This window comes from Malaclemys terrapin, chromosome 18 (assembly GCF_027887155.1).
Source record: "Malaclemys terrapin pileata isolate rMalTer1 chromosome 18, rMalTer1.hap1, whole genome shotgun sequence".
NCBI classification, from domain to species: Eukaryota; Metazoa; Chordata; order Testudines; family Emydidae; genus Malaclemys; species Malaclemys terrapin.
Window position 1 is genome coordinate 5,534,813 of NC_071522.1, and position 111,632 is coordinate 5,646,444.

The 111,632-nt window shown below is 40.0% G+C and overlaps 2 protein-coding genes across 6 annotated transcripts; one reads left to right on the plus strand and one right to left on the minus strand.

The window, feature by feature from the left end:
* Positions 1 to 1,503: 1,503 nt before the first annotated feature.
* Positions 1,504 to 15,316, minus strand: RNFT1 (ring finger protein, transmembrane 1). Of its 3 annotated transcripts, XM_054008160.1 has the most exons (10): positions 15,224 to 15,314; positions 13,415 to 13,461; positions 12,291 to 12,721; positions 11,869 to 11,945; positions 11,078 to 11,178; positions 10,284 to 10,437; positions 8,899 to 9,057; positions 6,934 to 6,999; positions 5,695 to 5,796; positions 1,504 to 1,655 (listed from the first exon to the last, which is right to left on the minus strand). In XM_054008160.1, the coding sequence occupies exons 2-10, from the start codon at positions 13,459 to 13,461 to the stop codon at positions 1,521 to 1,523; spliced, it is 1,272 nt and encodes a 423-aa protein (XP_053864135.1). In that variant the 5' UTR covers positions 15,224 to 15,314; the 3' UTR covers positions 1,504 to 1,520. The 3 variants fall into 3 exon arrangements, with proteins under 3 accessions (XP_053864135.1, XP_053864136.1, XP_053864137.1); XM_054008161.1 differs by lacking the exon at positions 13,415 to 13,461 and having other exon boundaries at positions 15,224 to 15,310; XM_054008162.1 differs by lacking the exons at positions 12,291 to 12,721; positions 13,415 to 13,461 and having other exon boundaries at positions 15,224 to 15,316.
* LOC128825557 (uncharacterized) lies at positions 13,479 to 101,254 on the plus strand. 3 transcript variants are annotated; one of them, XM_054008159.1, is made up of 30 exons: positions 13,479 to 14,747; positions 18,457 to 18,672; positions 20,494 to 20,640; positions 22,723 to 22,837; positions 25,636 to 25,748; positions 25,973 to 26,117; positions 37,473 to 37,698; positions 39,679 to 39,802; positions 48,120 to 48,288; positions 48,420 to 48,598; positions 48,858 to 49,001; positions 50,190 to 50,351; positions 51,380 to 51,495; positions 53,407 to 53,447; positions 55,616 to 55,719; positions 59,085 to 59,259; positions 62,950 to 63,051; positions 64,289 to 64,450; positions 66,870 to 66,963; positions 68,727 to 68,871; positions 72,512 to 72,716; positions 75,359 to 75,537; positions 76,316 to 76,481; positions 78,605 to 78,766; positions 79,772 to 79,935; positions 84,678 to 84,859; positions 92,655 to 92,712; positions 94,303 to 94,455; positions 96,777 to 96,977; positions 100,973 to 101,254. In XM_054008159.1, exons 2-30 carry the CDS (start codon positions 18,526 to 18,528, stop codon positions 101,009 to 101,011), a joined length of 4,119 nt encoding a protein of 1,372 aa, XP_053864134.1. In that variant the 5' UTR covers positions 13,479 to 14,747; positions 18,457 to 18,525; the 3' UTR covers positions 101,012 to 101,254. The 3 variants fall into 3 exon arrangements, with proteins under 3 accessions (XP_053864134.1, XP_053864133.1, XP_053864131.1); XM_054008158.1 differs by lacking the exon at positions 13,479 to 14,747 and adding an exon at positions 15,621 to 15,748; XM_054008156.1 differs by lacking the exon at positions 13,479 to 14,747 and adding an exon at positions 15,755 to 16,146.
* The last annotated feature ends 10,378 nt before the right edge of the window (positions 101,255 to 111,632 follow it).

The window sequence follows — 111,632 nt, forward strand, 5'->3', positions numbered from 1 at the left end:
TGTTGATTTCAGGGAGGGAAGTGCATCCTGAGAGCTAATGCCAGTTTCCCATAACCACCTGCGCAAATGTTTTGGTCCCAGGAGGCATTGCAAGCCCAACCCAATGTTCCAGTCGGCTCCATGCACTGTGGGATAGCTACCCAGAGTGCAACGCTCTGTGAGTCGACGCAAGCCCTGCTAGTGAGGATATTAGTAAGAATGTGCATAGTGGGGACATGCAGAATCGACTTGCTTAAATCAGAGGCTCAATGTTGACTTAAATAAAATCGACCTAATTTTGTAGTGTAGACATACCCTAAGATAGGAGCACATTCTCTTGCAAACAAAGAAACCAAGTGCTTCTCAAATTGGCAATTTCTTTAAGTGTTCAATTGAGTAAGTAGCAAAACAGCTAAAAACTAAATTCAGGCTAAATTCAGCCCTGCAGTAATTCACTGGCAGGATAGTTTTAGCCTATTATGTCTGAATGGAAGAGGTGAGGAGAGACAAGTAAGCAGAGAGAAGAGAATGATTTAGTTGCACAGTTAGCGTAGAGACTAATCACCAGGACATTTGTCTTTGAAAAAGTTATCTATTTTTATGGGGCAAATGGTGATGTTTCATGTGCACATATTTAAAAGTTGCTGTTGTCAATGGAACAGTAACAAATCCTGTATGCTTACAGAACATGCACCAGCCAAAAGAATTTAAACTGCATTTATTCTCTATATTCTATGCACACTACAAATCATGTATATATAATATAAAATAGATTCTCCCCTTTAAGAAAATTTGGTTACCTGATATTTGACAAAAATATAGTATTAAAGATTTGTTTTGAAAATACAAACTTTATAAAATATTAAGTACAAAACTTCCAGCAGTGGTTGGGTAATTTATATGGTAAGCATAAGATGGCGAAAGATTCCTATAGGTCTTCATTGGACCTAAGTGGGGGAAATTCTTATGATTTTCCTCAAAATGTAATGAAAAACTGTTAATGACATAGGTCTAACACATGAAAAAAGAGGTCTAATTTCTCTGAACTATCAGGTTCAGCATTGAAGGGTCTACTCTTTGAGTGTGATGAGTAGCTCTGCAACTCCCACTCAAGTCCATAGGAGTTGTAAGATCATAGCCCACATCTCTAGCTGTTGTGTTTGGTAAAGTCATAGAAGAATAAATGCAATTTACTACAATCTGGAACACTGCAAACTATTGTAGATGTTAATGTAAAACAATGAGGGAAGAAGTTGCTGCAACTAACCATGCAGCATTTTCAAATATTTGACCATTTCTCTGAAGTATGAAAAAAAATCAAAATGTTGGATTTTGAACATAAATGTAAGTTTTTTTTTTATAGAATTAATCTATAAAAAGGCAGTTTTCAATGTATGCTATGTTTTAATAAACTCAGATTTTAGAATATTTGATAGTCCTTTGCTAATCTTAAACACAGTCCCTTTACCATCCACATTAAACTGCAAAACATTAATTCAAATGAATGTACACTGTAAAAAAAAGTAAAAGTATGACATGTTTTAATAAATCTGTAGATGCATAGAAGTGGCTCCATCCTTCCATTTGTTAACATGGTCTGAAATAACAGTTCTGCAGAGTGGACATGTTTTCTCTCTATTGAACCATAAAGAGATGCATTCTTCACAAAATATGTGCTGTAATGAAAAGAATGACAAGTACTTGACATTTTTTTAACGGCAAGAGCACAAAAGATCTAATATTTATTACAACCTGTTTTTCAAATCCATTTAGAATATTAATCTAGTTACTCTTCTAATAATTAATGGTTCTGCTAAACTATTCTACTTACATAATTGCATATAAAACCAAGCTAAAAATATTAAAATTGCAAACTCAAGGATTCAGATCTTGGGAAATGCCAGAAGTAAGGTTACCTGTGCAATGGTGATTCAGCCTCTCTGTGCGTAAGTATTATGATAGTATTTAATTACATGATTATATCCTATTTTTTGCAGAGGACCTTTGCCTCATGCAGTGCACAGAATGGATGGTGATCACTTACTGAGCAGCCATTCAATATTTTGTTTTCTTGTTTGATGAGTAGCATTTCCTGCACACCATTTGGACTTTGCTCTGAAAACAATTATTAGTTTTCTTATGGGCTTTTCTACATCATAGAGGGATTAAGGTATGAGGTATCCACTAATTGGGGTGACCAATTTGAGACACGCAGGACCTGATTTTTAAGAGTCCTTCGCATTATACAGCACTTCATATGTTCAAAGCAAAGCTCTGTGGCAAACACAGGGACAGAATCCAATTCTTAAGGGCAGAATTTAACTGTTTATCCATGAGCCCATTGTTTCTATTCCTGCAATCCCCTGCCTCCATCGCTACGCACCTTCCAACTTCTGCAACAAATGACGCAGAATCCTACAGACTTTTTTTTTAAACTACGTAAAACCCTAATTCATCCCCAGAACAGGTGCATCCTGTGCACGGAATGAGGCAGAGGTTCTGTGGAAAAAAATAGTTTGTGATCGGCTAATTAAACAATACCACAATGCTTACACACAAGGGGGGCGAGGTCACATCAAGGTTGCACAGAAGTGCCATTTCCGAGCAGTGAACCTTTGACTTTGCAACATTAATAGTGTGCTTTTAACACAGAATTTTTCTGGTGTGTTACTTAAAAAAGCAATCTGGAAAAAAAAAAAAAAAATTTCCTCATATAGCATCATAATGACACCCAGATAGTTCGTCAGGAGATCTAAAACCTTTAGGTCCACCTCACAGATCTCTGCGAATTAGGAGTAAATGATAGCAATACTAGCTTGTCTTCTTCTATATCAGGGGTCTCAAACTCAAATGACCAAGAGGGCCACATGAGGACTAGTGCATCACTGACACCCACCCCTTGCTGCCCCTGGCCCCGCCCCCACTCCACCCCTTCCATGAGGTCCCACCCCTGCCCCGCCTCTTCTCTGCCCCCATTCCAACCTCTTCCCCGAAGTCCTCACCCCAACTCTGCCCCCTCCCTGCCCCCAGGGGGTGCGGCAGGGGTCTCAGGGCAGGGAGTTGGGGTGTGGGGTGCAGGAGGGGTATGGCAGGGAGTTGGGGTGTGGGGTACAGGAGGGGTTAGGGGTGCGGCAGGGGGCTCAGGGCATGGAGTGCAGGAGATGTGCAGGGTGTGGCAGGGGCTATGGGCAGAGTTGGGGTGTGGGGTGCAGGAGGGTTGAGGGGTGCAGCAGGGGGTTGGGGTATGTGGGATGTGGCAGGGGGCTCCAGACAGGGGGTTGGGATGCAGGAAGGGTGCGGGCTCCGGCCTGGCGCTGTTTATCTAGAGTGGCTCCGGGGTGGCAGCGCCGTGCACCGTGGCCAGGGCAGGCTCCCTGCCTGCCTTGGCCCTGCTCCGCTCCAGGAAGCAGCCAGAGTCCCGGGGGCAGGGGGAAACAGTGCCATGTGCTGCTCTTGCTGCTCCTCCAGTTACCTCCCCCAAAGCTCCCATTGGCCGCGGTTCCCCATTCCCGGCCAATGGGAGCTGGGGGGGGGGGGGGGCGGTGCCTGGAAGCAAGAGCATGGAGCCCTCTACTCCCCCCTCCCCTGCCCTGCCCTGCCCGGGGCTGCAGGGCCATAGTTCCAGCCGCTTCAAGGAGTGGTGCGGGGCTCGCGGCGCCATAGGGTAGGCAGAGGGGCGGGCGGAGGGGGGGGCATGGGGAGCTTGGCGGGCCGCAGGAAAGAACCCCGCGGGCTGCATGGCCGCGTGTTTGAGACCCCTGCTCCATATGGACCAGCACTAAAGGCGATGAAACACACCCTGTTTCATACTTATTTGCTGACACAAGAGGAATGGTGACTCCTGGGTTCCATTCCTGGCTTTGGAGGAGTGTGTCCTCTAGTGGGCACAAATTTCTGCTCATTTCCCCACCAAGTGTGGCTCCTTCTGACTATCCCGCTCCTCTTGGTCCCAGTGCCTGTCTATTCCTTACTACTGGCTCCTCTCCCAGTTCTGTTCTTGCTACCTAGTCCCAGACTCCTTTTCTCAGACTTTTCACCCTAGTCCCACTCTCCTTCCCCAGCCATTCCCAGCTCCTTCTTATTCTAGTTCCTAATCTAATCTGTCTCTCCCTGCATATCCATTGCTCATCCCCACTACCTCCCAGTCCCATTCTTAGTGTCCCTCCACTCCTTGGCCCAGTCTCTTGGCTCAAACAGTCCCAGTTCTGACTCCCATACTCTAGATCCTCAGATTTGTCTCCCCCTCTCCTCTTTCTCCTGGCCCCACTGGTTCAGTTCCAGTCTCTCCCTACCCCAGCTCCCAGTCCAAGTTTCCCTCTCCCCCTGCCAATCTCCAGTCCCAATCTATCCTTCCACTCTAATGCCGTTCTCCTCTCTTCCCCACCCCTATGCTCCTTGTGCCAATCTACTCCCCTTGCAGGTCAAGCTCTTATCCCCCTCCCCGCCTTGCATTCAGATTAGGTGGTTCCATCCTCCATGCTGCCTGGACCGAGAAGGGGGGGCACTGAAAGCACAGGGAAGACAGACTCCCTGTACTCAGTTCAGGTGCCCAGACACAGCCCTGGCTGCAGCAGCCCCAAGTTGCAATTGCAGGAAAAAGTCCTCCTGAGCCCTGGGCAGATTTTCACAGGGAGCGCAACAGGTACATCCCTGTCACAAAGGCAACCTCCTGACGCATTTAGCGTTTCTGCTCCAAAGCACTAGGGAGCTAGAGAGCCACTAAAAGAAAAGTGCACCAGAATTTTTTTTAACAAATGTATTTTTTCTTAGCCTCATTTTCAGAAGTGGCTGGACTATTTTAGCTGAAATTTTCAAAAACAAACGAACAAACAAAAATCAGACTAAAGCAGACACCCTACATGGAAAATTTCATCCCAAATGGTTCAAGTTTTGCAAGTTAAAAGCAACTGAAAACAGGGTCCTATAATGGGAAATGTTGAGCAACCTTAACCATAGACAGTGCTACCAGCCCTACCTGTAGCAACAGCAATTACTTTATTTATTTAAAAAAAAAAAAAAAAACAACACACACACACACTGCAAAGCATCAGCAGTATGAAGACTTGCAAGGATTCTAGAAGTAATTGGACAGGAGTTAACTACTGCATAGACAGCTTAGTCAAGTGAGAACAAGTTGATATGCTTTTTCTACCCAAGTGTGTAGTGTCTTCAGATCTCCTAAGAAACACAGGAATTGTCATATTAAATCAGACTCATGGTCCACCTAGTTCAGTATGTTGTCTCTGACTGCAGTCAGCACTAGATGCTTTAGGGGAAGGTACAAAAAAAACTCCTAGTAGTTCGATATTTCTTTAATTTTTGAAGCATGAAATTTAAACGCTTCCAAAATTTGTTAGCATCAACGCTGTATATTCTTTTATCCATATAAGTGCCCAATCCCTTGTTGAGTACTTGCTAGTATTAACTGTTCCCATACAATATAGTACTGACAGCTGCTGTCTTTAGCATACAATATAAAATTTCAGACCTTTAAAAAAAAAAAAAAGTTGCAGGCAAATATACGCAAGCTACCAAGACTTACAGGACTCTTCCATCAAAAGGGAGTTTCCCATTCACAAGCATCTACAAGTTTTTCCCATAAAGCTGTTGCTACTTTCCAACTGACACTGTCAACATCAGCTTGATTCACAAAGTTTCAGAACAAGAGCCTCCCCACATTGTGATTCTCCAATTCAAAAATCTCTTTAGAATTACCTGGCAGATGAGAAGAATAGGCTTTTGAAATTCAGCTTGGCATATTGAACAAATATCATCTGCTTCAGAACACTGTCTCTTGCTAGCTGTCACTCCATAGTGCTGTTAAAAAAAAGATTTTGCAGCAGATGTTACGATCCAGAAAAAGATCAGGAAGACTGAAAGGATGTGGTTAGAGGGGAAACAATTAAATCCCTGGGGCAACAGGATGTTAAGTGTTTCAATCCTTAGGGTGCTACATTGACACATACATGCTCCAGGGCAAGGTGGTATTTGGGTCTAATCTACTGAGCACACTATGTGGGACTTTGGAAGTAGTTTGCTACAATGGTGGCCTTCCTGCAGCAGAGTTCTGTCATGGGCTGTTACACATTGACCAGAATGAAAACACATCACTTACTGTTAAGAAAGTATTGCTTACACAGACAGCGTAAGATATTTTAGTATTAATCTAATTAAATGTCAAAAATACTCCTATATATTCTCAAAAAGAAGAACAGGAGTACTTGTGGCACCTTAGAGACTAACAAATTTATTAGAGCATAAGCTTTCGTGGACTACAGCCCACTTCTTCGGGTCCACGAAAGCTTATGCTCTAATAAATTTGTTAGTCTCTAAGGTGCCACAAGTACTCCTGTTCTTTTTGCGGATACAGACTAACACGGCTGCTACTCTGAAACCTATATATTCTGGTACATGCACAGCAGGCTCTGGATTAAAATTACAATACATTTTATCAACCACCACTATTCTAGAAAAAATCATTTTTTATTGTGAATGGAATATCTATTTATTCTTCAGTTATTTTGCCAAGATCTGGGTCTTACTCTTGTATATTTCAGTTAGTTAATAATGGGTAAAGGTTTGCTACTTTGCTCTTGCGGATGTGAGTCAAACAAATATTTCACCCAGTTTTAAAATATATTCTTTACATCATACTTTATTTACATGGTATTCAAATAGTTTACCTCAAGATGCTGCTTACACAATAAAAAACTAATCACTTTTAAAGTGACTTCAGGTCGACCCATGACCATGAAGCTGAGAAATTAAATTTTACAGTGCAAGAAACTGTAAGAAGGGAACAAACAGTGGGATTACTTTGAAAGTTGAACTCCATGTAACTAAAAGAACATAATGTGATCAACTAGTACACAGGGAAAAGCTTATCTTCAAGAAGAATCATTTTTGTAGAAGCCACATTTGTCATTTGGTTGTTACAGAGAATCCAATACTCACTGGTCGTGTACAAAACATCCGCAAAACCTGTCTAAAGTTTCTCAGACGTCCAAAAAGGCTCAAAAGCTGAATTTGAGAAAAGAAAAACAAAATTATGCTTAATATTTATTTCCAAGAGCTAGATTTTCAAACTCTATGCAGATTTTGAAGTGAAGAGCCTCAGTGCTAAAATTCCGTGCAACACTTTGCACACTTGGCCTTCAGTGTTTTACTTTTAGTCTGGTAACGAAACAATTGTAGGTGGGATTGATAGGTCTCCTTATTACTGAGTTGCCCAACACTTCCCCTTTTTAAAACCATGCTTTCGGTGGCTTATAAACTTTGCCAAATTTTAACTGTTAAGTCTGAAATTTTCCATGCTGGGTGTCTGCCTCAGGCTGAACTGTTGTGCAAAATTTCAGCCTAAATGGTTGAGCTGTTCCAAAAATGAGACTAGGGTAAAATATATTGTTTTGTCCATGTTACAAAAATTCTGGTAACCTTTTCTTTGAGATGCTTTCGCACCCCCATGTTTTGGAGGAGGGACTTGAAATTTGGCAGCGAAATGTCTTTGTGTCAGGGATGTGCCTTCTGCCATCCCCATGAAAATTTATTCATATTTGGCCAAATTATTTACCTTTAAAAATTATAGTTCATATATACTCAGTAGAGACTTCTGAGATTTCAGCAGCTAATATCTCAGAAGAGTCTGTCCTCGCTGGAAAAAAATAGTAAGCGATCATGTAATTAAAGATTGTACCATAGTGCATACACACAAGAGAATCAAATTAAGGTGGCACAGGCAACTTTATATCTAGCATTGCCTAACTTGTGAGTACTTAACTTTGCAATCTTAATGTTTTTTTAACATAATGATCTTTTAATTTTGCATGTGTATAGTAAACAATAGAACACAGCTGCTGTGTTATATATAAATTGTACCAAACCAAGATAGTTGTGGATATGCCTAGTATAAGCACAGAGTGGGATAGTGTCAAAGGGACAAAAGGGAGTTAGGTACCCGACTACACTGAAAGTCAATGGGAGTTGACACCCAACTTCCCTTTGTGACGGGGAGGTTTTAAGCCATGTTGAAGAAAAACAGATTAAGCTGACAAGTTAAAATAGTGGAATGGAAGCCCAAAGCAACAATTTAACTTAATGCAAGATTTTCCAAAAGGAGAGGGTTTCGTTAGGCAGAATTCCAGTTATCTCCCTTGGCAATTTGTTTACATACTGCCTACAAGAAGTCTACAGTAACAGTTAAGACTATTATTTGGTGCATTACTCCACATTCTGTCCACAAGTTCTTAATATTTTTTTCCACCCTAGTTCAAGTTTGGTCTTACTTTGGCAATACAAAGGCACATAGGCACTCTACAGCAAAATTACAAAAAACAAACAACAACAGAAGTCTCTAATTAACAAAACAAAAACCCACCAACCTGATTCCCTATTACTACAAAGGCCACTCAAAAGCACAATAGTGCCATGAAGTTTGCCAAACTCAGGCTCCGGCAGACCTCCCAGATACCACAGGTAACGGAGGGTCAGGCCTGCCACCCTGAGAATGCCCTAGTGCTTGCTGTGTTAAAGTGAAATTCAGAACTTGAACTCTCCAACAGTGAGAGCAACCCAGTGGATCTTAGCTTGAAGGACACAAAACATATATAGCCATCCTGGCATTAACAACTAGTTCAGACAGAATTCCTACTCTCACACTCAGCTGTGGCAAGCAATTTTTGGACTGTGTAAAACATCATTAGTTTTCTAATCATCCTTCAAAGGGAGGGTGAACAGATTTAATGCCTGACCTAGCAAATTTTTATATTGATTTTGGAAGGCTGTATTTAACCAGCAAGTCAGTTCAAACTCTGGGGAATATTTCACAATAAATTCATTTGTATGTCTACATCTCTTCTATGGTGATTAATGCAGTATAATTTTAATACATTAAAATACAGAGGAACGATAACATTTACATACTTTTAGAATGAAGTAGAGCAACCCCAACAATACTCCAAGACTCCACCCCAGTATATTGTCCAGCTCCCTATAGCCAATAAGGTAACGAAACCAAATTGGTATGGGGACAAACGTACGGTAATACTGGCAGAATTCTTCTAACAGCATATACCAGTAGCCCTAGGAACAACAAGAGGAATATTTAAAAATACATTTAAAACATAGATAATTTAAAGTTAATGCATCTTTTCTATATATGAACTCTCTTTTTAATATTTATCCCTCATTATATCTTAACTAGTGTCTCAACAGATATGAAATACTGTTTGGAAACTTGAGTCATTAAAATCCCGTACATGTATGAGTTACAAAACTGCATGGTGTACAAACAAGACAAACAAAACAAAACGGATGATCTTTGGCAAGTCGCTAGTTGACATTTGTCAACTAGCATAAAACAAATGCATAACTAGCAGGCTCTGCTCAAGAGAAGGCCAGAAAAACCAAGGTACATAAGATCAGAATAGGGGTGTCTTTGGCAAGTGGGGTTAGCTCTGTGGTTTGAGTATTGGCCTGCTAAACCCAAGGTTGTAAGTTCAATCCCTAAGGGGACCATTTAGGGATCTGGGGCAAAAATCTGTCTGGGGATTGGTCCTGCTTTGAGCAGGGGGTTGGACTAGATGACCTCCTGAGGTCACTTCCAACCCTGATATTCTAGGAGTGCCTACCTACTTACCAGTGTTATCAGTCTTGCTTTCATAAGCATTCAAAAAGGGAAAAATTTACAAGAAAAATCCAAACATAGAGATCAATTTTCTGTTAAAAATTGTCTGCATATATAATACTGAGAAAAACGGGGGTTAAGAAAAGGCCTTTTATTTTACAACCACATGTAAATCAGAACTCCATTCACCTCCCCCCGCAAGTTACTCTGTATTCTTTAAAAGCTCCATGCCCTCCCTTGCAAAACAGTTTTGCAATCAATTTATAAGCACCTAGAGGACAATACAATAAGAAATAACCATCATGGATTTGTCAAGAACAAATCATGCCAAACCAACCGAATTTCTATCTTTAAAAGAGTTACTGGGCCTGGTGGTCAGGGGAAAGCAGTAAATGTGACATAACTTGATTTTAGTAAGGCGTTTGATGCAGTCTCACATGACATTCTCATAACCAAACAAGGGAAATGCAGTCTAGATTAAATTACTATAAAATGGATGCACAACTAGCTGAAAGACCATACTCAAAAAATAGTTGACAATGGTTTTTCCCTTCCCCTGCATTGACAGATAATGCGCAGAGCTTTAATTAAGAAAAATGTTCCTCTAGGTGGAATTCATGAGTGGCTGATTGTACTGTAAAAGGAACTTCATGCTAAAGCTAAGTATAGATTATTTTCTTACCTTGGATTTAAAAGACATCATAAAAGAAGGCACCAAGAGAATAAAGCATTTGAAGCCCATGAAGAGGAATTTCAGAATAAAGTCTGTGATTCCCACGATCCAAAGTACCTCCCAGAAGTTCATAAAATCCACAGTAGGTTTTAAAAAGATTAAGCTACAAAAAGAAATATCTAAAATTACAAGGGTACACTCTCCAGAGGTACACACCATGAATGGATATTAGCGTACGGTTTCATTTAAAATGGTACATTTAAAAAAAAAAAAAAAGCATGTTTAGATAGTGTAATGTTTTCCTCTAGGAGGAGTGGGAAAGAGAGATCTTTTGTCATCCATGAAGCGCTCCCCATTTCGAATCCACTTTACATCTGCATTGTAACCTTCATCCTGCCATACAGGTACTTGCTCCCTTTCCCATTCTGCCAATGTTGCCCCTTAGTTAGCAGGGTTGTTGTAAACTAGTGAGAGAAGAAACTTAGACACATGCCCTGCTAGAAACTCATGGCACTGTATCCCCAGTACTCCCACGCCAAGGGATAATAGGGCTGAGAATCAAACCCAAGCTGTGCCAGTGAACCCCAGACATAGGGCCTAATCTTGCAAACCCTTCTTCACATGAGTGTTTTGCAGTAAGGCTTTGCGGGACTGGGCCCACCATTTATTTATTTATTTGTGTTAAGAGAAGCCAACTTCTTGATTCTCTTTAAAAAAAAATGCCAGGAGCAAAGATGAGGTTTTCACAAGAAATGACATTTCATTTAAAGTGACTAATATAACATAGATGTTCCGCTAATTACCTGTAATAAAGTGACTGAGAGTGAAAGGTATAATACAAGAGGAGAGATGACCCGGTTAGGAATATCAGTACCCAAGCACATTGCAACTTGGAGCACCTTTCCTGTAAGATACACATTAAAAATGTAATAGTTGTCTGTTACTTTGATTTTTTTTTAAGTCTCAAGTTAATTTCTTTCACACTCAATAAAACTAGAACTGCAGTATTTGAACACAGTCACTAGTACTAGATGCTGCTATGTTACTTTAGACCAGGAAGAAGAAGTGCAAGGGCAGATCATTGTGCTCACACAGATCTCCATGCACTTTAATGGGGTGAACGCCCAAGCAGTAACACTTCTTAAGGAAATGTTTTTGTTTAATGTTTTTATATATAACTGCTTTTCAAAGTAACAAAATTCTCAATAACCCCTGTGCCCTCATAACAGATACTCTGCATATGAAATGGTAGTCTTAACAGTTTTTAAAATACAGCTAAGAATTTCTGTCTCATAACGGCAGAAGCATTGTCGGGCATTTCGATATGGAAAGTCAAAAAAGAGATTGTACCAATATTTTATTTTAAATTTACAAAGTATGCTTCTCTGACAAGTGCTAAGTCAGGCTTAGAAGTGTGTAAATTTTATTGATAGCTAAAACATTTACATCTCAAAAATCCTATGATATTTATCTGTTTTGTTTACTAAATTAATATAAGATCAGTTCACATTTCACTCAAAAACTGATTCATGGAAGTCTTGGGTAATAGTTAACGTAAAAACACTTCAACTTCATTGCAACAGGCAATACTTACTCTTAGAAAAACCTGATTTACAATGCTTTTGTTTGCATACATAAAAGTTGTTAGCAGCCCAATTCCAAGAGAAATGCCTATTAGGAAAAATGGGTCAGTTATATGGAGGAAAATAAGAAACTGGATTAAAATAAAATAAGAGCAAAATAAGTGCACTTCTAGCAAATACTTTCAATAACATAATAACATTTTAACAGCTCAGGCAATCAAGCTAAAATAATTAAGCTACATTGTATATGCTAACAAAAGAAAAACAGATAAGTGATTGAAATCTCTTTTAGGAAATTTCTCCTTCCAGTGAAGAAATCAAATTAAAATAAAGCTAAAAGTAAATCAAATTATACTTCAGGCACGCTCATAAGCAGGATTGAATGCAGGAAAAAAGGGCTGGTTCCCTCATACCATACTCTGTTATACTGTACCGATTATATGCTGCATGGTCAGTTTGATACACAGAATCAAGATGTATGGAAGACTTTTGTGCAGCCACTGGAAGAGATATCTGAGCTCAGAGATGGAGCTGCCACTGTGTTCCTCTGAATCTAAGGTGGAATCTTCGGGCCCCCTCGCTTCATTGTGGGAGTGGCCATGTGAACGGCCCTGGGAACCTGACCGTATGTGCCTGAAACTGGCGTTTTCCCCAGCTTCTCCCAAGGCAGAGCTTAGCTGGATGTGAACATCTCCACTATGGTGGCAAGAGCCTTCTCCTGGCAGCCCTGCTGTATGGGTACTCTGAGTGGATGAGGGAACATCACCACTTCCTGGGGCATTGTGGAGATGACTGCAATTTGATTGCATGGCGTTGAATGTATCTCTCTCTGGTCCAGATTCTTTTGTCTCACTGCTATGTCTCCTAAAGGGGGGGGGGGAAAGCCATGTTAAAGGAGCAGTGTTCCATTTAGTTAGGAAAAGAGAATTGTCTCTCTGAAATACACAGCCTTTTGGCCATCCTGATGATCATTCAGTGATGTATACTGTAACCCTCAATGGGCTGCCAAACATACAGTCTGGAACAGCCAAAGCTACACTGAAAATTAGAAAGCACCCATCTGAATAGGAGGAGACAGAGGCACTAGCTTGTGTAGCAGAAGTTTTAACACGATATATAAATTTACAGAAAAAGGTTGGGAACCATCATGAGATTATAGAAGGAAATAATAAAGGTGGGGGATGGGAACTAAACAATTAGCATCCATAAAATGGCATATATTTAGACACAGACAAGTCTAATCAAAATCCAGTGAGTACTGAAAACTGAGTGCCATTATGGGATTACCAGATGAGATTATCCTGTCTGGGGAAGTGAGTGGAACCAGGTTAATCCACTTTTAAAAGGCACTGGGAAGAGCATGGACCATATGGGGGCTTTGCATAGGCAATGTAATCCTGGGAGGGAGAAGAAAGCAGGAAATAAAGAGCTAATATGTGGGACTGGATTAGGGTTGGTAGAGAATCTAGGTCCAAAGGCAATTGCAGACAGTAAAGAGTGGTCTAATGGTTAGAGCAAGAGATCTGGGTTTTATTCCCAGTGCTGTCATTTACTCACTGTGTCCCTTGGCAATTCATTTCACTTCTGTGCCTCAGTCTCCCCATCTGTCAAATGGGTATAATAGTTCTTATATACATCCTAGGAATGGTGTATTGTTTCATTAGATATTCTTTGGAAAGTGTTTTGATTACACTGGATTAAGATAGCACGGAAGTGCAAAGTATTTTTACAATATTTATCTGGTAGCAAACACTACAGTTGTTGTTTAGTTGGGATTTCATTATAAACCCTTTTCAGTTGCTCACCATTTTCTCAAAAATGTTTCTTTTGTTGGACATGTAGGGAAGTTTGAGTAAAATCTATAGACCTATTTTTCAGTTATGCAAGCAGGAAAAACATACAATCTGAACTGCAAGAAAACCTCAATATGCTATTTGTGCACATATCTACATTAGCAAAGACTTAACATTCGAAACAAAACTAGATTCTGCTAATTTGTAAAAAAAAAATTGGGTTATTAGCATTTAAAAAAAACTGCATGCACAGTAAAACTTCTCACTAACATTCAGAGCTATTACGGATATATTATCTGTTGTCCTACGATCATATTGTAGGGCTCGGTCTTGCAAAAACTCATGTACTGTACTTCGTGTGTGTGAGTAATCCAAAGATCTGAAGTCAACAAGACCACTGAATGTATGAAGTTTCTCATGCGTGGGTTTACAGGATCAGGCCCTTAATATTTATGTTGCTAAAACTGATTAATGTAATTAGCATTCTTGATTTGGTGGTTTCTGACCTGCTCCTGCAAAAACTACCAGGACAAAGTAGTTCCTATATTGTAAGTAATTCCATTGTTTTAATAGAGCACTATGCTTAGTAGTACGGCTTTGCAGAATCAGCCCATGGCAGTTTACCTGTTTAGAGAACTTTAAAAATAACTGCATTTATTATTAAATCATACTATAAAACACATAGAATGCATAATATGGCTGACTTAATGTTACTATGAGAATTCTTTTCATTTCCTAATTTAAGTGTTTAATAGGCACCCTAATGTTATATATATATATTAACAAACATTTTGTATTTTAATTAATAGATCTTAAATCTACTCTCTGAACACTGACCGAAACATAATTCCCTTTAATTTTACTTTTTCAACATGTCGGCTCCTCCTACTCAGGCCTGAGTTTATGGGATGCTCCCAGGTTTATCAGAAATGGTGTCCTGCAAACAGGTTCTGAAGCCACCTGTCTAGTCTGCAAAACATCTATCTGTCCCAGTGTGGTGATGACCTGGCCTGACACCATCACATCAGAATGTCACCCTGCTGCTCTGGGATGGCACCACTGCTGAGTTCCTCCCAAGGCAAAGACACTGATGCCAGGTAAATACAGTCATGAACAAAAGAGCACCCAGAGGAGCACCCATCCCCGCTTTCCCTTCCCAGCAGGGACAGAGAGGGGGTGAGATACACACCCTTCTGTGCCAACCTAGGGGAACGTGGGTGGGCAGCACCAGTCAGTGCCCCCTTTCAGCTCCACCCAAGGGTGAGAGTGGGGCAGACAGTAAGGGGCTAATTCCCCTTCCACCTTCCTCCCCTAGCAAGGGGGCCAGGGGAGAGAGGGCAGACAGGGAGGGACAAATTCCCCCCAATGCCATTTGAACCCCAGCTAAGGCAGCGGGGGTGGGGATACACTGTGAGGGGCAACACCCTCCCCTTTCCATTTCCACCCTGGCCCTAGACAGCGAGGGCCCAATCCCCGTGTACACGGCCCGAGGACAGAGCCCGGGGCAGATCCGCCGCAGCGCAGGGAAGGGGCGGAGCCAGAGGGGCAAGTGCCCCCGGCCCCGCAGCCTTACCTCTCATAACGCGGCCGGGGCTCCGTGCCCAGCCCTGCTGCCCGGACCGCGGCCTCCCAAGGCCTCCATCGCTGACGCCTGGGCTAAATTGGGGGCGGGGGAAGAAGCCGCAGCAACTACCGGCTGTGGGAAGAGGAGGAGCTGGAGGAGGAAGGCCCGGAGCTGTTTGTCGCCATAGCAACAAGGCTCAGGCCCTGCGTCCAGCGCGCAGCCGAGCCCGCGGGGGGAGGGGGAGGCAGATGGTGAGGAGGGGGCAAGGGGGAGTTGTGGGGCGGAGGCCGGGGTGGGGGAGAGCCGTTTGAGAGCCGTGAGGGGTCGGGGGAGGAAGGAGAGGAGCTGGGGCGTGGGCGGTGGCAGTCAGGGCGTGAGGAAGAGGAGAGGAGTGAGGAAGATTGGGTGGGGGTCGGGGGTTGAGCAGAGAGGGCAGGAAAGGAAGGGGGCCGCCCGTGGGCCGAGGGGAGAGGTGGAGGAAGGCGAGGAGCAGGGATTTGGAGGGTGCTGTCTGCAGGTGCTAGTGAGTTGAAGGTAGGGTGACCAGACAGCAAGTGTGAAAAAAAGGGACAGGGGGTGGGGGGTGATAGGAGCCTATATAAGAAAAAGACCCCAAAATCAGGACTGGCCCTATAAAATCGGGACATCTGGTCACCCTAGTTGAAGGTGCTGGGGGTGGATTTTGATGAAGCTGGTAGGTGCCCTATGAGGGTGAATGTGGCAGTGGGTCCACGGATGAGGGGGCGAACAGTAGGAGTGAAGTTGGAGAGTTATGACTCAAATTACCTGGATATTGGGAGTGAGTTGTGGACTAATAGCACAACTGAGAAGCAGGAGTCGTGATTTCTCATCCAGGCTCTGCCCCGGCCTGAATTTGGGCAGTCACTTAACCCCTAGTTTTCTCTGTAAAATGTGGCAATACCTACTGACGGGTAAATTAATGTTTGTCCGGTGCTTTGAATCAGAGCACTATATGTGCAAAGTATTATGATTTTTTTATTATTATTAATAGGGTTAAACTCTCATTTGAAGCTCTGTAAAGGTTTAAATATTTATTGGGGTTTGTACTGTGGTGGTGGGGTTCAGATTTTTGTGATTTGGATCTTTGAAGAATGGTCCAGTGGTTAGGGTGCTAGCGTGGGACTCAGCAGATCTGGAGTCAATTGCTGGCTCTGCCACAAACTTCCTTTATGATCTTGGGCAAGTCACTTAGTGCTTGTGTACACATGGAGTTATTCTGGAATAGCTGTTCCTGATTAACTCCATGTGTGGATGTTCTTATTTCAGAATAAAAGCATCTGCACATGGAGTTAATCAAGAATCTGCTTTAAATTCACATTACAGATTTATTTTCATGTGTAGACTAACTCTTAGTCTCTCTTTCTGTGCCTCATTTCCCCATCTGTAAATTGAGTGATGATAATACTTCCCTGTCTCACAGGGGTGTTGTGAAGATAAAAACATTAAAGATTGTAAGATGCTTAGATACTATGGTAATGGAGGCCACATAAGTATCTGAAAGAGAGAGTTAAAGGCATTTGAGTTGGTACCTAATGCTATTTTGATTTAAAAAAAATAGAAAGATATAAAATGAACATGGCACACATTAAATGGATTAAAAGTTGGCTAACTGATAGGTCTCAACATGTATTTGTAAATGGGGAATCATCTTAGTATGGCTGTGTTTCTAGTGGGGTCCCTCAGGGACTGGTTCTTGGCCCTATATTATTTAACATTTTTATTAATGACCTGGAAGAAAGCATAAAATTATCACCGATAAAGATTGCAGATGACACAAAAATTGGGGGAACGGTAAATTGTAAAGAGGACAGATCACTGATACTGAGTGATCTAGATCAGTTGGTAAACTGAGCGCAATACTGTTTCTCACTTTGACAATTAAAGCAGAAATTAAGGTGTGCATCTTGCAAAGTGACCTCTGTGGGCACACCCCTTTGTCCATGTGGTGCATCCCTGAAGGACTGGGGCCTAGAGTGATTAATATACATAGATCCTGAATCCCAGGTCCCTATTTTAAAAATAAATGTTTCTCAGTTGTAAAAGTGCAACATAATAGAAATGTAATATATTGGTTTTATATGCAAAACTATTACAGAGAAAATGCTTTTGGATCTGAGAACGTGTCTCTCAGTTTTCAGCCCAAGGGGACTTTTTTATACAAAAGTTATAAAAACTTTTAAATTAATTATTTCAGTACAACTTAAAGACAGAACCCTAATTCAGTAGCTCCTCTCTCGTTTTTCTTAATTAAAGCCCCAATCCTTCTGACTTATACTTAACTTTAAACAGTGAATTATCCTATTGACTTCAATGAGATACACAGTGTGTAAAGTTAAGCACATGTATTAATCTTTGTAGGATCAGGGCCTGAGTCATTAAAATAAGAGAGTAGGTGCTATTTAAAAACGTCAGCATTTATATCTCCTTGTGGTAATTGAGAATAATATATATGGTACTGCAGTTAGTGCAGAACAGTAAATGCTGAATTTTAAATTGCACTCATTGTACTAATGATACTTTTATGTATATAAACACTTTACAACCTAAAAGTGTACACAGATATTAATGTATTCATCTGTCATTAATCTGCCATTACTTAGTGATATAGTCTATACAACATTCTTACCTGAACGAGAGTGTCTTTTAGTACACTATGCCCCATTTAAGCACCTGAGGCTTGATTTTAAATGGTGCTGAGCACCCACAGATCCCATTGAGTTTTGGCTGGTCAACACTTGTGAAAATCACATCCTTCAGTGTGGACTTTGCATAGGGCCTTGTGTGGTATGGATTGGGAGGGGGAAATTATCCCAAATCCTGAGACGTCTTCTAGAAGCTATAGGCCAGTTCCTATTGAAGTTTAATGGGGATTTGCTTCAACATGAATTTGGACAAAAGAGTAAATGATTTATAAAATTGTACAAAGGTGCTAATGTAAGTTAGTGATGCTACAGGAACTCTGTGTCTTTATTGGTCTGATCTTGTACGTCCTCCATACACTGGACTTCTAGTGGGAATTCAGTATGGATTGCGCACTGTGCACCCAGCTCCTCTGTAATTTCTGTTACTATTAAAATATGTAATTTAGTTCAGAATAAAAAGTTTTAAATGGCTGCTGGAATGATGATTGGAAAAATGTCATCACGGAGAAGAAATAACTTTCTTAAATAATATTTCTAGCTAGATTGTAACATATATGTTAATGATTTTCCCTGACTGAGGTTTTTCAGCATCATATAATTAAGAAGTTCTGCATAAAGCTGACGAGCACGTAAGGAAATCTGAGTCTGATGAAAATATCACATGAAATGGATAAAGTTGGAGGAACATCTGGACATGCAAGGATAAGATTATGTAGAAACCATCAGACTTTGGATGTATCTTGGTTAAATTCTAGCCTACAAGAGACATTATTACCAGGAAAACCATGGCATAAGGTAAAGTGTTTGTTTGCAAAATATGCATCTATTAATAATGATTTAAATACATGTGGATGTCATCTTTTCAATTTTTGAGCTGTCCTTGTTCCTATTGCTTTGCTTATATGACATTTAGTGTGGAGGGTATTAAAACAACAACTGTTGTTTTTGAATTTGCAAGTAGGTAAATATTCTAATGAATATTTCAGTTAGATAGTCAAGAAGTTTATTACTCTACTTGAAAGTTAGGACAAAAGTCATGCATCAGAATGTTACTCAACTGTTCACACTAGCTTTCCCACAATAAATTCTCTAAAGGCAGTGTGTTTACACAAAAACAGAAATTCCCCTCCCCCTAAAAACAGCTAAAGAAACTCTTGACACATATGAGGCAAGGGGAAGATTACAATCTTCCAGACTGTTTGCGTTCTGTAACTTTAGTTTCACTCATATCATGGACAAGGCATGTTATAAATACCTGGACAGATGGACATATTTGAACAGAATGCTAGCATAAACATCAGACCAAATTCATACTTTCACCAGATCTGAGTTTGCCCCATAATTCTTTCATAATTCTGAAATACAATTTAATAAAAAATTGTCGGAGTATTTTGCTTTCTTATGGGTTTTCTGATATTCAGTCTTAACTTTTCTTTGCTTAATAAAATTTCATTACTTGTAGGTAAACCCTAAAGCATTCCTTCGTTTCATAGTGTTTATATAGTTCAAAGTTTTGTTCAATTACACCTCTACCCCAATATAACACGACCCGATATAACACGGTAAAGCAGTGCTCTGGGGGGACAGGGGAGGAGGGGCTGCGCACTCCGGTGGATCAAAGCAAGTTTGATATAACGCGGTTTCACCTATAATGCGGTAAAAAATTTTGGCTCCCGAAGACAGCGTTATATCGAGGTAGAGGTATATTATAGTCTCCCCCTTTTTATCATAATCTCTAAGAATTGTTGGCAGTAATCATCTTGAAATCTTTATTTGTTTTGAGTTATAAAGCAGAATCAATGCAGATTCCCCTCCCCCCCCCCGTTTTAACCTGCTATGTAAAAGAAAATACACCTACAAACAAAATGCATTGTTTAGTTTTGAATCCACAAATAGGGAAGTCAAATAATCTGAATGGCATCAATTTTATTTACAGCATAGGGCCCAATGTTGCAATACCTTACACAGTAAGTGGGTCCTCTGGGATTCCACCATTTATTTTCCTTTTCCATCCCTCTCTCAAAATTCTCTTATTGCAATGACCTTCCATGCCACTAAGGAGGGCTGGAATCATCTGCCTTTGGTGATTGTCAGTATTGCTCCACGTGTCACACAGAGGATTCTGCTGAGGAACAAGGTAAGTTGCTTGCATTGCCTCAGGGAAGGAGCAGTCTGCTGCCTCAGATCGTTCTAGCCCAATAGCAGAAAGATGAGCTTGGGATCCAAGACTGGGATTGTTCTGCATGGCAACATGTTGAAATAAAATGAGACCTCTGGATCAGCCACATTAAGATGAAAGATTGCTCCTTAAAGAACTTCAGGTGATGTCCAGATACTACAGTGCAGGGTGCATTAAAAGTCAATAGTTAGCCTGAATTAAAGTATGAAGAATTTCTGGAATTACAGTATGCTAAAATATTTACTGAGACAAGATGGGTGAGGTAACATCTTTTATTGGACCAACTTTTGTGGGGGAAAGAGACAAGCTATTGACCTACAAAAGTTGATCCAATAAAAAACGTTACTCACCCACTTAGTCTCTCTAATATTGTGGGACCAACACAGCTACAACAACACTGCAAACTGAATATTTACTGTAATTTATTTCTCCTTTAGGTTTTAGACAAACTTGGAGCTGCTCTTGCTGATGACGTGAAACAGCAACTAAGAAATCCTGAACAACGACAAATGGTTTTCTGTCTTCTTGGCCAGCATTTTGTTAAAAAATATTTTAATGAGTGTCCTAATCAACCTAGTCTACTAGTAAGTGAGTTATGGGAGCTTTGAGCCTACAGCAACATAACGTGAACATGTACAAATCTGTTGTTGTCATAAAAGTAAAGTGGATTATTTTGTTCTCAGTTATAAAATTGTACTTAAAAATTTTTCAGTATAGTTAATTGATCTGAAATAAGATTAAAATGTTATATATCTTTTACCTTGTATCTAACAGGCTTTCAAGTATTTTTTTTTCTCCTCTCAGGAAATTTTGAAAAGAAAACAAGATGATGGGTGTATATGTGAGGGTTTTCTCATTTGGACCTATGGTTCAAGTCCAGATTCAGTGAGATCTCAAACTCATATAAGGATAGATTCTGTAGTCCTAACTCAGCAAAACTTTCATTGACATTATGGGAATTTTGTCTGCGTTAGGATTGTAGGATCTAGCCCTTTGAGTAGACTCTTCTTAGAACGGAATTCATGTGATAGCAGACTTGACAGGTTTGGAAGCATTTGTGCGTGATGATGGGAGTATTCAGTTCTTCATTATGGAAGCTGATGACTGCATGTAGGGAGGATGGTAGTGTGGCTGCTGTCCTGTTGTGTATACAGTTCTGGACAAAATCCTGAGGACCTTACTCAGGCAAAAATGTCATTAACTTCAATGGAAATTTTGCCTGTGAACTGAGAAAGGAGCTCAGGATTTTGTTCCATATCTTTAAAATCTTCTTAAGCATTGATTGTCTGGCTACTAGAATCTTTTGTTGCCAAAGCAGTAGAGTGTTTTTAAATCTGGGAATTTCTTGCTCCACATTAAGAGTAGCCTGAACCAAGCTTAGTCTGTGTGGTATCTTTACCCTAGGAAAAGGTTATTTCCCTTAATAAGAGTATTCTGATAACAGGACTTGCTACTGTGGGAATTTATTATTCCCCAGTAAGAATATCTTGGGACAAGAGCACTCCCTAAAATCATTGCCTTTGTGAGAAAGTTACTACAGATTTTCTTTAGGGAAAAGTTACTCCTCTTTGGAAAAAAATGTTCCCCCGTCTTAAACATCTAACTTTAAGCCACAAAAAGTAGGAAGGCAGAACTTTTAACTACTTTGTGCCTTATTTACTTTGTTCTTTTGTTTTGTTTTTTTAAATCAGAACCAAAATAGAAGACCTCACTACACTTCTGAACATCCCTTAATAAAATCACAAAACAATGTATTAGTTTTCAGAGTTAAGTACTTCATCACTTGTTTTTCAAATTAGGCTTTTGCTGTCTCTAAGGAAGAAGTTCATTACTATTTTGAAGTCCAGTGCATTTGTTTTTGCAAGAAATATTTTATAGAGGTGTTTCAGATCCACTGCTTCTGTCAGCAGCAACTTGCCATGTATCCTTCTTTAACTGGGAGTTAGAGAACAAAGATAGGCAAGGAGGTAATGGCAGTGTGACTTCATGCGCCATGCTACCAAAGGAAGCGAGGATGTAGGGAGTAATGGAGGGGTTAGATCTCTGTGTGATTGCCCTGGGATCCATTAAACTTTTTGACAAATCTCAGAACATCCATCTTGTTCAAGGGTTCTCCCCTCCATTGGTCCTACAAACCACAACCTGGAATGATGCTTCAGGAACTCCATGAATTGTAATTCAGAGCTTCTTGTATTACTTTTCACCTCATATGTCTTTTTCCATTGGTGGATATATCCAGCCTTGGAGTTTAACATTTGAGAGTAAGGCAGAGTAAGACTGGTACATGAAGAAGAAGTGTGTCGTATAGCAAAGGAACGTAATCTCAAGCATAAAGGTACTGAGAAGTAAGCATGACTCTGGGTATTCTTTCTGAAAAATAAGATATTCCTTCAAGTAAACTTTTCTCCAAGATAAAGATATTTAGAAGTAAGTTTGACTCAAAATAATTTTACTGAGGAATAAAATTCTTGAATTTCTATATTCACTGGCACCAGACCTTCCTCTCAGTGAGTGACATAAGGTACTGCTCACTGGCAAATTTTCTCTACTAAAACTTCCTTCCCTAATGTGATAATCAACAGTCTTGGCCCTGGCAGCAAAAAATGACAAGAAGTGTTTATAAAAGATGTTATGTTCTTGTGATAACCCAAACCTTCTGTACCTAGTCTTCCACAAACATGAGTGAGATAGATCAGAAGAAGTTGGAAGAAGATACAAGGATTTGGCTGAAGCAACAGTGCTTAAAAGCTGCAGAACGCATTAGCTGTCAGTTCAGACTTGGTGAGTTAAGATATACTGTCTGTGCCATATATATGTGGAAACAAGCTTGGGCAATAAAAACAACTGCCACTATCTGCAAATCTTACTGTTACAGCTAAATCTTTGTCTACAAAAGTATTAAACAAAAGATTTGAGAGACGCCAATCAAGCCACCTACTCTTTTTATGAATGAACAAGAATTGATTGCACCACAGAAATAATGGGTCAGGTTCTGGTTCCTTCTCTGGCTGCTTTTGCATCATTTTGGTTGAGCAAAGCAGCTGTAAAGCAAGCAGATCTGGCCTCCTAAGGATTCTCTTACACTTGTAAATCCTTGGGAGGGCTGTAGCATCTCTTATGCCAAACATCCTGCTATCTCCCAATGCATGGGTCTTTCCTATAGGAACGGGGCATCGCCAATGTGTCCCTCCACTCCATTGATTCCTGGGTGCCAGTATGGCTCTTTGGAACAGTGGGTTGCTGGATGTAAGTGAGAGCAGTCCTTTGTCAGCTCTAATTTATGCTGAGAAATGGCCCAGTCCCTGGTTGGCCCAGGATCTAGGGATTGTAATGACGAATAGTACCTATATCTGATACCATACTTTTCATTGTACTTTTTTTCATAGCTCTCAAAGCATTTGACAAAGGCAATAAGTATCATTATCCCCATCTTTTCAGATAAAATGCCACCTGAAAGCAAGCTGTCTTTACCCCTCCTTCAATCTTGCACCAAATACACATTTGCCAAATGGAAGGACGTGGGCTAAATAGGTCAAATTTATCCCTGATGTCATTCCACTGAAGTTGGGGGAGTTAACACCATGGATGAATTTGACCTGCGGTTTAATTTGCTACTACATATGTCTCTCACATAACTGTCACTGTTACCAAGCTAGCTGCACTTCTGACTCCATCCTGATCTCGGAGTTCATCCCCTCTCACATTTCATGCCTTGAGCTGTCATGTGTCTTGGGAGGGAATCACCCAATTCTCCCACTCTCAGACCAGGTCTGACTTAGTTTCAGTTCCTGCGGTTCTTTTCCCTCCAGGAGCTATGACAGTGGTACCCAGTGACCAGACAGCCCTCTTAAAGGAAAGTATTTATTTAAAAAAAAAAAAGCATTTTAAAATAAAAAGATCGTAAAACAATAAAACAGACAATATTCACGTCTAGCTAACCCAGGTGTCTATCCATCTTCCAGATGGGGATACTGGTAGACCTAAGCTTCCTATAGGCACCACAAGGCTGCTAGGCCCTGAGTGAAAGCCCCTTCCCTTAAATCACAAACCAGTTCTTTCTGTCTGCTGCTGGGAGTTTTCTGTCTTTAAAAGCTGCTCAGTGTTTTAAAAACTTGCTCACAGGAATTGTCACCTTTTACCATTTAGTGTCCCTTTTGATCACTAGACTCCCAGTCTTGGCAAAACAGATCATAACTTTAGGCTGGAGCCTGGAAGTAGGCCATTGTGTTGTAATTGCTGCCCAGTTGTTGGGAGGTTGCTTACATAGAGCCATTGTGTTGCTTTCCTGCTTGTTTTTCCAACAGCCCGCTATTAAGATAGACCAGTACATCCATACAGGAAAGTTTCATAACCTATTAGAGCTATACAGTAACTTTACCTCACTGACCGGGCCACATACAATATTCATACAATTATTACATATCCGTATGCTCAAATTATTACCTAACAGCTCCATACTTGCCACAGTAACGTCCCTCAATTTCATTCATATGTCTTCACCTTTCAGTATGAAATTGCAGAAGTCACTGTATGCCATTATTTCCTGCCATAGGCCCTGATCCTACAATGAGTTCTCCGCGGGCAGACTTCCGTACCTGTCTGGAGACCCGCTGAAGTCAGTAGGATTCTGTGCAGATGCAGGGGTCAGCCTATGCAGATCTCATAGGAGGACTGAGTCCATGCTGCTTATTGTCCTTTTTTGTTTATTATTTTGTTTTTTATAAAACAAAAAAAAATTCCGCTAAAATATATCTGAGAAGAAAACAATATACAAATGAATGAAAGAGAAATAAATATATATATAGCAATATCATACCAACTGCAGCTTAGCAGTAATTATGGTTTACCACAGGAATGTTCTGCTGTTTTCAAATTCGTTTTTTATCTTAGGAAATCTGAAAAATGTCTTGTGTAGTGTTGCTGTATCTCCTACATGAAGCTAGAAATGAAACAGCTACAGGATTCCTTATTTCGATGTATGCTCTTGAATAAATTGGTTTGCATGTGAAAATGACATGTTTTCTTAGTGTTCATGTAAGTGGTTGAATTAAACAAGAATTTTTTTGTAAAGTTAACATTAAAAATTGATTCCCTTCAATAATAATAATAATGACTTGACTTTGGTCTCTTGAAAATATTCACTTTTAAAAGTGCTTTATAAATATTAATTGCACTTAATTGGAATTCCAATCTCCTACTCAATCTTAGGAGTCATTCTTAGGTACCTTAAGGTTGGAAAATGCAGTATTAATTTTGCTTTTAAGTCTTTTGGACCTGATTTTTTGCTCCCCAAACTGTGTGTATTCATCTGCAATGTGAAAAGAGTCTAAAGTGGGGTTACGACACAACCAACCAGAATTCTCCACTCACTTACACCAATGGTAGTATTTTGTACCCAACCTGCATTCGCTTTGCACAGGTGTAAGATTCCACATAGGGCGCAAGACAGTGGAGAATCAGGTCCTTTGAGTCTAACCCTGTATTTGTTTAATTGTGTGTTTTTGGGTGTGCAAGATAAGGAGGACTTGCATTTGTAAATGACTTTTAAAATCAATTCAATTTTGTTTTCCGTACACTAGATAATAACTCTGACAGACTGGCTCCCGAAATGGTGCATTTTCTTAATGATACCTACAACATAGTAGCAGCAGAGATGGAATTGTTATTGGCTACACATGAGGCATGGAAAAAGGTAGCTTATTCTTTCTCCAGTTACAGTTTTTTGCTAAGAAAAAATCTTTAACTTGTTTTTTTAAATATTATTCAGAAAATAACAATCCAGGTAATTTATATCCCCCTCTCATAGGTTACTTTGAATCAACATTAACATCTAAATTAAAGATCTGCTGATAGACATCCAAAATTGTAAATTCTTTGTGACTAGAACACCATTTATATTACATTTTGCATTTATAGGCAGAAGATTCACATAAGGATCTACCTTCATCGGAGTGGAATTCTGATCCGACATCAGTAGCTAAAAAAAGGCCAAATTCTGTTGAAAGCAAAGACCTCAATTTAGCCATATACGGAGGATCTGTTTTCCAATTAAATGAAAAAGGTAAAAGAAATAAATTGATTCAACCCTTAATAATGCTCTCTTAAGTGTACCTGATATTTAAAAAATAAATCAGAAATCATATCCACATAGAAAAAAACAAAATTAAATTAGAGTTAAGGCTACCCTAACTATACTGTGCTTGGAGGTTGGGGAGCAAAACAGGCTCCAGCAATACCCACAAAGCCTGATTTAAGGAATTCTGACTCAGCCCTCTCAATTCCCAGGTCCCTATCTTCCGCAATAAATCCACATCAGCATTACATGAGTGGACAAGCACATTTATTTAATTTGATGCTTTTTACTTAGTGTGACCGGGGTCCCAGGGAGCCATGTTGTAGTTACTCAATTAGAATCAATTGCGAAGAATGGGGCAAACAATCCCCAAAGCTGGTGGATATTCTTATACTTAGATTTACCAAGCAAGCACAAAATGGCTTCTATAATACCTGACTGGTTACCCAGAAGCTAACAACACAGTTCTCTTAAAGCAACCCAGCCTCAAGTCTCCACCCAAATACCCAAGTCAGATATGATGAGGATTACTGTAAATCTTATTCATCATATAAGAAAGTTCTACCAATCCCAAAGGATCGGACACATTACCTCCCAGGTTAAGGAATATTTCAGATCTTACCTAAATACACTCTTACAGTCAATTCTTATTAACTAAACTAAAATTTATTAGAAAAGAGAGAGAGTAGTGGTTAAAAGATCAATATACATACAGACATGAGTATAGTTTTGAGATTAGATTCATATTAGAGATGGTAAGCTTTGTAGTTGCAAAGAATTCTCAGAATTAGTCTATAGGTTATAGTCCAATGTCCATATTCAGGGTAATCCAGGTGGGACTGGAGATGTCAGCCTTATGACTTAAGCTTCCCCTGCATGAAGCATCAAGCAGATCTGAGATAAAAAGGATCAGGACCCAAGTGTTTTTATACAGTTCCAGGCCATCTTTTGACAGTTCAGAGTCCTTAGGCGAACAATAGGCAATCATGGAAACTTTGAAGTAGACCTATTTCCTAAACATCACCGGTAACTAGCTACAGGGATTAACATAAGATAATTTATCCATTAAGCAGTTTATTACAAACTTTAAAGAGACATATAGACAATGACACTATTTCACCCAACATTCATCTAAATGTTAATATTCTCTTTGATCTCTGAATCAATTGCTATAGTAATAGACAGGAGCTGTCTATTTACAGGGCTGACATCTAACAAGATGTAAGTAAACGCATACAATTAGTATCACCTCCAATTCTCTAACAATACAGGTTTGCATTTCAAAGTTCTAGCCTATCTAACATGGAATGACCCTAATTACCATTCACATACTTTTCTAACATGTCTCTAAAGGTTGACTCGGGTCATTTAGCCTGTGAACCGTTTAATGCTTTCTATTGGCACCATACTTGACACACTTTGTATAAGATTCATTGCAACTATATAACAGTGGTAGCAACAATGATTTGTATGGTCATATTCTAATCAGATAACATCACACTTAGAGAGTGGCCCAAGTAAAAAAGAAAGTATTCATATCTGGAGTCTCCAAACTATCAAGATGTTTGAATCCATGTTGTGGTTCAGCCTATTATAAAGATAGGAGTAGCTGTGATATCCAAACCTGAATCCAAGTTTCAATTCTGAAGCCTTCCAAATTCTGATCCAGGGTTAAGGTTCAAGCCCATCTCTCTTTCTTTTTTTTTTTTTTTTTTTTTTTTAAATACAGAGTGTTAACATTATTTAAATCCTATAACTACTATAATCATGTTGAAAAACAAACCTGCATGTGATAGGTTAAGAACTTTTGAAATTACCAATGCCAGTAATTCAGACATAATTTGTTAACACAGAGCATCTGCTTTGCTTGTGCTTTCCCTGCCAGTCAGGAGTGCCAAACCATTTTTGAAGAGTGTGATTTTTCTCCTTTATTAAAACATAAAAGGTCCTCCACTTCAGACACACAAAAGTGCTCCTTCACACAGACATGAGAGCTAATAGAGGTTTTCAAGCTGATGTAGAGTGTCATCATTTATTCATTCAAGATTAAAATATTGGGCAAAAAACCAGCTAGTGTAACTACCCAAGTGAGCTTTAAAATAGATCAGTTTACTGCAGAATATGCAGCATTTTGCAAAATAATACATTTCACCTAACTCATAGCAGTGTTTTTTCTCCAAGTGCTGGTGCATATACATATTCCATTTCAGGTGTGTGCTTTCCCAGTGCACTAGAGCCGGAGATTTGTAGACAGGAGTTCCCATTGGGGCGGCGCATGTGCCCTGAGTATCCTCATACCTCTAACCAAGGTCATAAAGGGCAGAGCTGCCCCGACTTCTCCTTCTCACTACCTGCGGTTCTCAGTGATGCCTCAACCTCACTGTCTTTCTAGTGCTGGTGAGCACCCTTTTCTGTTAAATAGCCCTAGAGTTCTTAGCTTAGTCTTATTGTAGATAGATTAGCTTGTTAGAGAGTTCAAGAGGGCATGAAACCGTTAAGAGATGCCTGTGGACGGTGTGAGGCCGGTAGTGGCCCTCAGCGCACCGGGACCGGGTCTTCTTGGAGTCAAGTTGCTTGGGAATGCAGCCCAAAGCTGGTGGTAAACTCCATCTAAGGCTAAATGCTGGCATGAGACCGATAGTCAACAAGTACCGAAAGGGAAAGTTGAAAATAACTTTGAATAGAGAGTTCAAGAGGGCGTGAAACCGTTAAGAGGTGCCTGGGGACGGTGTGAGGCTGGTAGCGGCCCCCGGCGTGCCGGGACCAGGTCTTCCTGGAGTCAGGTTGCTTTGGAATGCAGCCCAAAGCTGTAGTAAACTCCATCTAAGGCTAGCTTGTTAGTGTTTCCTTTGGAAAGTGTATGTGTGTTCTGTTTTCTCCCTGATAGGACTACTTTTATTTGTTTTTACTCCTGTGTTGGTACCCCAGTACTGGAACAGCTTTACATAAAAGTCCCCACATTTTAAAAACTGCGCTTCTTGTGAGGTATTTGTGGCCATTAATGAAGAGCATACTAGATGCCTCATTTGTCTAGGTGCAAGACATATAAGGGACAAATGTATCTGCAAGCCCTTTATTAAGGGGATGCAAAAACCTCAGGAGGTGTGTACAAGGGCGTACCTCATGGAAAAACCCATTTGTCCTGCCTCCAATCCAGGCCATTCTGGAACTGAGCAAACTTAGGGTATGTCTACACTACGAAATTAGTTCGAATTTATAGAAGCCGGTTTTATTGAAATCGGTTGTATACAGCCGATTGTGTATGTCCACACAATAAAATGCTCTAGGTGCTCTAGTCGGCAGACCGCGTCCACAGTACGAGGCTAGCGTCGACTTCCGGAGCATTGCACTATGGGTAGCTATCCCACAGCTATCCCACAGTTCCCGCAGTCTCCGCCGCCCCTTGGAATTCTGGGTTGAGATCCCAATGCCCGGATGATGCAAAACAGCGTCGCGGGCGGTTCTGGGTACATGTCGTCAGGCCCCTCCCTCCCCCGTCACAGCAACGGCAGACAATAGATTCGCGCCTTTTTATCTGGGTTACCTGGGTTACCTGTGCAGACAACATGGAGCCCGCTCAGCACAGCTGAGCTCACCGTCACCATATGTCCTCTTGGTGCCGGCAGACGTGGGACTGCATTGCTACACAGCAGCAGCTGCTAACTGCCTTTTGGCGGTAGACGGTGCAGTAGACTGGTAGCCTTCATCGGCGATCTGGGTGCTGGCAGCCGTGGGGCTTGCCTTTTGGCAGTAAAAGGTGTATTATGACTGTTAGCCGGCCTATTACAAGTCGGGTCATCGCACATTAGCAGAGTCTTCCCTGAGCAGCAGCTCGTGCAATAGGCCTGAAGACCATCGTCATACACCGCCCCGTATTTGCTGCCAAGCACCCAGAAAGATGCCGAGGGCTATCAGTCACGCTGCACCGTCGTCTTAAGATGTAAAAAAATAGATTTTCTCTGTATTCATTTGCTTCCCCCTCCCTCGGTCAAATCAACGGCCTGCTAAACCCAGGGTTTTCAGTTTAATCTTTGGGGGGGACCAGTCTGTGACAGTTGTTTGTGTCTCTCCCTGATGCACAGCCACCGTTCTTTATTTTAATTCCCTGTGCCTGTACGCCATGTCGTCACTCGGCCCCCCTCCCTCCTTCCCCTAGGCAGTCAGATACTACGTTTGCGCCACAGCTCGAGCCGAGAAGCAGTTCGCGCCTTTTCTTTGAATTCTGGGTTGAGATCCCAATGCCCGGATGATGCAAAACAGTGTCGCGGGCGGTTCTGGGTACATGTCGTCAGGCCCCTCCCCCCTCGTCACAGCAACGGCAGACAATAGATTCGCGCCTTTTTACCTGGGTTACCTGTGCAGACAACATACCATGGCAAGCATGGAGCCCGCTCAGCTCAGCTGAGCTCACCGTCACCATATGTCCTCTGGGTGCCGGCAGACGTGGGACTGCATTGCTACACAGCAGCAGCCCCTTGCCTTTTGGCAGATGATGGTATATTATGATTGGTACCCATCATCATCGTACTGGTATGGCTGTCACTCATGCTGCAGCGTCGGCTGCCACCTTAAGATGTAAAAAATAGATTTGTTCTGTGTTCATTTGCTTCCCCTTCCTCCGTGAAATCAACGGCCTGCTAAGCCCAGGGTTTCCAGTTTAATCTTTGGGGGGACCATTCTGTGTGACAGTTGTTTGTGTTTCTCCCTGTTCCTGTACCTGTACGCCATGTCGTCACTCGGCCCTCCCTCCCTCCCTCCCGCCCTCCTTCTCCTGGTCCATCAGATACTACTTTCGCGCCTTTTTTCTGACCAGGCGCCATAGCTAGCACTGGGATCATGGAGCCCGCTCAGATCACCGCGGCAATTATGAGCACTATGAACACCACGCGCATTGTCCTGGAGTATATGCAGAGCCAGAACATGCCAAGGCGAAACCCGGACCAGGCGAGGAGGCGATTGCAGCACGGCGACGAGAGTGATGAGGAAATTGACATGGCCATAGACCTCTCACAAGGCACAGGCCCCAGCAATGTGGAAATCATGGTGTCACTGGGGCAGGTTGATACCGTGGAACGCCGATTCTGGGCCCGGGAAACAAGCACAGACTGGTGGGACCGCATCGTGCTGCAGGTATGGGACGATTCCCAGTGGCTGCGAAACTTTCGCATGCGTAAGGGCACTTTCATGGAACTTTGTGACTTGCTTTCCCCTGCCCTGAAACGCCAGGATACCAAGATGAGAGCAGCCCTCACAGTTGAGAAGCGAGTGGCGATAGCCCTGTGGAAGCTTGCAACGCCAGACAGCTACCGGTCAGTCGGGAATCAATTTGGAGTGGGCAAATCTACTGTGGGGGCTGCTGTGATCCAATTTGCCAGGGCAATGAAAGACCTGGTGATAGCAAGGGTAGTGACTCTGGGCAACGTGCAGTCAATAGTGGATGGTTTTGCTGAAATGGGATTCCCAAACTGTGGCGGGGCCATAGACGGAACCCATATCCCTATCTTGTCACCGGAGCACCAAGCCACCGACTACGTAAACCGCAAGGGGTACTTTTCAATGCTGCTGCAAGCCCTGGTGGATCACAAGGGACGTTTCACCAACATCAACGTGGGATGGCCGGGAAAGGTACATGATGCTCGCGTCTTCAGGAACTCTGCTCTGTTTCGAAAGCTGGAGGAAGGGACTTTCTTCCCGGACCAGAAAGTGACCATTGGGGATGTTGAAATGCCTATCGTGATCCTTGGGGACCCAGCCTACCCCTTAATGCCATGGCTCATGAAGCCGTACACAGGCAGCCTGGACAGGAGTCAGGACCTGTTCAACTACAGGCTGAGCAAGTGCCGAATGGTGGTGGAATGTGCATTTGGACGTTTAAAAGCGCGCTGGCGCAGCTTACTGACTCGCTCAGACCTCAGCGAAAAGAATATCCCCATTGTTATTGCTGCTTGCTGTGCGCTCCACAATATCTGTGAGAGTAAGGGGGAGACCTTTATGGCGGGGTGGGAGGTTGAGGCAACTCGCCTGGCCGCTGATTACGCGCAGCCAGACACCAGGGCAGTTAGAGGAGCACAGCAGGGCGCGGTGCGCATCAGAGAAGCTTTGAAAACGAGTTTTGTGACTGGCCAGGCTACTGTGTGAAACTTCTGTTTGTTTCTCCTTGATGAACCCTCCAACCCCCCCCCCCCGACCCGGTTCACTCTACTTCCCTGTAAACCAACCACCCCACCCCACCCTCCCCTCCCCTCCCGCTTGCAGAGGCAATAAAGTCATTGTTTTTTCACATTCATGCATTCTTTATTAGTTCCTTACAGAGGTAGGGGGATAATTGCCAAGGTAGCTGGGATGGGTGGGGGAGGAGGGATGGAAAAGGACACACTGCATTTTAAAACTTTAACTCTTATTGAAGCCCAGCCTTCTGATGCTTGGGCGATCATCTGGGGTGGAGTGACTGGGTGGACGGAGGCCCCCCCACCGTGTTCTTGGGCGTCTGGGTGAGGAGGCTATGGAACTTGGGGAGGAGGGCTGTTGGTTACACAGGGGCTGTAGCGGCGGTCTCTGCTCCTGCTGCCTTTCCTGCAACTCAACCATACGCTCGAGCATATCACTTTGATGCTCCAGCAGACGGAGCATTGTCTCTTGCCGTCTGTCTGCAAGCTGACGCCACCTATCGTCTTCAGCCCGCCACCTCTCCTCTCGTTCATGTTGGGCTTTTCTCATCTCCGACATTGACTGCCTCCACGCATTCTGCTGTGCTCTATCAGCCTGGGCGGACATCTGCAGCTCCGTGAACATCTCGTCCCTCGTCTTACGTTTTCTCTTTCTAATGTTCACGAGCCTCTGCGAAGGAGAAACATTTGCAGCTGGTGGAGGAGAAGGGAGAGGTGGTTAAAAAAGACACATTTTAGGGAACAATGGGTACAGTCTTTCATTACAAGGTCGCATATTTCGGCTTGCAGGCAGCCATCGTAGGCCACAGTGTTTTGGCTTTTTTAACCTTCTTAACATGCGGGAAAGGTTGCAAACAGCAGCGCATTTCCCATATCAAGGATGAATTGGGTTGTCCATTTAAAATGGGGTTTCAATGTAAAAGGAGGGGGCTGCGGTTTCCCGGTTAACATGCGGCACAAACACAAGTAAACCCCCCCCCACACACACACACGATTCTCTGGGATGATCACTTCACCCCTCCCCCCCACCGCGTGGTTAACAGCGGGGAACATTTCTGGTCAGAATAGCAGGAACGGGCGCCTCTGAATGTCCCCCTTAATAAAATCACCCCATTTCAACCAGGAGAGCTTTCTGGAGATGTCCCTGGAGGATTTCCGCTCCATCCCCATACACGTTAACAGACTTTTCCAGTAGATGTACTGGCCGCGATTGCCAGGGCAAATTAATCATTAAACACGCTTGCTTTTTTTTTTGTAATGTTTACAAATAGTTACAAAGTTACACTCACCAGAGGTCTCCTGTGTGCCCTGAGGGTCTTGGGTGAGTTCGGGGGTTACTGGTTCCAGATCCAGGGTCACAAACATATCCTGGCTGTTGGGGAAACCGGTTTCTCCGCTTCCTTGCTGCTGTGAGCTACCTACAGTACCTCCATCGTCATCTTCCTCGTTCCCCGAACCGTCTTCCCTGTGTGTTTCTCCAGTGAGAGAGTCATAGCACATGGTTGGGGTAGTGGTGGCTGCACCCCCTAGGATCGCATGCAGCTCCGCGTAGTAGCGGCAAGTTTGCGGCTCTGCCCCGGACCTTCCGTTTGCTTCTCTGGCTTTGTGGTAGGCTTGCCGTAGCTCCTTAATTTTCACGCGGCACTGCTGTGTGTCCCTGTTATGGCCTCGGTCCTTCATGGCCTTGGAGAACTTTTCTAATACTTTTCCATTTCTTTTACTGCTACGAAGTTCAGCTATCACTGCTTCATCTCCCCATATGGCGAGCAGATCTCGTACCTCCCGTTCGGTCCATGCTGGAGCTCTTTTGCGATCCTGGGAGGACTCCATGACGGTTACCTGTGCTGATGAGCTCTGCGTGGTCACCTGTGCTCTCCACGCTGGGCAAACAGGAAATGAAATTCAAACCTTCGCGGGTCTTTTCCTGTCTACCTGGTCAGTGCATCTGAGTTGAGAGCGCTGTCCAGAGCGGTCACAATGAAGCACTGTGGGATAGCTCCCGGAGGCCAATAACATCGAATTCCGTCCACACTACCCCAATTCCGACCCGCAAAGGCCGGTTTTATCGCTAATCCCCTCGTCGGAGGTGGTGTAAAGAAACCGGTTTAAAGGGCCCTTTAAGTCGAAAGAAAGGGCCTCGTTGTGTGGACGTGTCCAGGCTTAATTCGGTTTAACGCTGCTAAAGTCGACCTAAACCCGTAGTGTAGACCAGGCCTTAGTACTCCTCCACCAGAAGTGCTCTGGCTCCTCCATCTACTCACGGAGAAAGAAAACCCCTGAAAACCTCCAGAGAGACGAGACATAATTCTCCATACCGGGGACATCTGGCCCAAATTGCCAGCTCTCTGGAGATGAAGACTACATTGAGAACCAAGAAGGGCTCTTTGAGCATACACGGGGACTCCAGTTGCCAAACTTCAGCTGATAAAATTCATATAAGCTGTCTAGTACTGAGCTAAAATCGAGAGCTCCAGAGTGCTACTCCCTGGTACCATATGAGCTGAGGTACACCTCTACCCCTATATAACACGACCCGATATAACACAAATTCAGATATAACGCGGTAAAGCAGTGCTCCGTGCAGGCGGGGCTGCGCACTCTGGTGGATCAAAGCAAGTTCGATATAACGCAGTTTCACCTATAACACGGTAAGATATTTTGGCTGCCGAGAACAGCCTTATATCGTGGTAAAGGTGTATGTAACACTAGTACCATTAACTCTGGTGCCAACCATATTGGTACCATTGATGTGGGTACCTAATGTATGGTCAATGACTCCAGTGCTGGTGGCTCTGACACCAGTGCCATTGATTTCATTGCATGAGGTATACCAGTAACTGTGGCTTCAATGCTATCAGTATAGTTGACTCCCCAGGAATATATGGCAGCCAGGAAACTAGACTACATATTGGTACCGGGGTCTTGCTGCAACAGACTATTCTCTTGGTGATAACCGCAGTTCCCCCAACATCAATGGGTGCACGTCTGGAAGAGATTCAGACCCAAGCACTATGGTCAAGTTAATTGGGCTGTCATCAATTCTACAACCTCCACAGCCTACCTGTATTAGGAAAGGTTCTAGTCTATGCTAAACTTGTGTACCAGTCTGCAAGTTCATGCAAGGACAATAGAAATCTTGTCTGAGGCAGTTAGGGCATGTGGCATCCTGAACATACGTGACTCAGCATGCTAGACTTCACTTACAATGTATGCAAAGCTGGTGGAGGTGTGTGTATTGACCAAACAAGCACCCTCTGGACATCCTTTTACTTGCTCAATTTTTATCATCCTTGTACTGGTGGATGAGTCTGCAGAACGTTTGCTGGAGGGTACTTTACACTCCTCTTCCTCCAGCTGTATAGTTCATCAAAGAATCAGCCCTCCATATAAACTTCTTGGATTTAAGGGGCATACACGGAGCATGCAAACTTTTCTCACCTCCATCGAGTGCCTGATGATATGAGTGATAGAGATAAGGTGGGTGAGGCAATACCTTTTATTGGACCAACTTCTGTTGGTAGAAGAGACAAGATTTTGAGCTACACAGAACTCTTCAGGTCTGGGTGATGATGGACAACACAACTACAATGTTGTACCTCAACAAACAGGGCAGAGCAGGGTCCAGTCCTCTATGTCAGGAGATGGTACAACTTTGGAACTTCTGCATTTTGAGGGTTTAGTACCCTCAAAGCCTGTTACCTTCCTGGGGTACAGAATGTTTTCGCAGATCACCTCAGCAGGAGGTCCTTGGAAAATCACAAGTGGTCACTGAAAAACAAAATAGTGTGTCTAATAGTCCAGAAATGGGGATATTCCAGTGTCACCTTCTTCACAACCAGACAAAACTGAAAATGTCACTGTTTTTGTTTCAGGGCCAGTCAGAGTCCAGTTCTGTCACAGATACATTGTGGTCAGTACTGCAAATAAACTTATATAGTGAGATGCATAGTATATAATGACCACCCAGAGAGAGAAGCGTCTACTAGCCTCTGCTTGAACAGAACCTGCATATCACCTTCTGGTGACTGGCTTTTAATTTCAAGGCTTTAAGAACATAATTTCCAGTAGAGATAAATAACTTCTTAAATATTATCCATACATACATTTCACAATGATTATGACAACCAGTAAGCTACTGGCTCTCAGAAGAGACCTTACATTCCATCCTTTGGTATGTAGATACTTGACCCAGGCTATCCCTGTAAACCCATATGTGCCCTTATGCCATCTGCCAGCTGGCACCACAGAGTTCATGAGTCACAGTTGTCTATTCACACATTTGCTGAACATTATTTCATCATAGTAGCTTCCAGAGCTGATGCAGGCTTTGAGAAATGTGTTCTTCAGTTTTTGTTTAAGTAGACTACAAATTCCCACCACCTAAGGAATTCTTCTGGGTAATCACCTGAAGTGGAATAAATATATGTGCACAAGCACTCCGAAAAGAAGAAACCATTCCTTACCTGTACAGTAATGATGGTTCTTCAAGAGTTATTGTGCACATACAGGTCTGTTGCATCTTACGCGTATTTAACATGCGCGATTTCAGCTTTATGCAGTCAGCAAAAAAACAAAACAAAAAAAAAGAGAAAAATAACCATTTTAATACTGTATCTGTAGTGTGGGTGATTCTGCCCGCCATTGAACTCAATGTAATTTTGACTATATGCAGTTTTCGCTTTACGCGCTAACCGTAAGATGAGACTCGCCTGTATATATTCCATGAGTCATCCTCTTTCCCCACTACTTCGGAGTCTAATGTCATAAGATTCTGGTGCACGGGAACTGAGAGGGCTTTGCGCCCTCAGTTGGAGGCAGGAGGACCCTCAGGGTGCATGTGCCATCCCAGTAGGTATTGCTGATTAAAAGTCTCTGGCTCAAATGCACTGGGCACACACACACCCGAAGTGGAATACATATGTGGCCAATGCATCTGTAAGGACAACAGTTACTGTACAGGTAAGTAACTGTTCTTATTGTGAATTTTATATCGACAGTCCTCCAGTGCTCTCTGCTTTGAAGCAAATAAAGTTCAAATATTTGATTTCTTAAACAGTTCTATTTTAGATATTCCTTTCCATTTTATTTTTTGGTGATACTGCCATTGGTAACTTTTTGAAAGAGTGGAAAAGGTAGCTATAATTCATTAGTCATTTACTATTTATATTTGTTACAGACAAGATGCATATTGGTTCTGAGATACCCTCACCTATTCTAAATTGCTCAGCAAGTGATATACTGGGAGACTCAATCTGTGCCATAATCTCATTAGATTATGATAGTATGTTAACTGTGTGTGAAAGGCTAAGTGGAAAATTACTTCCAAAGACACTTCGACAGTTTATCTGGACTGATAAACTTCTAAAAGCGGATGCAAAAGTTGACAAGTTTGAAAGAATAGCGTAAGTATTTATTGTTTTCCTCTGTTGAAAAATATTGTGGTGTTAGTAACTGCAGCCATCTAATTCTTGGTCTATTAAGATATTCAAAATAATTCCTGATTCTCTGACATGAAATTAGCCCAAACGTTCTTCAAACTGTTGAGAATAATATACCACCTTAACATCAGCTTGAAATACCAGTAGGAGAGAGGTTCCTTTCTGAAGTTTGTATTAACTCCCACCTCTTGGAATATCCAAGAAATGCAGAAGCAGTTTAGTGACATTTGACTATGAATTGACTGACTCCAGTGTCTGCCTGCCTAGATCTATGTAATCACAATGTTACTTTTCATTCAAATGAGTTTTTATAAATCAACTCCTCTCCCATGGTGTAGTCACTTGATGTTCTAATATGAAACAAGAGCAGGTGTAAACAGAGCAACCCACAGTAACTTCTAGGTAACAAACTATGGGCTAAATCAGACCTTGCTCAGTCAGATCTCCTCCTGAAATGAGTGAGAACCTTTACCTGTGGGGTAAATGCTTTTCTTTGCTCTGAGTTCAAGTGGCTGAAGTTGAAGCATTGGAGACCTACAGACGCTGGAGCATGAGGAGGAAATCAGGCCATGGAGCCAGTCAGTATCTGCTTGCATAGCTCTGGAGCAGCCTTGGCCTCTGCCTCTGGCTCTGCATGTAGAAGTGCCCCTTCTGGCAACAGCTGGTAATTGGCTCGGTGGTAGATCTGCTTACCCCACCCATCTCTTCAACCTCCTCTCTGCCTTGCTCCCAAAACTGACTGAACAGAGGGCTGCTGAGGAGCTTGGCAGGTGAACTGGCAGGAAACCAGGCAAGTGTCAAAACCTGCCTGATTTCCATCAGAATTTTGTCAAAATCATCACATTCCCGCAGAACATTTCAATTTTGTTTAACTGGCATTTTCCAGCAGAAAAAGGTTCTGTTGGAAAATTTCTATCCAGGTCTACTTTCATACATCCCAAGTATTTAAAAATAAAAATAACAGTCTTTTTCCTCTGTTTCTTCCTTCCCATCATCTGAGGAAATAATTTGATTACTTTATAAATGTTTTTGTTTGTGTGTGTGTGTGTGTGTGTGTGTGTGTGTGTGTGTGTGCGCATAAATTACTGAGGGAAAACAGTTGAATAGTTTGCTTCTGTTCTAAAAGCTGTGAGATCAGCGATCCTTCTTATCCCTTGACAGAAAAAAATTCATAGGTCCAACTCATCTCAAAGTTCTCTCTCATGAGTACATGAGCCACTCCCAGTTGATTGTTCTGCAGAACAATTAAACTGACACAGATGTTGTGGGAGGTCATAATCATGGATGGAGTGGTGCTACCTCAGGAAGGTAGGGCCAATCTGATGGAGGGCTTTGACTATCATTTCATAGACCTTGAACTTGACCCTGTTGTTCAGTGAAGAATCAATACAGAAAAGTGGATTCTGATTTGATAAAGTACTGATATCTTTGAAGATGAGGTTTTTTTGGAGGCCCATGGAAAAGTCTAGTAATTACATGCTTGCATGATTTCCAAATGTAGGGCTGAATTTTGTCCCTGGTTAAGCACATGCATCTCTCATTGACTTGAATGGGACTTTTGTGCATCCAGCAGAGCCCGAGCAGATACATGCTGTGGGCCAGATCCTCAGCTCTTGTAATTTGATATGTCTGTTTATGCCAACTGAGGATCTGGCCTTTTGTGTATGAGTGTTTCTTCCCCACCCTCCATCATTTCCAGAAAGTTTGAATTGGCTGTGAAAGGGGCATATTCTAGAATGGCTCACTGGCATGATGAATGGGCATTTCTGGAACTATTGCATCAAAATATAGTAGTCTGCATTGTGTCTGAATGCTGATGTGTAGAGTGAGTGTTTTGGATACATTTAGGTACCAGGTATTTTTATGTCAATTCATCTCGGTTCGTAACAAGCTTTTGAAAATTATACGTAATCAGGGAAATTAATCAGTGCTTCATCTTCTCAGAATTCTCGAAAGAGAAGCTAGAGTGAAGTTTGGACAAACAGTGGCACACCGAATTACTAAACTGAAAATTAGAAGTGCCACCCGATCACCAATTTCAGGCCTTATTGAAAATGCAGTTGTGGAGGTTAGTCAGAAAATGTAAAACCTGGCATGCGGTTTATTTTTTATTCTATATTTTCTTACTCTTTGTCCTGAACACTTAATAATGAATATTTGCACTATGTAATGGTGATTAAAACCATATTCATTTGGTCATAGCAATACTACCATTCTGTTGCATATTTCCAAATAAGTCATCCATCCTTATACCACTCATTGCTGATGTTTATCAGGTGACTTCTGGATTTTTCTTCTCCTATCCTTAATTGGTAATCATTTTGGTAATGTCCTCCTAGTTGGCTCCTTTGGTTGGTTACTGAATTCTGGAATATCATTACAAACACCATAGTATGATTTCAACCAGTCCACAAGATGGGAGTAAACTTTGTCTTCTTTGCACACTTGAAAGTGATTCTTACAGTAGAGAGAAGCATACTGTTTATAGTACCATTAAATAATTCAGTGATCTATAACTCACAATAAAACCGAACATCAGTTTTATTCTAAAAGTAATTTGCAGCGTGAACAAACTAGTGATAGGTGGAACAATATTTCCTCATAAAGAAATCCATTAAGTGACATAGAACTCCCCAGATGCTACTACAAAGAGCCAGATAAATCACTTCTACATTTTAAGAATGTTTCGCAGTTCGTTGGCAGATGTGCATGTTAGCAGGGTAGCAGATGTGGGCACAGTGACAATAACCTTTGTGTTGCTAAATTGAAGATCAAATTAAAGAGGATGAAGAAGGTTAAAAGACAACTGTGCATCAGCAGTGCACAAGTAAAAGACCAAATACAAAAAGTGCTTTTCAGCTTGAACTGAAGAACAGTTTCAGTATTCTAATGGAGTTAAGTGAAGAAACCCAAGACATTGATACTCTATGGGAAAACATCAGAGAGTACCATCTAGAAAGTTCAAAGACAGTTCTAATAACAATGAAATCTAAAAAGAAAGAATAGATTAGCTATACTACTTGGGCAGCTATGGAAAAGAGAAGAAATGTAAAGCAAAATCTCATGAATGCTAAGACATGTGAAGAGGCAAGCAAAGGGCAAGAAGAATACAGCGCTCTAGACAGAGAGGTTAAAAGGAATACTAGAAGAGATAAAAGGACATATATTGATAGAAAATGTCAAGAGGCTGAAGAGGTAGCCAAAGAGGTGACCTTATAAACTTGTATAAGGCAATCAAATAGCTAACAGGAACCTTTAGAAGTACCAGAGACCCTATTAAAGATGCAGACGGAAAGACTCTTAGTACAGAAGAACAACAGAAAAGATGGGCAGAACATTTTCAGGCTGTTCTAAATAGACCATGCTCAAACAAACTACTAGAAATGTGTGATGATGACCTACCACTAGAGCTTGATATTGATTTAGGAGTTCTTACAAATGAAGAAGTTAGAAAAGCCATCAGTAAACTAAAAAATGGAGGGGATAATTTTACTGGAGAGATGCCCAAAGTAAGTAATGAAACAGCCCTCCAGACTTTCCTTGTGTTTTTTGGATAGAATATGGAATAAAGAAAATAACCCAACCCAGTGGAAGAGAGGCCTTATAGTAAAATTGCCAAAGAAGGATGACTGTACCACCTGCAATAACTGGAGAGAAATCACATTATTCTCAGTGCCTGGGAAAGCCATGTGCAATAACATCCGGTAACATATCAAGAAACAAATAGACTTTCATCTTAGAGAGAAACAAGTAGGTCTTAGACCATTGAGATCATGTGCAGGCCATATTGTTGTTCTTAGACATATTATGGAACAAGTGTAGAGTGGTAAGCACCTCTTGTGATAAATTTTATAGATTTGCAGAAGGCTTTTGACAGCATACACAGAGACAGTCTGGCAAATTGTGGCACACTACAGAATACCAACAAAAATAATTAGACTAATCAAGGATCTATATAATGCTGAATGTGCAGTCAGAGATGGTGACAGTATCAGCCAATGCAGTGACAACTGGAATAAGGTGAGAGTGTATTATGTCCCCACTATTGTGTGCACTGGTCATTGACTATGTCATGAGGAAAGTAACCACTGAAGGCAACCAAGGAATTTTATGGACAAATGATAAAACACAATTGGATTACCTCCTTTTTTGCTGATTTACATTGTCCTACTTATTTCAACAATTCACTTAATGGAAGAAAAGACCTAGCTTTTGGCAAATACAGCAAAATAAGTTAGTTTGTTCATCAACAAGGGGAAGAGAAATATGGCTATAAGTGTCTTAGGCCTGGTCTACACTAGGCGTTTATGTCGAAGTTAGCGCTGTTACATCGAATTAACCCTGCACCTGTCCACACCGCGAAGGTATTTAGTTCGATATAGAGGTCTCTTTAATTCGACTTCTGTACTCCTCCCCGACGAGGGGAGTAGCGCTAAATTCGACATGGCCATGTCGAATTAGGCTAGGTGTGGATGGAAATCGACGCTAATAGCTCCGGGAGCTATCCCACAGTGCACCACTCTGTTGACGCTCTGGACAGCAGTACGAGCTCGGATGCTCTGAACAGCCACACAGGAAAAGCCCCGGGAAAATTTGAATTTGAATTCCTTTTCCTGTCTGGCCAGTTTGAATCTCATTTCCTGTCTGGACATTGTGGCGAGCTCAGCAGCACTGGCAATGATGCAGAGCTCTCCAGCAGTGATGGCCGTGCAATCTCAGAATAGAAAGAGGGCCCCAGCATGGACTGATCGGGAAGTCTTGGATCTCATCGCTGTGTGGGGTGATGAGTCCGTGCTTTCCGAGCTGCGCTCCAAGAAACGGAATGCAAAGATCTACGAGAAGATCTCTAAAGACATGTCAGAGAGAGGATACAGCCGGGATGCAACGCAGTGCCGCGTGAAAATCAAGGAGCTGAGACAAGGCTACCAGAAGACCAAAGAGGCAAACGGACGCTCCGGATCCCATCCCCAGACATCCCGTTTCTACGAGGCACTGCATTCCATCCTAGGTGCGGCCGCCACCACTACCCCACCAGTGACCGTGGACTCTGAGGATGGGATATTGTCCACGGCCGGATCCTCGGACATGTTAGCGGACGGGGAAGATGAGGAAGGAGAAGAGATGGACGAGGCAGTTGACAGCACTCACAACGCTGGTTTCCCCGACAGCCAGGATCTCTTCATCACCCTTACAGAGATCCCCTACCAACCGTCCCCAGCCGTTACCCCGGACACAGAATCTGGGGAAGGATCAGCCAGTAAGAGTTGTAAACATCTAAACATTTATTTTTAACAGAACAGGAATATTAACAATTAAAAAAATGGGTTTCTCATGATTAGTTTGCCCTAGGCGCTTAACGGTTCAGTCATGGGCAGTGCAACTATTGAAAAAAAAATCTAGCAATGTCCAGTTTTGCATGATTGTCCTGCCCAAGCCGCTCTACTGTTTAGTCACTGCTACAGCAGCTAGAGTAAAATGCGGTCTATATGTCCGGGGATGGAGCAGAAATCCTCCTGTGACATCTCAAGGAAGCTCTCCTGGAGGTAATTGGAAATCCGTTGCATTAGGTTCCTGGGGAGAGCGGCCTTATTGGGTCCTCCGTAGTACGACACGTTGCCGCGCCACGAGACAAGCAAGTACTCGGGAATCATTGCTCTGCACAGCAGGGCGGCATACGGCCCTGGTCTTTGGAGGCTTTCCCGGAGCATTCTCTCTTTCTCGCTGTCAGAGATCCTCATGAGGGTGATGTCGCTCATGGTGACCTGCTTTGAATGAGGTAGGGGAATGTTAGTGTTGGGACTGCTTTACCGTTCCTTTACAGAACTGTAACCGCTGGTTTGCAGCCACGCGGTGGAGGCGGGAGAGGGGCAGCCGAAAGGGATCGTTCCCGGGGACAGCCGCGAGGGTGTGGGACAGGAGCAGAGTTCCTGCTTGCCGGATTGCTGGCAGCAGGGACCGACATTGATTTCAATGTGAAATGAGGCCATTGCTAATATTAAAGTTTTAAGCTGCCACGAGTCTACGGCTTACCATGTCTGCCTGCAACAGAAATTCCGTTGTCCTGACACGGTTCTCAAATGTGCTGTGCAAGACCCCAGGCACTGAATGCGAAGGCCGAGAATTCGACCTTGTGCTGAGTGCGCATGTGATAGGTGCTGTGCATGGTCTTGTTCACAGAGAAAGACTATGTTCTTTGTTCACAACTACATTTATCTTTCTGAGGAATTCACTCCCTTTTTCCCATTCCCACAGCCCCATCTGCGACTGTCTCACAACCTAGCCTGGCATCACACTCCCAGAGGCTAGCGAGGATTAGGCATAGGAAGAAGAGGACACGGGAGGACATGTTCTCAGAGCTTATGGCCTGCTCCCGAGCCCAGGCAGCACAGCAGACCCAGTGGCGGGAGAACTTGTCCCAAATGCAGCAAGCAAACATGGATCGGGAGGAGAGGTGGCGGCAGGAAGACCAGCAGGCGACTCAAACCCTGCTTGGACTACTGAGGGAGCAAACGGACACGCTCCGGCGCCTTGTGGATGTTCTGCAGGAGGACAGAGCCCCACTGCAGTCCATCTCTAACCGCCCTCCCCCGCCACCAAGTCCCATACCCCCCTCACCCAAAGTGTACAGAAGGAGAGGCGGCAGAGTCCACGCCAACTCTCACTCCACCCCTGCAGAGAGCTCTAGTAGCAGAAGGCTCTCATTCCCCAAAATTTGACAAGTTCTTTCCTTCCCGCCTGACACAAGCTCCCGTCCAAGTTTCACCTCCCAGTTCCATGTGTAGTTGATAATAAAAAATATGTTTCTGTTAACTAATGTTTCCATCATGTTCTTTTGGAGGAGGGGGGAAAGGGGGATGGTAATTGGACAGGACAGTCACCTTTGGCAGGGTACATAGGCGGGGGCAGGTACAGCAGCAGGGCACATACACAGTGCAGTGACTAGTTGCCCTGGTCAGTCTGGGAGGTGGTTTTCATGTTCTGTAGTGGGGGGTGGGTTGCTCTGTGACTTTGTGGCGGGGGAGGGCAGTTACAGATCTTAAGCGGCGGTCCTTATGCAGGATCACAGAGCCACACAGCAGGAGATCTGTAACCGTCCTCCCCCTGCCACAAAGTCACATAGCCCCCCCATACACACAGTCCCGATCAGGAGGGGTGACAGGCTCCGTTGAAAGAACCAGCCCACCACAGCGGAGCCTGTCAATCCTTGAGTTTAGAAGCTTTCTTTGCGTCACTACACTACACCCGCTCCGCACCACAATCCGCGTCCCAGTTTTAAAAAATTCCCGCGAAAACAGTAGTAAAGAAAACGGTGTTCATTAACAAAGTAGAACTGATTTTATTTCGAAACGTGTGTTGGAAGGGGGGGAGAAGGGGGTATGTAACTGGAGAGGATAGTCAACATTAACTGGGTAAAGAAACGGGGGCAGGTTCGGCTTCTCTGTACACAAACTTTACAGTCACAGGTTACCCTGCTCACTCAGGAACCTAGCTTTCAAAGCCTCCCGGATGCACAGCGCGTCCCGCTGGTCTCTTCTAATCGCCCGGCTGTCTGGCTGTGCGTAATCAGAAGCCAGGCTATTTTCCTCAACCTCCCACCCCGCCATAAAGGTCTCCCCCTTGCTCTCACAGAGATTGTGGAGCACACAGCAAGCTGCTATAACAATGGGGATATTGGTTTCGCTAAGATCACAGCGAGTCAGCAAGCTTCTCCATCTCCCCTTGAGACGGCCAAAAGCACACTCCACCACCATTCTGCACTTGCTCAGCCGGTAGTTGAAGAGTTCTTTTTCACTGTCCAGGGCGCCAGTATAGGGCTTCATGAGCCAGGGCATTAGCGGGTAGGCTGGGTCCCCGAGGATGACTATAGGCATCTCCACATCCCCAAGAGTTATTTTGTGGTCCGGGAAGTAAATACCTTGCTGCAGCCATCTAAACAGACCAGAGTTCCTGAAAACACGAGCGTCATGAACCTTGCCCGGCCATCCGACGTAGATGTTTGTAAAACGTCCCCTGTGGTCCACCAGTGCTTGCAGCACCATGGAAAAGTAGCCCTTTCTGTTAATGTACTGGCTGGCCTGGTGGTCCGGTGCCAGGATAGGGATGTGAGTTCCATCTATGGCCCCACCGCAGTTTGGGAATCCCATCGCTGCGAAGCCATCTATGATCGCCTCCACATTTCCCAGGGTCACTACCTTTGGCAGCAGTACATCAACGATTGCCTTGGCTACTTGCATCACAACAACCCCCACAGTAGATTTGCCCACCCCAAACTGGTTCGCGACTGACCGGTAGCTGTCTGGCGTTGCAAGCTTCCAGAGGGCTATGGCCACTCGCTTCTGGACAGTCAGGGCTACTCGCATCCGGGTGTCATTGCGCTTCAGGGCAGGGGACAGCAACTCACAAAGTTCCAGGAAAGTTCCCTTCCGCATGCGAAAGTTTCGCAGCCACTGGGATTCATCCCAGACCTGCAGCACTATGCGGTCCCACCACTCAGTGCTTGTTTCCCGTGCCCAGAATCGCCGTTCCACGGCATCAACATGACCCATTGCGACCGTGATGTCCTCGGCGCTGGGTCCCCTGCTTTCTGAGAGGTCTGTGCTACTCTCAGACTTCAGGCCATCACCGCGGTGACGTAGCCTCCTCGCCTGACTTATCTGCATCTGCCTCAGGGAAAGGTGTATGATAAGCTGCGAGGCGTTGAGAGCGGCCACAACTGCAGCGATGGTCGCAGTGTGCTCCATGCTCGCAGTGCTGTGGCGTCCGCGCTGTCACTGACTAGAAAAGTGCGCGAACTGATTTCCCGCCGGCGCTTTCAGGGAGGGAGGGCGGGAGTGATGGACGGATGACGACAGTTACCCAAAAGCACCCTGGACACATTTTTTTTACCCAGAAGGCATTTGCGGCTCCACCCAGAATTCCAGTGGGCAGCGGGGACTCCGGGAACTGTGGGATAGCTGCCCACAGTGCACAGCTTCCAATGTCGACGCTTTCCCCGTTAGTGTGGACTCACAAAGTCGAATTACTGTCCTTAGTGTGGACACACATGTTCGACTTTGCAATATCGATTCCAAAAATTCGATTTAAGTAAAATCGAACTACTCTCGTAGTGTAGACAAGGCCTTAGAAATTACCGTTAGTGTGGACAAAGGAACACTAGAAGAAAAGTAATTTTACTAATCTATGGAGTTAAATGTGCAACAATGATGACACTATGCTAGATGTCAAGCAACAAATATCAAAAGCAGCAAACAACTTCAATAAACTTGAAATGATTTGGAATAGTTGCATGATTGGCACTGACACACAACTATTTTTAACACTTCCATCATGCCTGTCTGCCTTTATGGAACAGCGTCATTGAAATCTACAACAAAATTCATTGATAAGATCGAGGCATTCCAAAGAGATTATATCTATATATCTATATATATAGAATACACGTATCACTGCATTGGAAAGAGTATCTTGCAACATCAGAATTCCAAGTAGAGCAAATCTGGAAATTAAATGAGGATGGACTTATTTAGGACATACTTTAAGGAGGCCACCCACACAATTTCCACAACAAGTGATAACATGGAAGAGAAAAAGAGGGACACTTAGAGAAACATTTATCCCTAACAGTATCAAAAGAAGCCAGATCCATTAGCATGGCACTGAGAAGCCTGAACAGACCAGCACATTACTGAAATAAATGGCAGAAACTGGTTGACGTCCTATTGTGCACCTGAGAGCACAAGAGGATAAAGTAAGAAGAGAAAATTATGAATGACTATTTCAAAGTTTTATTGTGAAAAGAAATATTCGGTGATTCAGTGAACAGGAAGTTAAACTACCACCTCACTAGGTGACAGCTCAGGCACAACCCAAACAGATGACACTATGCATGCACTTAATGAGACCATTAAGTTTTCAACCTGTGGTCTGCAGATCTCTGGGGGTCTGCAGACTACATCTAAGATTTCCAAAGGGTTCTGCACTGCCATTTGAAATTTTTTCGGGGTCCGCAAATGAAAAAATGTTGAAAACCACTGAATTAGACCATTTCTAAAGCCTCTGTAGTTAATCTACCATATTCTTGTGATGGTAAAGATTTCTTCCAATCTGGTATTCAGCCATTGCTTTCTCCAAAGAACAACTTCCTTCTTCTAGAGCTGTTAAGAGGGCTGTAAAGCTGTGACTTTTTTTAGTATTTAAACCCTAGGTTTACATCACACAAAGTTAATATCAGTACAGCTGAATCCAATTCTTTAATGGTTAGAGCTTGTACATTCTGACTGAAATAAATATCAAAATGAAATTGCATTTACTTAATTTATTTTATTTCTTAAAAACATTGTTTTAATTAAAAATATTTAACATGTTTCTTTCCTTCCACCCAACAGAAATATGAAAAGACACCCTGCATGCGTTCTTTTGCCACAAATGAACAAATGATTTCAGAGACCAGCAAAACCTTAAATGTCCTCTATGTTTTCAATGGCACATATGAACCCTACCTAATCTATTGGCTTTTTCCTTTGCAAATGGCATTTAAGCAAATAATGCCGACAGGTAACTAAATTAGATCACAGAAAATTGCTGTAGACCTATATCACTTTTCTTAGGAGTTGATCAAGAATCCTCAGGGCTTTGACAAAGATATTTTCACTATTCTAGAAACTAATCAATATTTTAATTTTTAGGTGAACATCCCTATGAATTGGCTATGTACCTACATTTCCTACATCAAAACTTATTCCCATCATGGACAGAGATCTTTGCAATGGCTGAGTGGATGATGAGCCTTCTGAAGAGCGAGGACATTGAATTCTTCACTCATCTTCAACAGTGTTTCAGAAAGAATTTTGCAGTTGACCCAAAAGTATAATCTATTGATTTTTTTAAACTATAGAGTCTTTTATATTTATGCTACTTGCAGAAGTTTAAAATAAAATGTTTGCTGTAGTAAAAGTCAGTATATGGAATAAAGTTATACTTTTAAATATGATTTAATAAAATTATTAAATGATCTTGAAATATACATAGCTTTTTAACTCTAGGGATAATGTTTCTGATTTTTCCATATTATAGCATATCCCATCTAATATACTTTTTTTTTTTTTTTTTTTTTTTCTTTGCAGGATTTCCTGGTGGAGTTGATAGTTCGAGAAAGAGAGAGAGGTCAAGAACTCTACACAGCAACAGACAGATCTGAGCAAAACAAACATCTAACCAAGGAATTACTGGCAAGCCCAGTCATTTTCCTCAGAAAGTGGATGGGTGAAGTAAGATATCCTAATTTATGTGACTGAATTAAAAAAAAACACAAATGTGGAGATTGAGTCTTGCCTCACTTACACTGTTGTAAATCAGAAGTGACTATCAAACCAGATAGAGTTAAACTGGTTAATGAGAAAAGAATCAGGTCCACTGTTTGTTCTGGTTTTACAAAACCAAAATATTTTAATTTACTAAATGAATGTATTTTTCCACTATAGAAAAATAGTGTAATAGAAAGAAAAAAAAGAAACAATAGAAAAATGGAAAATAATATTTTGCTTTCTAATTTTATAAATATTTCTTTCTTCCTATTATTAACAGATTTGCTATAGTCTTTAAAACTAAATCATATGACATGTTTTCTTTAAAAATTTAGTCCCCTGTTTTGGTTTCTTCTCCACATTATATAAATATGTCTGCTCAAGAGTAGCTGTACGCAGTGTTTTACCTAAATTATTTTTATTAGACTTTAACCTTTATACTGAGAAAACAAAATCTTGAGTTATTTATTACAACTACATCTAGAATATTAAATAATTAAAGTTTATATTCTTCAGCCACTAGTAAAGCCACAAATGAGCCAGTGGAATAAATATTAAGATATGAGCCACTTTAAATTAAAACTAAAGGACCAGATACTCAGCTAGTATAAATGCGTACAGTTTCTCTGACTTCAGTAGAGCTATGATCATTTACAGAAGTTGATGATCCAGTTCAAAAAAACTAGTGGTGAAAGTCTCCTTTCAGTAACACTGATTGCACGCGCAGTAGTTGTTGTTGTTGTTATTATTATTTTTTTTATGTATGTTATAGGGCGACCAGACAGCAAATGTGAAAAATCGGGACGGGGGTGGGGGGTAGTAGGAGCCAATATAAGAAAAAGACCTAAAAATCAGGACTGTCCCTATAAAATCGGGACATCTGATCATCTTAGTATGTTACCATATCATCTAAGAGCCTGAGTTATGGACCAGTACCACATTCTGCTACATTCTGGACAAACACTGTTTTTTTTCTGTCAAACACTGCCCACCTACCCTAACAATCTGAAGCTAGTTTCTGGGTATCATTAACAAAGTGTTAAACCATACAGGTACCTGTGTGAGTAGGAAGAGAAAGTTTTGGTGTTGTTTTTATAAATTAGAAATTGCCTAATATATTTTTAATACAATACATTTCATAATTTTGTGTAGGGCTTTGTGAGTATACTGGATTTTCCTGCAGTGTTGTTGATTTGGGATCAATTGTACATGCAAGATTGGAATAAAAAGGTGATGGAGAATTTCTGCCTCTCAATCCTTATGCTGTTAAAGGATTCACTAATGGCTGCCAATGATTATCCAGCTATAAGAGAGGTACATACAACAATGCTTCATGTTACCTTTCATCTAATTATCTATTCTGTTGATAAAAATAATCACCAAACATTTGGTATTTTTATTTAAAGATATTTTTAAATAGTTTTTCAAGAACATTTGGTTCCTTCAAAGCAGAAAATTCCATTGGAGTTCCTTATTGTGATACACATTTTTATTTATATAATTTTTTTGAGATTTGCGAGTAAATTATGGGCAAAATTGTGTTCTGTTTCACCTATGCAACCTTACTGACTTCTCAGCTGCGTAGCCATAACTGAGAACCAAATTTTGTCTAAAGAGTATTAGTCCAGGCCTGGGGGTGTCAATACTTCCCTTGAATTACATGCTAAATTTCCATTTAACATTAATGGGAGTACTGCATCTACAGAATATGGAGAATACAACCTGCAGTATTCGTTAGCTTGAGCAATTGCATTGTAGGATTCACCAAAAGGTTTCTCATTAAGGCCCTAATTCAAAGCACTTAAGCACATGTTCAGCTTTAAACACATACTTAAATCCATCCCTAATGAGCAAAGCACTTAAGCTTATGTTTCAGTCCTACTGAAGTCAAATTACATTTATACCAACTCTAAGGGATTGCCAGACCAGTGTAAAAGGTTCAGCTGAGATTTGGGCCCCTATTTTGATTTGTTTGGCTTTTTAAAAAACAAAATCTAAATGTTTAGGTCTATAGCTAATTAAGCACCCCTTTAAAAGGTAAAAATCTTGAAATTCCTACTAAAAATGAAGAAATTACTAGAGTAAATGGGAATTGTTGAGTTTTCATTGGAAAACAAAAATAAAGCCTTTTTGAATGAGTGCAGTTTAGGCTGTAAGCAAAATAATGAGCATAGGAAGTAAAGTCAAGGCAGTTTTCTGTGATTATAGTGCATACTTAAAAATATTTTTAACAGCAAAAAAAAACGTTACTTCCTGCCAGGAAACCTTCTCAGAATCCATAAAATATTAACAGATCTGTTTCATGTACAGTAGTGAAAATTCTATTTTTTTTTTCTTTTCAGGTGTTTTTGTTCTATGGTTGTCATCTTCTTACAGCTGATATTCAGAGGGCCTGGATTCATCTTCAGCAAGGTGGTTTACCATCTGACATCCCTGGGCTTAGCAGGCAGAATCAAAGGTCGAGAACTTCCCTTGCTTTACAGATACAAGGATGTACTGATTGGAAACACGCTGCTGAAATTAAAGGGCTGCCTTAAAAAAAAAAAAAAAAAAACCTTCATAAAACTATATTGAACACTTGGTAGGCTGCCTGGAGGGCCCCAATTCAGCAATGTATTTAAAGCACATGCTTTAAGCCAGTGGTCCCCAACCTTTTTCATCTGGCAGGTGCCAGACGACAAGCCACTGAGGACTGTGGCGGCAGATGAGCATCCGCCGAAATGCTGCCGACAAGCAACGACGTCAATAGGTGTCGCTGCTGAAATGCCGCCGACAAGCAGCGTCATCCAGAGGCGTCGCTGCTGAAAATCAATGGCATTTTGGTGGCGACGCCTCTGGATGATGATGCTTGTTGGCGGTATTTCGGCGGATGCTCATCCGCCTGCCAGTACATGGGCACACTTAGACGTCCCTGCAGGCGCCATGGCGCTCGCGGACACCACATTTGGGGACCACTGCTTTAAGCAAACGAGTTCTTTTGTACTCAGTTGAAGTAATCATGTGTTTAAAGTTAGGCAAGTGCTTAATTACATTGCTGAACTGGGGCCTAGTTTGTTAACCTGCCATATATATTCAGTAGACTTGGTAATATTCATGTTACAGATAAAAGTTAAATGTAGCTGAAGGCACATACTGCTGTGAGTATCTAAGTGCCTAGGTAGATAAAATTGCTAATGCTAGGCTCTCTGAACCACCAAACAAGAAAGCTGTTCTCTTACACCACAGATCAAAGGAAGCTGTATGCAATGTGTAAAGGTAGAGCAAACCTCTGTTTGTGTTGGGGATGGGTGAGAAGGAGGCTTCTGCAGTGACTTCTCTTATCTAATTTTATGGACATTATTGATAGCCTTCAAAAGGAACCTCATCCAGACTGTCTTGACTGGAGATTTGCAGCTAGAATGCATGCCTTAATGGGGGAGGAAAGGTTAAAGGAGGGAGTATCCTCTGCGTTCCATCTGGGACACGTCTGACCTACTGGAAAGAAAACAAAACATAAACTTAGAGATAACTATCACAGATACGCTCTCAAGCGCTCAAAACATGCTCAGGCTCTCTGAAGTAGTGAGACTTGCAGGTTTGCATGTCATTCCTACCTTGTTATCACAATATCGGGCAGTCATAGTCTTGATGCTGTGTTTTTATTCTTGGCAGTGTTGCTTTCAGGTGCTGTCCTAAGGCTATATCTACACTTGAAACCTTACAGCAGGCAGCACAGCTGTACCAATGCAGCTGTGCCGCTGTAAGATTTCTTGCGTAGCCGCTCCATGCTGATGGGAGAGAACTCTCTTGTTGACATAATTAAACCATCTCCAATGAGTGGCAGTAGCTATGTCAGGCTCCCACTGACGGAGTGCTGTGCATACTACCACTTAAGCTGGTGAAACTTATGTTGCTCAGGGAGGTGTTGTTTTTTTTCACGCCAACATGGGTGGTAGTGTAGACATGAACCTAAGAGCATTGTCAGTTTTACATGGGCATACTCACATAGTTCAGAGGAACAGTGCATATTATAATGTTTGACTACTGTGTTACTCCTTCCTACATTTCTTCAGTCATGGGATCTTCCTCATAACATTTGGACATTGAAGGACTGTATGAAACAATATCTCATTTGACTCATAAATTAGGGAGGGTAATACTAAATCTTTCATTTATAATGAATATTTTATATCTAGAAATGCCTTCTATATGGTATGTGGAAACATTTTTAATATAAATAGATAGTTGGGTTGCTTTGTTTCTTTTTGTTGCAGTCAACAAAATACTTTAATGAGCAAAAGTATTTCAAATGAGAATTTAATTCAGATTGTTGCTTGTTGCTATATTCACTGAAAATAGGGAATTAAATTATGAATGTTTATATGTGCAGGCCACTTGCTGATCTGTCTCCAAGGCTCAGTTCAATGGAAGGTATGTAGCTGTTTGTGTTCATGCTGTTATTTGAGCATGCCTTTAGTACCTAATAACTTTTGTATCATAGGCAAGATTTCAGATATAATGAAAAGCACAGCTTACTTCTAAAAGTTTATTTAAACCTTCTGTTCTCGCCAAAAATATTAGAAGAAAGTGTCTTAGGCCCCAATTCTACATCCTGATGGTGCACCCCACAGGGGTTTGCCTGTGCCAATCAGATTACAGGATTAAGTCCTTAATCTTTGTTATAGTGTTCCTACCAATAAACGCTGGAATTTTGCAATATACGCATTTTTCAAAGGAATGTGTAGAAGGAATTATTCTTCTTTAAAACTGGAAAAGTAGCATGCATTTTGGTGAAATGTGAAGGAAATGTTTTAAAATATGTGGAAAAGACAGTCAGCTATTGTGGTTTAAACTTGTTTTCATGTAAAAGTTTGCAGAAAAGTAGAATAGTCCTGAATATTCATCAGATTTCTCTTTTGTCTTATTTCTAAGAAAATAATGTTCCATGTAAATAGAAGATTTCTGCAAAATTCAAAATTTTCAGTGTAAATTTGTTTTTGAGGATTTTAAAATTTTGCCGAGAAGCCCAGATTTTCTACAATGGCCTCTAATTATGGATGCTTCATTTTCTGTATTCAGGCCTTCTCACAACTAAGTCCTGATTTTTTTTAAGTTGCTGAGCACCCACAGCTTTCATTGATTTCAATTTGAGGTGTGAGGGCTCAGCACATTTGAAAACTGGTCCAAGGCTCCCATAATTGAGGGACCTGAACCCAGTGGCCACTTTTGAAAATGTTGGTTATATTTTGTGTTTAAGACTGATAAACGTATAGGGTGAAATTCTGGCCCCATTGACATCAAAGGCAAAACTCCCATTGACAGTAGTGGTGCCAGGATTTCATCTCTAGAGCTTGATCCTGTGGGTCATATCAGGCAAAGCTCTTGTTGAAGTCAAGTTAGATGTTTGCATTTTTTTAAAATGCAAAAACATTATCCAGTTCGGTGAAATGTTAAGTAATCTTGCCAGCTCACTATATGCTACAGTATGAAAATCTTCCATCTCATCATCCTTTTACTTAAAACATTATAAATCAAAAGTAATTCTATTAAAATCAGTGGGATTACATTGGTGTAAAACTGGTTTGAGAGGAGAATTGGACCCTTGAGGCTTTGGCTCCCTGAACAGATGAAAATAGTTGTAATTTCTGCTCACTGCACAGGAGGGTGCTCATCTTCTGTGTCCCTCTACAGGAAAGAGGGACTTCTATGATCTGTAGGTGGTTCCTAGAATAAAGTAGTGGTCTGAACTGGTATTTTCTTATAGCTGCATAGTAACACTGATAGTAGCTGTTAAAATAGTTATTTCTTATATGTGAAGCTGGCAAGGAGATATTTGGGAGTGGTGGGTTAATTGCTGCTATGGGAGATGCAAACAAAAGTTTATAGGTCAGATGATGTATCATGACAGTACACTATGTAAGATATTAGAGTTCTCTGGTGGGCATGTTTTAAAAAAATGTGGGTGAATCTACAGTATAATTTTTCCTTCAAGTCTTTCAATAACAAAAATTGTTCCCATCTGTCTAAGGGCCTGATTCTGTAAACCCTTACATTTTACAAGTCAGAACCATTAAACAGGGAAAGAACTCATAGACAGAGCCAAATTCTATCTTTTGATACACACACAGGGTTATCAGCCTAATCCAATAGCTATTAGAGCTAATGGAAAGTGTTCCACTGATGTTAATGGAGCTTGGATCAGACCTTAATCCTGACCAAAACTTCTGTATGAAAAGATTGGACTGCCCTGTTTATGGAATTCATATAAATTCTTCTGTGTAAAATAGACTTTACCCAAAGAACCCATTCTGTGGTTGTAAAATGATATTGTATCTTTCAGTATCTGAGACTTAGAAATGTTACTTAATTAATTATATTTGGTCTACTATATTTGATTCTTTGTAATTCAACCTTTGTGATTTTCTTTACAGCAAGAAGAAAGCAATTTTTGTACTTTAATTTAATAGGTAAACGTGTAATATACTTCTGTTTGGGCTCAGAAGCCACCAAAGGCTCTGACTAACCTAATTTATAATCAAGGATCAAACTATTTAAACATTACATTGGCTAATTACCTTTGGTGTAATTTGTTTTGATAGTTGGAAAGGTTTCTCTTGGCTTCCAGGACATCTTGCCAGTTGAAGTGAAGGATGTTTTACTAAAGCTAGTTTTACCAGTACCACAGGTTGAGATATCACACACTGTAAGTGGTAATTTAATTATACCTTGTATGTTCTGACAGGGATTGTGATAATCTTTACTTTACAAAAGAAAAAGGTTTAGTGCTCTTTTTATTGAGACTATTTGTCATAAAGAATGTTTTTTGACTGAACAGAGACCTAAACATATCAACAGATAAAGAGAACTCTGTCATTAATTAATGTTACATATATAAGAACAACCTTAGATTGTGATTGGTTGAAAATTGTCATGTGAAGACTCAGTAAGTTTCTATTGTTTACCTCTTCAGAAGTTAATAAAATTGAAGTCTTTTCCAGTTATCCAGTCAGACCACTTATGCAAATAAATACACTGTGACTGGCTGAAGAAAATTAATTGGAAGCTATTATTTCACCTCGCAGGAGGATAATTATTTTTTCTGATCTTCTTGAGTGCATCTGTCTTTTAGCTTCTAAGGAAAAACTGTTACCTCATTGAAATGCATTACCATTATGGAGAGATTTTCCAGATGTTCTGATGAAGACTCTCAGAAAATAAGTAATAAAACATATATTGGGCCAAATCTTCTTTTGCCAAACTGAAAAGGATTTGATCCATTAACTTCAGTACATTGTATATTTGCTTCACTCCAAGTCAATATTTACCTCTCTGGTCAATAAAGTTTGTTTTTCACCGTAACAAAAGTCAATATTTACTTATTATTTTTAGTCTGGTGACAATGTACTAAATTCTGTTTTTCTAGCAGTTTGGAGTCTTTCATTTCTTTTGGAAAAGGGTTTGGTTTAGCAGATGTCTGTTACTTTATTACGAAGCCTTTCCCACAACTGGAGGAATTTGTCCAGCATATAATAAACTTTAACAGGATTATGAGCACAACAGTTTACAAGCACAAAAAAGAATAAATTAGAAAAATGGGTAAATTGAGTAAATAGAGTACTGAATTAAGCAATGATTGCATAACCCCATAGAGTGGGTATTATTCCTTGTTTGCATTTTAAGATCGCATCTTCTCTGATTTCCATGGATCTGAAATGCCAAACCACATAACAAATATTTATGGCCAGATCCTCTGGCTGTTAATTCTCTTTCAAAGTCAATAAAAATGTGCAAGTTCATACCGGCTAGTGATCTAAGTTTATATATTTACTGATTTGAATTATCAGACTGAAGGAGGACTGCAGAAGTTTAACTGTAAGTAGACTTTGGCCCCTAACAATATTAATGGGAGTTATCATTGGTCAAATCCTTCATACATCCTGAGAAAATGCTTCCCTTCTTTAATAAACACTTAATTCTGTGCACATCCCAAGTTCCCACAAAATCTGCAGGAGTGTGGGTTGCATATGAATTGGAAAAGTGAGTCATTTTTCTGAAAATAATTATACAGGTTGAACCTCTCTAGTCTGGCACCTTCGGGACCTGACCGGTGCCGAGCCAGAGAATTTGCCGAACCATTTTCTGAAAATAATTATACAGTATTGTAGCGAGCGGGTCTCTTTTTATTTTTATCTCACTGAGGCGAATAAACAGAACAATGCTTGCAACGCCGCCTAGCCAAGGTTTACTGGCTCTCTTCATAACAAAGTATTAGTGTTGTTACACAATTTTACTGTATTGGCATAAGGAAATAAGTAGCTAAAGCATAAAAAACAAAATAATATGAAAAAGAAATAGATCATAATACAGGTAAATCTATAATTTACTCACCTAAAATGATGCCTGAATTCCGCTTCCAAAGGGATGTGACAACCGCTAACTCAAATTACATTTGAGTTACATCTGGGGTCTCTGCTGTAGGTATATCCAGGGTAGATGAAGTGGAGGCAATGGGATTTTTGATTGTAGAGTGCTGCTCACCGCTCTTCTTCACTACCTTCCAGCTTGGCTTGTCTTATTTATTTTGATTTTTCTTTAATTAGTTTTTCTTGTATCATGTAGAGAGACGTGATCTCTTGCTCAGAAATGAAATGTCTTTGCTCCAGTCCTTCTATTAAATTTGTTGCCAACTGAATGCATTTATCGATAGAAATTTTTTCTACGATATCCTCATCATCATCTTCATCACCATCACTGGCTTCTTCGTTATCTTTGTTTTTTCCCTGCTGTATCATTTGCACAATTTCTTCATCCGTCATTTGATTAGCAATTGGTGCATCTTTGTCGACTTCCATCCAGTCTAGTAAATTTTCCTCTCCCAAATTCTTGGCCAGCTCAAGCACTACAGGGTGGGACATACCACTGGCATACTCCATTAACTCACTAACAATGTTTTGGTTTTCAGACACTTGAAATCCGGTGAAATCGTTCTCGTCATTGCTTTAGGATGGGCAGAGCAATTGTCGAGAATCAGCACAATTTTGCACTTCAGATCCAGACCTACTGAGGTGCAATGGGCTCTTGCCTCCGGTACAAAATATTTCTCAAACCACTCGAGACATAGATTAGTCGTTATCCATCCCTTTTTGTTGCTACGGTATATCGCTGGGAATATTTTCACCCCTTTGAATGCCCTTGGGTTCACACTCTTCCCAATAACCATGAGCTTGCATTTGTGTGTACCTGCTGCGTTGCTACAACCAAGGACAGTTACCCTGTCCTTCAACTCCTTTGTACCAGATGGTGGCTCCTCTGCATCAGTAGCCAACATTTTTTTAGGCGTACAATGCCAATAGAGAGCAGTTTCATCGGCGTTGTATACCTGCTCTGGGGATAACTTCTCATTTGCAACTAACTGTGCAAATTCATCAACGTACTTAGCGGCAGCTTCCATATCTGCACTTCTTTTTTCATCGCACACACAATGTAGACTAATGCCGGGCCTGTTTTTAAATTTCTGAAGCCATCCTTGCGAATAGTCACACTCATGCTACAGGTTAAGTTCTTTGTGGAATATTTTTGCTTGTGCCATCATCATCTCGCCTGAAATGCTAACACTATTGTTCCTATGAAGCGTGAACCAATGTATAAGCGCACTATCTAAATTGCTGCTTTTCCCCTCCGTCAATGTCTTACGAACACTCATTCTTTTTTTACTGTCACTTTTGGCAAAAAAATTAAGGATTTGATTCTTTTGCTTCTTCAAATCATACACTGTAGATGACCCTATATTGTAAAACTCACACAAGGCACGCACCGATGTGCCCTTTTCCAATTTCTGCAACAATTCTACCTTTACTATATTGACATTGACACTAACTAAGATCATGCCAGACCACAGATGTTGCCGGTCCAGAGAGTGCCGGACTAGAGAGGTTCAACCTGTAGGTACATCCCAGAATGGAGTTTTGGGCCCTGCAGTGGTTTCTCACAGTGACAATGATCAAAGTAATTTTTTTTGTTTCATTCATTTAATATTTCTTACTTTCTTTCTTTTTCTTTTTTTTGAAGGAAACTTGGTTGAAAGAGTTTGACCCTCTTGCTGTGGAGTTAACGGTTTCAGTATTTTATGGCCTTGAAAAACTGTGTTCCAAGACTAGCTCTTTTAAACCCTCTCTTGTACAGAAAACCAAAGGGAAAACAGCAAATAAAAGTGAAACCACTGAATTTACTGTTCAGTTCAATGGTATGAATCTTTTAGTCTAATATCTGTTGGTATGCATTCTATTTTGTTGTTGTACTTCAAAAAAAAGGATTTTTAATATTTTGCAACTCTTTTTGATCCTAGCATAAATATTTTAAGTTCAAATATATTTAGTAGATCTTCTTTTTTTTTTAAAAAAGATAAGCTTTCAATTGATTCATGGTGAGCCATCATAGGTTCCCTTTGTATGATGTTATCATTTTGGTCCTTACTTCCCTTCAGCGTTTTCAACATAAAATTAAGAAGTCTTGTTTGAAATGTCTCATCCAGTGGTGGATGAGGGTTAATTTGGGGTCCTCCAAAACCCTTTGTATTATCTATGAGCATGTCTACACTACAAACTTTAATCAACCTATGTTAGGTGATGGTCAGCTTACAGCCACTGCAGTAATTACTGCAGCGGTTCGTGTCCACACTACCCTCCTTCTGTCGGTGATGCGCATTCTCACCAGGAGCACTTCCACTGACTTAAGAGGAGGGGCAGTGTGAAGGGCTGAGAGCCCAGGCACTTAGCTCCTTGCACAGCTCCCTGCCAGGAGCCTGGCTGACCTCCGGTTCCCTGCTCCCTGCCAGGAGCCCAGCTGCCCCCTGGTCAGACAGAATCTTCTTCTCAACCAGAGTTGCCACTCACTTGCCTTATACTAGGGTCAGAGTGGATTAAGTCAAAGTGTGCCTTAGCTCCACCAGCACTATGGAATCTCAAACACATCCATTTGTTTCCCATCAAGCATATTCAAAAGACAAATAGAAACATTAAAACTGCAGCCCCAACATTTTATTCTAAGCAAAACAGGTTATTTTCTCTCCCACTGTGTATCATCCCCACTCCTGAGCTGCCACGTTTGCCTCCCATCCACAAATGGGCTTTGAAGGCCCCTTCTTCATATATGGTGGGCATATCACCTGTTTCCTTATATCCATAGACAAATATTTTTATTTATACATTATTGGGCATTATAATTTGGCTGCATGCTTTCTGTAAATTAAAGAAAAAATTTTTTGAAGCTAGTGGAGTTATGCCAGAGATCTATTTGGCTGACTATCTCTCATTTCTTTTCTTCATCATTTCTTTTCCTCCTTACTGATTTTTCTTCTCTTCTCTCCTGATTTTTCTTGCTAATATTTGCTCTTTAAGGCTTTTATCCTTTCACCCCTCCTCTATCTTCAAGGCCTTTCCTTCTGTTCTAATTTTTTATCTTTTCAGTTTTGTATTTTCCCTCCTGTAAGGCCCCTATCAATTTTTCCTGTTTTTTCTTTCCTCTGTGGTACTTTCCTGTGTCTTCTCCCTTCCTTTATTCAAAATTCTTCCCTTTCTATTAGCCTCCTCAGTCTCAGGTTTTACCCCTGGAAGGAAGGATGGTCCAGTGGTTAGAGTACTGGCTTGAGCCATGGGGAAACCCAGGTTCCATTTCTGCTCTACAACAGCAATCCTATGTTATTTTGGTCAAATCACTAGCCTCTCTGTCCTTCATTTCCCCATCTGTAAAATATTTTTTTTAATAATAAAGAATGTGAAGCTCTTCAGTACTAGGATAATGGGAGCCATATAAGGACCTTAGATAAATATGGGAGTGCCAAGTGAGTGGGCCCTGTTGGTCCACCTACATTCTCTTATCTTTCTTCTAGCTTCAGTGCTGCCTGCAATGTGCTATTGCCATCTGCAGGGGGGGGAAGTGCCTCAGCACCATTGCTGAAATCAGATCTGTGGTAGTGGCCCAACCTCTTCCTGTTCTGCCAGAATGTACTGCTGAAAGAGAGAGAGTGTTTGCTCCTAACCCTGTCAATCCACTTTGTGCACAAACCTGGGTCTTCTCTATGTGATGGGCTCATATTGGAGAAAGAAATACACTTCCCCCAAATCTACTCCTCTTCACAGCCTAGGCACCAGATGCTCAGTGGCCTTGGATTCTGTAGTTTCTGGTCCTTTTGATTCTATCCATCCTAGCCTGTGTCCAGGTTCCATCCATCCCCTTTCAAAGGGGGTACTGTTCCCCTACCAATTCTTGCTAAATGGCTGTCTTATAAATGGGCAACTAAATTAAAATGTCCTTTTTAAAAGAGAATTAATGAGCATGTGTGGAGGCATTGAGGAAAGGAGAGTTCCTGTCCAAAAGAATGAAACCTCTACTCGTTACAGGACCAAGTTCTTCATGTAAAGGAAAATGATATTTGATATGAGAATTTTGTCAGCTTAGATAAGAGACAAAATTATTGAACTTTGTGATTCTAAGAACCTTTATAGTCTTAAAAAAATCCTCTAGATGAAGGTTTCTTTTCATGTAATCATCTAGTTAAAGCTGTAATCTCCCCCAGCTGTTGGTATATGCTTCAGTGGAAAGACAGAGTCAACTTGCCCTTTGGTTGCTGGAGTGAAAGGTTACTGAGTATCTTTTCATTACAGTTGTCATAAAGCTTAGATAATGTAACCAGCAACATTCCTCTGTGAGCCTGGTGGCCAAATAAAATAGTCCAGTTGCACAAGTTATACCAAGAAAGGGGAGAATCCTTTATTAAAAATGTAATGTCTCTTGTAGCTATTATTCCGTTTCCGTCTTAAAATGGCACTGAATTATAAATGGGTACCTGGGGCCTGATTGTATGAGTTGCTGAGGTCCTCAACTGCCATTGATGTCAGTGAGAATTGAGTGTGTGCAGGATCTTGCAGGATCTGGCTCTAATGTCCCAGTTCTAAAATCTTTAGATGTTAAAAACAGAAGACTGGTGTAGGTCAATTATACTTTGTTTTTAAATGAGAGTGGTTGGGGGCCTTCTAAAATATTTTTTGGTTACCATATGGAACTATAATTTTGGAATTGTGGAATTTTCCAATTCTTTGTTTCGATTTGTTAAACTGGGAGTGAACCTGCCCTTCATTACCTGACTTTGGATTGAAATTTGGGGCAAAGGAGAAACAAGACCTCACTGAAAACCAGGCATTAGTTGAACTACGCTGGGTAAATAAATTCACCCCTAATATTGCTCAGAATTTAAATATCACTTGTTAAGTCGATGTTAAATTAACTTAACAATCTCTTTTGTTTTGTAATACACTGTACAAGCCAATCAATGGATGCTGAAATTGACTAATTCCCTAAACAAAATGGAGTGGTTTAAATAAAACTCATAAGCTATTTATTGCAAGTATACTACAAATCATTAGAGATTAGCTCTGTTGTACAGCAAGACACAATATTAAAATATTTTTTTCTTTGTGAGGAACTGAAGTGTACTGCTGCTTATGGTTTCCATTAATGGGTGTGCCTATTATGTATAACTGAGGAGAGCAGGGTTAGAAGAAACTTACCAGCACACACAGGGCAGGATGGTGTTCCCATTGAAATCAGTGGAAAAGCTTCCATTGACAGCAGAAAGGAGAGAGTAAAGAGTATTTAGTAGGATGCTAAAGGCCCAGTCCTACTCACAATTAAGTCAAGCTTATGCTCCAATACATCTGTTAGTCTATAAGGTGCCACAGGACTCTTTGTCGCTTTTTACATCTAGAAAGGGGCTTATGTGGAAACAGAGTGAAGGGATTGGACAAAGATTGTCAGAAAGGGTTTCAGTGGTATTAGTGGGAAGCTCAAGCTTGAATTTTCTTGACTACTTTAGTATAATGATCAGTGAAATAAATAACGGATTTGTTTAATAATGTTTAACTTTGTTTATGTTAAGAAACATTTGCCTTTGATTCTCTGGATCCATCTGAGTTTATAAATATGGCAGAAGCTAAACCCTATATTGTATTACAAGTAGTTTACAAGTCTAAAGGCAAAGGTATGTAATTTTTCCTTCATATTTTATCAAAACTGTATATTAAAGACAGACATAATAAGTGATGCATGTAAAATGTATTGAGCAACAAGTTCCGCAAGGAATTTACTGCATATTCAGCAGTGCAGCCCATTTTCTAATGTTATTCCTGCAAACACTAATGACTAATGTATCTTGAGTAATTTTTCTCAAGTGAGTGGTCCTATTGGAGGCAATGGGTTTATTTATGTAAAATTTTACTCGTGTAAGTTTACAAGATCAAGGCTTTTTTGGCCTAAATTGTGTAAAAACAAGGATATTGGCTTAGTTAAGGAAAGTCCTTTACTTAATTTCCGCGTTTAATTCTCTATTTTTCAGTTTTATAAATGGAGAAGCCCTAGATGGAGGGGCGATATCAAATGTTTTGTATTGTTCCTGGGATCCTGGTGGTGCAATCCAGAACTCTACTAAAATGTATAACTTGTATCTGTAATATGCTGACTCCTGCTCCCATTGAAGTCAGTGGCAAAACTTCCACTGACTCTAATGGGAACAGCAGCAAGTCTGTGTTTTCTAACATTTTTGAGGTAAGTATTATACTGCTGCTACAGATAGGTTAGAAAGTTTCCCAAGGATTCTTATAAGAAATTTATTGTGGAAAGTGAAGGATTAGGGCTCCATTCTGCAAGGTGCAGAGCACCAGGTGCCATGTTTCTGATCACCCTCCATTCCCAATAACTTCAGTGAGAGTTAGGGTCTTCAGCAGCGTTCCGGAAGGGCTCAGAATCTTGCAGGATTGAACACTAATAGTATTTTGCGAGACATGCATGTGTAGACAGTTATTCAACATATTTCTCCATACTGAATTATACAAAATTGTGTAGTGGTTTTCCTATGTGTACAAATAAATAGAAACTAGGATAAGGCCACTGAATTCATTCCAGCTTGTTACTTGGAGTCATCTATCGAAGGTGCCTATTATCTTAATATCGATAGGGCCAGATTCTGCCACCCTTACTCACATCAACTAATCTATTACTCCATATGTAGGCCAACTGAAGTCAATAGGACTACTTGTGAAGTAAAACCCTTACACTGAGTAGTATATTAGAATCCATCTTGGCTTCTATATGTAACACTTCTTAAAAGATGCTATAAAGATGAAACTTAGAAGCAATTTTAATATACCTGACCAATGAACTGTACATGATTTGAATAATTATGAGTAATAAGCCCTTGTGTGTGTATGTATGTTTTGTAGACTCACTGGCTCTCGGATGGCAAATGGTGGATGTATTTCAGCAAGAAACTACAAATATTAGAGCTATCTGGACACCTAAAGAGTTTTCTACACTTGTTCCACTGCATCCTGGGAAACTTCCTTATAACATTATGGATTATACTTTGAAGCATGTCTCAAAAGGTAATTTGAAAAATTAAAGTGGTCACAGTTCTATAGATGAGAAAAATACACTCTTGAATAATGTATCAAATGTTAGCAGCAGTCTAAAATCTTGTCAACTTCTCATTAAGAGTTCCTTTAGTTATTTTTTGTAGTGATTATTAAGTAATGGAACACTGAGAAGATGGTGGGTCTGATACTTAACTGTCTTGCATCTTGTGTAGCCATTCACACCTATGCAAAGTAAGTATAAAATGCTACCACCTGTCTAAGTGGACATTTCTGACTTGGAAGCATTTTATACTCACTAGTTATCCTTCACTCACTTTGCACAGATGTAAATGATTACACAGATGCTAGGCAGTGGACAGAGAGTCAGATTCTGGAGTTTTTTTTGAGGCAACATGTGGAATTCTTATTTTGCTATAACCATGAATTTAAGTTAAAGTCTACACTGACCTTGACCACATTCTGTAGCAAAACAGGAAGAGTGGCAAATGTTTTCTCAGTCAAATAAATTCTTTTTTAAAGTATGAGTACAATGCTTTTTCATATCCAGGTTTTTGACTTAATGGCCAATGTAACCTTCAAATAATGTTCCTTTTTAGGGGCTTGAATTGTGTATGGTTCTAAGCATCCTTTACTATTGTTCATTTGAGTGGAAGTTCAGGGTTCTTGGTACATCAAAGGGTTGGACCCTTAGAACCTCCTAGTTTAATTTTTTGTAATATTGGAATTTGAAAGGCAGAGCAGCTCCAACATAAAATACAGTCTATGCACAGCTGTAAATCTTTGAATAGTATTAATAATAGAACTTACATTCTTCAAAGCACTAAATATATATTAACTATTTAATTTGCACAACCCTGTATGAGATAGGTAAGTAAATATTGTTGTTACCTCTCATAAGATATTTGATCCTGTTTATTTACAAAGAATTATACAAAGTCTTTTTTCTCTGTCCATGTCTCAAAAGGTCATTTGCAGTAGTATCAAACAAGAGGGGACAGTTTTCTTGCTCACAGTTTCAAGCCTGCCTTTCCACCAGTGTCTGCCCCAAAAGCTCTCTCTCTCTTGGCTTTTCCTCAGGACCACACTACAAGTGCCTCTCTTTCTGTCTCCTTGTTCTGCTTGCTACTTTCTCAGCTTTATGCCTCCAGCATAACAATATTAATATTCTCATTTTACAGATGTGGCATATGAGACATAGATGTTAAAGTTAAAATTGTAAGTCTTGGTTGCCTGAACTAAACCCACATACAGGTAGCTAAATAAGAGGTCTACCTTTGAGGGGTGCCAAGTGCCTCGTATCACCTGTTAACTTAATTTGGGACACCTGAACGCCTCTGGAAAATCAGGTCTTTTACAGTGTATAAATATGGATATAAGCACTCAGATTTTTTCATTTTGGCCTAAGAGGCTCAGGCAAGACTGCACATCAAGGAAGTAGCAAAGCCTGGATTAAAAACGGGCACTTCTGGACACTGTATAAGACATAAGTAACAACTACTGTTTTGTAATTCCTGCCTTTGGCCTTTGTACTGCGTAAACCATACCACAGCTTGTAAAATATTAAATTAAAAATTAATTTCAGTTGCAGCTTTGATGGTGGGTTGCTGGAGGTGAGGACAGAGCAAATGGAGGTGTCAGGTGTGGCAACTAGGTTGAGGACCGACAACAGATGACACTGGGATTTGGGGACAGGCAGAACAACAGAAGATTCTGGAACCAGGAAGTTGTACAGTGTCAGGGAACAGAATAGCCACAAGAAATGTAGACTAAAAGGATAAACCAATAGAAAAAAGGAAAGAGCAACAGAACAAGAAAAGGGGAAAGATATAGGCAAAGCACCAAAATAATTATTTTCATTTTTATTTTGTATTGAATTTAAAAATCAGTGGGTCATATTCTGGCTGGTGTATTGAAACAACTATAATGGATCTCCAAAACAGCCAGATATATATACGGTGCCAAAGCAGCATTTACATTTTCTGTGTTTTGGCCAAGGCTACCCCCAATCATACAGCCTGAACTAAGATCAGGGATAGTCTGCGCTGGAGCTGACATAAAGGCCATTTCCAGGTCAGGGTTTAGATGATAATATACTTGTTGTCCAGACCACGGACCCCAGGTCATACCTAATAACGCCTCTTTGTGGTTCTTGACACAGAGGACCTGCAGAGTGATTTCTGTGCAGCCTTCAAGGGGGCCAGCACAAGGGGAGCCAGTTCAGCACTTTAGAGTCGGGGGAGGGGGGGTTGTTTAATTTTCTTAATTGATTTTTCAATGTGCTATTACATTAAATTTGCCTAAGTGATATAACAGTTTAACAGCATTTGACCTTTTGAGTATATTTCTTCCTGTGTGGGTATACAAGTGTGCTATTTTTTAAATGTACTGGAAAATATAACAACAATAGACAAATCAATTATATCTACAGACTTGGCCCGGGGTCATTCAAGTATCCAGTTAACTGTTTATGATACATCCAAGGAAAGACATAGACAGAGAAACAGCCAAATGAGAAGAAAAAGGTAAACACTGAAATTATGTTCAACAGAAATATTTTTATGTTTGGATCCTGATATAATTATTGTTGCATAATTGACATTGTGCTGAAATATGATTGCAACAATTGCTTAAAGTTAAAAATTTGGGAAGAACATTAAATAGTTCAAATAATTTTCTACATATAGAATTATTTGCCTATGATTATTCTACAGATACATCTAATCCTTGTCTATTCCTTTTAAAATAAGTCTCTCTCTTTTTAACTTTACCAAGTTATCCATTTTCAGCATTCAGTGCTGCAGTAAAAATTTACTTCTGTAAATCTGGTTTGCTTGTAGACAGAGGCTGACACAGTAGATTTAGTACAGCTGCAGAATTAATGTTCACACTCCCATGCTGCAGTTTTCCCATATGCTACATAAAAATGCTACACACTTTCTCACTCTAAAGCTGCGGTATTAGGGTGTTTAACTGATTTTATGCCTTCAGCTTGGTTAATGTTTTCATTTATATACAATACAGTTTTGCACAACCTCTGCCAAACAATGTATTGCAAAATAATTTACAGTAAAACCATAATAAATGTATACAAATATTGATTTAGTATTAATTTTCAAACTGTGAAAGTCAGCGGATCATAAATCTGCAAGTAAACTGGCCAAATGAAAGAGATAACTGACAAAAAAAATTAGTCACTAGAGAGTTGGCTGTGTTGTATATGTGCTTTTTAGATAGTTACAAGAAAAAAATATATCGGCGAAAGGTTCTGTAAATTATAAAATTAGTAACATAAAAATAATATAATACACTAAGAAATAGACCATTTCAATAAAATAGTGAAGAAAGCCACCCAAGAATCTGAATCAGTGTCTTGACAGTCTGTTATCATAATTCAGTTAACACAAAACAATATTGGAGCTGCCTCCCCAGTTTTCAGTATTTTGGGGGAAAGGGAGCAGAGGGTTCTGAATGTATCAAGAAGTTCCTGAAGATGGTTTTATGTGTTATGTTAAAAACGGGGGGTCGGGGGCGGGATTTTTTGTCTAGTTTAAATGCCAGATCTCAGAGTCATAGAGTTTAAGACCAGAAGAAACTAACCGTCATCTAGTCTGACCTCCTGTATACCACAGGACAACAACACCACATGTTAAATCAACAACCGAAATTAAACCAAAGTATTAGAGCCCACAGCAGAATAAACTATTATGTGCCACAATTCAAAGAGTGGAGGGAGTGAGAAGACCAATGCTTGAGGCCCTTGCAAGGGCAGGGAAATGATTGATTGAGATATACTCAGATAATGCTAGCAAGTGACACACACCCCGCACACTGCAGGGGGGAAAACCCTTAATCTGTGCCAATCTGAGCTGGGGGAAAATTCCTTTCTGACCCGACATATGGCAGTCAGTTAGACCCTGAGCATGTGAGCAACAACCAGTCAGCCAAGCACCTGAGCGAGAGAATGCTTAGTACCACCTCAGAGCCCTGGCCCTCCTAGTCTAAAGTCCCATCTCCAGCCATGGCCACCTCTAATGCTTCAGAGGAAGAAGACAGGAAAAAACAATCCAGAATACATTTTGGGGGGATCCCTTCCTGGCCCCTGTGGCCAGCTGAAACCCTGAATCATAGGCTTTTAGGAGCATAAGACATAAACCAGAAGTGAGACCCAGGACTGTTGTAATAGAAATATAATACCTTTTAGTTGATAATTTACCTTAAGAAAATATAACATTTTATTGTTAATAATGGTCTAGTATAAAGTCCTCTGTTTGTTCATATTTGTCAGGCTTCAAGAATCTGACTTTCTCTATGTACCTTGGATTCCATATAATTCCTCTACCATATTACCAAGTCCTACATCATTAAACTGTCCATTGGATCTATATATAGATGCACTCCATTATATCCCTGATAATGCAACAATAACAAAGGTAAGCTTTGGTACTACTGTGGTTTCACGTTTTTATTGATGTATAGATATTCATGATATTTAATAAGACCCCGGGAGACAATAGGGGCAGCGGCAGCTATGATGATGAAGTTTGCTTCTTCCAGTCCACCTTTTTGGCTTTCCCACTGTCTCTTCCAGTGACCCCTGAATAAACAATATACAAGAGATGGCAACCTCATCCCATTACAGTTGACCAATGGAAACACATTTTGGTGATTTACACTATAAACATTTCCTACCATTCCCTAGAATCTTTCAGCTTTTTATGTGAACCACTGACTTTACCAGGAGTCTTAAAGACTTCTTATCATAGTACTTGTAACTTAAACAATCCAGTTGGTACCAATATTTCTGTCTCCAACTTTCCTTATTTTTATAAACAATTTATATAATGGGGTGAGTCTAACTTTTCTTAAATTGGATTACATAGAACATAGGGCCTCTGTACAATGGAGTCAAAGGACCCTGTCTGGGCCTCTCCTTGTCCCATTGCTGCTGCTACTGGCTGTTGTTCCTCATGCTTTGTTACATTGACTTCACTAGCAGCACTCCTGAAGTAAGGACTGTTCATGTGAGAACAAGTATCAGAGGGGTAGCCGTCTTAGTCTGGATCTGTAAAAAGCAATAGAGAGTCCTGTGGCACCTTTAAGACTAACAGATGTATTGGAGCATAAGCTTTCGTGGGTGAATACCCACTTCGTAAGACGCATATGAGAACAGTTTCACAGGATTGGGCCCCAAATTTGGAAATCTGTAATAAAATTGGTGAAAATCCGATAATCTGTGTAGTGCATACTGTCCCCAGAAAGAACAATATCTTGCCTTACAGTTGAGGTAGTTATGTTAATTAGTTAAAAACTTCAATAAGATCTTGGCTCAGTAAATTATCTCTATTCATTACCTTTTAGTTATACAACAAGTGTTTGGATTAGGTTTCAGTTAATGCCTTGTCTGAGTTGTTGTAAACTCCCTTCAAGCAGTCACCAGACTAGTTAGATGGACACTATGGGATCTGATGGGATCTAACTAGGAAATCTAGGCAAAGGTGATTCATAAGTCCTCTAAAATTTATTTTTTTATTACTGGTGAAGTTAAAAAGAATTTGATTCCAGATCTCAAAGACTTACTGTACCAGGCTTATTAGGGCTGCCAAATCAGTCATCACATAGTTTCCCCCCAGGCAGAAAGTATTCTGTTTGGATCCAAGTCATTTTCAGGACTAATAAAAATTGACCCCATTCAGCCCTATTTGTGTTCTGACACAAATACAAAAGCATGGCCTTAATAAATATGTCTGAGCTATTTTAAAAAGTAAGTAAAACACAAAGAAACACATGGCTGAGGTTGATGGAAAGACTTTGCGCATAATACAGTGAAGAAATCTTTCAAGGACATATCCTAGAGAAAAATGCCAAGGCCAGAGAGAGGTTGGGTTGTCTGTTTTGTAGTAATGCTTGCATAATCCTTGAACTTCTCTTGTTTTAAACTTTATTAAGTTCTGGACTCTTGAAATGATATGACTTGCTCACTTACATCAGATCAGTCCCTTTTACTTTATTCTCTGCCCTTTTTAGGTCTTGAGCATACCTTCAACATGTCACACTCCTCGGGCTCATGTATTGTACAGTATTATGTTAATTACTCTGGAGAATTGCAGTGAATAGGATTTTTCTGAAATAAAGGTTTCAAAGTCAAAATCTGCCCTCAGAGTTGCATGCAAAATGCCTGTTCAAGTAAATGGAAGTTGCAAACTTATATAAGGAATAGGGCTGTTGATTAATCATAGTTAACTCATGATTAACTAAAAAAAATTAATCTTGATTAATCGTAGTTTTAATCGCACTGTTAAACAATAGAAAACCAATTGAAATTTATTAAATATTTTTGGATGTTTTTCTACATTTTCAAATATATCGCTTTCAATTACAACGCAAAATACAAAGTGTACACTGCTCACTTTATATTTTTTATTAAAAATATTTGCACTATAAACGTGATAAATAAAAGAAATAGTATTTTTCAGTTCACCTCATACAAGTACTGTAGTGTGATCTCTTTATCATGAAAGTGCAACTTACAAATGTAGATTTTGTTGTTGTTACATAACTGCATTCAAAAACAAAACAATTAAAACTTTAGAGCCTACAAGTCCACTCAGTCCTACTTCTTCTTCAGGCAATCACTAAGAGAAACAAGTTTGTTTACATTTACGGGACATAATGCTACCCTCTTCTTAATTTCAGTGTCGCCTGAAAGTGAGAACAGGTGTTTGCATGGCACTGTTTTAGATGGTGTTGCAAGATATTTACGTGCCAGATGCGCTAAAGATTCATGTGCTTCTTCATGCTTCAGCTACCATTCCAGAGGACATGCTTCCATGCTGATGACGCTCGTTAAAAAATAATGCGTTAATTAAATTTGTGACTGAACTCTTTGGGGGAGAATTGCATGTTTCTTTCTGTTTTACCAGCATTCTGCCTTATATTTCATGTTATAGCAGTCTCTCAGATGATGATCCAGCACATGTTGTTCGTTTTAAGAACATTTTCACTGCAGATTTGACAAAATGCAAAGAAGGTACCAATGTGAGATTTCTAAAGATAGCTACTGCACTCGACCCAAGGTTTAAGAATCTGAAGTGCCTTCCAAAATCTGAGAGGGACGAGGTGTGGAGCATGCTTTCAGAAGTCTTAGAAGAGCAACACTCTTAGGCGGAAACTGCAGAACCCAAACCGCCAAAAAAGAAAATCAACCTTCTGCTGGTGGCATCTGACTCAGATGATGAAAATTAACATGCGTCGGTCTGCACTGCTTTGGATCGTTATCGAGCAGAACCTGTCGTCAGCATGGATGCATGTCCTCTGGAATGGTGGTTGAAGTATGAAGGGATATATGAATCTTTAGGGCATTTGGCACATAAATATCGTGTGATGTTGGCTATAACAGTGCCATGTGAACCTCTAGTCTCACTTTCAGGTGATATTGCAAACAAGAAGCAGGCAGCATTATCTCCTGCAAATTGTAACCAAATTTGCCTGACGGATTGTCTGAAGTAGGAGTGAGTGAACTTATAGGCTCCAAAGTTTTACATTGTTTTATTTTTGAATGCAGTTTTTTTTTTTTTACATAATTCTACATTTGTAAATTCAACTTTCATGATAAAGAGATTGCACTACAGTTTGCACTACTTGCAATAAGGGAATTGAAAAATAGTATTTCTTTTTTTTTTTACAGTGCAAATATTTGTAATAAAAAATAAATATAAACTGAGCACTGTACACTTTGTATTCTGTGTTGTAATTGAAGTCAATATATTTGAAAATGTAGAAAACATCCACAAATATTTAAATAAATGGTATTCTATTATTGTTTAGCAATGCAATTAATTTTTTTAATCGCTTGACAGCCCTAATAAGGAAGAATTTGGCTTTGTGATTTAAAAATTAGGACCAAAGACCTGCAATGTAGGTTTCCAAAAAGATTGTTTAGAAGTTTCTTTGGGTATTATTTTAGTATGCTACAATATTTCCAAATTAATTGTCTATGTCCAAAAGTACATCAAACAAAATTAAGTAATAATAATTAATAAAGCACATTGAAAATTAACTTTTTCCTCCTAGGTAACAGGGCAAATCAAGAATTCAGGGCTGAATAGCTTGCCTGATATTATGGCATTTCCGCTTCCTAATAGTTCATCTCGAAATCCAGAATTCCAGTACCGAATGGTCTTAAATGGAGATGATCCAAAAGTAATGGATATCAAGACATGTGTTCTTCTTCAAGTTTATACAGTGGATGTAGATTCTGGAGACCTTGTTATAATAGGTATATTAAGCAAGTAGAATTACCTAGCCCTCTTTCTTTCCTCTGTCATTTCTCTTTGCTCCTCACCATACCTTCTGATGTTTGTGTCTTCTCAAAGATAGAGCACAGAACTTTATTTTATAGCACATGCAAACTGTTGAAATGCACCTCCTAGGGACTGTGAGGATCACTACTAGCAGAAGCCTGAGAATAAAGTAACACACACTTTTTATAAAGCATTGAAAATTAGTACAGACAAATATTTTATACTGAAATGGAATTAAACCACTGTTTATAGAAATACTTCTAGTCTATACTTTGCAACTGGATTCAAAAGAATGGATCATTTATGCGATTGGGCCAGCATATGGCAACTATAGTTTAATTTAGACAAATAAACAAGGAACTAGACCAGGGAATTATGTTCAAGGGAATAGCCTTCCAGTTTACTGATCAGGAGAAGGATTTGGAATGTGTTGTGAGAAAAATAATCAAAACTATCAGAGCAGTGTACAACAGCAGTAAAAAAAGGGGAAAAAGATGCTAGGTTATTGGATAAATCCAGCTCACCTTAATCACACAAGTAGTTCCATTGACTTGAGAGGACTTAGGAAAGAGATATCAGTATTTGGCTCTGTATTAGCAGATGGACAAAATACAAAACAAAAGACACTACTGCTGCTGCTTTAGGCACTTCTTATATTTCCATCTGGAAAACCTGTGTAAGACGAGGCACAAAACCAGTGTTGTTCATTTGGAAAGGATGCGGCAAAGGTAAGAAATATGATACCAAGTCTTGCAATTAGGTGGAAAGGTAAAGGGAGTTGGGCTCATTTTAATCAATAAAAAAAGGAGTCATTGAAGTGACTTGTTAGAAATATGGAAAGTTAGGATAGGGATCACCAGAGCTGATGGACATTTTGAGACTTTTAAAAGCTAAGTAGCAATCTAAAGATGTTGAAAGTAGAAGTTTAACTGGATATTAAACTAAGATTCTTAGTGCCTGTTTATGGTGGCTGTTCAGACGGAAGTTAAAGATCTCATGAATTTTTAATTTTCAAGCATAGGAAATAACCCTTGTATCTTGATCAACAATTATATCTCTCATTAAAGCTGATTCTAATGTTCATGACAGTATGTCAGTTATTCGGAACACATAATGGCTGCCAGGTTGGCTTTACACACACCTTATATTGCCATGATCTAACTCATTATTCTGCAGAGCATTGTGGGATAACTTGGATATGAAAAGTGTTTCGGAAAATCAGAGTTTATTCTGTTCTAAACTGAGAAGTCAGGCAGAACTGTTCCTCACAAGAAGTAAATTATATACAAAGTAACTTATCAGGAAAGAGATGGCAACTGTGATAAAAAATATTAGTTAGGGACATCTAGATTTGCTTCTGAAAAGGGAGAGAATTGAGGGATATGCTGAAAATGGAGGAAAAGGAGTAATAACCAAAAATGATCAGGCAAGTTTGGTTAGTTAGGCTTTTCTTATTCCTAACATTCATTTTGGAGAAGTAATAGTTGCATAAGATTGAAGTTAGTTTCACATTGCAAGCCTGATAGAATAAAATAGATTCATGTGGATACAGTTAGTTCCCAACTATAGTATAATCTTCAATTACTGATAATTTGGAAGAATATGTGTGAACATCAACATTAACTTTTCACTTCCAGGCATTCTAACTTTTTAATTTAAATATATGGAAGTTTTGTAAAGAAAGTCTACCATTGGTTTTGCATGTTAGACCCTATCAAAACACCCTTTCTGCCTTAACTCTGTTTTAATTACATTTGTGCTTTAGAAATTATATTCTTACATTCTCCACTTGTACATATAGACAGGATCCTCCATCTGAATGCCATAACTATGAAAAATGAGACAGAGACTATCTGAGAAGATAGTGACATATTTTTTATTTTCTCTACCGCATTGGCCAAAAGATGACATAAAACAATATATATTTTGTAGATCACTTTGGGGGCGGGGAAGACAGATCTTTTTTTTGTTTTAAATTAAACAGCAATTTGATAAGGATCTTCTTGAGTATAGTACTACTCACAGTGAGTCAGGGCAGCAGCATCTGGCCATATAAAATCCTGTCTACAGAATTTATGCATTACAATGCATAAACTACGTTCATTGTTTTTGCCCTAATTATTTACATATTTTAGTGAAAGAAGAAAATGTATTCAGACCTAACAATTAAAGGAACACAAATAACAACAAAACAAATCTAGGTATTTTCTAAACATTTATAATATTAAAAATGCAGGAGAGTTCCTGCAGTTACTGCCTCTGTAAGTAGGGGAAGATAGCATATGACATGGAGGCACAGGAGATAAGTAGGGGGTAAAGGAGTCACAGAAGCTTTTATACATGAAAGAAGTGATAGAGATCCTGAGACCTGGCCTTGTCGGAGCCATCTTTTACAACATCCTATGAAAAGTCAACCCCGCTTTTGGATAATCAGGGTATTTCTAAATGCGGCACTTGTGTAGTTTCTCCATGAACCTAGTCTTCATCCATTCAGTTGTTAAGGAAAATATTGGAAACGTTTAAGAGAAAAATCACACACTCAAAACAAACAAATGCACTGTAAAATCTTTAGTGATCCCTAGTTCTCTGTAGTTTTTCCTTTGCTTTATGTTTATAGGAAACTCTGTGATACGTGTGTTTAATGATGATGGGAAGCTAAACGTAGGAGGATTTCAATTAAGACTGAGAGGAGGGATGCCAACGAAGGAACCAGCAGCTTTTACACCATCTGCATTAAATCCGTATCCAGCCATTCCCTGCTGCACTATACTACTTCGATTGTTACCACACACTCAGGCAAGTAAATAGAGTTTCAGCCATAATAGTTACTCTATCTGCTTGAAATGCATGCTGCACTGTGGAAATCAGTCCTATATGCTTTATATAGATCAGAATGTAAAGGTGTGATGTTAACTCCTGTTGGCTAATGTGCACTAATGAATACATTTTAAAAGTCCAATGTAGACCAGGCACAGCCTTTTAAACATTTGCTAAATTAGTTGAGTTAAATCCGAAGGAGGAGCCTTAGAGGTGCCCTAGTCTTTAACTTGACCAGAAAAGCATGTGTCAGAAGCACTGGGCCTTGTCTACAATAGACTTTTAAAATATTTTTATTACCACATGCTAAAATCGTGCCTTTACATCCTACTGTAGGCAAAGGAGTTGCATAATTGCTTGAAATCACAGTCTTTGGGACTGAAGTGTACTGTACCTAGATGTGACAGAGTGTAAGTTCACTAACAGGTACCAAATACACAAGGGACTAACTCCATCTTCACCTTCCCCTCAATTTTCATAGATGCTCAGGGGAGGGGCTGTTAGAGGGGTTTGTGAGAGATGGAAAAAGGAGATTCTGGGAAGGCAGGGCTCTACATCCAAGTGCTGAGAGCTGGGTGAATTCCAAAATCGAGAATCTTTGCTGTGTATGGTTTTGCTTATAGTAAATTTATTTTTATTTATGCGGACAAAGATTTGCTACTGTTGAGATATCATTGCTGATTGCAGCTGTTTAATTTCTCCTGAGTCATCCCAATAGCTTACACCAGAACCCTGTAGTTTGACAGTGTTTTTACAGTTTTCAGTGCCTGCACCAAGCTACTTGATGGGATATTACTTCTCAAATGATGCTAAGCCCAATAATTCAGAGCTAGAGGTTATATCCAGCTTTCAAAAGGACAACAGCTTCCCAAAACTTGTACAAGACATGGCGATACATTTAATTAACAAAGAACAAAGCAAAGGTACGAAAACAAATTATTGCTACCTAATTCACAAATGCTCTTCCTGCTATTATTTGTTTTACAAACCATAATACAATATGATTACTTATATAGCTAACCTCTCTTTATCATTTATTAACACTGAGCCAAATCTGTCCTCAGACCCTCACATGCATCTCCCATGAATCCAATCCTAAAGGGAGATGCACATGGGTTTCTGAGAGCAGATTTGGCATGCTGTTTTTACTGAGTAATATGTGTATTTGTAGCTAATCAATTTATTGTTCTTAATTGCTTAGGAAGCACTCAACAATAGTAGTTTCATGTGGAAGTATTATTATTCATGGGCACTACCTAAGGGCTGCATGGGCAAGGTAGAATTTAAAATAATCCTACTTTGATTAATGTCACACTTACATTTAATCTTAATTTAACATCTATCCATTAAAACAGTAAGTCTTTGTCTACACTAGCACTTTTGTTGGCAAAATTTTTGTCAGTCATGGGTGTGAAAAAAACACTCCCCTGACCGACAAGTTTCTCCGACAAAAGTGCTAGTGTGGACAGCGCTATGTCAGCGGAAGACGCTCTCCCCCCAACATAGCTACCACCGTTCATGAGCTGTGCCACTGTAAGATCCATAGTTTAGACATAGCCTAAGAGTTCCTAATTTAAGTCTCTCGGGCTATGTATACACTTCAGCATGTACCTGTGTCCTAGTTTGAATGCATGTGAGCTTGGCCAAGCACAAGCACCTCCCCGAGAGTCCAGTCTGCAGAGACATGCTCCAGACCCAGTGTTGAGACACTGGATGGCATTTCAGGAGCACTGTCTGAGATGCAAAAGGTGGCAGGACTCAGTGTGGGGTTCATTCATGGCAGACTCAACGGACTGTTGAATTCTGCAGTTGTTGCATATTTTTCATGTATAGACTGGTACAGGACAGCTAGCACAGCATGGTGGGACCACCATGTCATGCAGACCTGAGATGACCAACAGTGGCAGTGGAAGTTTGTGAGGCCCTTAACTCTGTGGTTTACCCACAGGTGACAGACATAAGAAATGTACCTGAAATAATAGCTCTCTTGCAGAGAGTAGGATCCCCAAACCCCTTTGCCCACCAGCAGGAGCCAATGAGTATGTCAGCCGAAAAGGTACTACTCCCAGTTTCCACAGGCCTTGATCAACCTGAGGCAGATTCAGAAACACCAGCGTAGGAAGTATGTCAAGGTGCATGGTGCCAGATTGATGAGATCATCTGGCGTTTACCTGCTTAGAGAAGAAGTGACCTTATTTCCTCCTCATAACATTATCATCAGTTGGGTGTTGATGCCCACTCTTATTTTGAGAGATCTGTCCATTCCTGCTATGGTTCATCAAACCATATTCTGACCTCAGAGGGTCTGGCAAAGAAGTTTGTCACACTTTTAGTAGTTGCAGGATGGTGATGGAGTGTGCATTTGGCAGCCTGAAGGCAAGGTGGTGGTGCCTACAAAATCATGTGGATGCCATTGTGGCCAGTGCCATCTGTATGATTGTGGCCTGCTATGCCCTGTGCAACATCTGTGAGGCTAAAAGGCATGGAGTGGTCTCAAGACACTCTGGCTTACAGGTTTGGTACAGACACAAGAAAGTGCCCCATCATCACTGATGCACCTAATGTCTTATTCTTCTATTAGTCTCACAGCAAAATGACTGACCTAGTATTCTATAATTGGTTAATAACATAGTAGAACTATCCTGATTGGTTGATAACTTAGACTGATTAATAATTAAATCACACAGTGTTTTAATATCATGTGCTGCAGAGAGTTGCAGGAGACAAATTAAAGAGCCACTTGCAGCTCCCGAACCTCAGTATGAGTATCACTGAATTAGATGATTGGAGTGTGGATAATAGGGAGGTATGGGCAAAAATGCATCAGATGACACATGTGAAGCCTACAGTCTAGACATACCTTTTGCTTTATATTTGGATACATGGTGTGGAACTTAAATGTTTAAAATTGTTATTTTGGATGTGTAAGTGCTGATTTAAGCATCAAAATGCAGAATTGGGCAATTTTTGTTCAAAAGATATTATCAAAAAAGGCATTTCATCAATTGCCAAATTATATATAAGATGTCAGTGTTTGTTTCTGCAGTTACACTTGATCATTTGGAAGCCTGGTATGTGGAAAGGTTGGATGAAAAAAGACATTCACGACCAGAACACTTTCCAAAATATATCAATATACATCACGCAGTTCGCTATCGGCAGGAAGTAGGCATCCGGATAAAGGTCAAACAAGCCTTTGGACTTAAAGGTGATTACAAATACTCAGAGATTATTATTTGTATTTTATTTATTTTAATAAGCAATACTATTTAAAACAAAACACAACAAAACTTTTCACTATGACCAAAATTCCCCATGATTGTAAATGTGCTTGTGATTTTTTTGCAGTTTTGTAAGTTTGCACAGGTAGTTTGTGAAATGTCTTTATTGCAAGTACCTCTGAACAATGTATAGTAATAAAATAAAGTAAATACTAAAGTAAAATAAAATAGTGTGGCTAATTAACAGTATGATTGGAGAGAGAGAGAAATGTCATTTGTGTTTTAAAAATACACCTCTACCTCGATATAATGCGACCCGATATAATACGAATTCGGCTATAACGCGGTAAAGCAGTGCTCCGGGGGGGGCGGGGCTGAATACGAATTCACCTATAACACGGTAAGAGTTTTTGGCTCCCGAAAACAGCGTTCTATCAAGGTAGAGGTGTAGTTATGATTTTGGGAGTTCCTATTCCCATCAACAATGATTTTCACAGATGAGGAACATAAAATCCATGCACCTGAGCATTAAGGGACAAATCCTACCAGCCCTCAGTAGCCCTAGGGAATCAGGTGATTCTGCTCCATTGGGTGGATTCTGGAAACCAGCACAGAGAACCTGCCCCATCAGCATGTGACAGAGTTGCGCTCCACGGGGGCTGCCAGGTTCCCAGCAGGCAGGGTTTTTCTCTTTTGATGGGACCAATGAATCTGCAGTTTTATTGATCCATTGGCCATTTCTCCCAACTGCCCGAGGAAGCACCAGTCCTTCCTCTCAACCTCCACTGTATTCCTCAACATCCCACCTTAATATTTGGACTTTGCTAAGTGGACAGGATTTGCCCCGAAAAGACCAGGTTGTCTCATTGACAATCTATCTGACTTAATGTAAAAGTGATAAATAGCAATATAGTTGTACTTCTTGGTATTTTAGATGCCTAGTCATAAATATGTACAAATTAATCTTCTGTGCTGCCTATTTTTTTATGCAGCTGGTGGATATTATGTAAATGTGTTAGCCAGAGTCCTTAAGGGAGCTACAAGCATGCATTTGCCTGAGTTACCTCAACAATGGGCAGGAGAAGAAAAATTTCTAACAAGCCAACTTGACTTTACAAGTCTACAGAGCTCACCACGGTGGACGGATCCATCTGTGGTATGTAATAACTGCCTCTTTGCATTTGCTCCCCACGAATGGCCTATATCAGGAGAGAGAAGGATATTTACAGATATTTTTCTTTTTTTAAATAATGAAAAAACAAACTTCTGTGAGGTCTAAGGGTAATAGCTGAGCTGATAAACCCAAACTTTATAGGTATGGTTCAGCTTCTATGCCAGCTGTTATCTGGCACTTGAAATTTGATTGAGCAATTAGTATATAATATTCATAAGGAATGTCACACGATGACTGGCACCTGTGATTAAAAATAGGTCCAGCTCCCCTGTGCCAGAACAGGTGTGCTCCCAGTTAAACCAATTAAGGGGACTCTAAAGGATCAGAGGGCGCTCAGTGAAGAAAAAGCTAGAAGAGGAACTGTGGAGAGAAGCTGCAGGGAGAGAAGGTCTCCTGCAGTGGTCCCTGAAGAAGGGTATTGGGTCTGGAGGAGAAGACCCAAGTGAAACAGCACCTCAGCGAGGAGGGGCTGTTCACTGCTTAAAGCTGGGTGGAAGATTTGTTCTGTGAATATTTCTTCTTGGAACTTTGTAAATAAAGAAACCTGACCCCAGGCAGGGTTGTGCTTTGAATGAGAGTGATTGTGTGGAGTTTAAGGAGACCTGAAGAAGGGGAAAACAGAGCATGGCACTGCAGACGCACCCCTGGCCAGGAGTGGTTGCTTGGGTGGTGGCCACCATGGTACAGGGAAAGATAAAGCAGTCTTATTTTCACCTAGTGACCAGTTCCCCAGGGGCTTGATTAATTAGATCTGTCTCCATTTGCATTAGGACATATATGTTCTTTATTATCAAAATAAATTTTATACTCTAAGTAAGGCCTTGTTTCTAAAAGTGAGTGCTCTTTCCACTACTCTGTAGCTACAAATCAATGTGCGATTTGTGCTCAACAGCAGTTAACACACTAATTATTAATGTTTCTGTTCATTTTATGGAGTTTTTAATAACATTATAGACGGGGCTGCTAGCATGGCCTATTGTTAAGGTTGCCAGACACTTCCCATTGTAAGACCCTGATTTCTCAGTGTGCACCTGCTCAATAGAGACTTAGAGTTTAGCAGCTAAAATCTCAGAAGATTCCATCCTCATTGAGCATGCTCCACCCCTTCATATCTCTTATTTCTGACCAGATTGTGCATATGACTGGACTATGCATGTGCCATCCCTGGCCTACAGGGGCAAAGAGGGACTTTCTCTTCATTCCAGCCCCAGTCTCAAGTTGGGCACCCAGAAAATAAGGAACACACAGTTAGTGACCAATTGTTGATAAGTTTGGTTTAAGTGACCTGCCTACTATCACATAGGAATTCTGTGGCAGAGGAATGGATAGAATACATTTATCCAGGACAGCACTCAAGTGCGTTAACCATGTGGCTATCGTATCTCTTCCTGTAATCCCCTGCCTCGTTTTCTACACACCTTCCAACTTCTGCAACAAATGAGACAAGGGTCCTACACCCAACTGTCTCCTTCACTACTCAAACCTGATTCCTTGTCAGAGTAGGCACATCCTGTGCACTAAATGGTCAGGAGGTTCTGTGGGAAAAAATAGTATGTGAGCATGTAATTAAAGGCTGTCTCATAATTAATATGCACAAGGTGATCAAATTAAGTTTGTACAGGCAGTTCCTAACTTTTGAGTTCTTGGCTTGCAATCTTAATGTTCTTTTCATGTAGTTTTTTGTATGTAATATATATTTACAATATAAGAAAATAATTGAATGCAATAAATCAATATGATTGATATCATTTAATTTCTGTAACCCAACAGTTAACCCATTAGAAAATAGAGAATGAAATTATTACTGCTCCTGTGTGGTTGACTTGTAGGGGGAGGGAGGATGTGCACAGAAACCCTTTCTCCCTTCCAAGAGCACCCAAATGTTACATACCCATAATGCAGCTGTTTGTGCTGCATGAGCAAAAGAATTGGCGGTCCAACTAGTGCTATTGACACCACATGCTGCACCTTTTAAAGAAGTCCATATAGCAAGTGCTGTTGCTAAATACAGGGCCGGCTCCAGCATTTCTGCCCCTCCCCCAAAAAAGCCACGATTGGCGGCGGCAGTTCAGCGGCAGGTCCTTCGCTCCTAGAATTGCCGCAGGTGCCGCCCCTCTCCCTGGGCCGCCCCAAGCACCTGCTTGTTAAGCTGGTGCCTGGAGCCGGCCCTGGCTAAATATGTTTCCTCCTTTGTGCCTGGAGGCATTATGGCTTACACAGGCATAATGCCTTTCTCCGCAGCCACTGTTCACACCACTCCAATGCTCCAATGGATTTCAGAAACATCATTTAGCCCATTTTACATTCTCTTTACTTCGGCATGTGTGGACATTGTATCCACCTTGAGTAAATACAACAAAAGGTTTGCATTCTAAGTAGAGAAAAATGTCATAATTTGGCTCCTCTTTTCCTCAAATGTATGAGGATTTTCTCTGCTACAGTTCGGAATTCTTCCTTCTTACATATAGCAGTCTAGTATATCTACTCTAGTAATAAGGAAATATCTTCATATTCCTAAAGTCTCCTAACATGACTGGCACAAATTAACAGTAGCAATTACAATTTACATTAGATTCCCGAGATCCAGTTTTTAATGGAATCTGCCCCCTTCTCCCCCCAACTGGAGCTAAATATTGATTTTTCACAAATGGAATATTTGTTTCAAAATTACAGGCCTAATCCTCAGAAATCTGTCAAAGCAGTTATTGTGCACCCATCTCTCTAGTGTCTAGTTGCCAAGTGAGCAAAGGGCTGGTTAGAAAGGTTTTCTTTGCTTGAATCTGCACTGTAACACAACAGGACTGAGGAAAGTAATCCTTTTGTCTGTGTTTCAGGACCAAGGCACCAGCATATACCCATACCAAGACCAACTGCTGTTAAGTACTGAACAGGGGTAATGGATATAGTTTGTCCACCATTTACTGGGATTTGAATTCCATGGATCCACTATATGCATGTACCCACTGGCCTCTCCCAGGTTTGTGGGAGAGACGTACATTTCCTCCCTTTAGAGATTTGCAGTGGAAATTGCTTCTACAGTACACAGCAGTTGTGATGTGCTCCTGTGCAGATTCTCTACAATCTAGACCAACCAGTACAGCTGAAACTCATTGTTTTCACTGTCTCTGGGCATTGAGTTAAAGGAATAATCATACATTTTAAATATTAAACAGCAGAGTTTTTCTTTAAAATTAGTTTAACAATAAAACTGAGTTACAGTCTCTGGCATTGCATTCTGAGACTGCTGGCAATGCCAGGAGAAGGCTCAAAAATGGAGCTATGAATCAAAAACTTTACTTTCAAATACAGTTTAGTTAAATGATAATTCACCTTCCCTTATGGACTCCCAGACATCGCAAAGAGCAAAATGGATACAGCTTTCTTTTAAACAATTCAAAAGCCTGTTTTTGTTCAATATATGGTTTGGAGTAAAATGGAATTGAAAGTTGTGTGCCTTTTTCTCACAAATTATTGTGGTTTAATCATGCTATATTTGCTTTCATTGTCCTTTTGATTTATTTAAGTTCATTAAACTTCTAATTAAATTGCCTGAATTTTACCAGTAAATTATTACTTTATGAATAAAATAAATCAATAGTGGATGCAGTGGTTTGTACTGAATTGCTTATTTTAAAGGGCATTTGAACTTTCACTTTACTGGGGGGAAAAAATAAAACTGGCCTTCAGGAACAGATTTTATGGCTATAGTAATAACCTTTCACATCATGATTAGCAGCATATTTCAGAATTAGAACAATACTGTGTTTTACTACAAACAGTTAGCTAAACCAAAACATGAAAAACCTCCCTCCAACTTCTTTATATATTCTAAACCTCCCTATAGGATCAAATTCCCCTAGTTCAGTGTTACATTGAGTGTTAACAATTGAGAACTCTTTTCTAAAAAACACTGCACAGATCTTAATATTTATGATACCCATGAAACTTAAAAACATCTGTTCTGCAGAGAAATACCTATTAACGTACACTTAACTGCTGAGAACTATCTTTCAAGTTAAGGGGCAAAATCTCAATAAGTTGCCTCACAGGAGTTAGCTAAGCCGTGGTGATTTCATGAAGTGGTGAGGAGGCATCTTTTAGCTGTTTTGGTTGTCAAGAATTAGTAATTTCTCACTGTCCAATTGCAAGTTTAAAGTGACAACCTGGATGATTTCATCCATTAATTCAAAGCACAGTGTTGAGAAATAGTCACATTTGTGGCATGTAAGTTTTGGAGGGTGCTTTTTTTGTTGTTGTTCAGTAAATTTGTTTTATTAACAATGCAGAAAGAGTTTTCAGTAGACACTAGATAACATTTCCCATATACATTCTGTACCAATGTTTATGCATCTTTACAGAAGAATATTCATGTGCTATCAGCTCCCCATGGTTTTTCCAATTGTGTGTTTGGTTGGCAAAAATATATTTTTCTTTTTGGATTCAGTTTTCCTCCTGTGACATCCATCACTGGTAATGGATGCACCTAAATTGTACTGTCAAATAGCTAATTAAATCTGGTCATGTTAACTTTACTCAGTGGTTAGAAGCAGACACCCAGACCTCTAAAGAAGAATTCAGTGAAGTGTAATCTTTTTGGGTGGAACATCTTGAGACATTTCTCCTTTTCATATTGTTTTATTCTACCTTTAGTTTTCTTTGATTCATTTTTTTTGTTTTTTTTTTAAATTAGGCCTCTCTCTTAAAAGTTCTGTATTTTGTTCTAGGTGTTACACCCTTATCTCGATGATCATAGTGTGCTTTTAATTCAAATATTTGGCCTGAATGCTATTTATGTTCCGGATCCAAGTGGACAGAGACCAGGAAAAGTAATCTCTCACCCTGGTCAGATCCTGGAGCTTAATACACAATCACAGTTAGGCTGGACTGCTGTTCCACTCTTTGACAGGTAAAGTGAAAAATATGTACTGCTATTTATCATTATGAAGTATATGCCAATAGTCTAAAGTTTAACATAGTTTCGTTGGACCTGCAAACATCTTCAGAAATTAATGGTGACAAGAACTGCAGATAGGGTGTTTTTTCATGCTTGAGAACTTCACACAAATGTTTTGTGAGGGAAGAAAGATGATCTTGTGGTTGAGGCACTAGAATAGGACTCTGGAGATATGGATTCAATGCCCAGCTCTGCCACAGTCTGCTTGTGGGGCCTTGGGCAAGTCATATACTCTTTATGCCTGAGTTCTCTATTTGCAAAATGAGAGTAATATTATCTCACTGGGTGTTCTGAGTTGCCATTCCAGCACTGACCTTGGTAAACCCAAACCCACTTAACTTTATTAATTTATGTTGTTGCTGAAGAAGGGAGAAATTTCACAACCTCTGGAGGAATTAAAGTTCCCACAGAGAAATCATTGATTTGGTTCTTTTTTGTTTCTGCAATGGCATTGTAGAATTCCTGCTCTCCATTAGCCTCTCATGAAGCTTACGTTTCAACTTAAACTCTTCAGATTTTCAGTGAGATGGTTATATTGTTTGTTAGCACTTCTATCCACTGACAGAAAACATCCTAAATATCTAAATTAATGGATTTTTAAAAATATTAAAATTGCAGAATGTTGGACTTCTGTGATAAGAAAACATTAATAACTAGATGTAGATTTTAAAACTGAGATTACATTGATTAATTCCAAAGTCACATTGTCTAGTGAATCTGCCCCTTTCTAAATTAAGATGGTAATATATGAGCTAACTGCAGGAGACCCTAACCTTGAGATCCATTTGAATAGTATTTCAGAGTGAGAGTTGTGTAGAGCACAGCATGTCCATATCCTCTTTGGAACACTTCAACCAATGCTGAATAATGAGATTTTAAAGTATGAATGTGTATTCTGTAACTTTGCAGTGAATGACATTTGTATAGACCCAAAAGCTTCGTAGAAGGCTCTCTTAAAATAATTCCTCATAATTGAATTTTTTATGTGTTTGGTGTGCATAACCAACCATTCTGTATATTCAGACTACCTTTGTTACAGAAGCGAAAATATCTTTAGTAAGTTGTAGAGCAGCTTATAGGTTTCAGGAAAGCATGAACCCCTACTCTGTTTCTGGTAGGAAGACTACTGGGTATCTGTACAGATGATCAAAACATCCACTTTTGAGCAATAAGCAAGTTATTGAGAGAGCAGAAGAGGTACTTTATTGATCTGGCTGCTACTGTTTGGAGCTCAAAATGCCACTGCTTTATATCCAATGTCTATTCCTAACGGTCATCTGGTGAAAGAATTACGGTACTTCCCAGATGAAACAGAAAAATTTGAGAGAGTATAGTACAAAACACAATTGCAACCGTAGTGTTTGCCTGAGGCAAACAAGGTTATGGGATCCCCTAAACTACTCCTTTTGAATACTTACCCATTTCTTGAAATGGCTCAAGTTTGTTATCTTGAACTGATGCCATAAGGTTTTGCATTTTTCATATAAAAATTATTTACTTCTGTGTACATCCTGAACAAAGTGTGTGTGTGTGTGTGTGTGTGTGTGTGTGTGTGTGTGTGTGTGTGTGTGTGTGTGAGAGAGAGAGAGAGAGAGAGAGAATTGTGGTGTTTGTGCAAATGAAAGATTGTAGTCAAGCAAAGTTTTAGTTCTGATCCTAGTCCTCTGCATATTAAAACTAAAAACTTTAGGCGATTTTATGATGTGTACAAATGTTAAGGTGATTAGTCTTTACAACTAAGATAGGGACATCATCACTGGTGGCAGGATGTGTATGAATACAAGTACATGTTCTTCTCCCCCCATTCCCTTCCTACTGCTCTCCCCATTTTCAGAATTAAAAACAAGACATGTATAGTCTTTGTCTTATCGCTGTCTTTTTAAAGTGTCTTCTACCCTGTTTCCTATTCCCACTTTATTTCTTGCTTTCTTTGTTTTGTTCTTCTAGTTTTTTGGGACTTTCTGTATTTTTTGTCTTTTTATTTCTTTTTCTCACCTTGAGCTCTGCTTCTAGCTCTTCACTTTCCTCTTTCAACCTATCTCTGTATGCACACACTGAATGTTGCCCTCCTTCAAACTCAGTCTCCATTTCCATTCCTCTTCTACTCTAGTCTTTATATATTTTCTTTGCCTTTGCCTCATACTATTCCTCTATCTCTTTCACTATTTTAGCTTTCCCTACTCAACAGTTATTTTCTTTTTCCCTGTGTGGCTCCCTTCATCCCCCAACATATTGTATTTCATCTTGAAAAGTGAGAAACTGAATGAGGATATGAAGCTAGGTATTCATCTTGATAATGCATAATACTTCAATACCTAGCTTTATTCCTTTTATGTTTGTTCAGTATTTATTCTCATTTTTCTTGGAGAGGAATCTGCATCTAAAATATGCTGTTGGATTCTTCAAGGTCATAGATTGGATTCTTGTATTGTAACGGGCCTGTAGCAAGAAACAGGTAGAGAGGAAAGACATTTCTGTTTAGCAGGTTAAAACCACCACCACTTCCAAACCAATTTTTGTGTGTGTTAAACTCAGCATTAGAGTTGGTTCATCATCCTTCCAGCTAGAAGCAAGGTGTTGTAATGGGTAGTCACAAGCTGTTACATTTTGAGGGGCTGAAAAGAAAGGCAGGGAGGAAGGCTGAAGTTATCCTATGAATTGTGTGTTTCTTTGTGGGATAAAGTTAAAATAAACCAACAATATATAAGATTAATTATATAAAACTTTAATATAAAGCTGTCTGTTGTAATTGTGATTTTCTTTCTTTCTTTTGGTTGTCAAATATTTGTGCTTTTTCATTAAGTTTTGGATTTTTTTGGATCTTTCCAAACATTATGAAACATGTACAAAGAGTAGTAAATTAATTTGCATAAAATTGACTGCAAAGAGCAATTAGTCCTTCATTAATATGCAAATCTGGTCCAGTGGAAATTCATCTATATATGAGGCTTAAATATGCAAGTCAGTCTTGCTGTGCTAGAAACCCAGATGCTTTTATTTACTTTGAAATTGAGGGATTTGGTTAATGATGTTGTTGACAGGAAAACTTGAATAAATTTGATGATCACCGTCTTTCATATTAGCCAAGAACCACAGAAGAAAATTACCAAGTAAAATACCAATTTTATTTGGTAATTTCCTATTACCAATCTAGTAACAAAATGTCAAATACAAGGTAATAGAGTTAGATTTTTTAATGTAGTGAGCTTGAGACTTAAAATGTTCCACAAAGATAAAAGCAATTTTTCTTAAACTTTGGTTTTCCAGAGGGTAAAGACATCTGCATAAACTGTATGAATAGCATGCTATCTGGAGATTTAATATTAGAAAGTTAAATCAGTTGCTTGTTTCATTTGGAGAGACTATATAACCCCGGGAATTAAAAAGCAGGCGCTTTGGAAATGGCTGTTGTCATTCAGCAATGGCCAAAGTGTTAAATGCCTCTTTTGTTACAGTTTTCACCAAAAAGGTTAGCAATGATCAGACAACTAATGTAGTGAACATCAGTGTAAATGGAGTAGGATCTGAGGCTAAAATAGGGAAAGAACACATTAAGAATTACTTAGACAAGTTAGATGTCTTCAAGTCGTCAGGGCCTAATAACTGGTTGGAAAACCATACTCCAGAGAGTGGTCATCAATGGCTTACAGTCTAGCTGGAAGGGCATATCAAGTGGGGTCCTGCAGAGATCTGTTCTGGGTCCAGTTCTATTCAATATCTTCATAAATTATTTGAATAATGGCATAGAGAGTACACTTATAAAGTTTGCAGATGATGCCAGTCTCAGAGAGGTTGCATGCAGTTTCAAAGACTGGATTAGAATTCAAAATTACCTTGACAAACTGGAGAAATGATCTGAAATAAATAGGATGAAATTCAATAAGGGCAAATGCAAAGTACTACCCTTAGGAAGGAATAATCAATAGCACAAATACAAAATTGGCAATGACTACCTAAGAAGGAATACTGCAGAAAAGGATCTGAGGGTTAGAGTGGATCACAAACTACATATGAGTCGTCAATGAAATATTGATAAAGCAGATATCATTCTGGGATGTATTAGCGGGAGTATTATAAGTAAAACATGATAACACTGATAAGGCCTCAAATGGAGTGTTGAGTCCAGTTCTCGGTACCACGTCTCGGGAAAGATGTGGACAAATTGGAGAAAGTCAAGAAGAAAGCAACAAAAATGATTAAAGGTCTAGAAAACATGACTGTGAGGAAAGATTGAAAACATTGGGTTTGTTTACTCTGGAGAAGAGAAGTCTTAGGGGTGACATGATAACAGTCTTCAAGTATGTGAAAGGTTGTTATAAAGAGGAAGGTAATAAATTGTTCTCATTGGCCAGTGAGGACAGGACAAGAAGCAATGGGCTTAAATTGCAGCGAGGGAGATTTAGGTTAGACATTAGGAAAAACTTTCTTACTATATGGGTACTTAAGCCTTGCAATGGGCTTCCAAAGGAGGTTGCAGAATCCCCATCATTGGTGGTTTTTAAGAACAGATTGGACAAACAGGGCCGGCTCTAGGTTTTTTGCCGCTTAGATGAAAGGAAATGTATGGTTATGGGACTGCTAAGAGCTATATGCCACAGATGTTTTGTGCTCAACAATAAAAATTAATTTGGTAAGTATCTAATGTTTGAGCTTGTGCATCTAGGTTTTTTGCCGCCCCAAGCAAAAAAATTTTTGGCTGCCCCCCACCCTAGCCTTGGGCTCCCCCACACAGACCCCTGCCTCCCCAGCCCTGGGCTCCCCCCCACACCAGTGCTGACTCTGCCCGCTCCCCCCTCACCTCCAGCCGGTCCAGCGTTGGCAGGGTTGGGGTAAGCAGCGGGGGTCCCGGACCGGGCTGTTCCTCAGCCCAGGTCCCTCCAGCCAGGGCTCCCTCCTCCAGGACCGGCCAGGACTCGGGAGGGCAGAGCTGGGGGACTGCCCCAGCAGGGGACTGAGGAGCTGGCGCAGGGTAGCCCCAGAGGGAGCGGAGCCTTGGAGAGTGGGACGCACGCCCCGCATGGCAGCGTCCCGGGCACCGGTCCCCACTATGGCCCCGCTGCTGCTGCTGCTCCTGGTCGCCCTGCCGCAGTCCCTGGGTGGCTCGGGCCACTTCGCCCAGCCCCGGCTGCGGTGCTGGGGGGCGGCCGCCCTGTGGCACCTGCAGGCAGCTCCATGTGCCCTGCGCGGTGGTCCCCAGCCCGAGTGTCCCACGCTTGGAGCCCGCTCAACCCAGTCACAAGGTGTGGGTGCTGCTCCCCGACACGAACCGCAGTGGTCCCAGGGCGCTCCTCCCCCTCTGCTACTGCTGGCAGTGCTGGCTCTAGACTTTTGTCACCCTAAGAAAAAAAAACAAAAAAACCCGATAGTCGGAATGCTGCCCCTGAAAATTTGCTGCCCCAAGCACATGCTTGGTTTGCTGGTGCCTAGAGCCGGCCCTGTGGACAAACACCTGTCGGGGTTGGTCTAGATAACACTTAGTCCTGCCTCAGTGCAGGGGATTGGACTGGATGAAATCTCGAGGTCCCTTACACTCCTACATTTATATGATTCTATGATTGTTTTCCATTCGGTAGCAAAGCCAGGTTTTGAGCAGGAGTGGAGCTGGGAGGGGGTGACGGGTCCATTATACCTATTGGCTTGAAAAGGTGCAATATGTACACCTAAAGGTGGCCAGGGGGCCAGTCACCCCCTGCCCTTCTATTAGCATTGCCACTGCTTCTATTCATTATGTAGAAAGCCTTTACAAAGACTAAGTGCTAAGGTCTTTGCTCTCAGCTTCCAGAGCCTGATTAGGAACCCTCTAAACCCACAGCCATAAGTGGATCACCTAAATTAATTTACAAACATCATATTTTATATATTTCAAATTTATAAAACCTTAACTGTTTCTTTTACTGCCATACTGTAACACAGGCTGGTGTTGAGATGCAGAGCTTTATCTTTCCCAGAGATCTATCATGTAACACTTCCCCTCCCCGTGTGTGTTTTCCACAAACCTTTTGAAGCACTGTGTATCCTCCCATTGTTGTTAGTTAATGTCACAGCATCTATCATTTTTCTGGGTGAAGAGTGGATGGGATTCCATTTTGGAGTCTATCACTGCTCCTTAATTACCTAGAGGGGATACTGTTGATTGATACAAAGTACTCCTCCTTTTTTCCCTCTCACCCCCTTTCTTTGCAGATCTCTCAGGACTTGACATAAGTGGTCTCTTGGTCACTAGCTTCAGTTGTGCTCACTTACGCCAGAGCTGAATTTGTTTCCCATTCTCACATGTCTGGGAAAGTGATACTTTTAAAATAACAGAGATATGCAGCTTAAATGGAGTGGTCTGTATTGCAGTTTGTAAAGCTGTGTAATTGTAAATACCCGAGGACAAGTTAACAGATTATGCTGCTCACGGAACTGCAGTTTGATTCCTGTGAATTCTTGGCACAGCTGTTTGGTATATAAATCCTAACAGTGGTGAATTCTAAATCCTTGATGTGCTGTACTAGGCAAAAAGTCTTTGGAGTAGTTAAGGAAAGAAAAATGTACTGGGTATATATTGAAGTTGGCTCTTTAGCTCATCACAATGATATTTAGTATTGCAGGTGGGTCCAGAAGCAGGGAACATAGAGGGAGAACTGAACATTCAGGGTTGAGACTTCAGAAATGTTTCAGCTGGTTAAAAATGAAATTTTTTTGATTTGACAAAACATTTTGAAACAATTAGTTTCAGTTTGCATCAAACAGTATTTTTGGGAGGGAGGGGAGATTGTTCAGTTCTACCCCGAACTGAAAAATCTATTTTGTGCTCAGCTCCAGTTACAAGCACATCTTATTTTATTTATTTTGTTACCCTTTAAGTAACACAGATGAGTCATATGTTGCATACAAGAATTCTATAAAATCTTTTAGAGGGAAATCCCTAAAATCCAGAACTGAATAATCCTCAGAATGGAAGCCACTTGAAATTTTGACTGTTACTCAAAAACATATCCTTTCTGACTCTTTTAATTGCTGTGTTCAAAGACAAGAATCAAGAATTGTATGGAATAACAATATTACTTATTTTCTTAATATTATATGTCACAGTCCATGTTCAAAGCCCTTACGAACTTTTCTAATTAGTCCACGTAGCACCCATGTGAGATATTGTCTCCGTTTAACAGATGAGAAAAAAAGATGTGGGGTAACTTACCCAAGGCCAGAGACAGTTGCAGTCTTGGAGCCAGGATTAGAACTCCAGACTTACTGATCCCAGTGCTTAAACTTCTTAATAACATCATCTGAAATTGAATGCTCCCAGCCAACAGCAGAGAAATGTACAGTTTCTGACTCCCAACTGTGTGGTCGTGTCACTAACTTTGAAAACTAATTTTTGATCTCACCACTATACCATTATCGGAATAATCATGGGTGCCTCGATTTCTTATTTCATCTAGTTGACAGAAGGGAAACCACTCTTACCAATATGTCTCAAAAATATTTAATCAATAGACCTCTTAGCATAATAGTAATAACTTGAAGGTACATCCTGCTAAATTTATAACCTTTAATATCCTAGATTAATAAACACTTCAGCCTTCTGCCTTCGAGTTTATTATAAATAGATTATCTCCGAAACACAAAATCTCTTCAGTTATCATCTAATTACACTTCAGTTCTACATTTGTAGTACTAGGGACTCTATTAATAGTAAAATTGTGAGGGAAAAACAGATATGGCCTGTTTTGTCCATTTTTTGTCCTTGCTTCCTTTGCAGTGACTATGTGAGGAGTGGTGTGCACAGTGCTCCGTTGTTTCAGGGTTCTCCAAGTGCAGTAAGTATTCTGGATGATGATGAGATTTTTTTTTTTTTCTTCTGACAAACTGGAAAGAGGGGGAACGTAGTGAATTTTAATACTTATGAAAGGGAAAGACTGGTATACTAATGATGGACATGGAACTGTTCACGTAAACCTTTATTCACACAATTTGCCTAGCTCATATGAGTTAACTTTGAGAAAAATACGAGAGTAAGGATTGTTTAGATGCTCTCTTTAAACTTCTTGCTACTCTTATACAACTTCAAACTTCCTTTCATGTAAAGTAGGATCCCAATGTAATGGCAATGATCTGAGCTAACTGAAAATACTGGTGGTTCAGTTAACCAAAGTTTCCCTAATCCATTCCCCTTATGGTTCCTGGAGATCCCAAAGAGAAAAGTACCAGTTTATTTACAGAAGTTCATTAGTTCACAGAGTTCGCATGTGCAATAAATTCAAAATACACAAGGTGCAAGGCAGTGGAGAATTGGGACGTAAATGGACATACTGTGTGTTTATTTTCTAGGCACCGCCTTTATCCATCTAAGTGACACACCCCTGTATAGTGATTGCATAGGCACATGATCCCTGTGGGCACTGGGGCCTGCCATAGCTGGCAGAATTGATTTTATTTTGCCCTTCCATAGGATGTAATCCGGCAGCTGGCATTTGCTGGGCCCAATGTCAACGGAATGCTTTGCTCTCTTGTCTTTTATATGACCTCTTGGGTGTCTCTGCTGCAGGCTGTTATTGTGGCTATGCAACTGCCTGTATATCTGTGTATGTATATTCACATGAGCAAAGATTATTTCTGAGAGTAAATATTGCATGCCTGGGTTTCAAACGTTTATAAAAAAGTTAGATAAATTGTGGTACAACACGTTTTTATTGTATGAAATAAATTAAGCTTCAAAATTTCAAAAGATTTTATCAGTCCAGTATCAAGAAATTTGCCTTTTGAGATTGAGCCCTCTCTCACTGCCTCTGGTATGATGGGGTCTGATATAATTTAGCCACATGGAACTATACATTCATTCCATTGGATTAAATAGCAAACATCTGCAAAGCATCATTATATTTATGAGATATTGCTCTAGTACACTTTTTTTATTGCCCTGGATTTATAACTGTGGTGTTAAATAAAATCTGCTGATTTCAAAATTTGAGGCAGTGTTTTGTTTCTTGCTGCTATTGATGCAAACGTGTAAATCGCTATACCTGCAGAATTGTAGAAGAAGTTAGTTTAGGTTCCTGGATATGCAGTAGCACCAAACTGTTGTGGCTTTAGGGTCCTTCTTGTAAACTGTAAAATTAAGAAATATGGTAGGTACTGGGTATTATGGTGTTGCGTAAACAAATATATATAGTCCAAAAACCATTCAAAGAGATTACTAAATAGAAAACGTGCTCATTATCCAAGAATACTAATAGATAAAATAGGCAGAGGACGACATTGTGCTTTGCAAAATCTTACATCCTAACTTCCAGTACAGAAGCTTGAAGTGTGAAGATAAATGATGGACAGTTTATGGGAGTGAAAAATAGGCAGTTAATGTTTAATCTTTTTTTCTTGGAGGAATCTGACTTTTTCTGTGTATTTTGCAGGAATTTCTCCAGTCTGTAATCTCTCAGCCAGTGAAGGATGTTATGGCTGAAGGTATAAAGAAAAAGACATTAAAACTTTTGCCAACTTTTGGCAGTGTTACTCTAGAGTTTTGGGATGGTCATTACTTTGAAGAGGAGCATTATGAGCTAACTGTAAGTTCAAGTTTATATGATGGAAATTAAATCAATCATTCATACATTATACTGGTTCTCCTACCTCCCTAAGTACACCTTCAACGTCTTTCTTGGAAGCTTCTCTTAATTTCCTTCCTTCTGTTCTCCGTAGACCTCCTTAAGGTCATCTTCAGTCACTTCCTTTTTTCCCTTCACAGTTCATCACTTGGGTACCACATCCTCTCTCTTTTGTCTTTGTTCATTATCTCTCCACTTGAGGATAACAAAGCTACCTTTCCATCCCCATCCACTCCCTCTCTATTCAGTCTTAAGTGTCCATACTTTTTTGGCATCTCATTCTAGTTATCCTGTGACACACTAAAGTTAATTATGGCAAAAACTGAAATCCCCTTTTTCCCAGCAGAATAATGGTTGAGTCACTAGCCTCCCTTTCACTCAGGATCACTGCTTCAGTGTTACTTTTGATTCTTCTGTCTCTTTAACCCCTACATCTGAGCTATTGCCAGCTTTTTTGGTTCTTCATCTGCAACATTCTCTAAATTTCATCCTTGCCCTCCTTTCCTACTGCTGAAACCCTAGTCCACACTTCAACTAATTTTCACCTTGCCCACTGTTACCTCCTCTCTGGTTTCGTCTCGTGCTCCTGTAATCTATCCAAAATGGTATTGCCAAAATCATCTTTCTCTCACCATGTCCATCCCCTCTTTGAATTGCCTAATTGCCTTTCTTTAATCTTTTACATGAAATTCAAGGTTCTCATTCTTCCAAGCTCTTCAGAACATCTCAGCTCTCATTTCTTCCTACTCTTCCTCTCACTGCTTATGTTCCTTGAAGGTTGCCCTTCTAAGTATTACTTATATATCCTTTCACTCTACATGATTTCTTTCATTCTGTCCCTTACATCTGTAACTCACTCCTTAACCTTGTACACCAACCAACAAGCCTACCTTCCATTCTGATTTGAAATCCTCCTTAAAACTCGCTTTTCTCCTTAAGTTTATCAGTGCTAATTCACCAGAGAAAAACTATGTCAACCAAAATTTAAGACTGTGTCTTCCTTTATGTTCTGCACAGGAGATTAGCACTCTGTAGCAAACATTAGACAATAGTAAGACATAAATACACTAAATATTTATATGCATATACAGTAATATACAGTAATAATAGTAATACATAGCAAAGACAAGATTGTCAAGCAGGTTTAACAATAAGATGCATCAGAGAATGTAAAGTATGTAGAAGTTGTATATTACGTACCTCAGCTATTATTTGTTTGTTGTTAACGGTTGTTTTTTTATGTTCTCACCTTTTGTTGTTAACCATTTTCAGTCCTTGAACATGGGGCTCGGAAGAAGCAATATTACACATCTGCCCTGGTGTATGGTCTTAGCCATGTAAGAAAGTTGCGCCAGTTTAATTTAAAATGTTTTTTGACTGGTGCAAGCTTATGCATAGAAACTTCTTTTGGTTTAAGTGTGTCCTGTTTCGTTTGATCTTAAATCTATCCCCAATCAACCTAACCTAAACCAAAATAAACCTGGTTTAAGCCAAAATAAGAATATTCAAACAGACTTTTGTAGTGGTTTAATTAAAACAGTGTAAAAATCACACCTTTACTTAAACTAGTGCAACTTTCTTATATAGAGAAGCTTTTTCAGTCTCCACCAGAAACCTCTCCCAGTTGTGTGCTTGCCCAGGGTATACTGGTGTCACGCAAGTACAATGCCTAAATTGTAGGTACTTTAGTATGTGAAAGTCAAGCTGGGATTGGGGCATGCTTTTTCAGAAATGCAAATTTACATTTTAGACATAAACATAGTGATGCTTGCTTAATCCTTCTGATAAAGTTATGGTAAAACAGACACTTTTTAGATGTTACATTTATAAAATTAAAGCGACACAATCAATTTGAAAATCGCTTTATCTGAAAATTATGTATTTTCTATATTACAAGTAATCTCTAGTCTAACTGAATATTGAAACTGTTTAGTTTGATTATTTTGTACATTGACAGCTTTACTGACTGTGTAGGAGAATCAACGAGTTTCTTCCCCACTGAAATAATTCTTGAAAAATATTAATAGAAGTGCAGAAAAGGAATTTAATATTTTCAAGCCCATACTAGTTACAGATCTGTAAAATACTGATTTTTCTTAAAAATTGACACCTCCCGAAACAAACAAAAAACGTTGTCAGTGTCCCTTTGTCCCAAATAATTTTTCAAGGGGGGGGGAGGGGGAGATAATTAGTTCTGAAAGTATTAATCCAGTTCATGTTTTAATAGCTTTGATCTCATGCTTTATATCAAATGTTTAAAACTGTACCTCTTTAAAATTAAGGTTCTAAACAACCTTCTAACTGTTGCTAACACAAAGAAATTTGTGGACACTCAAGCAAACAAGAGAGGCCAAGAGCTGTCACAGCTAGTTCTGCACAGTATGGATAAAAAAATAAGAAAATTGGGACGACATAGCCCTGAATATTATCAACAAGAGTATTTTTACAAAGAAGCAATGGGAAATACTTTTTACAGTCTTGTGGTAAGCGTGAACATTCTAAGCTTTTGCTATAAATTAACATGTAACCTCTAATTATTTATTATTTATTTCTGTTTATAAAATTAGAGGCATCTCCCCAAACACTCTAAGCACCTCTGAGGCATACTTAAATAAATCAGTGTGTTTCCCTTAAACTTTTGAAAAAACTCATCTATACAGGGAATATTTTCTTTGTTTTTAAACCATCAGACAAAATTGTTGTGGCTCTTTATCAAGTAAACCACAGTCAAGTATGAAAGGTGATTGATGTATCTGGACTTTTCAGAACCCTGTCAAATCAAACAAAAACTTCCCACAACCTGTGTTTTAAACTTAATAGTTAAGAAGGCTTTCCTCAGGCTGGTTCCAAATGAAACTTAACTAAAAAGAGATGTCTTTTTACCAAAATGTGTAGATAAAACAAGCCTTTTTCTGTGTTGTTACATTCTCATTACAAGGAATGCCTGACTTTTAATATTAGCTAGCCCCAACTTCCCAAAGCATAGCTCTCTTTTAGTGTGCTGGGGGAATTATTTAATGCACCACAGCTGGTCCAGCCCTGCTGTAGTAAAAAGAATTTGTTTGTGATACGCGTAATTTAAAGCTTAAAACACTTTGAATTCTCTCTCAATACGTGTTAGAATTTTACTGAATCTTGAATATAATTTAAAAATATCTTCCTGATTTATTTATCCTCTTCGTAGCTGGAGTCGCAACTATGGCTATTGGTGCTGTTTCTGAGCCCTGGTTTGCACTACAAACTTATGTCGGTATAACTTGGGTCACTGGATGATTACCTGTTCTGTTCATTCCCTCTGGAGCATCTGGAATTGGCCACTGTCAGAAGACAGGATACTGGGCTAGATGGACGTTTGGTCTGACCTAGTATGGCCGTTCTTATGTTCTAATCCCTGCACTTGGAGCAAGCATCAGTGCTCTTTCCTTCTTTGAAAGAGGAAGTATTAACCCATCCCTGTCAGTCCATGTCATAGGTGCCTAGTACTATCTTATTCTGTAACATTCAGAAAAAATCCTCCTTCCTAAATTCTAGCACTCTGGAAACTTGGCACAAATTGGGTGTCTCCAAGCAGAACTCCAACATTTTCACTGGTCATGAGACCAGGTGAAACCCCTTTGCCCACAAAGACACTTTGAGGGAAAGCAGTTCCCATCTGATTTTAAACTCATATTTGTGTACTAAGACTATTCCTCCAAAATGTACACCAAGGGCCGGCTCTGGCTTTTTTGCTGCCCCAGGCAAAAAAGCCGCCGGCCGCCCCTCCTCCTCCCCCCCCCGTGGGGGGGGGAGGGCGGCCGGAGCCCCGGGGGGGAGGCGGCCAGAGCGCAGGGGGGAGGGCGGCGAGCCCGACCGTGGCCCCACTCTCCCCGGGGGCTGGAGCGCCGCGCCGCCCCCCTCCAGGTGCCGCCCCAAGGACAAGCTTGGTGGGCTGGTGCCTGGAGCCGTCCCTGTGTACACCCTAAATGGGTCTATATGCTTTCAACCTGGCACACAGTCTATTTGTACTTGATTTGTTTCCATCTCTCACAATCTGTGTTTGACTTTGCTGGTACTGGTGGCTTACCAGTTGGTATTGTTAAATGCATTGTGACCAGCTACCAGGTTCTCATGGTGGCTAAATAAAATTTCCTCTTTTGAAACAATGCTTACTATTATCACACACATACAAAAAGCAGGGGGTATTTAGGAAGGTAATTCCAAAAGGCATAGAGATTCCTATGCATTAGTTGAAGGTGATCTTTTGATTCTTGTAATGTGGCAGGAAGATCAGCAGTATCATGAATCAATGCAATCTGACACAGTTACAGATTTTGACTTTCAGATCTAGGACTTATATAACTGAGTAGAATGAGAAAAAGATGTTATGAAGGTAAAGAAAGCTACTCATTTGAAGTGTCTCAACTAGATCATCCAGTCTTCTGTCCCTTGGCATTTTTGGAGATGTTATTGGGTCAGTAAGGTTGCTTATAAATACACGTTTTGCATATAAACCAACCTTTAAATTCAGTCATTTGGCAGTTAGGTTTCAGAGAGTCATAAACACTCTATTGTCACTGCCAGGCAGAAAAGACCCAATTCAAGTTTTTTTTCGGCTTCAGCTTGATTACTTTTTAGTCTCTAAAGCACTTCTCTTGCAATGTTAATTGACTGCAATTTCTGTTTTTCATGACTTGTAGAAAATAACATCAGGTATAAACGCTTCATAGAATCATAGAAATGTAAGACTGGAAGGGACCTCAAGAAGTTATCAAGTCCAGCCCCTGCGCTGAGCCAGGACCAAGTAAACCTAGACCATCCCTGACAGGTGTTTGTCTAATTTGGTCTTAAAATTCTCCAATGATGGGGATTCCACAACCTCCTTTGGAAACCTATTCCAAGGCTTCAGTACCCTTATAGTAAGAAAGCTTTTCCTTAGCGCTAACCTAAACCTCCCTGCTGCAGTTTAAGCCCATTACTTTTTCTACTACTTTCAGTGGACATGGAGAACAACTGACCACATTTCTCTTTATAACAGCCCTTAACATACTTGAAGACAGTTATCAGGTCTCCCCTCAATCTTCTTTTCTCCAGAGTAAACATGCCCATTTTTTTTTAAACCTTTCCTCAAAGAGAAGGTTTTCTAAATCTTTTATCATGCGTGTTGCTCCATTCTGGCGTCTCTCCAATTTGTCCACCTCTTTCCTAAAGTGTGGCTCTCAGAATTGGACACAGTACTCCAGCTGAGGCCTCACCAGCGCAGAATAGAGTGGGACAGTTACCTCCCTTGTCATACATATGACACTCCTGTTAATACACCACAGAATGATATTAGTGTTTTTCACAGTTGCATCACATTCTTGACTTGTATTCAATTTGTGATCCATTATAACCCCCAGATCCTTTTCAGCAGTACTTATTCCCCATTGTATATTTGTGCACTTGATTTTTTTCCTTCCTAAATGAAGTACTTATCTTTACTAAATTTCATCTTGCTGATTTCAGAGCAATTCTCCAATTTGTCAAGGTCATTTTGAATTCTACTTCAATCCTCCAAAGTGCTTGTATCATCTGCAAATTTTGCCACCTCACTGTTTATCCCTTTTTCCAGATAATTTATGAGTATGTTGAATAGCACTGATGCCAGTACAGGTCCTGTGGGGACCCCGCTATTTCTCTCTCTCCACATACCTATTTTGTTCTTTGTAAAAGCATATGCTGATACAATTAATCAGGTTCAAACTCTGATTGAACCAAGTGTTATAAGGAAAAGATTGCTTTACTTTTCTGAGTGGAGTTTCTTCTGTATGTGATGCCTAAGCAGGAAGATTAATTCTAATAAATCTTTCATATTTTACAATTAGGAGCATATTGTGTGTTTATTTTGCAATTTTCTGAAGTGTCTGTCAGTAGCCACTTTTTGAGATGGAATATCACACTATATGGTCTTTAGGCCTATTTTGGCATAGAAATGCTTAATTTCATGTCCTTATTGTGCCATGTTTTCTCCCACCTTCAAATCAAATATGAAAAAGATTTGGTAAGAATGCCTAGAAAGCTCATTATAATTTAGTAAATGTAGAACAATATTCAGTTACCAACAGTCTACAGTTAGGCTGCCATGGAGTAAGTGAGTTACTCGGGTTTATTTGTATTAGTTTATGTCTTCAAGAATACAGTGAGTGCACATGCTCTTATTTTCTTTGTCAACTTAATTGCCATAAGGGATCAGTCTTAAACAAAGTGGGCATGAGGGCATGGAACTGAAGTGATTAAAGTAGCTGAACAATCTATCTTTGCTGTAGCCAATCAACCTCCATTTCTGTATATCCCTAAGTAATATTAGGAAGGAGTGGTGTCCTCAAGTAATGTTTCTTTCATCAAATATTTTAATATAGAATACTTTTAAGGGAAAAAATTAAAAGGAAATGTCTCAAACCTCTCATCTACAATATATTCAAGTCTGTGCATCTAGGTCAACCAATGTTTTATTTCATTACAGGAAAAAGTCCTCTTGAATGCAGGTTATGGTCATCTATGAACTATCTTTTTGAGCTTTCCCCTCAAAGGTGAAGAATATTGGGTATCAAAATGATCAAATTCTTAAACCGGATCAAACATATTTTCAAGCTCTACCTAAAACTAAGTATACATTATGTGTATTTTGCCTCCATTTTATAACTTACTGATTTTTTAAAAAATATAAATAATAGAATTAAGAATCTTTTGTACAAAAAGCATTTCTTCCTGCATGTATGGGGTATAAATTGTATACATCTTTACATTAAAGTTGTTCCATTTACTGCTGACTCAAAATGTACTTTTGTTGTTTTCCTGATTATAAATGTGAAAGTTCATTTTCAACAGCTATTATACTGTCAGCAACAATAGTTGATTAAAAAGTCTCTTTGTACCTTATTGTCTTATCCATTAGGAAATCTCAGTAAAATTAGGTTACCCAGGACAGCATTGTTGCAGCTCAGCTTCCGTGTGCTCTGGCCTCCTGAAATAGTTGCAGGATGATGCATTGGTCTTCTATCATTTGCAACTCTGTAGGTGTCAAATACAGAATGGCCACCTCTTCACTCCTTTGCCACATTGCAAACCCCTTAGTGGCTTAATGATACTTAATTATTCATCCATATAGAGCCAAATTCTCAGCCCTGCTTGCATAGCTATAAGGGGCTTGTATGAGGCACAATCCTTTTCAAGTTCCCTTAGCTGGCTGCCAGCTAGAACTGACAAGGATGTGAGGACGTTGAGGTGGTGATGGTGCTGTTCTTGTTCAGAGCCTCACCTGAAATCTGCCCCAAAATCTTGAGTTCAGTATATGACAGAAGAACTTTCTGAAGTCTGACTTCTCCCTGGGATAGGGGAGTAGTTGCATAGCTGTGTAAGCTGTATGTGGCTACACCAGGAATGTGCTTCACTCCTGAAACCAGACACACTTAGATGAAAGGAAACGAATGGTTATGGGACTGCTAAGGGCTATATGCCACAGATGTTTTGTGCTCAACAATAAAAATTAATTTGGTAAGTACCTAATGTTTGAGCTTGTACATCTGCAGCTCTTTCTAAATGTAAAGCAGAGTTAAGTGTCCACACAATGCATTTAACAGCTGGAATGTTTTCTGCATTCCTGTGTTTGCATAAGAGATCGTGGATAATCAAATTATTGTGATGGGCAAAAAATGGCAAATAGACAATTCCCATTTATAATAACACTTGACACATTTGCCCTTTTATCAGAAACAGTAACTTATAGGTGAAGGAAATTTTCTTGATGATCTAGTCATACAGTTCCTCCAATGATGTATTTTTAGGAGGATGGTAAAGAGAGACAGTTTCTTCATCCAAGTGTCTGCTTCAGTGTGTTTGTAGTGTTTGCCATTGTCCTTCATACTGTACCAATAATCAAATTTATCTTATTTCCTCAGATGTTCTTAGTCCCTTCTATTCAGCTGAAAGCATCCAAACTAAATCATTTATATTTCAGATATCTTTTTTTCTTAAATGGACAATATCAGCTTAAAAATTCAATTAAAAATTCCTTACTTGTGTTACAAATTATTCCTTAGATTATTAATGTCATGATGATATGCAGGCAGGAGCAAGCAGCACAGAGAGGCACATGTGATTGTAACAGAGGTTAGTGTTGTTAGAAATAACCTGGGTGTACTAAGTCCTATAGTCTTAATTAACTCTTTAAATGCCTTCCAGCACTACCAAGTGAAAGAATTGCATTATCTGATTTACTGTTCACTCTTTATGCTGTCAGTACCTTTTTGATTTCTCAGTTTGGCAATGAAAATAGATTAGTCAGTTTCACTTTGCCTTTAGTCAATTTCACACGCAAAGAATACATTTTATAAATAGAATATCTGTACTCTTGGTAAAAAAAGAGTTTTGTATCACAGAAGGGATTGTTGATGATTTTAAAAGAAAATCATTCAATCTACGATATTCTTTTTAGTTTCTCTTATCCATATCCCCATCTTGGGAGTCCCTACCATATCTAAGATAATCAGCAGTGCTATGTGGACTGGCAAAATTTGGCCACCGCATTTCAGATGCCTGGTGTGTCCTTTGCTGAAAAGGAAACAGCTGGGTATTTTCTGACATAATGTGCCTAATCCACCTCTGCTGTCATCATCTTAATTGCTGTTGCTGTTTTTTTAAGTCCTCTACAGAAGGTCTTTGTAATGACAAGTGAACAGTTTACGCTTCATAAGCATATATAAAGAAAGCTGCTGCTAATTGGAGGGGGAGTAATGCAGTTATGATTCTTCAATATTTAAGTTACAATTGGTTAAAAGGACACATTTTGGTTAGTATTTACTCTGCTATATACAATTCTATCCAGGGTGAAATTTGATTGATAAGGTCTGACCCCAGAAATGACTATTTTGGAGGGAGAAGAGATGTTTGTTTAAACCTTACTTATAATACCATCATCAGCATATCTATTACTGTTTTATTTCTTATTTTATCTGTGGTTGTGAACTGTTAACGACTACAATAGCCAGTCAAGTCACAAGGGGGGGAGGGAGAATCCCTGTCATACCCCTGAAGAACTCCTTTTTTCTATACCCTGCCCTCAAGGGTTGTAGCTGTAATCTTCCAGATTAATAGGACTCTTCAAAGCCCAGCAGTGATGCCCCTTAATCTACCAGAGGGGGGTTACTGTTGAGTAATGTACTCCCTTTCCCCTCCACTGCTTATCCTAAGGGCTCAGTGCACTGCCTCAGCAGCACTCCCAGCTCCTAAAAGGCTGAAGAGGGTTGTTTTTAAACTTCTCTCTCCTCCAAAAGTTACATTTCTGTAGTATAGATAGCTATAGATAAAGTACTCTCACAGTTACATGCCAAAACTTGTTTTTGCTGAATGTTAAGATTTTTCCTTTTTGCTCCTCCTTCCACAGATAACAATATCTTTAGAGAGCATCAGCCTGGAGCCTTGCTTTCTATAATCATTGAAGGGCTGAAGGTGTCTCCTAACTCCCCCTTCCAGCTTATTGACTCACTTTGTCAGTAGCTTGTGTGTTATGAGAAGATATCATTCTTTAGAATCAGAACAGGGAAAGGAACATTGTTTGCACTGAGAGAATCATAAAGATGACAGTTCTTTTTTTCTAAAGCATTCAGTGTGTAATTGCTGAAGACATTCCAAGCCATTCTAATGAAGTGTACTGTCTGCCAGTCTGTGTGCTCTTCCTAGAGAACCATCTGTTACACCTCAAATATCTAAAGGTCTGCCATCATTTATTGCACCAAACAGATCAATTTCTTTGTCTGACGTGCAGTAACTTGTGAATGTGGCCTCCTAGAAGGTAGTTTGTTACCATGCAAAGCACAGGATCTTCTGTCCGCTGTTGCCATATAAAAAACATTTTTTCATGACTCATCATATCAAATTTCTGATATCAGACCTACTGATTAGATTTTAATTTACTTGATAACATATATAAATACTAAAAATTCCTGAATGATTTTTCTCTTCACTCAATCATTGTTGCATCATAAGCTTTTTCTTTTGGTAAACCAAACCTTTCTTTGTAATACTCTGTAGGTCTTGTGTATAAAGGCAACATGGCCTTATTGTAACTTGATTTACTGTTCCTTTAATTAGATTATTTGTAGCTGAAACAAACCTTTGTTAGCCAATAACCTAACAAATCTTGCTCTGTCATGTTGCAGCAAATAAAGATATTTCAAATTACACTGTATGGTGGTTACCAGAAGGGTTCTTCTGATAAGCATGTAGGCCTTTAGAACGCAAGGATATAGGACCCAATCCTGCAGCATATGAAGTCACTGGGACCTTAATGTGAGTAAAGGCTGCAGGAGGCTTATAATGGTAAATTTTATGGTTATTTGCAAACCCATTACTCCCCCTTCCCTGCTGTAGATTCAAAGAACATCCTCACTCCCTCATTCATCTGAGACAGTTCATTTCTTTCCCCCTAATACTTTGACCTATGAGAATACAAGTGCTTTTTTGAGAAGTGCAGAAATGTCCTATTGTGAGATTCCTTACCTAAAAGACTCTTAAGACTTGTGCCTAAATAGGTAGTACTCTTCCATTATTTTTTCCATTAAACAATATGAAACTAATTAAGACCCTGAAGCACATTTGTAACTTTGCACACATATGTAGTCCCAGGGACTTCAAAAGGACTACTCACATGCATGTTTAAGTCTTTGCAGGATCAGGGCCTAACAGTGCAGGAATTCTCAGCTTTCCTTCCCTTTCACTGTACTATATTGTACCCACATAGTCTAATAGGGTCCTCTACTAAAACCTGACCCACCAATGGAAATCAAACCACAATACAAAATTCACCATCTTGTGAAAGTAGTCCTGTAATACCCAAACTTGAGGAGGTATTAATGAAAAAGCAGCTTAAGGTAGGTGAGGTGAAGAGCAGAATCCATAGTGAAAAACGCTCAATGAAAATCTTAATTTCTGTGTATAGTGCTTGCACACCACAGTGACGGTACCCTAGACATGCGTTAGAATAGATATTTAGTTGGACCTAAACAGGTCCCGCAATCCTACCTCCTGTGACCTTATTTTTTTTATTAAAAAGTAAGATATTGTTCTCTCATTCCCACAACCTATTTGCTAGGCACTTTTGGTACTGTACATACAGTATGTATGCCAGGATTCCAGTCACTTGATTTAATTGTTTACAGAGGAACACACATTATGTAAATATTCTACTGTACCTTGTCCTTTGGAGTGCTGCACATACTTATAGTCGTATGTTCATAGTAAATGTTTTGGTAACTTTGTAGTGGTCAGGGCATATTTGTTAAAGCCTGATAGACATTTCTTTACAGTAATAATATTTTTAATCCCTCTTGCTTAAATTGCTTGATAGTCTGCAATAGTAATTACTATGTGGCTGTGGGGATCCATCCATTTTACGTACCTTAAATTGTTAAAAATTAGCTTCCACCCAACCCCCTTTGAAATCATTTGGAAAAGAGAACTGTTGAGCAGATGCCAATAATAAATCCTGTTGAGATCTCTATATCCTCCTGATAGTACTGCCTGTGCCAACTGGAGACTGACTGGCATGAATTTGAACTCTCTGTACCACTTGATATATTATGCTTCAAATGGACCAATTACAATAATTACCAGCTCTGTGGCTGGGGCTTTAGTGCTCAGTCTGCACCTCATACCCCAGCTAGCTGGCAATATATTAAATCCTACAAACTCTCAGTTTTTCAAATAAAATGAATGTGAAATTAAATACTTAGAAAAATTAGAAGAGAGCTTGAACTGAAATTAAATGCTAGCCAATGGTGATGGTGTTCATGATGCAAACTGTAGATTGCTAGAAAGTTACAAAGTTAGGCCCAAATCCTGCAATCAGTTCAGCATGGGAAGACCCTTTTGCAAGGGGGTCCAATTGCAGGATCAGTGCTTGAAAAAGTACAGTGGGGAACACTTTATAAATGTCTATAGATTGGTAGAAATTCTTCCTTATATTTCAATATATATTTTTAAGACAGTGAAACTAAGTCAGAAAAAAATCTGTATAAAAAAGGAGTGGTACACTTTTAATTAAGCCATTGTTACTTTTCAATTGTCTTTTACTTTTCTTATCAGAACCTTAACTCTCTCAAAAATACAGCATTTTTATTTCTCTGCAAAAGATGTTTTACAGAGAAAATGTTTTAAATCATTTAGTAGAAAAATAAATTAGTGAGGAGGGATTCCGGTAATCCTTTTAATAACAATTTATCTTCCCTTGATGACCGGGGTTGCTCAATAGCCATCATTCCACTAGGAACAAAGTCTGCATCAAGGTACTTCTTGTGTGCACAGTCGCCTATGTTTGGATGTTGTCTTGTGTCTCGACCCTCCACTGGGTATACTGAATAGTTGTTAAAGAAAAATTTAATCTTATAATATTTTAATCTGTATTATTACTAGTCCTTTTCATTGTTTCTAGTGTTGTGATCTCTTTAATTATTCTGTAGCAATGATAGCATTCCCTGTATCAAGGAGGCAGGGGAACTTTTGGCATAAATCTGTCATAAGTTTATATGACCTGACATATGCTTCAGATGGACTATTACAATAATCACTTGTACTGCTGTAACTTTGGCTACTTGGTAGGTGACCCATGTACCTCAATTAGCAGAATAGATTGTATTATCTAGATAGTAATTTGTGTGTGCCCAAAAAGTGTCTGAACGATTTTCATTCAAAAAGGTGTTGAAACAAAAGTAAATGGATGAAATTTAGAGGTGGGTAAATTAGTGTAAATTACAGGTAGTTAAGTGGGTGTCTAAATTAGTGTCACTTTGCATACTGAGCAGCCAGAAGAAGATGTAAATTAAGATGGAAGGTTGGCACTTTAAGTTACTCTTCTTATTTTTTCCAGTTAGTTGTTTTTCCTCCCAAATTACAAATTACACTCCCTTTCCCTCCCTTGACTCAGGGAAGTTTTACCAGTTATACTGGGATAATAAAACGGTATAGTTAAACTGATACAGTTACATGAATTCTGGAATAAGAGTGCCTTTTCAGTTTAGCTTAAACCCCTTCCAAAGCAATGTAAGCTAAACCAAGAAAAGGCATTCTTATACCTGACTAAGGGTGTCAACATTGGGAGTTATACTGGTATAACTGTATTGTTTTAAATTCACATTTATACTAGTATAACTTTGCTGTATAGACATGCCCTCATATTCCCTTATAGCCACTTAGGGTGTGTCTAGAGTAAAGGATAAAAAGTGGTGTTGGTGCAGGGTGTATTAGTGCCCTTGTCAACAAAAAATATGAATTCTTGAAGGGAAGTAGGTTGGGAACTGGAGGGGAATAAAGATGGGAGGCAATTCTGTTTGGTGGTTCATATATTTTATGATGATTAGGGCATTAAAAATTAGTGAGACTTGATATTTGAGTGATGGGAGAGGCCGTGCTAAGGAGGGAATGGTCAGCTGTAGCACTTGAAGGGAGGGCAAGTTATTGCAACCTCTGGTTCACAATCATAAACTGATTACACCTGGGTAATTTTTCATCTCTTGTTCTTAAACATTTAATGGTACTACTGGAAGAGATGCTGCGTCATGTTGTTCACCTCCCAAGCTGTGTTTATTATGCTCTTGCTGGTGTCCTCTGGATGCCTTCTCTGCTTTTTTAGAATTTACTTTCAAAATGTACCATTTTCTTCAAAATCATTCAACGGAGAGATTCCCCAGGACAGCCTGTATGTAATCTGTTGACTTTTCTTATTCAACAGGGGAATGTTTTATCTTGTAAGGGAAAGGGGAGCATAAACTGGAACAGTTTAGAAATGCAAACAATGTTGGGGAAAGGAGGATTTGCTTTTTGTTCCTTCTCCACAAATCATTATTATTATTGAAACAAACACCTCTGCCTACAGGGAAAACAAGCTATTCCTCACCTTTCTTGGCTAGATATTTGGTGATTTGGAGCCAAGTGAAAAGTGAGGGGGGTATAATATGTAGGGATAAATGAGAAAAATGTTAAGGTACTGCATTGGGTTTCAACTGACAACTGCTATCAGTTTCATTGGCGTCAATCTTGTGCAATGTTGAACATTTCCCCCATTATCTCCTTTCTGAAGACTGGTTAATTTTTAAATTGGATCATCAACATTCTCTTAACTCTTGAAGTTTATATTATACAAAGTTGAGCCTTAGAACCACCACAAACCTCACTCCCTTCTGCTCTAAATGCAAGATGTGTTTCTTTGACCTTGCCTTTGCTAGCACAAAGCACAGTGTACTGTGTACATATAAGATATTACATTAAACATAAAAAATCCCATACAGTTTCCCTCTTGGGAGAGGAAGAGAAAGAAAGAGCACATGTGACAGATGCTAATCATGTTCCTTAATGCATTTCTGGAAGTTGCTCAGATACTACAGTGATGAGGGCTGTCTAAAATAGAATGAATCTCCAGCACCAGTATTTTACAAAATGGTTGGGCTTTTTTTGTTTTGTTTCTTGCTTGTTTTGGGAGGCTTTGTTTTCAAATTGTATTTACTAAATCCAACTTAAAGCTACCTAAGAAGATACAAAATTGACCATACATGATTAGGAAAACATGGACTATTATCCAGCGTATCTTAATATTGTTTATGCAACCCCATTTGTGTGCATGACTCTTCATAGAACAAATAAGTCAGTTAGTGGCTTGATGATTTTATAATTTAATTCAGATAAAATATAGGAGGAGGATGGCAAATTAAAAAAAGAAAGAAAAAGAGAAGAAATATATCAACTAGTACTTCAGATCAAGATTTTAAAATACATTTTCTTTCTCCCTCCTCTTATGAAGGTGGCATGTTTATATCAATATTATTAGACAGATACTTTGCATCTATAACACACCTTTTAGATAAGGATAGCAAAGTATTTACAAATATTAACTAACATGACATGAAATAGTTAAATACAATTATTAGTTTCATTTTACAGATAAGTAAACTGAGGCATAGAACTTAAGTGAGTTGCCCAAGACTATATAGTGAATCAGTGGCAAAGCTAGTATTCTATTCTAGATTTGCTCTACTAGTATGTGCTGTTTAAGGAGACAGGGCCATATTCTCAGCTGATGGAAGCTGATATAACTCTAGTGAAATCAATAGAGGTCTACTTACACCAGTTGAAAATCTGCCCTACAGTGTGTAGTATTCCCATGTTTCCATTCCCTCAATCAAATCCTATCTTTTCCTAAAGATGCTGTTTGATAGAAAACACAACAGTACTTCTGTATTAATGCTGAACTCTTCTTTCTTTTAGCTCCTTCAAAGTGTTGAATTTCTCCTTGGGGATGTGTGACTTAATAACATTGCAAACAACTCTTTATCTCTGTGCAGGGAGATAATTACTCTAACGACCAAAGTGCTACATTGAAACTTTGGAGGTCTTTTGCGTGCATCTAAGTACCCAAAGCAGCCCAGAGGAGTCAGTTCTGAGTACTGCAGCAGCACAGATCTTGCTACTGCTGTCCTCATCTTCAGTCACTATGGAGAAAACCATCTGCTTCTGCTTTGAGTTGGAAAGGGGCTTGTGTTTCAAAGTACCCTCCCCCCACAGCCCATCCCTGTCTCTAGCTGCTGTATTTACAAGAGCAGTGAGGGAATGAATCTCTTGGGTTAAAAACATTCCAGTTTAGTTCTAATTAAAATAAATAAATGAAAATCCTGCTTGCATACAGACATACAAAAATAGTCTTTGTGTGAGAAGTAAATCTACAAAGTTTATCTGCCTTAGAAACAGATAAATCTACAACTGCTCATTGTCTTTTTTTTTTTATTATAAACTTATTTATAGAGTGTCCTTTCCTCCAGCTCCTACTCAAGATGTGCAGAAGGCAGACACTCAGCACATTCATGGGTCCTGAAATAATTTTCAGGGCTTGTGAAATATCATGTTGCGTAGCTTTGATCTAATGTGCTGGGGTACCATGAAAATATCATATTTGAATGTAAATGTTATGCTAGCCAAACTATTTGAAGGTATCTTTCCTTTGCCAGAACCACTTTTTCAAATTTAAAATACAACTACTAGCAACAATATATATGGAGTTACATAAAATAATAAAGCTTTAAAGTTTGTATTCTACCTGCAACCTATTGAATGAGATATAATAGATCCCCTCATGACAGGCCTAATAAAATGTTGACTATTAAAAAAAAATTTAAAAGGTAAAGTTATTTTTTAAAGAAATGTTATGTTACTATAGTACCTCCACTTCTGAACTCTGAATTCATACTGCTTCTGCAATTACATACATCCACTACCATAGGAACAAACCGATTGTACCATGCATGCTGCATAATATTTTTCTCAAAATGGAGCACAGTTCTGCAGCAGGGTAGATTTGATGGCTATGGAATACATAGAGAGCTGTTCATACCTATCTTTTCTAAAGAACTTTAAGATGCAAAACCCACTCTATAAGTGCAAAGTGCCGATTTGCTCTTGTGCATTGACCTCTATCAGCCTGTGCCAAGATTTGGAAAAGACTCGAGTCCTTCTTTCCAGTAAAAACAAGGAGTCTGGTGGCACCTTAGAGACTAACACTTCTTTCCAGTGTTCAGGAGCAGTTGATAAGGCTTGGATTTTGGGCCTCATCGCTGGGTCACTGACAGATGCTACAGGTAGGGTTGCCAACCCTCCAGGATTGGCCTGGACTCTCCAGAAATTAAAGATTAATCTTTAATTAAAGATTATGTCCTGTGATGAAATCTCTAGGAATACAGCCAACCAAAACTGGCAACAGCTAGCTATAGGTGGATATGTTGGTTGAGTGATGGACCTGGGGCTAGAATCTGAACCCAGTTGGCCTCTGTTTGGAGGCTGCTGGGATGCAGAAATGGATTACTCCTGTTGGAGATTTGAACGAGTGCTTTGAGTGGGGATTCAAACCCCAGCATGGTCCGAGCTGGGGAGACACAATTCAACCCTGTGTCAAATGTGAGGCCTTGTGGTAAAGTGGGATTCGAACCAGGACTTTGATGTTTAAATTAATTTCAAACATTCAGCTCGCCCCACAAAGACCCACTAGATGGCGCTCTCTCAACGAGCAGCGAGCCCCACTTTCCCAGCTCCCTAGCGCTGCCGGGGACCCCAATGGCCGGGCTCCGCCACTGCAGCCTCTTTCCCTG

Bases quoted from the DNA above. Each gene is read 5' to 3' on its own strand.
- RNFT1 (XM_054008160.1), bottom strand. From the start codon at position 13,461: ATGGGGAGACTGAGGCACAGAAGTGAAATGAATTGCCAAGGGACACA. The intron at 12,722-13,414 runs GTGAGTAAATGA...CCCCCCCTTTAG, and splicing joins ATGAATTGCCAAGGGACACA to GAGACATAGCAGTGAGACAA. The intron at 1,656-5,694 runs GTAATTCTAAAG...TTTTCATTACAG, and splicing joins CTATTCTTCTCATCTGCCAG to CACATATTTTGTGAAGAATG.
- LOC128825557 (XM_054008159.1), top strand. From the start codon at position 18,526: ATGAAAATATCACATGAAATGGATAAAGTTGGAGGAACATCTGGACAT. The intron at 68,872-72,511 runs GTAAGCTTTGGT...TTTTCCTCCTAG, and splicing joins ATAATGCAACAATAACAAAG to GTAACAGGGCAAATCAAGAA. The intron at 79,936-84,677 runs GTATGTAATAAC...ATTTTGTTCTAG, and splicing joins GGTGGACGGATCCATCTGTG to GTGTTACACCCTTATCTCGA.